Source organism: Tenrec ecaudatus, chromosome 2 (assembly GCF_050624435.1).
Source record: "Tenrec ecaudatus isolate mTenEca1 chromosome 2, mTenEca1.hap1, whole genome shotgun sequence".
Taxonomy (NCBI): Eukaryota; Metazoa; Chordata; class Mammalia; order Afrosoricida; family Tenrecidae; genus Tenrec; species Tenrec ecaudatus.
This window is the reverse complement of record NC_134531.1, coordinates 157,122,187-157,266,365: the sequence shown is the minus strand read 5'-3', so window position 1 is coordinate 157,266,365 and position 144,179 is coordinate 157,122,187. Positions and strand designations below refer to the sequence as shown.

The window sequence follows — 144,179 nt, the reverse complement described above, 5'->3', positions numbered from 1 at the left end:
GAATGCTGTAGGAAGCATCAAAGGAGGATACACTGGAAGTGCCTGGACCAAAAAGAAGTGCTCGGCATTCAGAAGGACATTGAGCAAGGACTAATGGTGCTGACGGGGGGGGTTTCAAGATGTACTGGATGCATTAGCCGTTCAGAGGCTCCAGGAATTGATGGATTACCAATTGAAATGATCGTTTCAATAAGCTGATGAAGCACTGGAAGCACTCACTGTTCCATGCCAAGAAGTTTGGAAGACGCTTCTAGATCAAATCACTGGAGTGTGTGTGTGTGTGTGTGTGTGTGTAATCAATACTAAAGAAAGATGACACAACAAATTACTAAACTTACAGAAAAACGCCATTGATGTCACATGCAAATAAAATCTTGCCGAAAATCATCCAACAATGGTTGTAACAGTGTTTTGACAGGGAGCTGCCAGAGGTTCAAGTCAGGTTCAGAAGACATGGGACAAGGGATATAATTGATACCATCAGATGGATCTTGGCTCAAAGCAGAGAACATCAGAAAGATGTTTGCTTGTGTTTGATTGACTGTGCAAAGGCCTTCCACTGTGTGGATCCTCACACACTATGGACAGTTTTGAGAAGAATGGGAATCCTAGGACACCCAATTTTGCTCATGAAGAAGCTGCACATGGATCAAGAAGCAATTAGGCCGACAGAACAAGGAGAAAATACACAGTTTAGTATCAGGCAAGGTCTGTGTCAAGGTCGTATCCTCTCATAGTACTTATTTAATCTGTATGCTGATCATCTGATCAGAAAAGCTGGATCATATGAAGAAGCGTGCAGCATCAAGATTGGAGGAAGTCTTATGAACAGCCTGTGATGTGCAGATGACACAACTTTGGTTGCTGAAATTGAGAGGGCTTGAAGCACTTGCTGATGAGCATCAAGGATCTGAGCCTTCAATATGGATTATAACTGAACGTAAAGAAAAGCAAAATTCTCTTATCAGAACCAAAAGTATGGGGCAATGTGTGAAGGAATTTCAGAAATCAAGTCTAAGGGATCTAAGAGCATTGGCAACAGCAGAAAATTAAGAAAGGCGAGTAGCATTGGAAACAAGGTGCTAGATTTTAGCCCTAGCCTGCTGACACATGGACGGAATTCAGAAGCAAACCTTAGTCTTCATATTCATCCTGCTTTATATGGGCAGAGGGTTTTATTATGAATCTTACATCTTGTGAAAATTAATATGAAATGTTTCATGATTCATTCATTCAGCATAAATTTCCAAATATAGCTCATGAATATTCATAAAATAGGAATTGCCTCTGAGGGCTATAATTACACAGCTACACTACATTCAGTAATCATTTCACAAATATTTATTGGGTGCTACTTCTTGTTCCAGGCATTCTTCTGGCTTCTGATTGACAGCAGTCAATGGGGAAGACAGATAAAGTTGTGCTTTATGCAAGCCAGCAATAAGTACGTTAGAAAAAAATGCGAGAGGAAGCAGTATAATCTCAACTGGTTGTAAATCCTAGAGAGTAAGTGGACTGGAAGCGGTGGCTATCTTTTGTGAGGAGGTTAAACATAAAGCATTTTCAAGCTGAGGGCGCAACGATAGAAAGAAAACCCCACTGCACAAGGGTAGAAAGGTACAGCAACCGGAGAGACGCGAGACCCTGTGGACAAGTGCTAAAGCTGAAATGGGTTTGATGTTTGTGAGGCGACAAACCAAGACCACTCTTTCTGAGAGGATAGAGGGAACAAGAGAGAGTGGTAGGAAATGAAGTGAACTCAAGGGTCAGAATATGTTCCCTGGACATTGGGGTCGACAGCAAGTGACACATGCCCAACCTACTGCCCTTGCGTCGACTCGGACGCACATCTACTCTATAAAAGGTGACTGAGGTTATAAATAGTTAAGGGAATAGTCAGCCTCGACCTTCTCCCTCAGAACAGCTGATGGGTTAATAGCCAACCTCAAGGTCAGCAATTCCACACTTAGCAGACAGTGCTCTGTGGTACTGGTAGTTAAACAGCTTTGCGTCCATTCTGACTATAGCCTCCCTGTGTCCAGCAGAAGGAAACACTGCCCGATCCTGCACCGTCCTCACAATTGCTGTTACATTTGAGCCCATTTCCTGTAGCCGCTGTCAATCCACTTCCTGCAGGTCTTCCGCTTTTCAATGACCTTCTACTTCCCAAATATGGTATCTTTTTCCAGGGATTGATCTCCCTGACAACATGCCCAAGTACATGAAATGAAGTCCCTTGCCATCCTTAATTCTAATGAGGATTCAAGCTGCACTTCTTCCCAGACAGATTTCACTTTTCTTCTGGCAGTTTATGGTAATTTTATTTTTTCACCAGAACCATAATTCAAATGCACCGTTTCTTCTTCAGTCTTCCTTATTCATTTCCAAATTTCACATGCATATGATGTTATGGCAAACACCTGGCTTGGGTCAGGTGCATCTCAGTCCTCAAAGTGTTGTCGTTGCTCTTCACACTTTAAAGAGGTCCTTGATGCCCACTACAATACGTCATTTGATTTCTTGATATTGATACCTGGGGTGTATAAAAACTTAAATCCTGAAGTATCAAGCTATATGTAAAAGATAAGCAAATCTGAATTAGGAAACTTTGCTTCTCCTTCAACTGCTGTGTATGCAACTTAACTGCTGTGTGACGTTGCAAGTCAGAAAGTAATTTATCCTCGTTGTTCTCCTGTTTCCCCATCTTTTGAGAGAGATAATCAGATTAGATGCTGTGTAAGAAATATCCCCACTGGAATATAAAGCTTTATGGGACTAGAGATTTTATCTCATTATGGCTACTCTAGATGATAGATAGATAAACTCACTCAATAAACATCTGTTGGATGGATGATGAGCTATCCTTCTGTGTTAGGCTGGATTGACTAGAGAAACACATTCATTGACACCCATATATGTGTAAGAAAGAGCTTTATATTAAGGAGCAATTGCATATTGAGAATACATCCCATCTTTGTCCAGATAAAATCCATATGGCCGATACTGCTCCATAAGTCCAACATTATTCCATATAGCCCTCTTCAGACCCACGCGGTCACAAACAATGATGCCGAATGCACAAAGATTACAGGCCAGTGAGAGAGAAATCTTGTGACACCAATGGCAGTGGAATCATGTCAGCACTGGCATGGGTCCCCATGTGGGTCCTCCAGGTCTCTGAGTGTCTCAATGGCAAGAAAGTCAAGCAGAGAGAGAGTGTGACTCACCTCCAGGAAGAAAGAGAGGAAGTTCCCAGAATCCTCATGAGAAGGTCACACCCACAAGGAGGCATCATCTGGTTGTGACCTGATTGACAGGCCAGATTCCACCCCTACAGTTATTTATCAAGTTGATATGAAATTATGTAACTACTACACCTTATAACTAGGTTTACAAGGCAACCTTTGATGACTATTCACCAGCTTTTCTTTGCTGATTTGGGCTTTGGATAATCAATTAAGATATAAAATTGTTAGGATAATTCAATAATATTCTTTTTGGAGCATCCAGACCTACTTTACAGGACAACCTCTGGATACAATAGGAATGACAGTGAAATATTTTCAGAGACTGATTTCTGGACTTACCCGTGCTCTCGTATATTGAAGCAGGTACTATTGCATTTATTCGGACTCTTGGCAACTTGTGTGAGGAAGAGTAGAATCGAGTTTCAGGGGAATTTCAGTGGCTGATTTTTCAGAAGTAAAGAGCCAAATGTTTCTTTTAAGGCACCCTTGGCAGACCTGAACCTCCAACCCGCAGCCTTGCATGTTCACTGTTTGCACCACCTTGGGGAGATAATCCTGAAAAATTCAGCACATGGAACACAATTCTACTCTGATGTACGGGAGCCACCATGAACAGCAAGTGGTTCTTTGTTTAACCATACATTAAAGGGCTGTGGTGGGTCTGGCACCATATTAATGATATGATAAACAATATAAAACTAAGGATTAGGACTCATTCCATTTTTTCCATTGTGTTGCTCCGAATGTATGACATCAAGGTGGCTGCTACAGTTCTAGCCATCAAATTTAGTCTCAAAGAAAACATAGAAGAAAAGGGAACAGCCAACAATGTCCATCATTTTACTCAGGAAAATAAAAATCTTCCACAGACCCCTCGTCATCTTCTTCTTATAATTTATTAGCTCAAACTGTGCTTGCTGAAACTGAGAAGGACTTGAAGCCCTTGCTGATGAAGATCAATAACTAATTTGTGTTTTCACATATAGGTGCATAAACCCACAGAACCAGAGTCACTAAGCAAAGCTCTGGGAACTACAAGCCAGATACCCCGTGGAGTCACGTAATTGGCAAGAGCATGGCACTGTTTGTCTGACTTCTCTCATTCACCCAGTTCTGGCTCTGCCACCCTTGTGTGGCTGCAAGCAAATCATTTTCGGGCCTCAAGACTCCGTTTCCCCATCAGTAAAATGCAGAGTTTATGCAAAAGGAAGCATAAAATCTCTTTGAGTATCACTCTTAACTAAGCCTATTTGTCAATTATGGGTTGACATTTGAAGAAGAAAAGGGACAGTGTTTGTTAAATAGGCACGGGTTATTTTAGACACTGTTAAAACAATTCAAAGAATATTAGGTAGAATGTACTTAAAAGAACTTCACTTCACTTAACGTTTGTTAAGACAGGGTGAGAAGCTTTAAAATAAAAAGCAGGTAAAATTAGATAATGGGAGTTGCATAACCATAAACCAAAGATGAAATGTAAATGCAACAAGGGCTGCATTTTGCACTTAGAAATGTAAACTCTGCTGTCAAGTGTGTTAAGTGTTTGGAAACTTCTAGATTCTGGCACAAGTAGTTCCAGAGCGATAGCTTCAAAAGAAAATATCCCTGGGTGTTAAAGAAGCAGCCCACAAATGAAAGAGATTCCTCCCCAGGCACCGTGGCTCCCCTGGAAGGCCTTGCAAAGTTGTCCTCATCTTCAGGCCTTTCCGTCCTCAGGATGGGGAATGGGTGCCTAGGAGGTCCCACTGGAGGCTTCGGGTCTCTCCCTCTCCACATAAAAATGGTAATGTGGTTGTGAGAACTCAGTATGTGCCAGAACCTGTGATAAATGCTTTACAGGTATAATCTCTAGGCCTCAGTTTCTCCATGCAAAATATGGGCAAGAATAATCTTTACCTCACTCCCTAATGAAAAATAATTAGGACCTTTATCAGCACCAGTCCCTGGAGGAACCTCTCTGTACTAGGCTCATTTCAAAAGAGCTGTTTATGAGATGAAAGGAGATCCTAAAAATAGAGAACCTAAGCCTAAGCCTACTCAGTATTTGGAAGCTTTTAATATTATTTCATTGTATTCTATTTTTTTATAGCTGAGGCTCACAAAATCCTAATGGCCTACTGTGGTAGGCGGAATTCTAAGTCACCCTCCGTTCCCAGGATTTTTCTGATCCCTGGTGTGCACACAGTAGCACCTGAGTGGAACAGATTGCCAAAGGCTCAGATGTGAACTGAAGGGTTGGTGGTTTGGACACACTCAGAGGTGTCGTGGAAGAAAGTCTTGCTAATCTTTTAAATGGTCAAAGCCCTGGAATCCCTACAGAGCAGAGTTCTATCATGGGCTCTCCATCAGTTGGAATCAACTGGATGATCACTGGTTTTTGCTTTAGTGTGCCAACGTCTCCCAGTTGTACAATAAAACATTCATCACAAGAGATCCTAAGGTGCAATTGAGTTCTCAAATCAGTTGTCCTTAAAATAGGGAACTTCTCCAACCAAACCCTTTATATTTAGAACTAGAGGTTCCAGAAAGAGCCTGATAGCACAATGGTTAAATACTTGGCTGCCAACTGAAAGGCCCACAGTTCAAACCTACCAAGTGATTCAATGGGAAAAGTCCTGCTGGTGACATGCTCCTGTAGAGATTGTGTTGCTATTGGCTGCCCTCAAGTCAGCACCAACTCACAGCGACCCTATGGACAACAGAAGGAGCCATTGCTGGATCTTGTGCCATCCTGACCCCTTGTCGCAGTCACTTTGTCGATTCATCTTATTGAACGTCTTTCTCTTCTACACTAAGCCTCCATTTTACCAAGCATAATATCCCCTTCCAAGGACTGATCCCCCCAGATAACATGTTCAACATTTATGAGATGAAATCTCACCATCTTCACCTCTCAGGGGGAGTCTGGTTATTGTTTGTTCTTCTGACAATTCATGACGTTTTAAATACCTCTTGAAAACACCCAAATTTAAATGGATCACTTCTCCAGTTTTCTTTATTTATTGTCCACCTTTCACATACTTACGAGACTATTGGGAATATGGTGGCTCCGTACACCTCAGTCCTCAAAATCAGATTTTTGCCTTTTAAACCTTTAAGGAGGTCTTGTACTCAACTAAGGCAAATTGACATAGCTGCTGTATATGTTGTTGAAAAAGGATGTTTACCCTGAAGGTACTGGTCTTGCCAAATTTTGCCAGGTGATCTCCAGCTTTGATTCTATCACCATACTCATATTTTCCACATCCTATTTGTTTCAAACTTTAGCATTCCAGTCACCAGTAGTAATCAATGCCACTTGATTTCATATTTGGCCAAGTTCATAGTGAAGAAGTTAGTCGAATTTTTTTTTCATCATTGGCTGTAGTGATTTCTGCATGAATTTGAATAGTAGTGGTATTCGCTGATCTTCCTGTAGACACGCGTATAGTTTCTTATCACATGCAGAATTGTGCTTCAAATAGGTCTTAATGTTCTTGCTGACAGTGGATGGCTATTTACTTCATCATGCCTGACACAGTAAACGATGTTATTATTATCCATTTTACCGCTCCATATTGGTCTTTTTTCATTTTGTCATTTTTTTCCACTTTATTTTTAATGAATTACAATTTTTACCAGATCTACACTTTTAACATTCCATGTTTCAAATGTTGAAGGATATTTGCAACTCTTCCTTCTTATTTTACGCTGTGGTCCATCAACAAACGAAGCTCCTGAAAGCCTTACTTCAACCATGTCATTAAGGCTGATTCTACTTTGAGGGGGCAGCTCTCTCTCAGTCGTATTTCGAGTGCCTTCCAACCTAATGTGTTTAAATTCCAGCACTATATCAGACAATGGTCCCCTTCTATTCAGAAGGGTTTCAATGCTTCAGAGGTGGACTGCCAATTCTTTCTACCTGGCTTGCCCTAGCTAGGAAGCGCCACCAAAACCTGTCCGCCATAGGTGACCCTGATGGTATTTGAAATAAGGAAGGCATATTGAACCAAATCAAACCAAACTCTGCTACCGAGTAAATGCTGACTCAAAGCAACCCCCTGTGACTCTCGGCGACTGTAACTGCTTACAAGAGTAAAAAGCCCAGTATTTCTCCCATGGAGATGCTGCTGGTTTGGAGCAGCTGACCATGAAGATTGGAGTGTAACACGTGACCACTAGACACACACACCCCTCTCCGGGCTAACTGCAGGACGAAAATCACCATGATTCAATAAACGCACCAAAGAGTAGTAGATAGAAAAGTCACAGCCTAAGAAACTCAACCATCAGATTGCAATGAGTCAAAATCTGCTTGATGCCACCCAACACCGCAACAACCAGGGGGTCAGAGATGTGACCTGCTTGATGCCACCCAACACCGCAACAACCGGGGGTCAGAGATGTGACCTGCTTGATGGCACCCAACACTGCAAAACCGGGGGTCAGAGATGTGACCTGCTTGATGCCACCCAACACTGCAACAACCGGGGGTCAGAGACGCGACCTGCTTGATGCCATCCAACACTGCAAAACTGGGGGTCAGAGATGTGACCTGCTTGTTGGCACCCAACACTGCAACAACCGGGGGTCAGAGACGTGACCTGCTTCATGCCATCCAACACTGCAAAACTGGGGGTCAGAGATGCGACCTGCTTGTTGGCACCCAACACTGCAAAACTGGGGGTCAGAGATGTGACCTGCTTGATGCCATCCAACACTGCAAAACTGGGGGTCAGAGATGCGACCTGCTTGATGCCACCCAACACCGCAACAACCAGGGGTCAGAGATGTGACGGGTGAGAAAGACTGAGCATAAAGGGAGATTGTCTTGCTGGTGTTAAAGAGGCAGGCGTCTACGTGGCAAGCAATGTAGGGCCCCCCATTTAGAACTGAGAGTGCTCCCCAACCCCAGTTCATGTCCAGCAAGAGAAAGAAATCTTTAGTCTTGCAACAGAAAGGAACTGAATTATGCCAAGAATCCTATAAAATGGAAAGTGGACCCTCAGCTCCCAATGACATAAGCAATACCCTCTGCTACTGCCTTGATTCCTTCCTTTGAGACCATAAGCAGAGAATTCATTGGCCCTGTGCCCAGACTTTAGATGGAGGAAGTTGTGAGCTTTTTAATATATGTTGTTTCACCCACTAAACTATATATTTATAGTATATATATTTGCATGTTTAAATATCTAGAATGTGACTCTATATTTATAAACAAAAACACACACAGAAATGCATACACTTACCTTGAGGCATATCACCAGCTAGTGGAAGATACAGGTTTTGAACCCAAGCCTGGATGACTCCAAAGTTATGTTCTAAATGGCATATACAGGTAAATTATGCAAATCCATATTTTATATTAAGCAAGAAGTAGTCTTACATATATCAAATTGCTAAGCACGAGAATAAAATGCACCTAGGTGTTGTGACGATTTGTAATAAACCCTGAGAGCTGTGAGAAAAGCGAATTGCCTGAATATAAATTAATTGCTTGGAAGTTACACATCCTAGGTGAGACTCAACACAGAATATGATTAGAATGAGCTTGCAAATGGAGTAAGTTTGGCTTTGCCTCCGGCTGAATGTAAAAGATGAGTGGTGACATATAAACACAAAGTGGGTTTTGCTAGTTGCCAAATTCACTTGGCAGACACTTAAAGCTGTGAAGGAGTTGAAGAACTTCTCCTCGAAGAAAGAATATTGGACAAATAGAGCTTGGTGTGCGGGGACCAGAAGATGGGACATCGCGATGGTGTCTGCAGGGGTGGGCACAGGGACCTCGTGGCAAATCTACAGAGCGGGCATGCCTGGGACTTGTTGTGGAGATGTCTTTTGTAGAATGTTTCCCTGTAAGGCCCATATATGTTGCTATATATATATGTTGCTATAAATAATCATAGTGTATGTCAGGGGTTGCTATTATCAGCTACTTCTAGGAGTACTTTACAAGAACCTCCTCAAACAATCTGAAGAGATGATACTGCGATTCTCTCTTACCCACGAGAATCCTGAGCTAAGTTAAATATTGACTCAAGGGGGGCAGCCCAGACAGTTTGCCTGCAAAGGCTCTGCTCTTGCCTGTGGAACACTTCTACCTGCCAGGACAAGCTCTTCGGAAATGTTAGCGTTCCAGGCATATGCATGACTGTGTTATTGCTAAAGAAGGAAGTGCATTTATAGCCACAATATCATGTTAAAATATGTGTCCTATATTATCACTTATGTAAGAAGTTTATACAAACACACACACATGAAATTTAAAAAGTTTATGGAAAACTTCCATTATTCTTTCATTCAATTTTTGCACAAACTTTTGATGTTCCCTCCTCTATCAGAGGGTAAGTAAAAAAGAATTGCTTCCAAATCTGAGAAACCTTCTTGTTGTTGTTATCAGTTGCTACTGAGATGGCTCAGGGTCATAGCCACCCTAAGTAAACAAAATCAAACACTGCCTGGTCCTGCACCATCCTCTCAATTGTTTGAGACCATTGTTGATAAACCTTAATTAAGCAGAAGTATAAAAGTATGAAGCTACAGTTTCTGGGCAAATCCTTCATCTACATCTATATGCATCTCACGGTAGTGTTTGCCTCTATTTCTTTCTCAAAGACTTCTGTGCTCTTCAATTTATACCACATCAAAAATGTCCATTTCGACATCTTCGGGGCACTCAAAGCATGTTCCTTTTAAATGTTCTTTGTGTTTGGGAACAAAAAGAAATTTGAAGGTGTAAATTGGGCTTATAGGATCGATGGGGAATTTCCCGATGAAATTCTTAATGGACCGCCTTTGCTACCTTCTAAGAATGTGCAAGGTCATTGTCAGGATGAAAAATAAGCCGAAAGTTCACTCAACACAACTCCTTTGGCCTTTTTTTCCTCCAGTGCATTAAAAAAATTTTTTTTGGAAAACTTCTTCCTAAGAAGCCTGTAATTATCCTGTATCCTTTGAGAAAATCTATCAAGATCCCCTCTTTTGAGCCCCGAAAAACTGTCTCCATCATCTTCAGAACTAACCTCTCAACCTTGAATTGAACTGGCTCAGCAGATACCCTCATCAGAAGGCCCTGTTTTGATTGCACACGTTTTATTGAAGTCTTCCTAACGAGACTAAGTGAGTGTCTGACTGAAAGGGCTCGCTTGCCGCCCTACAGGCATGATGAAACACATTCTGTTGGGAATAAAGTTGTGCATATTTGAATTGGAACTTGGGTAGCAATACCTTTACCTTGACTTTATATGGCTGTATGTACACACACACACAAACATACACACACATGAGAGGGCTTCCAGAGTCATGGAAATTCTTCTGTTAATTCCGTTGTCCATGAATGTTTTGAAGCCCTCGCATATTCATGGACTGACAGATGGATGGAGATAGAGGATAGATAGATAGATGGATGGATGGATGGATGGATGGATGGATGGATGGATAGATAGATAGATAGATAGATAGATAGATAGATAGATAGATAGATAGATAGATAGATAGATAGATAGACACATAATCAATTAACCATATATCGCTCTGGAGTATTTTGAAGCTCTGTATAAGGTTTTCAGCGGCTTCTTCCTCCAAAGTGGGGAGGTGCATCCTTCTTGGTTGTCTGTCTGTTCTTAGTCTGGGAGCTCCTCACAAACGTGCTCACGTTGGGTGGCCCTGCGGGCACAGGGAATGCCACTGACATAGCTTGCAGCATTGCAGCAGCAGTCAAGCCACCACAGCACAACACGCTGATAAGTAAGTGGTGACAGACCGTGCAGCGTTTCGTTCTGTTGCGCATAGGGATGCCATGGGTTGGAGCTGACTCGCTGGCACCTAACAACAACCACCTCTGGAGAGGGCTAGTGATGAGCATTGGTTAAGGTTAAGGTGAAGTTTAGGTTATTTGAAATATTTCTATTCTTTTCCTAGAGTGTTTACAACTTGTTCTAAAACAAGTCAAATGAGCAAAATAGTCCATGGTATAATGAAAGAAATTCACACAGAGCCGTCATTCACTTTACACATCATTCTTATTTGTATCCTCTCTCTTTTCTCCATACATGTGATTGCGACACCACCACCCCAAATTTGATGTCTATCAATCCTGTGCATTTAAAATGTATGCTTTAATGTAGAATTATGTATTACAAAATGATACTTGTATTGTTTTTACATGGTTTTAATTTTGCATAAATAACATCACACTGCATTAATTATTCTGCAACTTGCATTTACTTCTGACCGTTATGTGTGAAATATATCATTATTGATATGTCTTCACTTGGTTTAGTTTAAGGAGGCCTGGGGGTGCTATAGTGAATCCCTCACCTGCTAACCACCAGGTAGAACCACAAACCACCATGCAGGAGAAAGACACGGGGGAATGCTCTGGGAATCGTATGTAGGACAACTGCAGAGTATGCCCTGGACTGCTAAGAGCAGTGTCAGCAGTTTGAATCTACCAGTTACTCTGCAGGAGAAAGATGTGGCTTTCTTCTCCTTGGAAATCCACAGGCGCAATTCCACCCTGCCCTGGGAGTCAGAATTGCCTCCGTGGTAGTGAGTTTTAAAAAGAACTGCTACAACATTGTGTGCATCTTTACTACATGGTGTGGTGGTACTCAAACCCACAGTGCATCAGAAGTCCCACGGCTTCAGGTCTCCAACGATCACATCAGCTTGATCATTACTGCTCTCTAATTTTGTTAATGAAAGAATGTGCTCATGCTTTGCCCATGTAATCTCAAAAAGAAGGGAGGGAACTGAGAGAGATTATGAGGGGAAAGAAGAGAGAAAACAGAAACCAGGACCAGGAGTAGATGGTGACGAAACTTGGGTGCAACTGTAGGCTTTGGATAGGGTCAAGCCTGGAAAGACAAAGTGAAGATTTAGGAGTCCCTGCGTGGGGTAAACAGTTAAGTACTCAGGTGCTAAACTAAGTACTGGATCCAGTGCAGAGATGTCTTAGAGGAAAGACCTGGTGCTCTACTTCTGATAATTCGGCCATTGAAACCCTTGAGACACAGAGCGACTGAAACACAAGGGAATGCTGAGTCTAACTGGTGGCTACTGGTGGTGACAGTGGTGGTGGTGCTGACAGTGGACTGCTCATGTCTTCTATTACAAAAGCCAATGCTAGCCTCAAACCTGGAGGTTGACAGGAGCCTATGGTGGAAGTGGAAGGCAGAGGGAGGGAAACAGAGATGAAGCACATCGAAACACTTCTTTTTTGACTGCACTGTAGTTCAACCAGTCAGGCAGCCATGCTACCTACAGTGGGTTTGGAGCATTTTCTAGGGTGCTTGGGGGTTCACGCTCATGCGGACATGCTCATTAGCTAAAGGCTAAATAAAGTCGATTTCCTCATGAGATGCTATAATCAGCTCTATTATGAGGACATTTTAGCAGCAAAAAAGCCAGGAAATTATTTTTCACATGGTGATTCATGAAAATGAATTCTGTGGTGGGTGGAAACTTGACTTAATGCAGAATGTCAAAGACAAATGATTTTCCCAAGAACATAAAAAGTGCCATATCTTACAGGATAAATGGTCCAGCAAGCCCACTTGTAGTTAATCAGCCCTTGAAATGGCCATGTGTAGGTGCCAAGGTGGAACTCCATGTCAGTTTTTCACGACTAGGAAGTCAGAGGGTCACAGTTTGTGGCACCGACTCATGTAGGTATGGACTCTGTATGTAGACAAATAAGCATCTGTGAATGAAGTAAATTCACAGAATCTGGGTTTCCTTACCTGAAAGTATCAATACTAATAATAGCCTCCACTTCTCTGATTTATGTGGATTATGCGGGAATAACCAGAAAAGGTTTTTCAAACTGACGGCTAAATTCCAATGCTAATTTTCAAAATCTATAATTGTGTGTGTGTGCATGCATGTACATGGGCTTTAACACTACATAGACATCTTTCAGAATCACTGAGTGGTACAAACTGTTAATCACATAGCTACTAAACAAAAGGTTCTAGGTTCAAGTCCACCCAGAAGTGCCTTAGAAGAAAGAGCTGGTGTGTTAGGTGGGGTTGACTAGAGAAACAAATCCAGTGACATTCATATATGTATAAGAGAGAGCTTTGGTCATTGGATATCAGGAAAACATCCCATCCCAGCCCAACTCAAGTCCCTCTTCAAGCTCCCAAAGCCACATGCAGTAATGCAGAATGTAGGAACATCACTCCCCAGTGGGTGCAAAGTCCCCTGGATCCAGAGGCAGTGGATGCCTCTCCAGGGCTTTTGCAGTTCTCAGCGGGGCTCATCAACAAGAAGGTGTAGGCAGAGAGACTGGGGGAGTTTCCTAGGACCCTCCTTATGAAAAGGCCACACCCATAGGAGGTAACATCAGTCTGTGACCTGATTGACAGGCGAGCCTCCACCTCTACAGTTTACGTATCAAGTTGAAATGAAATTATGAAAGTACCACAGCTGGCTACCCAATTCTGAAAATCTAGCCATGGAAAATCATCTAAACTGCAGTTTTCTTATGACACATGGGGAGTTGCCCTGAATTTTCATATCATAAAACTCCCTTAGCTACTGGATAGTGATTCACAGAATGGAAGTAGCAACCCCAGTACCTCTGAGCCTTTTGACATCTAAGTTGAACCCCTCATTTCTTCAAAGGTTCTGTTTCTGATGCATGGGGCTAATTATTTCAGAATAATCCTGATCCAAAATAATTTCCAGGTATCCCTAGAGTACCTTTAGGAACCGCGTGATAGTTGCATTCTCATGTGCTTAAGATGGATCCTGACCTACGGGAAGGAGATGAACAATGAAAGAATGTTGGACTCCTCCGTGTGAGCATCCTGCGAGAAACAAGTCATCGCTGGCATTTGGAGTACCACAGGATTGAGCCTTAGAGATGGGAAAGAGTGGAATTGGAGAGTAGAATTTGTGAGAGTGAGACTATGGGGAATAAGAATGCGTGGTTCTGACAAGTTCAAGGTTTGAACAATTCCGTGAGTAATTTGGGAATTACGGAGCTGAACTCCCTGGAGGGGCAGGTTAGGGAACTTATAACTCTTGAAAGAGTCATCAGAACATTATTTTACAAGGTAAGCTTTTACATTCATCTATATCCCAGACTCTCTATTTTTACTGTTAATTTCTCCCCATCACTGATACCGTGTGTTATTAAATCTTCTCTAGTATTTTGAAACATTCATCCTCGTACATGACAGGGGTGCAGAGCTCACTTCTGGAGTCAGGAAGACCTGGATTTGAAGGCTGAACCTTCTACCTAGGCGCCTTGTGGCTGTGGGCATGTCACTTCAGATATGTGAGCCATTTCTCCATGGGTAAATTAGGCATCGCAGTAACACCTGCCTCCATGGACATACTGTGATGATCTAGTGAGTTAATACATGAAAAGAGCAGCACTTTCCCTGACACAGAGGAGCGCTCATTAAGTGACAATATTCACTCTTGATTGAATTATTATTAAAGCAGAGAGGCCAAAGGGGCCTCTTTGGAAAGCTGCCATAGGCAACTCTAGGGAAAACCCGTGTTACACTAGCACATATTTTCCAGTTAACCACAAAATATCTTACTATTTTACTATTTCTCAGCTATTCAAGCACATGGAAGGATTTTCACCCCATTTATTAGTTTGATGAATAAGACACTCCCTCCCACCCTTGCACCATGTGAAAATGCTACAAATTTGATTTATAAATATTGTCAAATTAGATATTCACTGAGTAATGAAATACAGCTTTCTCCAAAAGATGTGTATGGCGGCTGCTAAGAATCCCTCGGGGCTACAAATGAGAGAAGTCTGACTGGGGGCACATCTTCCCTAGTCTCCTGGTAGGAAAGGGGTGTGCAACACTGTCTCTGCGGCTGCTTTCTTGTTTCCAGCCTCTGACCTTCACTAGCCAGAGTGCTTGCGAGAGAGGAGTACATAGATCAGAGGCATAAATCAGACCTCAGCAGTTAAAACTTTGTCAGTAGATCCCAGCTGTGCTGTAGGCTGGTTCTGGTTTCCAAAATTTTCTGAATTTTTGTATTTATTATTGCTTTCTTTGTTTTTTTTGTTGGCTCACATTAAAGTGTATCTCAGAAGTGTTATGTCAATGGAGGTCATCCCCTTGCTGCTGTGTTATACAAATTTCCATTTTCCAGTATATGAAACCTTAGATTGATGAGCCTCAAGGCACAGCAAGTAGAAAAAGGGGTTCAGGAGAGGGAGGTACAGTGGTGGAGGTAGGACAAAAGGGAGGCGATGTCAGGAGTTCTTGTAGAAAAAGAATGTTTGGAAACTGATTGTGGTAGTCACTGTGCATTCTACTTGATGCGATTGAAATTTGGAAGTATTAAATCCCAACTCGTAGTAAAAAAAGGTCTTTTTCAGGCGTTTTCCCAATGCAATGCGTTATTTGATTTCCTACTCTTGTTTCCTTGGCCAGTTGACTGTGGATCCAAGAAAATGAAACCCTGGACATTTTCCATCTTCCTTTCTGTTTCATCACGATGGTGCTCATCGGTCCAGGTCTGAGGATATTTGCTTTGTTTATGTTGAGGTGAATAATACGGACAGTTTCTCTGCAATTTCAGTGTATCTGTATCATTCCATAACTGGAATATAAAGTTGCAACAAAGGGCAAGTAATTGATAATTAAATACTGTATGTTTGACGATATAAACGGTGAGGCTCTACCACAGTAGAAAGTGCAATCAAATCGGCATCTAGGCGCCTTTGTAAAATCAGCAACCATGGATGAAGTGACTATTCACGGAATCTAGCACAGGTGTGTTTAGGCGGACCACCTTCCCTGCTGGTCTCGCTGTTGGTGACATGATGTGGAGGCTTATTCTGAGTAACACAAGCACCTGGTCTTCCCTCCATTGCAAATTATGCAGGAAAATATATTGAGTTTATATGGAAAAGGAGTTAGGGTTTAGGTTAAATAATTACCAACCAATTTTTTCACTTATCAAGTGACAGAGAAGACACTCTAAAATGTGTAGATGGAATGGTATTAAGTTTACTTATTTTTAATAAAAGACTGTCTCATATTGTATTTTATCCCCCTCTGTCTTTTGCTCAGTGCCTATGGCTCTTCCCACTCATAAGTATAACCCTATGCCCCACAAATATCTCAAATAGCCTCTTGGAGGTGATTTGACCTCCATGAACAACCACTGGTTCACTGTAGATCACCATAGACTTGACTCCATAGGCAGCGAGCTTGAGTTTTAGGAGCTTTTGTGGTGCAGTGGGTGTGACTTGGGCTGATAATCTCAAGCTCAGGAGTTTGAAAACATCAGCCAGCTCCTCAGGAGAAAGACTGAGCTTTCTATTCCTCTAAAATGAATTACAGTCTCAGAAACTCATAGGGGCAGTTCTACCCTCTCCAATAGGGTCACTATGAGTTGGCATTGACTTAGTGGCAGTGAGTTTGAATTTTTTGAGTTTGATAACCATTTTCTAGATAGCTTGACTAGAGACAGTTTTTTAATTAAGGGACATCTTTCCCAAAATATCTACGATTGTCTCTATAGCCTTTGGACTCCAGATATACCAACCTAGAAATATGATCGTGTCACCCCCAATGCCAATATTTTGAGAACTAATTTGTCATTACTCAGTGAATTAGTAGTAATGATTTAAATATTTAGCACACCTCCAACACCTGACTCTTGTCAGCTGATACCATGCCTCCCTCCCTCGCTGTTTGCACTCTGGCTACAACGATCTTCTTTGAGTCTCTGAAGTAAGGCAGGTCTTTCTCACTGCTGCGCCTCTCACCCCCTCATTGTCACCAGCCCTTCTCTTAACTCCTACAGCTCCTTCAAGTCGCAGCACCGTGTCACCTCCTTAGAAAAGTGAGTCCTGGCCCACCACTAGGGTCAACGCCACTGTGTACCTTCACTACAGCTGTAATTTACTTATGATGATGTAACTATTGAATTCATGTCTGTGTCCTCTAGTAGCCTTTGAGCTCCATAAGAAAAGAAATCGCACCTCCTGAAAGAGTTAGTTTATTGTGCCAGCCTGGCCGATAAACACATGTGGGATTAATTGAAGGGCGGAGAGATAAATGGCTCAATGAGCCTCACCTTTCTTGTCTCTCGCTCTTTGATCATCGGACCAGTGTGCGGCTGCCTTGCTTATTCTGTGCCTCAGTTTATGGGCTACACTACCTGTGGGATGCCTTGCCTGTGGACTGTGTCACTGTAAGTTGAGGTCCCTTTAAGACCACATGATTGAGGACTGACTGTTGGTGACCTGGCTGACAGTTGGTGACCTGCCTTGCTGTTTGCTGCCTATGCTGGGATAGCCTAGCTCTCTCTACAGAGGACTACCTGGCGGCCCTCAACACTTGACAGACTGCCAGTGTCTCACTACTCTCTCGCAGCAGTGAGTTGCACTGAGCCATTTGTATTGCTTTATAATTTAACTGTTCATTTCTGGTATTATATATCTATCTATCTGTATATAATTTAACAGCTCATTTCTTATGTTATCTATCTTTATAAATATATATATACAATTATGAGCAATCTGGTTTTATCTCTCTAGAGAACCCTGTCTAACACATTTCCTTGCTTATCTCAGTGTCTGAAAGAGACCATATTCTCAATTATTGTGATAAGTGCATATACACAGGGCTGAATGGATTGAGGAGTGAGTAAATGGGCACATGAAGAAAAAGATCTATGGCTAAGCTGACATTCCTTGCCTACACCTCTTTTGGGGTCAATTAAGTTGCTTTCTGGTTGGAGCAGAGCTCCCATCTGCTTGGAGAAATTAATGCTCTTAGTTATGACCTATTTGGCAAGAGCACAAGTTAACCTTCTCTTCTAGAAGAAAGGGTTAAGGGTGTGTCTTGAAAATGAGAGCAGACAGGATTCACAGGGAAGAGTGCAGGCATGTCATATTGAGCAAATCATACGTAACTATATTCTTATGGCTACAATTCCAGTAATATCACAAATACATTGTCCCATCAACCACCACTTCCCTGTCCCCAAGTATTTGTGACCAAAAATTGTTATGGACACAATATGTGAATCTACATATCATCTACTTGTCTATCCATTCCCAAAGTGATTCTAACTCATGTCAATTCAATGTGTTACAGAGTACAATTGTTCCATAGGGTAGGCTTGGCTGTAATCAGCCATGGGCTCATGGCTGGATTTGAACTACCAATCTTTAGGTTAGTAGTCAAGTGGAAAACATTTGCACCCCTAAGAGACATAAATGTTGTTATCAGGTGCCACAGCATTGGTTTGGGCCTCATGTGACACGCTGTGACAGAATAAATCCGCTCTACAGGGATTTCTCTCCTGATAACCTGTCCAAGGTACAGGAATCAAAGTCTTACCCTCCTCACTTCTATGGAGAATTCTGGTTGTACTTCTTCCCGAACAGATAGGTTTGTTCTTCTGGCAGTCCATGTTATTGTCAGTATCCTTTGCCAACACCAAAGTTCAAATTCTACAGTTCTGCTGTGGCCTTCCTTATTCACTGTTCAACTTCCACATGCATGTGGGGCGATTGTCCCATGGCATGGGTCAGGCACACCTTAGGTACTGAGAGAGCAGTCCCTTAAAAAACACACCATGGTAGAGAGGAGGGTCAGCCAAAGAAGAGGAAGATTGTGGAGGTAACGGATTACACAGTGGCTGCAATCATGGGCTCAAACATAACACTGTCGTGAGGATGGGGCAGGGCCCAGGAATGGCGATTCCTTCTTTTGTGTATAGGGCTGCTATGAGCCAGCACTAACTCAATGGCACCCAACACTACTCTTGCAGTCTGTGAACTTGTTGGGAGCCGGTCTTTAGATTGCCTGGTCATTTTCTCTTGGAGACAGGTTTGAGCAGAGGACCTTGCTGTTAGGAGACAGGTTTGAACAGAGAACCTTTCCATTGTCATTCAATTGCTTAATCATAATATTACCAGAGCTCTTTTCAGGAACATTGAGGATGCTTCAAGAACTTTGGATAAGATCAGGATTAAAAGAAAATGAAGTTTGTCCATGAACTTTTTGAGGCCCTGTGTTATATATTACATACACACCTCTCTTTTTTTCTGGGGTTTTCTCAAAAATCAAATACTATTGTATGTTTTGGTCTGCATCACTCTCTCTTATTTAATCATTTGTCTTGGAGATACTGTTTTATTGTTAATATGCACACATCCTTACTTTGAAAATAACATATTGCAGACATAAGCAACAGTACTGAGAACAATATAAAGAACACTTCATCTCTGTGCTTACAACCCTGCCTAGGATAAAGAAATATTACAGAAACAATTGAAACCATTTCTAGATCAGACAGTTGCTCTCCTGTCGTCCTTGTTTATCAGGCAGTGCATGGTCTTAGATTTTGACTTTTACATAACGTTCTCTGTTCATTCTCTCTAATATCTGCATAATATTTAAGGATCCTAAGATGCCAGAGTTTAATTGATTACCCCTAGGGCAATGGATATTTATACTCTGTGTATTAATTCTGAAAAATTATATAGTAAGATATATGTGTCTACATGAACCTTTGACTATGCAGCTAAGTATTTGAGTGTTTTTCTGGAATATGTATGAGGGCAAATATGTTACCAAACCTTTTTCAAGATACTTCCAGTTTCCATCCAGAAAGCTTTGCAGGTATGTCCTCCTACAACTTGTCCTGAAAGTGTCCCTTTCAGCACATCCTTACCAAACTCAAAAGATTGTCATCTTGGTTTTCTTTAAGTTATATTTTCTCAACAACAGCAAATGTGTGTACCTTTGAGCCAGTGCATTGGCCATTTGCAGAAAGGACATTCGACATTCTGCGTGAGCAGGCAAGGCCTCGTGTCTGACTTAGATTTCAGCGTCGAAGTTTTTACTTGTTTGGGGTAGAGAATTTACCACAAGGGTCAACGATTAAAGACAAAAGTTTATTTCAAGAATCTAAGTTATAAATTATGGATGCATTCGATTATTGTCGTTGTATCACTAAAGAGCAGTGGCTAAATTTAGTGTGAATCTTGTGCCCAATATATGTGATCATTGAGCTGCTTAAAAAGTCTATTAAGAGCTTGCCACAAGAATTCTTCTTCACACGTTTGCATTCTGAAAATACCTAAGCTTCCCCAGCTGTGCTCCAAGTAGCCCCCACCCCAGCTCCAACCCCATCTGTAGGATTTTCAAAAACAATCTAAAATAATTATTTTAGGATTGCATAAAAACTCCATTATGCAGTTTTCCATCAAGTTAGAATTTATCTTTTTAGTTGTTCTTATGCTTTCACCATTTTCTATAGCCTGCATATTTTTACAGAACATAATAAGCTGCCATCATCAAAAGTTTACATCTTAAATTTCTAGAAAAAAAGGTTTAGTATCCCCTTTTTAAAAATCAGCGTTTTCAATTGCAAGTTAGGGTGTTTAAAATTTAGTGGGAAAAGTGTTGGACTCGTAATCAGAATACCCTGCTTTAAATCACAATTCCATCACTTAATAGTTACAAGATGTGAATTCTCTTGACTCCTTGGAGTCTCGGTCTTTTTTCTGGAAGGGGGACATCGTAATATTAGACTACAGGTGAGCCATGAAGATTGCAGGAGGTTAAGACAGAAATTTCTCATGTAGTGATTGCCATATGGTTGTTGTGAGGTGCCATCAAGTGGGCTCCGACTCAATGGCCACCCCACGGACGGCAGAACAAACCACTGCCTGGTTCTGCAGCATTCTCACTGTCCTTACCATGTCAAGCCCATGGTTGCAGCAAAGATGGAAGAGCACATCCTGTTGAAGGTCTTTTTTTTTTTTTTTGCTGACTGTCTACGCTGCCAAACATGATAGCTTTCTTCAGGGATTTGGTCCCTCCCGATGACAACAATCACTAGGTACACCTATTTGTAAATGTAACCCAAACTACATATTGCCATTATATTCATTCACATAGAGAAAATGGCAAACTGCCAGCAAGTTTGTGCGTTTCTTTCCTAGTGGATGAAATGGTGACTGAAAAGGCAAGAACAGAAGAGAATGAAAAATGTCCCCCCAGAATAGCTGTCAAAGAAGCAGTTTAGTGGAGCAGCTAGCCGCCTGGCCAGATAGAACTGTCTGGTAGCCCTTGACGGTCTTCCTGGATGATGTCTGCGGCAAGCCACAGAATTCATGTGGATATTGCCGCAGTGGTTTCTGATTTATTTGAATTGTTGCTGGACTTGCATTTCTTTCAACTGACAGTTCTACCTAATGAAGAAAGCTCTTTCTATGGCGAAATTTTGCTTATCACTCATGGTATAAGTGCACCTATTTCTAGCACCTAATTGGCATGTCACACATTGAACTTGGGGCTCTCTCACATTCCCTCTTGATTTCAAATCTACATGGGGTTAGAGGTGCTCCTCCCAGACACTCGGAATCTGTTCTATTTTCCCGCAAGATGAAAAGGCAGCATCAAGAGATGGATTCAATTACAAGACTGTGACTGATGGAGAACACATGTTCTCAGGGTATGCTCACAACATACATCATATATCAGGATGAGAGGATGAGACCTGAAATCAGGCAGTCCAGCCTGCCTGCCACAAGAGCTCCTGTCCAATATCCAGATATGTCAGCAGCCAGGTGCCCTTAGACACTTACTACGGTGATGGAGAGCTCAGAACAACACCAGGAAGCCATTGCGTGTTTCCAGACGCACTAGGAGTGTTTTAGAGAACTGATCTCTCTACCATCTCCAGCACTTGTCATTTCTATCTTTTTAAATTAGGCTGCCACTGTTGGTTGAAGATGATATCTCATCGTTGCTTTAGAATCTCCCAAATGGCTACTGATCGTGAACATTGTTCATGTGTTTGTTAGCCATTTTAATATCTTTTTAGATTAACTGTCTAAAACTGTTATGCCCTTTGCCCACTTTTTAATTGAATCATTTGTTTTTTGGTTTCATTTTATTTTTTAAATCATTTTGGAGGGCTCTTACAGCTCTTACAACACTCCATACATCAATTGTATCAAACATATTTGTACATATGCTGCCGTCATCATTTCCAAGACATTTTCTGCTTGAGCCCTTGGTATCAGTTCCTCTCTTTTCTGCTCCCGCCCCCACCCTCCAGCCCTCATGAATCCTTGATCAATTATATATTATTATTATTTTGTATCTTACACTGTCCATTGTCTCCCTTCACCCACATTTCTGTTAATCATCCTCTTTGGGGGCGGGGGGGGGGCTATATATCCAACCTTGTGATGGGTTCCCTCTTTCCTACTCTTCCCCTTTCCCCAACCAAACCCTACCCTCATGATTTCATTACTCCCACCACTGTTCCTGAGGGGTTTATCTGTCCCTGAATTCCATGTGCCAACAGCTCTTATCTGTATCAATGTGTGTTTTCCGGTCTAACCAGATTTGTAAGGTAGAACTGGGTCATGGTAACGGTGGTGGGGAGAGAAGCATTCAGGAGCTAGAGGAATGATGTGTTTCATTGGTTCTATACGGCACCTTGGTTGAATCATCCCTTCCTTATAATCCTTCTGTGGCGTGGGGGGGCGTGGAGGAGGGATATCCAATTGTCTACAGATGAGTTTTGGGACTCTGCTCCACCCCTCCTCATTTGCATCCTTATAGTTCTTTGTTTTGGTTCTTTTGATACTTGATACCTGATCCTGTGGACACCTCATGATCACACAGGCTGGTGAATATATAATGTCTTCTTTGTTATCACATAGTTCTTATGGTCTTCAGTTATTGATGTCCAATGTGTCAAATCTATTCTTGATGTGGTCTCTAAATTCAGAGGGGATATACTCAAGTCATATTTAGATCTTGTGGAGTTCTTTTAATTTTCTTCAGGTTCAGCCTGAACTAGCATATGAGCAATTGATGGTCTATTCTGCACCCTTGACTTTATTTTGTGTGATCATGTTGCACTTCTTCATTGTCTCTTCCCACAGACAAGGTCAATTAGATTCCTGTATATATTTTTATTGACTTATAGCATGATATTAAATTGATGAGTTTATTCATAAGGCAAAATAGGTTAGTGAGTCACTTCCACTTCCACGGAATAATTTGGCTGGTTCCTGTATATTTCATCCAAGTGACATACCAGTGTATGGTTACTGTTTATGTTACTGAAAAAAGATATTCACAAGTCATGGGTCTTGCAAAATTCTACCAAAGTAGAATTGGTAGGACGTTGCTTCTATCATCTACATGTTCCAACTACTGACCTTTCTTCTTGCTTCCAACTTTTGCATTCAAATTACCAATAATTATAAATGCATCTTGTTTGCATGTTTGATTAAGTTCAGACATAAGAAGTTACTTTCAAACTTTCAGTTCCTTTCTTGACTTTAATGCAGTGGTTCTCAACCTGTAGGTAATGACCCCTTTGGGGGTCGAATGACCCTTTCTTAGGCGTCACCCAATTCATAACAGTAGCTAAATTGCAGTTATGAAGTAGCAACAAAAATAGTTTTTTGGTAGGGGGGGGTCACCACCACATGAGGCACTGTATGAAAGGGTCACGGGATTAGCAAGGCTGAGAACCACCGCTTTAATGGTTGCATGAATCTGAATATTAGTCATATAAACTGCTCTTCCATGTGTTGTTGCTATTGTTGTTGTCAAGTGCTGTTGAGTCAGCTCCCACTTGTATCAACCCCATGCACAACAGAAGAAAATGCCACCCAGTGCCACATGATCCTCACAATTGTTGTTATGGTTGAGTCTACTGCTATAACCAAGGTGTCAATCAATCTTACCAAGGGTCTTCCTCTTGTTCATTGGCCTTCCACTTTACCAAGCATGATGTCCTTGGAAAAACACTATATTTCAAGGTCGATCTTAGACTGCTCTTTCTGACGACTAGTGTCACATCATTCCTTTCTTTATCACATCATTCCTGGCATAGTAGACCATATAAGTGTCCAATTTAAAATGAGTGATAACAGTCTGTTTCAGGTAAATGGTGCCCAAGATGTTATTTATGCATTCCATTTTATCATTTCTGAATTCCAGTGTTTCTAGGTTCTTTTTTCATGCATTCCATGCTCAATTACTAGCAGATGTTTGGAGCGATTTCTTTTTGAGTCCTGCTACATAAGCAAATGAAGGTCCTAAATGTATCATTCTTTCACATTATTAAGATTGACTGTACTTTCAGTAGGATCTCTTTATCAGCTTTGGTTTTGAATGCCTTCCATCTCGAGGTTCTCATCTTCTGGCACTATATTAAACAATGTTCTCCCCTAATCATAAAGTTTTCAGTGACTAATCCATTAGAAGTGCACCGCCTCTCTTTTCTTCTAGTTTATCTCAGTCTACTGCTCCCCTGAAACCTGTTCCCCATGAGTGACTCTGCTGATATAGTTCCCAGCAGCACGGTAAAAAGTAAGCCATTACGGTATGAAAAATTAGCAGATGATTAATGCCAGAGCAATATAAACCTTCATTAACAAACATTTAGAAACACAAAGCTATTGTGTCTTGACATAATTATAGCTATCCACTGCTGATAATGGTGTATTCATTTCTTTAACCCTTTCCCCAAAGAATGTTGTGCCCTTGGATTTGTACCATATCAAATTAGTATCTTTAAGGGACTCAAACTGTGGTCTTTTACATTTTTCTTTGAGTTTTTGGAATAAAAATAAGTCTGAAGGGGAAAGATCAAGAATATAAGATATGTGGGATAATGTTTCCCATAAATTTTTTATCGAACAGCACTTGGTATCTTTAAAAAATGAGCAGGTGCTCTGTCATGATTTAAAAATTTCCTCAGCACAAATTTCTTGATCTTTTCTCATCAGTGTAATTTTCAATTTTCTGAAATCTGAAATATTTTTCTTAATAAACAGCAGTGATCATCTTCTGTTCCTAAAGAAAACATATCAAGGTTACCCCTTGGGAATCGCGTAGATTGCCATAACCCTTTGAGCTGACCTCTGTGGCTCGAATTTAACTAGCAAACAGATTCCCACAGAAGCCACTCTTTCCATTGGACGTGTTTTTGAGAAAGCACTGCAATAGACACATGTGCATTACTTGGAGAGCTTGTCTGCAGCCACTCACTGATCTCAGAGACGTGTGTAAACATTCTCTGTTTGGAATAACTCTGTGTGTTGGACTCGAATTGTGAAATTCAATGCCCTGGTTAGTTGTTGTTCCAGGGTAACTAGCAAGTTTCTGACCCCTGTGGGTTGTAAGGGTTCATAGATAAGCCATTCCTGTGTGCAAAGAGTTAAGCCACAGTTTATTAAAGCATACGATTATTTCAAAAGCAGTGAAGAAGTGCGAGGGCACCTTAAGTAAGCATACATAAGATGTGATTCGCTCTGGAGGCAAATCTGGTCCCCCTTGAGAGTTGGGAAGGGATGTTTTCTAGGGGAACGCTTCTGTATTTGAAATGACACGTTCAGAGGGGGAGGGTTACCACTCTGCAGATGCTCAAGCAACTTTCTAATTACTTCCTCAATTTGTCGTTGGGTCTCTTAATTTTATCTCAGCCCCAGCTCTGGGTCAGCATGCTTTCAGACGTATGTCCAGGTACACTGCTGTGTCATGATATTCACCAGAACCTGGCTTCAAGGTAACGGTGTTCACCCAGTGAGTTCTCACAGTCCTTTGTTTACCAATTGTTCTCTCAGGCTCTTTGGTTCATTCCCTTAGCAGAAGCCTTTTTTATGTACCTTTGTACATGTGTACGTGTGTCTCTTCACTATCCTTAGAAGTACATCGTTTAAAATTCAACTGTCTTAGCAACTTATTTCAAAAGTGACATGCCAATTTAATGGCAAGAGATGAAATGAATTATAAAAATTTTAGTATACACACGGTACTAGGAATTTTATACTATATCACATTTTATACAAAAATGGAATAATTCACATGTCATACAACTACAAAAATGAGTCAGTGACTGAGTTGTTTCAGCAATCAATAGAACATTCTATTGTGCTCCCGTGAAGCAAGAATTGAATTTTACTACGTTTGCTTTGAATGACTCCTACTTCAATTTTTTTGTTTTGTATTAAATACTGTAATTATAAATGAACAAATAAAAATGTCATGAACGAAAATTTAATGATCAGTACATAGCAAAGAAAATTACTATATCTTATTTTTAGATAGAACTTCATCTCTAACATGTTACAATTTAAAATATTTCTATTCTTAGCTCTTACAAATGCTTCAATGATTCTATCACAATTGAGATGCTGAACATAACCAAATTGATGTGAAAGTGTGGAGATATAGTGGAGACGCATAACCCACCTGCAAGATAACTGGACAGTCCCTGTCAGAAGGGCCACTCAGAAGGGATGATACTCCAGAGTCAGTACAGCCCTGATGAAGCACATAGCTATCTTCTTTCTATAGGGTTTTTTATTTTACCTACCTCATTAATCATGTTAGACTTGCATCTGTTCATTTGTATAAGTAAGCTCTTGCAATACATGAAAGCCAAAATAGATAACCCTGTAGACACAGTAACAGGAGTCATGGTTCCCCGAGGGAACTGGAACTGAGGGTGGGAGAAGGGTGCTGATAGTATTGATGGTGCTGATAGCACTGTTGACTCTATAACCCCACTTGAGGGGAGCAAACAACAGGCTTGTATGTGAGTGGATATATTAGAGGGTGTATGAAGAGACAATCAATCAATCAATCAATAAGGGTTCCTGGGAGGGAGGGGGGAGAGGGTGGGATAAAGGGGAGCTGAAATTAAGGAGTTCAAGAAGAAAGAAAAGGTTTGAAATCAACTGTAGTAGTAATTGTACAAGACTGCCTGATGTGATTGAACTATGGGATGTAATATCTGTGAGAGCTCCCAATAAAATAGTTTTTTTAAAAGATGCTGAACAACATCTACTTCCACATGTGATAAAACAAATAAATAAGTAAAAACTGAGTAGATGCTGACTCATAAAGACCCTCACAGGTAGGGTAGAACTGCTTCTGTGAGCTTCTGACACTAACTGTTTCCAGCAGTAGAATGCCCTGTCTCTCTCTGGTACAGTCGCTGGTTCATTTACACTCGATCACAGCCCAATTCATAACCATTATGCCAAATGCTTCAGAAGTATTGAAGCCAAAGATTTACTCTGAAGGTCTTGAATCTCTTTAAGGATGAACATGAGCATTCTGTTGTACAGTTTGTAAAGAAAGCAATTTAATGTTGGGAAATACCTATTACATTGTATATCATATCATGGAATTATACATTCCTACATTGAGTAAAATTTGTCTTTCCTGAATTTATAAACTTAATTTTCCTGTAAGAGTGAAAATTGTGGGCCTCTTTCCAAAAATTTGTATTTAAATCATCAGTAAAAGACTGCACTAATTTCTTGAAGGCGTTCAAGCATCCTCCATGAAATATAATCTATTTCAAATAACTTCAGACTTTTATTTATTCGCATGAAAAAGTCAGATGTGTCAATGATGGTGTTTATGCATAATTTATCTTTGGCCTCAATATTTCTGAAGCATTTGCACGATTTACTTATGTCTTTCTATCTTCACTAATTTGTGCTTCCAGTGGATTGAACTGATTTCATGTTTATAAATCATGGTCAGGTTCCTCTAATTGCTCGATCTGCCCCCAGAGAATGATATAATTTAGTAACACAATTTTAGGTAGTTTGAACACAAAATAATATGCAGTGCCAACAGTTGGAGAATGCAGAAGCCACTACTTAATTTTCACAATTAGCTTTGCACCCTAGAAATATAGTCTATGTATCAAATCTTATCTTTTTCATCATCCAGAAACTTTTTATATGAATTTTTTATTTGTCCACTGTGATCTTAATAATCACTTGGCCCTCATTTTATCAGATATGTTATATCATTACAAGAAAATATTATTCCACAAAGTAATCTGTCCCGGTCTGCAACCAAACATGGGCCAGATGCAGAAGTGAGCAGTATTTTGCTCTGTCGTGTCTGAGGTCTCCAGCAGTCAGGGTGGACAGGACAGCCTCTAACAAAAGCCATTTCAAAAGGAAAAAGGCAGCCATCAAAAACCCCATTGGCAGTTTTACATTGACACGCACGGGACCCCCATGAATCAATGGGAACTGTTTCTGTTTTGAGCATTAAACCTAACTATCACAGTGGGTATACAGTGGTGGCGGTGGTGGCGGTGGTGGTGGTACCTCATGTCAAGGAGTTCAAGAAGGAAGAGAATGCTTTGAAACAGATTGTGGTAGCAATTGTACAATACGGCTTGATGTGATTGAACTGTGGGATGATATGATATCTGTATTAGTTCCCAATGAAATGGTTTGGGAGAAAAGAATCAATCAATTGTATTTTTGAGTACAATCTCTCCGAAGGAAAGACACAAGTCCAGTGCTGGTTGGATAACCTCAGACGAGTAAATTCACCTAAGTCTCCTCTTCCTCATCTACAAAAGTGGGTCCACAAATCTCGTGATGCCGTAGTTAGTTATGATAACATCTTAGTGATGGATCCAGCTCTGGCAGATGCCGGGTGTATGATCACGTGTGTTACAGCTGCTCTTCTCAACGTGACCTTCTGGAGGTAAATGAAGAAAATGGATGCTCTATCCTGACTTTCAGAATGTTCCTCAATTCCTTGTCTCATTTTGTGTGACTCACAGCTCCAAGGAGGGTTTTGGGTCAGTGGAGAAGGTCTTGCTGCTCACGTTTCTCTCGGCGGTTATCTTGATGGCCATCCTGGGGAACCTGCTGGTGATGGTGGCTGTGTGCAGGGACCGGCAGCTCAGGTGAGCAGCGCTGGGGAACCTGGGTGGCCTTCTGGGCTCTCTCCCTGGGGCATTAGGGTTTGAACACGTTCCTCCTACTTGTAACCCTAGAGGAAATAAATTACGTGCATGCTGGTAATTTTGGGAACAGAGATCAGGAAAAAGGGAATCATAAAACTCTAACATCGTTGCAATTAAGTATGTTTTTCATCTTGTTTTCTTTTTCTACTTCTCTTTCTTTTTTAAATGGTTGTCATACTATGTACATTGCTAAAAACACATCGACTCTAATCTACTGTATCGATGGTTCAGAGAAGGGATAGCAAGATTTAAACCTGGATCTAAATCTTTCCACTTCAGCAGTCCCAACACCGATTGAAATAATAATCACTCGAAGAGCTTTTAAAAATAACCAATGTGTGGTAGAAGTTTGTGCCATGAGCTCTTTGGGAGATGAGCCTACGGCCAACAAGAAAAAAGAGCTGCGCGTGGATGCCATTTGTCATCCCGGCTCTCTGATCTTGGAACCTCCTCTACCCAAGGGAGATGAATAGCCAGGACCTTCTACAGAGCCAAACACGAAAGCCCGCCCTGGTAGCCGGTGCCCTGACTTGTGACTTCTAGCCTCCTGCATGGTGAAAGGATAAAGTCCTATTCATCAAAACCAATGGGAATAAAAGGAAAGACTATTTGGAACACTCTGTTGTTGTGTACCATTGAGCCATTTTCAATAATACAGGACAGACTAGAACTACTTCCTCATGTTTCCTAGGCTGTCACCTTTACAAAAAGGCACTGGATTAAATGCCCACCTGCTTACCAAAATGTCCACAGTGTGAACAATAGCAGCTCCTGAAGAAAGCCGTGGCTGTCTGCTTCCACACAAAGTGAATGCCTTGGAAACCCTGTGGGTAGTTCTGGTCTACTCTAGAAGGTCACTGTGGGGCTAAGGCAATAGGCAGTACGTTTGGCTTTGGGGAAGGTTCAACTTTATGGGAGCAGATCAGCAGCTCTTTCCTTCTGCAATATTGCAAGGGAGCTAGACCACACCCCTTTCAGTTTGTGGTCAGTTGTTTTACCATTGCTCGACCATGCCTCTTTATTTGGTACACACACACACACACACACACACACACACAGACACACACATTTAATTGCTCATTGTTTATTTGAAATTCAAACTTAATATTGTATACTATAAATCAGCCCTAAATTAGGGTGGTGAGAACAATGTCTTCATATTTATCATAATTCATCAGGTGAACCGCACACATGAAGCAAATGTTGCTACAAATAAGTGTGAAAGTGCCAGTCTAACAAATGACACCCATAAGAAGTCCATGGCCCTTTGTGAGAAGAGCATCTTGGGAGGGTACTTGAGAATCTTCAAACTGAGGACTGAAGGGGTGCCTGGGGCTTGCTCAGCTGGTGCCTGGGCACTGGGTGTGTGGGCTGGGAAGAGCAAGCACCGGTGTAAATGCCCTGCAATGGCAGAGCTATGAGAAGACCAGTATATCCAACCAGTGGGGACAAGAAAAGGGGGCTTTGGGTGAAAGGTGTGTCTGGAGAAGTCACAAGGGACAGGATCATACAGGGCCATATCAGCCATGTTACAAAAGGGCAAACTGAATCTCATCAAACACATTACACAATCGCCTTTTCCTTTCCCCCCTTTCTTAGCTCCCTGTCCTTTTATTCCTCCCCTTTCACCCCCTTTCCTGCTCCTTTCCTCCCTCTCCGTGACTTTCTCCTCCTTTTCTTTCACAGGAAGATAAAAACCAATTATTTCATTGTATCTCTTGCCTTTGCGGATCTGCTGGTTTCGGTGTTGGTGATGCCTTTTGGTGCCATCGAGCTGGTCCAAGACATCTGGATTTATGGGGAGATGTTTTGCCTCGTCCGCACATCTCTTGACGTCCTGCTCACGACAGCGTCGATCTTTCACCTGTGCTGCATTTCGCTGGATAGGTAAGCTCAGAGCGATGGGGAGGGCGGGGCTGTGTGCGCAGACAAGGTCCCGATGGAGACTGCGCAGTATCATTCTTTCTTCGCAATTGCATTCAAAGAAATGACTCTTAGAAGGGTAAATTCCGTGATCCGATTCACTCATCCTCTGGCCTATGTGGTAGGTTCCCTTCGGGTCGGGACTTCCCTTGGGCACTAGAAAAAAGAGATGGCCAAGATCTAGAACATGCTTAGCATCAAGCCCCAAAGGCCAGCCGTCTAGCTATCACACATTTCTGAGTTCTGTACTGATGCTGTGCACAGCATTCTGGGGGACCCGTGGCAAGAGTAAACATGCTTACCTCCTCTGGAGCTGGGAGCAGTTTGGAGAGCTCATCTTTACGTTTGAACACACTCTTTACCGGGAAAGGCATCTGTGTCACAATGCCATGGTATGTATGTTCGGTATGTACCTGCGATTGTGGCTGACAGGAGTGAGACGTTTGAAGAATTAATATACAATGGCCAGTCATACCTTGTGCTTTGGACTAGGGCCTTGGTAGCAGATTCTTCCTGTTGCTTTTTCCCCGTGTTTGACATTGAGAAGCCGAATAGTTTCCATCTTTGTGCTATTTGCATTATGCTGGAAATGTAGGCTTCTCACTTGTATCGGCAGTTTTCATTTTCCAAGTCTGCTCATTTGCATTCAATATGAAAGGCAGAATGCAAATTGAAAGTCAGATGATTATACTAACATATGCTGCCATCGATGTAGTCATATGAAAGGGACTGGATCCAAGAATAAAGTGTGGTGTGCAACTCCTGTATTATCAGAATTACCAGGGGAAGCTACCTCTTTATTTTTTTAAACATTTTATTAGGGACTCATACAACTCTTATCACAATCTATACATATACATACATCGATTGTATAAAGCACATCTGTACATTCTTTTCCCTAATCATTTTCGAAGCATTTGCTCTCCACCTAAGCCCTTTTCATCAAGTCCTCTTCCCTCGCCTCCCCTCCCTCATGAGCCCTTGATAATTTATAAATTATTATTTTGTCATATCTTGCCCTATCCGGCGTCTCCCTTCACCCACTTTTCTGTTGTCCGTCCCCCAGGAAGGAGGTCACATGTAGATCCTTGTAATCGGTTCCCCCTTTCTAACCCACTCCCCCTCTACTCTCCCAGTATCACCCCCCACACCCCTGGTCCTGAAGGGAAGCTACCTCTTAATGTCAATCAAACAGACTAGCAGATCTAGTTTATTCTCTTGCCTTGGCACAGGTCACTGTCTCTTTAGTCAGGACTAGAAAAAGTAGCCCAATGCAATTCAGGATTGTGGTAACTCTAAAATATATACTTTTAAACCCTAAATACTGCCCAGAGAATTATTCCCAATGCGGGAAACTAAGAACCATAACCAACTGAGGGAACAGCAAATTCATCCGCCATCTCGGAAAATATGTTCTCATAGATGGGAGCTGCAGAATTAATGGTCTGCTGTATTTCAATGGCACTCCGCCCCCCCCCCCACCTCTTATGTTTGCTCTACCAAGAACACATGGTTGAATGTGCTTAAGTCAAATGAATGTATAATGAGACGACTACAGCTAGAGAAAATGACTTGAATACAATTTCACTCTTGGTTGGGAGCCAGCCCCCTCATGTATCACAGCTTTAATTTTGTGTTTATTTACAGTAATTTAGATTTAATACATGAAAGGACTCTTAGGGCTGTCAGTGTTTACCAATCTCACTACCATCAAGTTGATTCTGACTCATAGCAAACCGACAAGACAGTGTGGGCCTGCCCCTGTGGGTTTCTGAGCCTGTGGCTCTTTATGGGAGTGTTGTTGCTGTTAGGTGCCATCCAGTTGGCTCCAACCCATAACGACTCTCTGCACAACAGAATGAAACACTGCCGGGTCTTGTGGCTATTGTTCCTATGTCTGAATCCATTGTTACAGTTACTGTGCCAATTCATCTAATTGGGAGCCTTCATCTTTTCCAGTGCCCCTACACTTTACCAAGCATAATGTCCTCCGCCAGGGACCGATCTATTCTGAAAACATGTCCAAAGTGTGTCAAATGAAGTCTTGCTGTCCTTGCTCCTGAGGAGCACTCTGGTCTCACTTCTTCCAAGACAGATTGGTTCATCCTTTTAGCAGGCCATGATACTTTCAATACTCTTTTCTAGCACCACAAATCAAATGCATCAATTCTTCTTCCATCTTTCTTATTCAATTTCCAACTTCGTCATATACATAGGTCAATTGAAAATACTTCAGGAGGAGGAAGCCTATCTTTCTCTCACATTGAAGTTACAAGGAGCTGTTTCTGCTTGATTTTGAACCAGGGACCTTAGGAGTGTGAGGCAAGCATGATAACCACTACACTATGGAAACCAGATAGCTGTTGGTGTATTCTGTATGTAAATAAATACTACCACTTCCCCAAAAATACAATGTCCAGGAGTCAATATATTATGGAAGTCTAGAACCATATGCATGTAATCATTGTCAAAATTAATGGTGAAACTAAAAGTATAATAAGCAATGTAAAATTAAACCAAGTAAGCACAGGCTTGCATATGTTTACTTAATGATCTGCCGTGAACAGCATTACATGGGTTTCACCAATTAATAAGTAAATGCAAGAGAGCCACGCTATCGTGCTCATTGGGTAACCTATCGCCAATTATAGAGCTTGGAAAAGGCAAGATCTGGGTGGTCAGGGCAGCTAGAGGTGATCTTGAAGTGTAGGCACAAGTGAATGAAGTGTAGTAAACAATGTAGAATCATATCTTTCTGGCATGCACAAGTACTTTGGGTATCTCTGAGAGGACTGATTTTCTTGGCAGGGTTGACTCCAGAGTTCCAGACTTATAGTCGAGTTCTTTTAGAGTCACTAAGTACATCTGTGTTGTAATGGGGAAATGTGAGTGGTCATTAACGACCATTTGTTTTAGGACTGAAGGGATTTTGTTTCAAATCCAGGAGCCCTGGTGGAACGTGGATGGCGGTGAAGGTTAGAACCCACCAGGAGCTCTGTGGGAGACATACGTGTCTGTCTGCTCCTGTACAGACTTCACACCTCGGAAGCCCCAGATGCAAGTTCCCTTCTGCCTTCTAGGGTCACTGTGTTAGACTGAGTTGTCCAGAGATACAAAACCAGTGACATTTGTGTGTGTGTGTGTGTGTGTGTGCGTGCGCGTGTGTGTAGAGAGAGAGAGAGAGCTTTATATAAAAAGGCAATCTTACATCAAGAAGACATCTCAGCCCACTCTATTCTAATACCATGGGTCCAATATAAGCCTGACCCCTCTTCAGACTCCCATATCTGTCCACCGTTGAAACAGAAAGGCGGAGATCAACATAGGAAGCTTACAGGCTGGTGGGTTCAAAGTCACATGAATCCAAAGTCTATGGAAACATGGTAGACCACTGACAACTCTCAAGGTCAGGTGACCTCTATGGAGCTGCCTGGAGGCAGGCAGAGTATTCCAAAAGGGCAGGAAGGTGAAGGGGGTAAAAGAGAGAGGAGCATTTCTCCGTTTCTCTGCTATAAAATGGCCACACCCCAAAGGGGGCTTCACCAGGCTGCCACCTGATCAACAGGTTGGACTCCACCCCTATCTCTACACAGGTACCATCAAGTTGACAAAATATAACCACCATTGAAATCTAGTCTCAGTGAATCAGAGTCAATTAAATAGATGGCAATGAGTTTGATTTGGATTTCAAAGATCAACTCAGCCACTTTTTTTGTTCTGAGAATGGCAACATTACTTACTCTATCTAAACTTTAGTTTTCCAAATTAAACAATGGATAAAATAGTACCTATTGCCTAGAATGGGATTTAAGGTGAGATTAGGTGATTCGGGTGAAGTATACCAGTAAAGCCTCATGGCACACCACACAGTCAAGTCTTCAAATTCTGCACAGAGTCGTGATCTTTCTCTCAAAACCTGAGTTTCCTCAGTGAAGAGCTGCTCCCATAGCTGCATCAGCCAGAGCAAGCTAATGATTCCCAGCGATGGTCTTTCTTTATCTCCTACATCTAAATAATAAGTCCTATCAATTTTTCTTCCTACGTAGACGTTGTTCTGTTTCTCTCCACTCTGTAATTCTAGACCAAGCTAAGAGCATCTCCTGCATCAATCACTGCAGATAGCCTTTCCTTGTTCTCTGCAAGCCTCTTTTATTTCCACTCACTCCATTCTCCACATAAAATATCTCCTGACCATTTGGAAAAAATTAACTCTGATCCTGTTGCTCCTTTGCTTAAAACCTGTCAACAGCAATTGGTTGCACTGAGGACAAAGGTCAAACTACTTGGCCTATGTTGTTGTTGCTAGGTGCGACTCAGTAGGCCCTGACTCACAGCAACTCTGTGTACAATAGAACGAAACACTGCCAGTTCTGCACCAGCATCACAATGAGTCTTATCTTTGAGCCTACTGCTGCAACCACTATGCCAATCCATTTTCTTCAGCATCTCTCTCCTTTACACTAACCCTCTACTTCACCAAGCATGGTGTCTATTTCCAGGAACTAGTCTCTCCTGATCAGATGTCCAAAGAACTTGAAACAGAACCTCCCGTCCTCCCTTCTAAGGGGTATTCTGGAGGTACATCTTTTATGATAGATTTATGTGTTCTTCTGGCACTCCATGGGACTTTTAATATTCTCCTTCAACATTATAACTCAAGGTAAAATCAATTCTTCTCTGGACTTCCTTAATAATTATCCAGCTTTCACATGCATCTTAAGTGAATGAAAATTCCTTAGCTTGGGTCAGGTGTACCTTAGTCTTCAAAGTGACATCCTTGCTTTTTCACACTTTAAAAGAGGTCTTGGAAGATAAATTACTTAATATAAGATGGTCTGCCATGACTCTCTGCTGCTTCTTTTGGTATTGATTGTGAATACAAGATGAAATCCGTGACAATATCAGTCTTTTCTCCATTTATTATGAGGTTCTCTGTAGATCCAGATGTGAGAATTTTTTATATTGAGTTATAATCCATACTGAAGGTTGTATTCTTTGATACTCCTCAGTATGCGATTCACGTCCTTTGACTTTCAGCAAGTAAGGTTGTGTCACCTGCATGTCACAAGGGACTAATGAGTTTTCCTACAATCATGATGCCATGTTCTTCTTCATGTAGTCCAGCTTCTCCAAGTATCTGCTCAGCATACAGATTGAAGGAGTATGGTAAGCCACAGCCTTGATGCATGCCTTTCCTGCCCTTTTCTGTTGACTGCTTCTTGGCCTATGTACTTCTGCATAAGCATAATTAAGTGTTCAGGAATTCTCATTCTTCAGAATGTTATCCCGTTTGTTATGTAACCCCCACAGTCAAATGCCTTCGTATATTCAATAAAACACAGGTAAACATCCTTCTGAAATTCTCTATTTTCAGGCAAGATTCACATATCAACAATTATATTCTCTTGCCCATGTCCTCTTCTGTTTCCAACAAGAATTTTGGCATCTCCCTGTCATGTACTGCTGTGACTGTTTTTTAAAAATATCTTTAACAAAATTTTACCTGTGTGATATTAATAATATAGTTAAATAATTTCTTCATTCTCTTTGTCACCTTTCTTTGGAATAAGCACAAACATGGCCAGGTAGCTGCCTTCCAATTTTCTTGGCACATGAGTAAGTGCTCCCAATTGTGCATCTGCTATTTGAACCATTTCAGTTTGTATTCTATTTCCTGGATGTTTTTCAGCAACGTCTTCAGTGCAGTTTGGACTTCTTCCTTCAGTACCATCAGTCCATAATAATATGCTACAACTTTAAATGGTTGAATGTCAACCAATTCTTTTCGGTAGAGTGACACTGTACAATCTTTCCTTCACCGTTTCATGTTTTCTGCATCATTCAATCCAAGGAGCCCAGGAAGCATATTGGGTTACATGTTGGTCTTCTAGCATCAAGGTCAATAGTTTGAAACCACCAACTGCGCCTTGGGAGCAAGATGAGATTTTTTACTCCGATAACAGTTACAGTCTCAGAAATCCACACGGGATTTCTGTTCGGTCCTATAGGGCTGCTGACTCAGAGTTGACTGGATGACAGTGAGTTTTTGTTTGCATCATTCAATATGTTGCTAGTAGAATCCTGTAATATTGTAACTCACACCTTGAGTTTTCTCTTCAGTTCTTTCGACTTGAGATGTGCTGCATGCTTTCTTCCTTTTCAATTTTTCAGTTGTCTGCACATGTCATTATTTTACTCTTTCTTCTTGAGCTGCCTTCGATCTTTTCTGTTGAGCCTTTTACTTCTTCATTTCTTCCATTTGCTTAAATGACTCTAATTCAATAGCACGTTTTAGCATCTCTTCTATATCCATGTTGATCTTTTCTTTCCTGACTCCTTAATAATCTTTTACTTTCTCCATGTTTGATATTCGTTATTTTTCTTTTTTAAATCTTTTATTGGGGGCTTGTACAACTCTTATCGCAATCCATACATCCATCCATTGTGTCAAACACATTTGTACATTTGTTGCCATCCTCATTCTCAAAACATTTGCTTTCTCTTCGAGCCCTTGGCATGTATGATGTTCCTGATATGAGTCTCTAACTCCTCTGGTCTCTGGTCACTAGTGTTCAGTATGTTAAATCTGTTCTTTAGCTGTTCTCTAAATTCAGGTGGGATATATTCAAAATGGCCCTGATACTATTTGGGATGATGATTTTGAGCTTCTCCATCATCTGGTAGTTCATGTATGTCATCATCATTTATGTTGCTGACAAAGTTATTGCAGCTTTAAAGTCATCAGTCTTTCAAAATGCAGTCATAAGATCTCCACCTTCATTTCTGTTTTCAAAACCATATTTTCCAACTACTGAGCTTTCTTTTTTGTTTCTAAATTTTCATCCCAATTCCCAGTGATGATGACTGCATCTTGCTCATGTGTTTGGTCTATTTCACACTGAAAAAGTTGGCTCTAACTCCATCAGACTCACTCTTTGTAGAACTTAGTGCAGTTTGAGCTAAAATTAATTGTGGAATTTTCTAGTAGATGCCTCTCTCTCTTGCAATGGAAATAATTTCACGGCTGTGAATAAGGGCAAGGTTCCTAACCTCATGAAATTTTTGTTCTTTTTTAAACACTTTTTATTGTGAATCAGGTGAAGATTTAGAGAAACACTCAGTTTTCCATTCACCAATTCATACACATTTTTGCATGTCATTATTTGCAGTCTTCACAATGCATTATCAATGTCATTTCCTACTGTTTCACCCTCTCTCTTAACCCTTTCTGTCTTCTGATCCTTTGTCCTTCAGCCAAACTGCTCTTCAGATCTCAAATCATTGATTAGTCTAAGGAGTATATGCCTACCTATTGTTATGGCTTCTCTCATAGCAGTGGTTCTCAACCTTCCTAATGCAGTGACCCTTTGATGCCGTTCCTCATATTGTGGTGACCCCCAACTATAAAAAAATATTTTTTGTTGCTACTTCATAACTGTAGTTTTGCTACTGTTATGAACTGGATGACCCCTGTGAAAGGGGCATTCTACCCCCAAAGGAGTCGCAACTTACAGGTTGAGAATCGCTGCTTTATAGTGTTGTCTATTGTTAAGCTTAAAATTGAACCACGGGGTTGAATTCAATTCTAGACATGAAGTATTATTAAGGGCTGTAATCTCAAGGGTTCCCCCAGAGTGTATCAGATCAATCACCTGGTATGTTTATGATTTTAGATTTTGTTCCACAATTTTCTTCAACTCCACCCAGGAAGTTCTAATGTGATGGGCTTCAGAACAGTCAGTAGTGGTGATTGAGTACCATCTATTTCTTTAGTCTTATGGTCATGAAAGCTGAGATTTGCCTGGTTCCTTACTCATTGTTGCTATTTTTTCTCTTGTGCCTTTGCTTTTTTTTTTTTTATTCTTCTTTGCTCTGGAGGGGGATAGATGGGTAGTTGTACCTTTTGGAGTCATTTGTATTCTGCTGAGGCTGACAATTAGCCAGTCCGTGCATAATTAGGTATTTGGTAAGCACTTAATGAACTAATGAAGTATGAGTATAGGCTTTTTTTGAGGAGTCTTAAAATATCCTACCATTAACTTCCACTTAAGGGGCCAGCCGTGGTTGTGCAGTGCTTAATCATGTGACTGCTAACCAAAAGGCAAGTGCACCCAACCCATCAGCGACGTCAGGGGAGAACGACAGGGCAGGCTCGTTCCATAAAGATTTCTAGTCTTCGAAGCCATAGAGGGCACTTCTGTTTTGTCCTGTGGGGCCATTGTCATTCAGAATCAATTGGACTGCAATAAGTTTATCTTGGAACTGCAATCTCCTTCCCTTAGAGTTGGCCTCAAAAGCTCTCATACATTAGTTGTATTTGGATTCTTTAGTTTGGATTGCTTTTCCTTCGGAAGCCTGAGGAACTTGCTAAGTATCTTCAGCATTCCTGTTCCAAGGTTGAATCCTTCATTGAACTGGAAGATCCACCCTGAACATTATTTGGTGGTGTTTCAGGCTGGAAGAGTATGACTTCAGTTTTCTTCCTCTGTGGCCTTCTAGACTAGCAGTTGGGGTGAGTGGATTTGGGCCAGCACACACAGTGAGTGTCCTCAGTGAGGTGCAATGTCATTCCCAAACCTAGGATTGCCTGGCAATATACTCTGTGCAACTCCTTCAGTCGACAGCACTTACTGTGATGACTATACATAGCAGTGATTCTCAGGCAGGAATGCTACCTTTGATTCATAATTATCATAAGAGTATGAAAGTCACAAATAATGTGATAGTCTTAGCTCTCTAAGCAAGAGATTTGATGTAAAATCCAGTCTATTCTAAATCTATGACTTTAGAATGTCAGTGATCTGCAGCTTCTCACGTTAGGATATTTCAGCCTTACAACAGTTGTGTTTAAAGTTAAGTCACTTCGTGCAGCTTCATGTTGGGTCCCTCCAGTATTGCCTATGAAGAATGGTGCACGTCTCAAAAAGACAAACTATAACTCAGCTAACCTTAGCATGCAGCCAGGCTCACAAGGGCAGAACAGAAAGTTAAAAATGCATGATTAGGAACTTAATACAACGTTCATTCTACCATTTGAGCTCTGTGTAAGTCAAGCTGAGCATTTCCCCAAGGGCAGGCTAACTATCCAGATTTACCCTCCAAACAGAAGTGAAATTACCTTTACAGTGACAGACACATGCCCACCCCCTCTGGTCATGAATTTCCATTGTAATGCACTGAACATCCTTGTAGGCGTGTTTATTAACTTGGTGTGACCATGGGGCACTGCTATATCGCAGGAGCTATTTGGTGCTCATCCTCTCCTACCCCCCCCATCCCCGACTGATGAATAAAACGTGACCCCAGCTGAGGTGAGGCCTCCTCTGAAAATGTGCCTTGTAAAATGTACAAATACAGGAGGGATAAGTGGACCCTAAGCATTTGACAGACCCACTTCCGCATTGCTGGGAGACTGGGTTAGAAGATCACCTGACCATTACTGTAAAGATAAACACCAATCCAAGACAAGGGAACAAATGCCTGTCTTTGTCTTGGTGTTTCTCTTACAGGAGTGTGCTTATACAATGACTGTCCATTTTTGATTGGCTCAGCATGATGTCTTCCCAGTCTGTCTATTATGACCTGCTTTGTGGTGCAAATCTTAAATGTTATTTCTTTGGAAGAAGACTGGTTGACTTTTCTTGATAAATCAAGGTGGACTATGGATGACATGACATGGTGACTGGACAGAGGTGAGGCCCTGTGTGGTAAAGTGAAATTCCTTATCAGGACTCTTCTACCCCTGTCCCATATGAGATGTCGTATCCTTTCACCGTACTTGTTCAATCTGTATGCAGACAAATCATCAGAGAAGCTGGATTAAACGAAGAAGAATGTGGCATCAGGATTAGAGGAAGGCTTGTTACAACCTTCGGTATCCAAATGACACAACCTTGCTTGCTGAAAATGAGGAAGACTTGAAGCATTTGTTGATGAGAATCAAGAATTGCAGCCTGCACTGTGGATTACAACTCAGTGTAAAGAACACGGAAATCTTCACAACTGGACCAATAGGTAGTGTGGTAGTTACATATGCAGGTGTCAAATTTGGACTTGAGAGGATTAAGAGTGAGTGGGATGGAGTCTAGCCTGTCAATTGAGTCATAGCCAATGAAGCCTCTGTGCGGGCATGGATTCCTCCTGAGAAATACTGGGAAATCCGGGTTTTCTTCCTTGGAGGCAGGAGACACTCTCTGCTGACTCCCTGGGAGACATTGCAGCTGGCAAGACACGTGGAACTATGCTAGTGCCCTGAGCTGGAGAAGCTACTGGACCTACCCTGATGCAACCAGACCTCTGAAGCCTGAGAAGCCACGTAGAGACCCAGGCCAGCGCTGAGATGCTTACACTGCCACTGGAGTCAAAGACTTTCTGCTCACTGACCTGTGATCATCCTGCATTCATCATCACTGCATGTGTTTCATGAGTCTGAGGAGGACTTTACAGATTGGTCTAGGCTAATATTGGACTTATGGGCTTGGACTGGACTGGGTTAGGATGCTTTCCCAATGTTCAATTACCCTTTATATAAAACTCTCTTTCATACACATATGAGTTGCCATGCATTTTTTTCAGTAGTCTACCCAGACTAACACATGATAAATGTTGTAGTTGTGAAGGATTTTGTCTTATTAGGATCCATACTCAATGGTCATGGATATAGTAATCAAGAGATCAAATGCCACATTGCACTGGATAAATCTGCTTCACAAGACCTCTTTAAAGTGTTGAAAAGCAAGGATATTACTTTTAGGACTAAGGTGTGCCTGGCCCAAGCCATGGTATTTTCAGTCAATTCATATGCATGTGATAGTTGGACATTGAGTAAAGAAGATTAAAAAAAGGATCGATGCATTTGAACTTATGGTGCTGGTGAAGAATATTGAAGTACAGTGGACTGCCAAAAGAACAAACAACTCTGCACTGTCAGAAGTACAGCCAGAATGCTCCTTAGAGGCAAGGTCAATGATTCTTAGTCTCACGTACTTTGACCCTGTTAGGAGAGAGCGGTGCCTGGGGCAGGGCACAGGAGTGAGTAAAGTGGAGGGGCAGCAGAAAGGAGGATGACCCTCGACAAACTGGATCAACACAGTGGTTGCATCGATGGAGTCGAACATAAGAACAGTGGTGGGGATGGCAAACCTGGCGGTGTTTCATTCTTTTGTACATATGACCCCTTTGAGTTAAAACCAACTCAGTGGTACCTAACAACAACAACATCTATTTCTCCATCACTTCCACCAAGTTATTTGGTGAAGTTATGCAAACAGGACCTATGTAGCATTAGTACAGGGGCCTGGCTATAATGAGGAGTCTTCTCAGAAGCAGACACAGAGAGAACTCTCAGGACCATCAAGAAAGAAGAACCACCAGTGGATTAGATTCCAGATCTCTGCCTGGAGTGGCAAAGGCTGAGACCAGAGGCACCAGACCCTGCAGTACAGCCACCATGGGACAGAGCAAAGGAGCAGGCTGAGATCAGAGGCTGAGCAGAGACCCGGAAAGAGAACAGAGGAGCAGTGCAAAGACTCTGGGGTAGGGTAGCAGGTAGGCTTCCTGACCCCTGGACTGCTGACTAAGGACAGGTGTTGCTAGGGACTAAAAAGACAGTATTCTTAATCATTTCTGAACCAGGCTAGTGGTAACCTGGTAACTTCCCTAATAGACCCGCATGATTGTAAATATTGTCTATGAGCTCTGCGAGGCCATTGAGAAGGCCTGCCAGACCAAGCAGAGAGGTAGAGTGTTGTGGGCGGAATGGTCGTTCTCAGAATAAGGTAAAGAATGGTGCATGGTGGAGACATGTCTGGTGTCTGTCTCATGGCAGTTGGTCTGGGCTGGAATCTCCTTTGCCCATGTAGAACCAGAGGAGTTCAGATACGGCCTTGGACCTTGTTCTTACACTGTTACTGGCAGCTTTGCCAGAAGCGTGGGCATGGGAGATGGATGCAACCACTAGAAGAATGGACATACATTTTTTAAAAAACTGATTGAAGGACCCAGAGCTTTCTTGATGGCACTTCGATGATGAGACAGAGACATGTCATCCTCAGTGCCTCTACATATTAGACCCATGCCCCCTGGCCCCCAAAGGGCACCATATGCCACATGCTTAGGCCTCTAACCATTGGGTGCACTTTGCCTGTGCATGGTCTACTTTCTCCTATACTTGGCACGAAGGGGGAATCCCTTTTTTTTAAAGTCGCTTTTCCTTCACTAGGAACACCCTGCTCGATAGAATTGCACAATTGCTCTTTGATCCTTGAAGGAGTTGTCACTCTCCTCTGGGCGTCCCCGGGCCTTGAGGCTTAGTGGCTGCAAAGTCCTCCAGCACGTTCTCAGGCACAGATTTCCCGGCAAGGCAGATTGACTTGTAAAACCTACAACTCTTACTCAAAGGTTGTCTATTTAATCTTGCACTGGAGATAAGTATGTCTGCATTACTTAATGATCTCCCTGGAGCATAACTCAATTCTGTTATGTAGAAATGAAACATGTCTGTCATTGTGAACTTGGTGTCACAGTATTACGTTTGTTATCCTAGTAGGATTGAAATCCATTTTCTGCCAGAAAACCATATTCTCCCCCTTCCTTATTCTTTGAGGACAGGATCGTGTTTTGTACATAATTGTAATATTTTGGAGGGGAGTATGGATATCAAGCTAAAGGATATAAACTCTGGTTTTATTATGCATTTCATTACGTATTTGTTGATGATGTACTAATTTCCAGAAGGTATTTTGGGCACTGGGAACATTCAGAACAGGTCCTGACTTAGCGCCGGCAGAGAGAATACATGCAGTAAACAGGTAACTACAGTAAAGTTGGCAGCCCTTAAAGTTAGGTAAGGAGCAGCCAAAGCAGCTGTCGGAGCACGTGGCTGCACAGCAAGTAAGCGTGCATGGGAGGTAACGGTCCTCAGGGACCCACAGCTGATGTAGATGGCAGCAGGTCGAGGGGGAGAAAGAAGTAAGGGATTGGAATAGACGGTTCTGGGGGGAGAATGTGTTCAAAGCCTCTGGGGTTTAATCAGTGATATCTTAATAACTATGGACTAAATCCTTAGCTTGGCATTCGGTGCTTTCCCCAATGTGTCCTGCTTTTCCTACTTTCGCTTCCACCCCTGAGTATGATGTAACTGTATGTCGTTCACCTTGGCTTTGCATTCCTTTTATTTCCTGGTCAACACCCTCCCTTCTTCAATACGTAGTAACATGTGCCTTCTCCGGAATGATTGGCCAGGCTCCTTTCCACAGGGCACTTGGTTGTTTATTCCTCTGAGCTTCCATAGAACTTTAAAAACAAACATATCAACTATCACTCATCTGAAATGGTTTTTATGTGTCTTATTCTACACCAGACATACTGCGAGAGCATGTCTTTGCTTCCTCCATCCTGGTGATGCAACCACAAGCACCCTGTAGCATCTGTGGTCATGTTTGGCTGAACGGGCGATGGTCTGGGTGTCATGTGTGGGTGTTCGGTATGACTTTGCTGTTAGTTTGTTTGCCTTCCTGCAACTCGCAACATAGCAAGGGCTTCTAAGTGTGGCGTGTGGTGCTAGACAATTTGGATTCAACCTCAGTTTGATTGATTATCAATTGTTTGACCAACTGGTGAACTTATTTCATTCTTCTCTGAGTTATCTTCTCATGAATAAAATAGTATTAATAACACCACTTTTACTTTGGACTTGTGAGGAAAGATAATTGAATGTATATGAAGTGCATGGACTTATGCAAGACACCTAGGAAGCATCCAGTCAATGTTATCCACAGGTATTAGTCCACAATGATTCTCCTTGCAAATGAAAACCCCATCTGCTGCTGCATGGGTGTTTTCCCTCTCACAAGATTCTGCATCTTTTTCTTCTTGCCTCATTGCTGAATCTCTCCTAATAGCATGCCCAAAGCATTTGAGATGAAGTTTTGCTATTATCATTTCTATTTTTTTTCCTTTTTGTTTTTTTTAAAACATTTTATTGGGGGCTCATACACCTCTTTTCACAATACATACATACATCATGTCAAGTACATTTGTACATTTGTTGCCATCATCGTTCTCAAAACATTTGCTTTCTGCTTGAGCCCTTTGTATCATCTCATTTTCCCCCTCCCTCCCTGTTTCCCTCCCTCATGAACCCTTGATAATTTATAAATTATTATTATTTTGTCATATCTTACTTACACTGTCCAATGTCTCCCTTCACCCACTTCTCTGTTGTCTGTCCCCCTGGGAGGAGGTCACATGTAGATCCTTGTAATGGGTTCCCCCTTTTCAACCTACCCTTCCTCTACCGTCCCAGTATCGCCACTCACACCACTGGTCCTGAAGGGATCATCAGTCCTGGAGTCCGTGTTTCCAGTTCCTATCTTTATCAGTGTACATCCTCTGGTCTAGCCAGATTTGTAAGGTAGAATTGGGATCATGATAGTGGGTGGGGAGGTAAGGGGATCTACAGTTGCCTATAAACGGGCTTTGGGTCTCCACCCTGCACTTCCCCTCATTCACAAAGATATGAATTTTTGTTCTGATGTTGCCTGATCCCTTTGACACCTCATGATTGCACAGGCTGGTGTGTTTCTTCCATGTGGGCTTTGTTGCTTCCAAGCTAGATGGCCGCTTCTTTACCTTCACGCTTTTAAGACCCCAGAAGCTATATCTATTTATAGCCGGGAACCATCAGCTTTCTTCGCGACACTTGCTTATGCACCTGCTTTGTCTTCAGCGATTGTGTTGGGCATCATGGAATGCCAGTTTAATAGAACCAAGTATTCTTGCATTGAGGGAGTACTTGAGTGGAGGCCCATATGCTGCCTTAATACTAAACCTATAAATATATGCACATAGATCTATTTCCACATTCTCATATATAAATATATTTATATATGTACATGCCTGTATTTAGACCTCTGTAAATGTCCTTTGCTTCCAGTTCTTTCCTCTATTTTCTTTTAATTTCCTCTTGTCCCACTATCATGCTCAGCTTTCATTTTGGTTACAGTAATTCTTCTCGGTTCCATTACCCTTGATCACGCCCTACCTGGCCACCTACACCATCCTCACCACCGATTTGGATCACTTGTTGTTCATTTGTCTCTGGGTTTGTTACCAACACTACCTTTCATTCTTATAGCAGTCCACGGCACTTTAAATAGTTATGTTGTTGTTGTTTTTACCAATGCTGTATTTCAAATGCGTCAAGTTTTCTGCAGTCTTCCTTACTCATTGTCTATCATTCATATGCATATTAAGTGATTGAAAATACAAGGTTTGGATCAAGCATACTTGGCCTCAAAGTGGCATCTTTGCTCTTTAATACCTTAAAGAAGTTTGTTTTTTTTAACAATTTATTGGGGCTCATACAATTCTTATCACAGTTCATACATATACATACATCAATTGTATAAAGCACATCTGTACAGTCTTTGCCCTAATCATTTTTTCTCCTCTTTTCTTTTTTTACATTTTATTACGGACTCATACAACTCTTATCACCATCCATACATATACATACATCAATTGTATAAAGCACATCCATACATTCCCTGCCCCAATCATTCTCAAGGCATTTGCTCTCCACTTAAGCCCCTTGCATCAGGTCCTCTTTTTTTTCCCCCTCCCTCCCCTTTCCCCCCTCCCTCATGTGCCCTTGGTAATTTATACCTCGTTATTTTGTCATATCTTGTCCTATCCGGAGTCTCCCTTCCCCCGTTCTCTGCTGTCCCTCTCCCAGGGAAGAGGTCACATGTGGATCCTTGTAATCAGTTCCCCCTTTCCAACCCACTCACCCTCCACTCTCCCAGCATCGCCCCTCACACCCTTGGTCCTGAAGGTATCATCCACCCTGGAGTCCCTGTACCTCCAGCCCTTATATGTACCAGTGTACAGCCTCTGTCCTATCCAGCCCTGCAAGCTAGAATTCGGATCATGGTAGTTGTGGGGAGGAAGCATCCAGGATCTGGGGGAAAGCTGTGTTCTTCATCGGTACTACCTCACACCCTAATTAACCCATCTCCTCTCCTAAACCCCTCTATGAGGGGATCTCCATTGGCCGACACTTGGGCCTTGGGTCTCCACTCTGCACTTCCCCCTTCATTTAATATGGTATATATATACATATATACACATACATATATACATATATACACATACATACACACACTTACATCTTTTTTTTGCATGATGACTTATACCTGGTCCCTTGGCACCTCATGATCGCACTGGCTGGTGTGCTTCTTCCATGTGGGCTTTTTTGCTTCTGAGCTAGATGGCCGCTTGTTCACCTTCAAGCCTTTAAGACCCCAGACACTATCTCTTTTGATAGCCGGGCACCATCAGCTTTCTTCACCACATTTGCTTACGCACCCATTTGTCTTCAGCGATCCTATCATGGAGGTGTGCAGTCAATGATATGATTTTTTGTTCTTTGATGCCTGGTAACTGATCCCTTTGGGACCACTTGATCACACAGGCTGGTGTGTTCTTCCTGGGCCAGCCTCCCAGACCTCTCCACCGGTTCCCTCCTCCACGCCGGGATATTGCATTCACACCTTGCGACACTGGGTTGAAGTCTGGTCCCGCTTTCCCTGTGGAGATATAAACAATACCCTCCCCTTGGGTGGATTAATGCCCCATGACCCCACTACCCTTTTCTTCCTTGTATTCATTCTTTTGTTTTTCTTTCCCCACCTCCTCCACCATTGTCTACCATGTACATCCTTAAAGAAGTTTTAAGAAGTAGATTGGCCCAATGTAACACGTGTTATGATATTTTCACTGCTGCTTCCATGAACATTGATTGTGGATATAATAAGCAAAATAAAATCCTTGATAACACAGATCTCTTCTTTATTTGTTGTAATGTTGTCTGTTGGTCCTTCTGTGAGGATTTCTGTTTTATTTTTCTTGACATGGAATCTATACTGAAGATGAGCTCTTGGATCTTCATATCACAGGTTGTTAGTGAGCCTTCCTAGATTCCTGAAGCCACATTCTCCCTCACACAGTCCAGCTTCTCTATTTGCCCAGCATACAGATTGAATAAGTATAGTGAAAGGATACAACCCTAACATATACTTTTCCTGACTAGAAAGCATGCAGTCTGGGTAGAAAGGGGGAACTGATTACAAGGATCTACATATAACCCCTCCCTGGGAGACAGACAACAGAAGAGTGGGTGAAGGGAGACATCGGATGGTATAAGACATGACAAAATAATAATAACTTATAAATTATCAAGGGTTCATGGGGGAGGGGTGGAGAGGGAGGGGAAAAATAAGAAGGTGATACCAAGAGCTCAAGTAGAAAGCAAATGTTTTGAGAATGATAATGGCAAACAAGTGTACAAATGTGCTTGACACGATGGGTGTATGTATGGATTGTGATAAGAGTTGTATGAGCCCCCAATAAAATGAGTTTTTTTTAAACATTTTATTAGGGGCTCATACAACTCTTATCACAATCCATACATATACATACATCAATTGTATAAAACACATCTGTACATTCTTTGCCCTAATCATTTTCTTTTTTTTTCCCTTTTCTTTTTTTACATTTTATTAGGGGCTCATACAACTCTTATCAAAATCCATACATATACATACATCAATTTTATAAAGCACATCCGCACATTCCCTGCCCCAATCATTCTCAAAGCATTTGCTCTCCACTTAAGCCCTTTGCATCAGGTCCTCTTTTTTTTTCCCCTCCCTCCCCGCTCCCCACTCCCTTATGTGTCCTTGGTAATTTATACATTGTTATTTTGTCATATCTTGCCCTATCCGGAGTCTCCCTTCTCCCCCTTCTCTGCCGTCCATCTCCCAGGGAAGAGGTCACATGTGGATCCTTGTAATCAGTTCCCCCTTTCCAACCCACTCACCCTCCACTCTCCCAGCATCGCCCCTCACACCCTTGGTCCTGAAGGTATCATCCACCCTGGAGTCCCTGTGCCTCCAGCCCCCATATGCACCAGTGTACAACCTCTGCCCTATCCAGTCCTGCAAGGTAGAATTCGGATCATGGTAGTTGTGGGGAGGAAGCATCCAGGATCTGGGGGAAAGCTGTGTTCTTCATCGGTACTACCTCGCTCCCTGACTGACCCAACTCCTCTCCTAAACCCCCCTATGAGGGGATCTCCAGTGGCCAACACTTGGGCCTTGGGTCTCCACTCTGCACTTCCCCCTTCATTCAATATGGTATATATATACACACACACATACATACATATATATACAATACATATATCTTTTTTTTCAATAAAATGAGTTTTAAAAAATCATGCAGTCTTCCCTTGTTCTGCTTAAAAGACTGCCTCTTGGTCAGTGCCCAATTCTGCATAAGTGCAATTAAATATCCTAGAATTTCCATTCTTCAAAATGTTATCCATAGTTTGTTATGAAACTTTGCGTCTGCAGAATCCATGTGGAATTGTGTTTCCTACAAGAACCAACCTGAGGGCTTCAAAGTCTGTGATGAAAGGACTCTCCCTCGCTCGTTACCAGAGCTTAAACATCTTTTTCTGGAATTTAAGGCTCTGCCTTTGTGCTTGCCCATGCTTTCAGCCCCTCTCCGCCTTCTGCCCCGGGCTTATGGTGAGTAAAGCAGTGAGGGCTTCTTCGTTCATCTTCCAAGTCACTGGCAGCTTGCCAAGACCTTTGGAGACCACAATGAAAAAAATTTAGGGTCTCCCCCCACCCTTCTTCTTAGAGCTACTGCTGTCTTTCTCCACTACCTCTGCAAAGAGGAAAACAGAGGGACTAATATATAGCAAAACTAACTTCAGAGATCAGGAAGACAGAGCAGAGCTCTGCTGAGAATCTTGCCTGGATGGTCACCCAGCAGGTGGGGCATGCTACCCAGCCAGGGCAGCCCCAGCCTCACTTCTAGACCAGACCCGTTTACTTCTGTTCTGTGAAGCCAGCTTCACATGCTGTCTAGTTCACAATGTACTGAGTCAAACAGTTTTAAATTTATTATTAGATCTCACAATTCAGTGCATCATGACTTTGTGGTTGGCTGAGATCACTTAATGATCTTCTCTTAGAGGCTAGGTCAAGGCATTTTGCTCACACGCCCGACACCTTGGAAGGGAAATCTGAACAGCAGTGCCTCTGGAATCTCTTTGTCTCCACTGGAACCAGATCTCACTACTTGATATCTGCCCAGGGGAGTTAGATTTCTACAGGATAAGGCAGGGCTCAAAAAAGAAAGTTGAAATTTAGTCTGTGAACTGGCGTAGTACATTTCCCAAATACTCAACTGGCCAAATTAGCCATGGGGCAAACCAAGGAAACAGAGTAGGTATACTACATCATGATGGGAGAAATTTCCAAGAATTTCAGCTACCTGTAGCCCATCACAATGTCAAACTCGTATAAAAACTCTGGCATACTAAATCCATTTTATACATCAGAAGAGACACAGAACACGTGTAATTTGCTCAAAGTTGGAAGGGAAATTCATAAAATTTCAGAGACCATTGCTGTTGCTGGTAGGTGCTGTCCAGTTGGCTCTGAGCCTTAGCAACCCCGTGCACAGCAGAACAAACTCCACGGTCCTGTGCCGTCTCCACAGTTGGTCCTATGCCTGAGTCCATTGGTGGCAAACCATCTTGTCGAGGCCCTTCCTCTTTCTGGCTGCTCCTCCAAAGACGACGTCCTTCTCCAGGACGGGTCTCTCCTGACAAGATGCTCAAAGTATGTGAGACAAAGTCTCGCCATTCTTGCCTCTAAGGAGCACTCTGGCGGAACTTTCACATGCTCGTGATGCATTGGGGCACACCATGATTTGGGTCAGGTACACGTCAGTCCTCTAAGTAACATCCTTACTCTCCAATACTCTGAAGAAATTGTGTACAATAGATTTAACTAATGCAATATGTCTTTTGACCCTTGACTGGAATTCACTAATTTTCTTGCTAAAGGTAAAGTGTTCCTTTAGTTTCTATGATGACGAACTCCACGCAGTTCTTTAACATAGTCACGGGTTTTGAAAATAGTTATCCTGGATTTTAGAAACTGTAAATTTAATATAACAATTATTTTTGAAAAATCTGTAGTAAAAAGACCGCTCCTTTCCTGATTCCATTCTAAGTGCATCTGCATCTTTCCCCTGCTCTAGTCAAGATCTCTGTCTTCAACTAATCCTCAATAGAGATTTGGTCTCAGTCATCACCTAGGATACCACCTTCTGCAAATACAGATAGGGGAGATATGACCTGGCTTCATCCCCAAATCCTTCCACGTAGAATAAACTCTGTTACAGGTAGCCCATTGTGTCTCTGACTTTCCATTCCCCTTCAAGAACCAACTCACCCTACTTACTTCAGTTGTATGCTGAGCAAATTATTAGAGAAGTCGGTTTATGAGAAGAATAATGTAGGAGCAGGATTGAAAGAAAGCTTATTAACAACCTGTGATATGCAGATGACACAACCTTGCTTGCTAAGAGTGAGGAGGACTTGAAGCACTTGCTGATGAACATCAAGGATTATAGTCTTCACCATGGATTACAACTCAATGTCAAGACCAAACTCCTCACAACTGGACCCAAAGGTAAAACCATGATAAAGGGAGAAAAAATTGAAGTGGTCAAGGATTTTGTCCTTTTTGGATCCACAATAACTACTTCTGGAAGCAACAGTCAAGAGACCAAGCATTTCATTGTGTTAGATATATATGCTACACAGGACCTCTTTAAAGTCTCAAAAAGCAAGTTGTTACTTTGAGGACCGAGGTGCACCTGACCCAAGCCGTAGTATTTTCCCCTTTCACATATGCATGTGAAAGTTGAAAATTGAATAGGAAGAGAAAGAAGAATCGAGGCACTTGTGCCACAGACTGCAGTGTGATGACACTCTTGCCCTGCCCTCCCCACATTGACCCTCCTTTCCTTCACTCTTCATCCTTCTTCCCTGTCACCCCTGCTTTCTGAGCCTTATTCCCAGCCAGAAGGTGCCCTTTTGATCCTGTCTTGTCCATTGTTCTCTTACTAAGTGTGTATCTCCTTGGTGCTCACTTGAGAAGATCAAAATTTACTTAATCAATTCATCTCCTTGTGGGCCTTCCTCTTTCTTGTTGTTCCTCTACTTTACTAAGCACAATGTCCATCTCCAGTGACTTGTCTCTCCTGACAATATGTGCAAAGTAGGTGAGAGAAAGTCTTGCCATCCTCGCCCCTAAGGAGAGATCTAGTCTTCTTCCAAGATAGATGAGTTTGGCTGAATGTTGAGCCTTGGGGCTGAGTTCAGTTCCAGACGTGAACGGTGTCCAGAGCCCATATTCTCAGGGATTCTACCAGTCTCTATCAGACCAGCAAGCCTAGTCTTTTTTTTTTTTTTTGCTCCAGATATTTGTCCCATTCTCTCCAGGAATTCCTACCATGGTGTCTTTCAGATTTGCAGACCATAAGAGCAGGACACTGTCTACTTCTGGTCTCATGGTCTTGAAACCTGGGTTTACATGGTCCATCAGTCATTCAGATCAATTGTTTCCTGCATCTTTGATTTTTCTTCTCTTTTTTTGCTCCAGATGGGAAGGGACCAAGAATTGAACCTGAGCACTTATAAGCGTTCACACATATAATTTCATCAACTCTCACAGCAAGCCATTGAGGTGGACACTGTTATCCCTGCTTTGCAGATGAGAAAACTGGATCCTGGAGAGATTAAACAACTGGTCCAAGAAATGGATATGGTTCGAGAAATGGATAAGGCTGAAGGAACTGATATCCAGAGATGAAAACAAAGTTGACTGTTCAGATTTCCTTTACTTCTAAGATACCAAATTGTTCTAGATGCATCTTCTCCCTCCCCTGTGGTTGAGAGGGCAGAAATTGAGGAGGTAGAATTTTACTTAATTGCATGAGGAGTAGGAAAGAATTAGCACAGAGCTTAAAATATATGGCTGTCTTCTAAGAGTTGTCAAAGTAAATTGTGTCTCCAGAGACATTTAAAAGGAATTTGATCACACATTTATACATGGGCTGCAATTTGGGAACGCCGGTGGCTGGTCTACCAAAAGGAATTTTAATGGAGTTTTTATGAGCAATACTTTGACATGTTTTGCATAAGAAATTGCTTTGTAACTGCCCGTGTCACATTTTAGTTAATCTTGTCCATCTGGAGCCCCACTTGACACTTGAACATTCATTTAATCACTTTTTAAAAATCTCCTAGCTTCAGAAGGACGAGAATTGCTTCACGGGAGAACAGAAAACAATGTACACGATAAGCTATTTCTGAGTCCGAATTCTACTCTCTCTGTTTATGTGCTTCTGTGGATATAGGGATATAGTATCCTATACTTGTAATATATGTATTATGCACATAACATATATAAGATGATTGCATATAGCATATATGCGGCAACATATTACATGCATATAATATTACATATATTATCTTTAGGCCTTTCTCCATACTATTCATATCAGCAAAATTAAACTTCCTCCTCCACTGCCCTTACTCAGATTCTTAAAACTCAACTTAAAAATTTTAACTACTAGTGATTATCTATTATTTTGTGAGCATCGTTCTATAGGGGAGAGACAAAGAGACTCATAGGGACACCCTTTTCAATAAAGCTGAACACTGTCTGACCCTCTGCTCTCCTCATGAGAATTGAGCTGTCAGAGCTCATCGTTCCAGGCACTGTGTCATCTCACTTACAGACTCCCTCTTTCTTGCTGAGCCTTTGCTTTTCTGAGAAGAATGTCTTTTCCCCAGACAATGGTCCCTTCTGGATGATATATCCAACCCACTTGATGTGAAGTCTTACCATTCTTTCTTCTAAAAAGCATTTCAGTTGAACTTCTTGCGACACATATTTGTTCGTTGTTCGGGCAAATATTTTCAATATCCTTCACCAACACTCTAAATCAAATGCATCGATTCTTTGGTATGCCTTACCTATGACCCAGATTTCCCATGCATTTGAGGTGAGTGGAAATATCAAAACTTCTGTAACATTGATGACTAAGTCATAATTCTTGAAATCCAATCTAACCCCGAAATCATGACTTACTCAGCAAGAGGAAGACCTTCTCTTCGAAGTGGTAGATGCAAAGACACTACAATGTGTGCCATGGCCTGGAGGTCCTTTTAAACAAAAAATACATTCTTACTTAGAATAAAAGGTTGATCTCATGAATAAAACTTTCATTCAAAGTCATTTGGGCTGCTTTGTTTAAGGCAAGATATTTTGATTGCAAGTCATAGAGACTGCCTTTGCCCAACTCAAGAAAAATACATGTGGTGAATTATTCAATTAAAGCAACAAAAACCAGAGAATCCGCAGGAGCAAGAGCAGGGGTCCCAAGAGCCCGTGGACGCAGGCTGATCTCCAGTCCTGCCAGGCAGTTGCTGCTGCTGGAATAAAAGGAGCTACAGTAACTTTCTCATTTTTGCCTCATTCTGTGTGACAGTCAGAGTCACCGAGAAAGACTGAATAGGTCATTCCACAGCCTGAAAATCCAAAGTCCTTCCACTTGTCTTGCCAAAAACACTCCCAGGGGAGGAGTGCTCCCTCCCTCAGTGGAGTAGAATGCTCTTACTCAGAGAAAGGAGGAAGGGTGCTACGTGGATAGAACCAATGGTCCACCGATGCCTTCTAGCAGGAACTGAGAATGGCGGCCAAATCTGCAACAGCCACAGATACGTTTCTTCACTCATTTCAAATCCATCATTAACTCCTGATCACTAAGCTCCTGCCAATTGGTAATATAACCACTAACCAAATCCCATATGGAATGCGTCTTATGAAAGTCAAGAGCATTGTCACTGCTTGTGGTTCTTTCCATTACAGAGTGGTCTTTCATTCGCTTTTGCTACTATGCTAGTTTTCGAGATAGAGGCAGCCCCCTCTTTAGTCTTTGGCTTGCATTCATAGCACTCTGCTTTATGTTAGGATCCCAGTTGGGCTCCCAGCCTCTAGAAAGTTCCCAGCACAGTGTGGTCCCCTGCCCCTTGCTGCCTGCCTGGGACTGTCAGAATTCTCCCTTCCTAGCTCTGAAAGCATCTACTTATACTCCAACACTGGTCTCCCCTCCCACCCTCTCTCCCAACTTGTTCTAGTACCACCTCTTCAAAGAACATAGCCCTTATTATATTAATTATCCTTTGAATTAAGGAGAGAAGATGTGGGGGAAATTAACAAATTATCCCTGTATAAAATGAGGGCTAGAAGGGGGTGGCTCATTGTGCCATAAAGTCTTCGAGAATTGATTTAGCCTTCACACTGTCTTTTTGCACTTCATTTTTTGCTCTTCGAAAGACAAATGACTGATAGACCTGTGGTAGTATTTTGCATCTTGTCAAGTTCCCTGACATGCTAGGCTTGGAAGGGTGACATTCAGGCTAGAATAGCATCCAGGAGCATTGCAGAGATGAGAGACTCGACCACTGAGTGGGGCAGGTTGCAGAGAAGGGAATTAATCCAAGGGCAGGCTTCGCTTCACCAAAGGGTGACCACTGTGTCCTGTGAGGGTGATCAGATCTCGATAATTGGGGGCTGTCCTTACCAGTAGATAGAAAATGGTAGAACAAGATGCACTTAAAAATTGCCATCCTTGGCATCAGTGAAAGAGGACGTGTAGCCTCAAACACAAAACTTATCTACTGAGATTAGGAAATGAGAAGAGCTAGAAAGTGCTCTGAAACAGCACTTTGTTTTATTTTTTCCCTAAAACCTTTTTATTGGGAGGCAATACAGATATCATATCATTGCATCGTTCTCTCACATCTAGCTGTATTGTACAATGGCTACCCCAATCAGCTTCAAAACAGAGATCCGCTCCTCTTTGCTGCCTCCCACCCTCCCCCACTGTACTCACCCCACCCCCACCCCAGGAACACTTATTCTACTTGCTGTCTCTATAGGTTTGTCGATCCTGGGTTTCATATACTGAAACAAAGAAAAACATGGAACAAAAATTCAAGCACACTTTCCCCAATGGCAAAATACATCAGAGGTAAACCCCAATAGGAAGAAAATACGGGGAAATAACCCACATAAATTGTTGAAAACCAAATCAGACCCAATGTGTATGGGAGGGATCAACGGACAAGGTTTTAACTGTTCAAGTCAGGTTTATCATTTTGATCTCCTATAGCCATATCTCTAGTGTAAAACAGGAGTTTTTATGTTTAGTGGGCATCTGAATATATTGGATAGCGAACGGGTCAGCCACAGCCCTTAGATTTCAATATTCATCAGGGTCAGTTGGGGACTCAGCTCCATTCACTCTCACTGGGATAAAGGCTGATGGAGCAGAGAGTAAAGAATAAGAGAGTGGGGAGGGGCAGTTAAAACGTTCAGAAGTAATGCATATCCACAAATGATGGTCAGCACCATCACTTGGCCCCAACCAACCACAATGAGGCCAGGAAGTGTCTGTGCCTACACAGATGTGAGTGGAGACAGATTTAGCAAACAACAGTAAGGACTACTCATCAAACTATGACTCCAGGTCCCTTTCCAACAGGTTCTGACTCAGAAACCTTGTTGTTGTTGTTAGATGTCATTAAGGGCCACCCATAGCAACCTTATGCACAATAGAAACATGGCCCCGTCCTGCAGTATCCTCACAGTCGTTCCTGTGACTGAGCCCACTGTTGCAGCCACTGTCTCAATCCATCTCCTTGAGGGCCTTCCTGATTTTTCTCTACTTCTCTAATTTACGAAGCACGATGTCCTTCTCCAGGGACTGCTCTTTCTGGACATGTTCAGAGTATGTAAGAGGAAATGTTGCCATCTTTGCCTCTGAGGAACCTGTTGGAAGTACCTGGGGAAACTCCTTCAAGACAGTTGGTTTGTCCTTTCAGCAGTCCATGGTTTTTTCAATATTCTTTCCCAGCACCACAATCAAATGAATCATTTCTTCTGCTTGCTTCTTTTTTCCATGTCCAACTTTCGCATGCCTATGAGACAACTAAAAATACCATGGCTTCTGTCAGGCAAACCTTAGCTCTCTTAATATCTTTGCTATTCAGGATTCTAAAAAGATCTTGTGCTGCAGATTTACCTAATGCAACACATCTTTGGATTTCTTGACTGCTCCTTCCATGAGCATTGATTGTGAATCCAAGCAAGACAGAATTCTTGACAACTTCAACTTTTTCTCCCTTTATCATGAGGTTATCTAGTGGTTCAGTTTTATGAGGATTCTGGTCTTCTTTATACTGAGTCGTAATCCATACTGAAGGCTACAATCTTTGACCTTCATCAGCAAGTGTGTTAAGTCCTCCTCACTTTCAGCAAGCACGTTTGTGTCATCTGCATACCTCAGGTTGGTAGCAAGCCTTTCTCCCAGCCTGGTACCACATTCTCCCTCATCTAATCCAGCTTTTCTATTTGCTTAGCAGACTGAATAAGTATGGTGAGAGGACACAACCCTCATGTACATCTTTCCTGATTTTAACACATACAGTATTCCCTTGTTCTGTCTGCACCACTGACCCCCGATCCATGGACAAGTTCCACATGAGCACAATGAAGTGTTCTGGAATTCTCATTCGTGGTTTGTTATGATCCACAAAATTGATTATCTTGGCATGGTCAATAAAACACAAGTAAATATCTTTCTGGTATTCTCTGCTTTCATTCAATATCCATCTGACATAAAGCAATACATCCCTTGATCCAGTGCTTCATCAACAGTTGAAACATTTCAATTTGTATTGCATCAATTCCTGGACCCTTATTTTTGGCTAATGATTTCAGTTCAGCTTGAAATTCTTTTCTTTAGCACCATTAGTTTTCGCTCATTTATTACTTTCTGAAATAGTGGAATGTTGATTAGTTCTTTTTCATACAGTGACTCTGGATTCTTTCCATTCTCTTATGGTGCTTCCTGAATCAGTCAATAGTTTGGCCATTGCTATTTCCAAATTCTAACTCCAGACTTGAATTTCTTTTCCAGTTTCAGATAAGCTAAGCATGTTTTTCCTTTTGTTCTTTTCTAACTGTATGTTTTGCACATTTCATTATAATATTTTATTTTGTATTCTCGAGCTGCCTTTTGGAAATTTCTGGTCAGGTCTTTGACTTAATCATTTCTTCCACATGGCATAGCTACTCTACAATTAAGAGAAAATTCTAGCGTCTCTTCTGATATCCACTTTGATATTTTCTTCCTTTCCTGTCTTTTAAATGACCTTTTGCTCTCTTTATGAATGATGTTCTCAATGTTCCCCCCCAGCTCATCGGGCATTCTGTCATTAGTGCTCCATGCACAAATCTGTTCTTGAGATGTTCTTCAAATTCAGGTGGGATAGACCCAAAGTAATATTGGCTCTTGTGGACTCATTTTGATTTTCTCCAGCTTCAACCTGAATGACATATGAGCAATTGATGGTCTTTTCAACAGTCAACCCCTGCCCCAGTTTTAGCTGCTAATGAGGTTCTTCGTTATCTTTTCCTACAGATAAGTCAGTTTGATTTTTGTGTATTCCATCTGGAGAAGGCCACATATACAGTCACCACTTGTGTTGTTGTCAAAAGATATTTTCTATGAACAGTCATTGGCCTTGCAAAATTCTATCATGTGATCTCTGGTTTCATTTGTATCATCAAGACTACATTTTCCAATTGCCGTTCCTTCTCTTTGTTTCCACCGCCTGCATTTCAATCGCCAATAATTATGAATGCATCTTGATTGCAGGTTTGATCAATTTCTGAGTGAAGACTTTGGAAGAATCTATCAGTTCCTTCCAATACCAGCTTTGAGGGCTCATGCATACATTTGAGTAATAGTTGTATTGATTGTATTTCCTTGAAGGAAGATAGACATTATCCTATTACAGGCAGCACTGTACTTCAAGATAGATCTTAAAAGGCCTTTTTAGACCATCTATGAAAGCCTTTCCTCTTTTTGACTTCATTTCCAGTATAGCAAACCAGTGATTTTCTGATTCAAAGCGCCAAATCACAGTCCATCTTGCCTCCCTAATGCCTAGGATGTTGATTTTTATGAATTCCCTTTAATTTTGTCAACTTTAATTTTTACTAGATTCATACTTCATGCATTCCAAGTATCAATTATTTATTGATGTTTGCAATGGTTTCTTTTCACTTTGAGTCATGCTCTAGCAGCAAATGAAAGTTCTGAAGGGTTTCCTGCCATGGGCATTATTCCAGCTCCATCCTTGTGCCTTTGGAAGGCAAACCAGTCGTACTTTGTGTGCCTTCCACCTGAGGGGCTCATCTGCTGGCACAAACATCTTTGTTTCTATCTGCTGCATTTAAATCGCCAATAATTATGACTACATCTTGATTGCATGTTTGATGGGTTTCTGATGGAAGACTGGCAGAATATATCAATTTCTTCCAACTCGAGTTTTGAGGGTCCATGCCCCATCGGACACGACAATGTTCTCCTTTTCATGGGGTTTTCCATGTCCGACAGTGTTCCACTACAATCCGTGAGGTTTTCAGTGGTTAATTCATCAGAAGTCAACAGCCTATTCTTTCTTCATAGACTGTGCTTAGTCTTAAAGCTTTACTGAAATTTGTTCACTTTGAGTGATCCGGAGGTATTTTGCCATGCAGGTATTGTGGCTACCAGAATCACAGCAACACAAAAGCCACCACGGCACAACAAACTGAAAGACAAGTGGTGGAGACAAATTGTGGACCTCAGGATTGGGGTGGGTGATAAAGAGGAAGTGTACAGATCAGAGATACACTTGTCAGGCCTGGACTGCTGAGCCACGTTTAGGTCATCTCACACTGAAACAGAGCTGGAGCCTTGGTGGCATCGTTGTTATGAGATGGGCAGCAATCTGCAAGGTCAGCAGTTCAGAATCTCATCAGTTTTTCCACAGGAGAAAGGCAGGGCGTTTTACTCCTGTGAAGTGTCACAGTCTCAGGATCTCACAGGGCAGTTCTGCCCTGTCCTGTTGCTCTGAATAGGCATCAAATCAATGGCAGTGAGTTTGGTTAGGGTTTATGATGATTGGATACTGAAACCTAGAGGGCTGGACAAAAACTCCTAAAATATTCAGATTTGTGTGTGCTGAGGTTCTCAAGGAACGCCATGCAATGATGATTAAATGTGAGCCTAACACATACATTTATATTAGCAGAAATGTGTTGTCCAGTATACATGTTCCATTGTGTAACTTCTTTTTCTCTTTTCTTCTTCTTTCTTCTACTGGTCACACTTTCCCACCTTTCCATTATTCTCTCTTTCTTTCTATGTTAATCCTCTGCCTCTTCTTTCAATTCTTCTCTTGTCCTTCAATATTTCCTCTTTGCTATTATCTTTCTCCATTGCTTTCCTTCTGCCCTGTTCTTTCATGCTATTGTCCCATTCCTATCCTCCCATTATTCCTCCCGTGAATCACTTACCCCTTCTATTCTCTCTTCAGGTACTACGCCATCTGCTGCCAACCTTTGGTCTATAGGAACAAGATGACCCCTCTGCGCATTGCGCTAATGCTGGGAGGCTGCTGGCTCATCCCCATGTTTATTTCTTTTCTCCCTATAATGCAAGGCTGGAACAACATTGGCATAATTGATTTGGTGAGTACTCACAGAGTCTCCTCTGGTTTGTTCTAAGGCTCTATCTTTGCCTGTGGTTCTAAATAAGCAAACAGAATCCGTTGAGGTAGCTATTTCTAAGAAAGCTGCTGATAGTACCTGAGTGACAACAAAAAACAAAAGTTGATAATTACTATATGCCGATATGTACACTAAATACATTTTATACAACCTGGCAACATCCTTTTGGGGAAAAGTATAATTAGTTCCCCAGTTTCACAGATGAGAGAAGGATTAGACACAATCTCAATGTCCGAAAGCTAGAATTAGAAGAACAGGTATTTAAAGCTTGGCTATTGGAATCCAGAACTGAGCCTCAGTTATGTGATAGGCTTAAAGATTATAAGAAGACATGAGGTCTGCCAAGACCCTGACAACACATGGCTGAAGGTGGTGAGGGAATGGGGGGGAGCTCTGGGCCAGGGGGGAAGTGAACCAGGTCCCAAGTCTACCTGCGTCATTGATCCACTTTCTGGGGCAGTTTGAGAAAATCCACTGGTCTTCAGTGGAGAAGATTGTCTTCCAGGGGGATAAGATAAGGACATATGGCAACTACACCAGGTAATTGTGAACCTTGTCTAAATGATCTTTAAAAGTCCCTCTACTATGTTTGTAATACTGTATTGACATACTATGTTTGTAATAGCAAATATGTATTGAAAATCGAAAGCTATGGTCTGGATTCCTTATCAGAGATTGCACAAGGACGAAATCCTTGACTGGCACAAACAGTTAACTCAGCTGCTAACTGAAAAGTCACTGGTTCAAATCAACTCAGAGGCACCTTAGAAGAAAGCCTTGAACTCTTTTTTTCTTAAATATTTTTTTAGGGACTCATACAACTCTTATCACAATCCATACATACATCAATTGTGTAAAGCACATCTGTACATTCATTGCCCTCATCATTTTCAAAGCATTTGCTCTCAACTTAAGCCCTTGGCTTCAGGTCCTCTTTTTTTGCCCCCTCCCTCCCCGCTTCCCCCCTCCCTCATGAGCTCTTGATACCTTATAAATTATTATTTTGTCATATCTTGCCCTGTCATACGTCTCCCTTCACCCCCTTTTCTGTTGTCCTACTCCCAGGGAGGAGGTCACATGTAGATCCTTGTAATCGGTTCCCTCTTTCCAACCCACTCACCCTTTACCTCCCAGTATCGTCCCTCACACCCCTCATCCTGAAGGTATCATCCACCCTGGATTCCCTGTGCCTCCAGCTCCTATCAGCACGAGGGTACATCCTCTGCTCTATCCAGACTTGCAATGTAGATTTCGGATTATGATAGTGGGGAAGGGAGGAAGGAAGCATTTAGGAACTGGAGGAAAGCTGTATTCTTCATCAGTGCTACATTGCACCCTGACTGACTCATCTCCTCCCCTAGACCCCTCTGCGAGGGGATCTCCAGTGGCCAACAAATGGCTTGAACTCTTTCTGAAAGATCATAACCATTGAAAATCCAGTGAAGCAGAGTTTGATTTATTCCCTAAGGAATTAGGAAACCACTTCAAGTTTGATCATAGGATCCACATAGATGTAGAAGGGAGTAGACCAAATGGAACAGGTGCTGCCTCCTTCTCTCAACACCCCATTTCTAGATTCTGGTCCTTAATCTCTATTATTTTTCTGGGTGCTATCAAATTGATTCCCTCTCATGGTGATGGAGTCAAACTGTCCCAGAAGATTTTCCAGGCCATAATATTAACAGAGGCAGATGGCCTGGTCTTGTCTCCATTAAATTGGCTGACTGGTGGATTCAAACCAGCAACCTTTTGCTTATCACTCAAGTGCTGAACCATTAAACCACCAAGTCGGCCTTATCCCTTGTCTCCAAACAAAGACCTTCGTCAGGATTGGCGTGCCCTGCGTCAGAGCAAGCATGCCTCGGTCTTCTGAAAGAGTGCTCCAGGCAGAGAATGGAGTAGGAGACATCTGTACAAAGGCGACTGTAGGTGTTATTTCCCTCTTCTTTAAAACTCTTGAGTTTTGTCATTCCCAGAGGACATGGAAGCTATGTTTCAAAGAACTCATTGGTTGTTGTTGTTATTAAGTTTTTCTGAGTCAGCTCATACTCATATTGACCCTACACGGCCCGGTCCTGTATCACGCTCATGCTCACTGTTGCATCCACTGAATCAGTCCATATTGTTAAGGATCTTCCTCTTTTTTTCTACCTCACTAAAGCACACAGAATAATAATAACAACAAAGAGCCAACAAATGTTGAACACTTACTATGTACCCACGGTGGTTTACCACTGGTTCTGTGGAACTTATTCCGCCCTCCCATTAACCCTGCACAGTGATTCACATTTTTTGCCTCATTTTATAGATCAGGAATCTGTTCAAAGGGGTTGAGTCATCAGCTAACATTACACTGGTAGAAGGTGATGGTCTCTGGGGCTGGGCACAGACTTCCTGGACTCCTGAGTCCATACTGTTAATTCTTGTCCCACTCCTACTTTGAAAGTATTAACATCTGTGAATTGGAAACTTTTAATGAGGACTTTGACTCTCAACTTTCTGACATAAACCCCCCAAGATAAATAACCTGATCACTTTTGTTTTTACTAAGGGAGGTAGAAGTATCCCTTATCTGTATTGGGATATCTTCTCTTTATGAAACATCTGCTTTCTACTAACATACTTAATGCGTGCTCTGTAGTACTGGAATTGCATTTTACATATATCTACTCATTTTCACTTACATAGACCTAGAGTTACTCTAGAACAACTCACATGTCCCCATTACATATGTACCTATACACAAGAGAAATTCAAAAAGGTCGAGGCAGATAACTCATTATGTTTACCTTTTTAGCTTTAAATTCCGTTCTCCATTTACTTTTTGAAGCCCCACACGCAATGTAGATGATGCACAAGGGCAAGAGCCTACTCCAAGCACGTCTAGACTCCCTAGAAATTAAGGAGCCCAGGTGGAACTTGTGTTACACATTTGACTGTTAACAGAGAAGTCAGAGCTTTGAACCCACCAGCCGCTCCCGGGAGAAAGATGTGACAGGTGCTTCAATAGAGATTTGAGCCTGGGAAGCCTGGCGGTCAGTTCCGCTCTGTCTGCGAGGTTCCGATGCATTGGAATACACTCGCAGACTCATTGGCAGTGCTTTCTTGGTGTGCTAGAAATGAAGCTCTACTTCAGGAAGCAACCGATTTGATGAACCAGTAACCCCACCAGCCAAACACGCGGTTATTAACATAATGTAGAAGGAGACCCCTCAAAATTCAGAGCATTTTCATAGAACTATTTTCTCCCAGAAAAAAATAACCCATGAAAGATGAATGACATTTTAAAAATATTTTCTTTGGTTCCCAGGATGCAAACCAAATGGCTTCAGGTGCTTAAAGTGTTTGTCAGCGGCAGGGGTTGGGTAGAGGGTAGGAAGGGGTCTGACTGAATTCTTTCAGTGCCTTCAGGTGGTCCTCTTTGCCTTTCCCAGGCTGGGAACTTTCCTCCTCTCATACCCCTTCTCACTTCATGTTTTAATTGCCTATTCAGTCCCATCTGGGAGAAATACTCTGGGAGCTGCAAGTTACAGGGGCATGTGTCATTTAAAATTTTCTAGAAGTCGCACTAAAGAAATAAACACAAATAAATGAAATTAATTTCAATATTATGTTTCTTTAACTGTGGATCATTTCAGTATGGCATCAATATAACATAATTAGTGAGATATACTACATCTTCTGTGTAGTATTCCGTCTTTAATACCTGGTATGTAGTTTGCACATAACACACCACACACTTGAAGCAGGCACTTTGGCTCCGGGACCATCCCTCCTGCAGTCCCTTGCAGCATCTCCACACAGAGAGCATCCCTCCCTGTAACTTGGGTGAGCCTTGAGTCGGAAGGTGCAGGTGCTAAGTTGTGCTTTTGCATATCCTGCCCTTACATGGCCCAATCCCCCAGCCTGCCCACCTCCTACATCCCCAGGAACAAGTACATGCACTGCCCTTTGGCATATAAGGGATCACCACGTCCTTTCATCATGTATAACTCGCCACTCTTCCATTTCCAGGGCTGCTGCTTGAACGCACATAGGGCATCCCCTGGTGGAGTTTCTTCATCGTGCACCCACCACACAGCCAACTGACACAGCTTTGTAAACTGTGTTGCTCAACTTAGACTAGACCTAATAACATCCTTTTTGACCCTTATCATCACTATTTATTGAATTTTCATAGGCCTTATGGTCAATGGTTCACATATGTTAATATCACACAATCAACACAATGTTATCATGCAATTCTCACCATTGTTATAAGAGAAGGGGTTGCCAGCTTGGCTTCTCACAAGCATTCCCACCACATTCCTTCCAAGACATATCTGTTTGCTCTGCTGGCAGTTCATGGTACTTTCAAGAACCTTTGCCAACACCATGATTCAAAAGTTTCCGTCCTTCAACCTTTCTCCATTTATCTCGATGCTGTCTACTGGTCCACTCATGAGGATTTTTGATTTCTTTGCACTGAGTTGCAGTCCATACTGAAGACTACAGCCTTTCCTTTCCAGCGGCCTGATTTGCCTTTCCTGATCATAAACCACGTGGGTCTGTTCAAACAGCCGCCTCTTGCCCATGTACAGATTCCGCACGAGCACCATGAAGTGTTCTGGACTTCTCATTCTTCCCTGTGTTATCCATATCATGTATGGTTCACACAGCTGAATGCTTTTCCATAGGCAATAAAACACACGCAAGCATCCTTCTAGTATTATCTGCTTTCAGTCAAGATCCATGCAATACCAACAATATCTCCGCATGCCACGTACACTTCCGAATTCAACTTGAATTTCTAGAAGTGCCTGTGGATGTGCTGCAACACGAATTTTGAATTATTTCCAGCAGACCTTTATTGCATGTGAGAGCAATGATACCGTTTGATGATTTTTGCTTTCTGTTGGGTCATTTTTCTCTGAAATGGGCATAAATATGAATCTCTTCCAGTTGGTTGACACGCACACAATGCACTTGAAGCAGGAGCATGTCCCTATCTTCCAAATTTTGTATCATAGATAAGTGAGTGCTTCCAGTGTTTCATTAGCTTGGTGAAGTATTTGAATTTATATTCCTTTAATCCATGCAGTCTTATTTTTCATTATTTTTTTTCAGTGAATTTTAGACTTTTTCCTTCAATACCATTGGTCCTTGATCATATGGTACATCTGGTGATGGTTTTATACCAGTCAATTCTTTTTGGTACAGTGACTTTGTAGATTTCTTCCCCTTTTTTTAGTATCTTTTTTTTTTTTTTTTGCTTTTGCTTCCGACATGGTTCGATATTTTATGCTCGGAATCCTTCAATATTTTTAGGCTATTTTTCCCTTTCAATTCTTCCACCTTGAGATATGCTGGGTGTGCTCTTGCTTTTTGTGTTCATATCGCCAGGTCTTTACACCTTTCATTAGAAAACACTACTGTGTTTCCTCAAGCTGCCCTTGGGAATTTCCTGTTCAGCTCTTTTATTTCATCATTTCTTCCATTTCCTTTAGCTACTCTACCATCAAAAACAATTTTCTGAGTTTCCTCTCTTGTTTGTTTAGAATTGTTTTTCACATCATTTTAATAAGACACAATCCAGACACCATACCATTCAAAAATTCAGTCCTATCAAGCTGTGTTGTTCATTTGCTACCAAAATCAGTTTTCTTCCTTCCTTTACTCCTTTATATCAACTCTCCATTACCTTTCCCCCTTGCCTGCTGTGCTCCACAAAACCCTTCATCTGGTTATTGTCTCTGTAGATTCACCCATCCTGGGTTTCAAAGACAAAAAAAAAAAAAAACAGAAAAAATGCATAACAGAGTTAAGAAGACCACCACCAATAACAAAATACAATAGAGATAAACTTCAATTTGAAAGAAATAGATATATTAAAAATTAAATCAAACTCAGCATATCAAAACATACGTCAAATGACAAGATTTTAGCTATTCAATTCAGATTTATCATTTTAATCTACTATAATCATCTCTAACATACTCTTGGTCTAATAACCATGTTATTCCCATCCCTTACATGGTCAGAGGGAAATTGCTGGAGATTTGTTCCATGTGTAGATCCTGAAAACGTACTTTGGGTTTCCACTGTCATCCCTAGCCTTCTACAAACCAGAATTTCACAATTTAAGTGCTGATGTTCTGATACCATTCCCTGCTTCAGAGTTGGATTCTATTACTTAAAATCTTGGATCACACACGTTGGCATGTTTCTTCCATGTGGGCTTAGTTGACAGCTACAGCAAAGTGTAATGAAGAAATTAGATGGTGCCCAGCTATCAGAAAGAATAGCATCTGAAATCTCAAAGGCTTGCTTTCAAGCAAGCATCCATCTAAGTGAGATGCCAACTAAACCTCAGAGTCTCTTCTGACACTACTTTGCCCTTTCTGTTCTTTCTTATCTTTTTAACGACCCTTTTCTTTCTGCATGTATGGTTTTTTTAATGTCACCCCACAACTAATAAAACCTTTCATGAATGTTTGCTCAATGCATCAAATCTATTCTTGAGATGTCCTCCAAATCCAGGTGGGATTAAGCCAAGTTGTATTTTGGTTCTTGCTGACTTCTTTTGAGTTTCGTCAGATCTAATCTGAACTTGCATATAAGAAATTTATGGTCTGTTCCACAGTCAGTCCGGACCTTGTATAGGCTGATGATACTGAGCTTCTCTATCATCTTCTCACCAGTAAAGTCAATTTGGTCCATGTGTATTCCATCTGGTGAAGTTCACATGCTAGGTCACCATTTACGTTATTGAAATATATATATATTTGCAATGACAAAGCCCTTGGTTTTACAGAATAATGCCGTGCTATCTCCAGCTTTGTTTTGACAACCAAGGCCATATTTCCCAACTACAGTTCTTTGCTGTTTGTTTCCAACTTTTGCATTCCAATCACCAATAGTTATCAATGAATCTGGATTGCCTGTTTGATCATTGCCATAATGAAGAAGTTGGTTTCACTCACACTTACTGCTTTCAAGTCAATTCTGACTCATAGCAGCCCTTTAGAGAAGAGGGTCAAACGAAATCTTTACAGGAGTAGACAGCTACGTCTCTCTCTAGCAGAGTAACTTGTGGATTCAAACTGCTGACTTTCTGGCTATCAGCTCAGTCAGTGCATAGTCCACTACACCCACAAGAATTCCTGAAGTTGGCAGAATTCTTCAATTTCTTCACCACTTGCTTTAGTTGTTGTGTACATTTGAATAATAGTATTAACTGGATTTCTTTGCATGCATATAGATATTATCTTTGTACTCTCTTCTTATCATTGAAAAGCATCATGCTTCAAGACAGATCTTGAACTGTTCTCTTTATGATTAATGAGAAGCCACTTCTCTTGAATTCATCATTACAGCATAGTAGACTGTATGCTTGTCTGAGTCAACATGGCCAATACCAGTGTGAGTCTTGGTGTATAGTAGTTTATACATTCCACTGCTAACTTCAAATCAGCAGCTCAAACCACCAGTTACTCCTCAGGGGAATGATGAAGCTTTCCATGCCCTTGAAGATTTACCTTCTCAGAACCCCACAGACTGGGAAGTTTTACCCCACCCTTTGGGGTGACTGTGAATGGGAATCATCTCTATGGTAGTGAGTGTTGTGTTTGTTTAATGCCTAAAATATCTATCTTTATGTGTTCCACTACATTTTTTATGATATCCAGGTGGGTGTGAATATCCCTCACACAATTAGATTTCATTTAAAAGTTCAGTCAGTAGGGGATGAGAATTTTGGAAATAGAAGTGAAGAAAGCAGGACACATTAAGGCTACCCAATTTCATTTGAAACTGAGAATACAACTAGAGGAATTGGGACTGTCTCTTGTCATTGATAACCAAGCAATGTTTATCATTTCAAAGGCAATGATCTTATGGCAAAAAAGCAATGAGAGTGCTAATCAGAAAACAAAAACAGAAGCTCAGTCTTGTATTCAGGATGGAGTGGTCGCATGGACTGCAATTCCATTGACAGGAATGCCTAGGGCACTCTCCAAGAACAGCTTAGGACACTAGACAAACTCTGATGCATACCCGACGGAAAAGAAGGCAAGCACAAATGGAGTGTTTTACTGTTGTAGTCAAATAAACCCTTTCTCATTATTTAAAAAGCAAAGAAGCAACCCTTAATGAAATACCAGTCAACATCGACACTCCGGAGTGCTGGTGAGGATTTGGAGTAACTGGATCTCTCATCCTCTGGTGGGAGGGGTGGGTGTAAATTGATCACCGTTGGGCAATGTTCACGGGTTGCCAATGCATTAATTCCAACTCATGATCACCCCATTTGTGTGACGCTGGAACTGTGCCGCTCAGGGTGTTCAGTGGTTGATGTCTCAGGAGTAGATTGCCAGACATTTCTTTTGTGGAAAATCTGTGTGGACTTGAATTTGATCCTTTCATTTTACAGATGAACGTACAAACTGTTTGTCCCACCCAAGGTTTCCTAACAAGTGATTGTCCTATGATACACTGATTTACCCCTAAGTATATGCTCCAGAGAAGTGGAAAAACACACAAAAATGCTTATCTATGAGAATATTCATTAATAGTTTTATTCAAAATAACCAAAAACTAAAAACTTAAATGTCCGCTAATAGTGAAAAGGATAATTGTAGCTTAATCCTGCAATTCAATATTACACTACACTTCAAAGGAATAAATTACTAGTATGTGTTGTACAAATCACTGTCCCCAAATCAAATTGAATGACAGAAGTAAGGTATAAAAGGTATATTCTTTGTTATTTCATATATATTAAATCTGAAAACAAAATTAACATATAGTGACAAAGGTCAGTGGACTACTTTTCGGGGGAATGATGGCTGTAGAGGGTATTAGTGGGTTTTCTGGAATGCTGGTACACAGCATGATTTGAGCAATGTTCACTTAAATGTATTTACTGTGTAATAAAGTACTCATCTTTGTGCACATACAATCTGGTGGCTTAGTGGGTTGCACAATGGGCTGCTAACCATGAAGTCAGCAGTTTGAACCCACCTTCCACATTATGGGAAGAAGATGAGGCTTTCAGCTCCCATATTTGCAATCTTAGAAACCCACGGGGGCAATTCTACTCTGTCCTATAGGGTTGCTAGGAGTCAGAATTGACTTGAGGGCAGTTAATTTGTTTGTTTGGACACATTCAATATTTATATGTTTTCCATGTACTTACCTGAAGAAGTATGTCAAAGGAAGAGATCAATAATTTAAACTAGGGACCAAACAGTTTCAATGGCTTGATTGAAATATCACTGGAAAAAAAATCAAAAAATGGAAAGAGAGTTAATTTGGGCAGCAAGTATTGCTCATGTACCAAGCTTTCTGGTGAAATCATTTACGGTCTTAAATTCTTTGGGTGACTTTTGATCTTGCTTTGCCCAATCTATATAATCTTTCTCCATACTTCAAAAATATTCTACCCTATGTTACTCCCTGACTTAAAAGCCGCCCATGGCCATCGTTCTGTACGGATTCTCTGAGTTTTGATCTACCAGAACAGTAGCAGCCTGTAGAATTTCTCAGAGTTAGCCGAAGAAAACGACCAGGAAAGTACCCCGTGATATCCCTTAAAGAGCAAGGTTTACCCCGGCAGAGAGCAGCAGCTCTTGATTGCTGGTGAGCCTTAGAAGTATCTTAAAATACAAAATAAAACTTGTTAAAGATCTCTGAGTCATGACCCCTGGGGGTGGGGTGCAAGAATTTGCGCTTGTTTTAAGACCTCCAGGTGATCTGATGTTCCTGGTGTACTGATATCCTGTGAGAAGACACTTATCGATCATGCACAAGCAGACAGGGGAAAGAGAAGAGAGGCAACCTCAGTTCCTGATTGGGAGTGGTTTGGCCCCTGTCTTACTTCAGCTCTCTGGAAGAGCTTTCGGCTCTCTTTATAAGCAAAGCCTCTGAACCATGACATGTGATTGTGTTCATTTTCACTATCAAGGTTCCAAACAAAGTTATGGTGATAAACTTTCTTCTTTCTTTTCTTTGTTTCCTGTGCTCGTTTTTCTTTTACTCTTTTCCCCCCCTTCCTTCCTGCTCCCTTCCCCTGCTTCCTATCTCCTAACCTCTTCCCCTCTTCTTTTTCATTCTTGTCTCTTAATTCTGCCTATTTCTTCATTTTCATTTTGCCTTTCCCCTCCTCCCCCCCCCCTTTTCTCTCCCTCTAACTTTCAGATAGAGAAGAGAAAGTTCAACCAGAACTCTAACTCCACGTACTGTATCTTCATGGTCAACAAGCCCTACGCCATCACCTGCTCTGTGGTGGCCTTCTACATCCCGCTCCTCCTCATGGTGCTGGCCTACTATCGCATCTATATCACAGCTAAGGAGCATGCCCACCAGATCCAGATGTTGCAACGGGCAGGAGCACCCTCAGAGGGAAGGCCACAGCAGGCAGACCAGCATAGCACACATCGCATGAGGACAGAGACCAAAGCAGCCAAGACTCTGTGCATCATCATGGGTTGCTTCTGCCTTTGCTGGGCGCCATTCTTTGTCACTAATATTGTGGATCCTTTCATAGACTACACAGTCCCTGGGCAGGTGTGGACCGCATTCCTTTGGCTTGGCTATATCAATTCTGGGTTGAACCCCTTTCTCTACGCCTTCTTGAATAAATCTTTTAGACGTGCCTTCCTCATCATCCTCTGCTGTGATGATGAGCGCTACCGAAGACCTTCCATTCTGGGCCAGACTGTCCCCTGTTCAACCACAACCATTAATGGATCCACACATGTGCTAAGGTGAGTGCTACAGGGGTTGACGAGTTTTGCCAATGCATGCTGGGTAGCTCTAGGATAGTCTGTTTCCTGAGGGATGGTTCTAGTCACCCTGTGCTGGGTTTGCAAATATTAAAGAAGAGAGGAGACTCTGGAGGAAACTGTCTTGCATTCAAATCCAGTCTCCATTGTTCTATGACTTTGGACAGCTCAGTTCACCATGTGAATCATTAATTTTATGTCTTAAATTGACATCTACATCACAGAACTTTTGTGAAGATGAAATTTAAGGATACAGGGTACTTACTACAGATTCTGACACCTACTAAGCACTTGCTAAATGTTTTCTATGATCAAAAAGCTACATTCTGGAGTAGTGGTTAAAATCAGGGAGTTTAAAGTAAAACAGATTTTATTTTAACTACCATTGGCCCTATTTAACCTGTAATATAGGTTCTCTCAGTGGTAAAAACGGATTATACTACTAATCCCCACCTCCGGATTTTTGAGAAATATAGAGATAAGGTATTTATAAGTCTGGCACATGGGTAATGCTCTTAATACTACTAGTAAAATACAAATACTTTTAATACTATTAATAAAATTATGAGTATTGGCAGGAGTAGTAATGTTAACATATACCTGAGTTCCTAAAATGATCATAAAATAACAAGATGAATTATTAAAACTAGAACAATCAACACTCAATTATAATACCGTATGACAAATACTGTAAGAGAGATATGGGCAATCTAGAATGGGATTATGAGTAGGAAACAATCTGATGTGGCTTAAGGAAATCACAGAAGACATCACACAGAATAGCGTTTTATATGAATTTGAGACACAGGGGAAATACAGGAAAACCATTCTTGGGAGGGAGAACAATGTTGGGGGGGTGGCAGATTGGAAATATGGAAGAACAGGACAGGGTCAATGTGACTTGCCCAAGGCTGCATGGGCTTGATGGAGGTGGGAGTGACTCTGGAACTGCATGCTCAATGACTAGTTATAATGCCTTTTTCTAAACCCTGAGGCTCTTCCAGCCACCCTGGGCTAGAGTTGTTCTCCGCTATAAAGATAAGCCCATTATGAGATATGCATATCCATCTGTAGAGAAGATGAATTGTTAATGGCGTTTTTTTCCTCTGCCCTGGGTGGCTCAGGAATTTCTAAAGAGCGGTTCCCTCTTTGAGATAAGGCTTTAATTTTTTCTGATGACAGTATTCAGCTCTCGCAGCTGAAAACTGGGGAATTTTCATTTGCATGTGTAAGAAAGGAGAAAACAGGGCTGGCTATGAAGCATAAGTGCGTGTGGCTCAGAGATGGCTCCGAAGCATGAATTCAGTTTTCTGCAGTCAGTGTGGGCAGGCATGTAGCTAACACCTAGAAGGGTGCTGAAATTCCTGCTGCTGGAAGATCTTCAACGGGTAGCCTATGGGCTGACATTCCTCTTAATTATTATGTCCTAGCAAGTGTCCTCGAAAGAATCCAACCGTAAAGTGTGTGTACAAGAGCTTCTGTGCGGGTGCCAGATCGTTTGTCGCTATTTAAGCTAGCAGTTGCCTGAGTCCAGGCTGCCGACAACTTACAAGCAGCATATGGTCCAGCAGTGTGTTTGTTAAGTCAGCTGCTTAGACTTGGTGGCCCTTCCCTTCCCCATAGAAACAATCATAGAAAGGGTTTGGAGGTTTCTAGGGCAACCCAAGAAACTGGTTTTCATCACTCATTCCCTGCTATTTTCTCTCTTCTGCTTGTAAAGCACAAACAGCCGTTTGGGGTGATTGTGGGCACGTTCTTCATATTACATTCCTTACAGTTCCTTCAGGTGAACAGTGTGGAAGTGCAGGAAGTTGATCTTGGGTATTATTCTATGGAAATGGAGAATCTAGTAGGGGACAGAAACTACGGGGGGAAGATTATCTGAAACTTGAATCCACTGTAGAAGAAGTCTTAGAAGGATAGGAATTCTGCCTGTTTTTCTCAGCACTGTGAACCAAATACAGCATCACTAAGATATGTATATACCCACATTTTTTCAGAAATAGCACATTCCTTCTGTTTGTTTGCATGCCACTTCTTCCCACCTAGGAGACACTTTCGTGAATGCACGAGGCTAGTTTTATGTAGCACATATATATATTTTTAAAATTGGCCGAGCAGAGTTTATTGAAGTACCTTCCAAGAGGACGGAGCAACTGGCAAATGTAGAAATGAAATATTCTTTGTGAGAAATTAAACAAATACAGTAACAAGAATGTACATATTTAATGAATGAATTTATGAATCCCACAGTTAATTATCTGGATCATTTATAAGGGTTCCTGTAAGCGTAGTGGAGTTAAGCATTGGGTGGTTAGCCCCAACACTGGCTGTTCAAGCCCACCAGGCACTCATCAGAAGAAAGAAGAGGCATTCAAGCCCCCGAAGCACTATAGAGCAATTCTCCCATGAGTCAGAATTGACTGTTAACAGTAAGAAAGTTAGATTAGTTAGGGGATAAGAAAAAAATTACAATGTTCCATTTTTTTAAAAAGGCAGCCTAGTAGGGCAGTAACAAATTCAGATGAGTTTAAGATATATAAATCTACACTATAAAAGGTAAAATTCAGCATGTATGCAATAATTCTCTCTCAATCACCAGAAATAACAATTCGCATTGCTCTAGTGACCTTTCTGGTGCCTTTACAAATATTCATAAAAGTTACAAAGTCATAGTTATTGTTTATTTAACATGGTGGGATCATGAGCTCCATGTTCCACACCTTGATGTTTCTCCCAAGCAGTACAGCTTGGAGATCATTCCACTTCAGTACGTACAGATCTAACTCACTCTTTACTCTTTTAATTTCCCACAGTCTTCTGTACTAAAAATAAATGTTGAATTCTATTTAATTGCTTTTCCTTAGTGGGCATGGAGGTGTTCCCTTTTTTTTGCTCTTACATATTGTACTGTTTTCAATACTTCTGCATACATTTCTTTGTGCATCAGTATTTTTTTTTCACACAGTTACCAAAAGTGAAATGCTGTGTGGACATGTATGGCCTTGTAAAATTTGTGATGTGTACCAAAAAATTGATCTCCTAAAACATCAATTTGCATTCCTTTCCAGGGAGGGTGTAAGTATCCTCTGTTTCTCAACCTCAGTGACACTGATATTATCAACCTTGTATTATTTTATTAACAGGAAAAAATACCCTTTCACTTAAGTGAATTCCCAGATAATTTGGGAGGTTAGTTGTAGACTATTTCTATTCTCTCTTATGTGAACCCTATCTTCAGATATTTGGCCTTTTGAAAGTCAAATTTTCTGTGTTTTCTTATTAATTTCTATGTTTCATTTATTATATTCTGGCTATTAAGCCTTTGATATATCATTTGCAAATAAATTTCCACATCATCGGACCGACATTTAGCTATGGCTGACATATATCATATACAAGTGTCAAATGCTGCAAACAGTACTCTCCTGTGACTTCTTACAGCTTGTCCAGTTTCCTTTATGAAATACTTTCCACGTTGACTTTCCAAAGCACCATACTTCCCTAGTTTTCCTTCCACCTCATCAACAACCCATTTTCTGTCTCTTTTATCAGTCCTTCCATCTCTATCTGCTCTCTAAATATTGTAGTTCTTTGAGGCTTGGTTCTTGATATGTTTTTCAAATAACACTTTCTTATATGTGAGTTTGAAATCCATAGCTGTAAATATCACTCACATGCTGTCAACTTTTTCCCAAATTAGTATCTCCAGACCTTAGCTCTCCTCTGCGCTCCAGACCAGAACAACTCCTTTGCTTCCTTGACCACCCCACATAGGTGTCTCTTCAGAACCTCAAAATCAAGGCCCCCAAACAGAACTCTTATTTCTCTCCATGCCCCCTCCCATCATGAATGTCCTTTGTCTCCCTGTCTCTATAATTGAAATCAGGTTACTGAATCCATATACCTTCTTATGGGTCAAGGGAGAAATAATATATTAGAAAACAGATGTTATCTTACTTTATTTACTTTTCCCCCCAAACCCATTGCCATTGACTGGCCCTGAGTGACAAGATAGGACTGCTCCCTTGGCTTCTAAAGCTGTAAATATTGTCCTTGTAAAAAGGTTTTTATTTTGATGGAGGGGAGATTTTTTAAAATCATTTTATTGGGGGCTCTTATAGCTCTTATCACAATCCATCCATCCATCCATTGTGTCAAGCACATTTGTACATTTGTTGTCATCATCATTCTCAAAACATTTGCTTTCTGCTTTAGTCCTTGGTATCAGCTCCTCCTTTTATTCCCCGATGGAGAGGAGTTTTACAGAGCAAATTGGTTGTCTATCAACAATCTATATCTTGTTTTGTGACCCTGGTGGTAGTCCTCCCGATGTGACATCACTCTCCCTCTGTCCTCTTTGTATCTACTACTTCCATTCCTCTTTCTTTCTGATCTCTACTGCCTCTGAGCTTATTCCTGGGCAAAGCTCTGTTGATCTAATTGATTAATCTAAGGAGTGCACACCTGCCAGTGTTAGTCTTCATCTTACAGACTTGCCGGCTATTTAGCTGGAACACTCAGCCAGGATTTTAAAAAGAAACAATTGACTACTATTGGGGGAAATGGAGGTAAATAGGATTAAAAGTTAAATTTAATGGTAGGAGCAAAATTGTACATTTATAAACTCTGGAATTTGAAAAGTGTTCCTTCAATATCCTCACCCAAGACAGCCATTGAAGAGGTAATTGACCGGTCAGTGAGAGCTGCTTCCATGTCATCAATAATAGTGGTTATGAAGCCTAACATTATTCCAGACAAAAGTGTGCCCATTGCTACATTTAAGCACCATGCATGAATCCTAGCACTTAATAATTACAATACCCCAAAGAGGTAGGTACCGTTATTATCATCACTTGAAAAATGAGGTTTAGGGAGCTCGGAGCCGCGATGGCGGCGGGCGGCAGTGGCGACTCGCGGGCTGGTGATGTGGAGGAAGACGCCTCGCAGTTGATCTTTCCCAAAGAGTTTGAAACAGCGGAGACCCTTCTCAATTCAGAAGTCCATATGCTTCTAGAGCATCGAAAGCAGCAGAACGAGAGTGCAGAAGACGAGCAGGAGCTCTCAGAAGTCTTCATGAAGACGTTAAACTACACAGCCCGCTTCAGTCGCTTCAAAAACAGAGAAACCATTGCTAGCGTCCGCAGCTTGTTGCTCCAGAAAAAGCTTCATAAGTTTGAATTGGCGTGTTTGGCTAATCTTTGTCCAGAGACTGCTGAGGAGTCCAAGGCCCTGATACCAAGCTTGGAAGGGCGGTTTGAAGATGAAGAGCTACAACAGATTCTTGATGTTATCCAGACAAAGCGTGGTTTTCAGTATTAATCTCCGAACATCCTAGGTGGAACCACAAGCCCAGGACCTGGGCTGACCACGGAAATTCTACTTCAGAAAACAATTGGACTTCCTTTGGGCAGAACACCACACCGTGGTGTCGGTTGCTATTCCATACTTGACGTTGACCACAATCTTGACTCAGAAAGGTGAGGTGGGTTATTTGCATATAAACTCTGCTATTGACTACCTCAAAAAAAAATGAGGTTTAGAGAGCACAAGTAATTTGTATCAGTAGTAAGTTATGAAGCCAAAATTCAAACCCAAGACTTTCTGACCTTAGGATCTAGTCAAAGTCATGGTTAGAGTTGGCTCATCTCATGAAGAATGTAACATATGTGTAGATTTTGGGGCCATTTGTAAATCTACTCAGTCCCATATCATCCTACACCTAGTTCTCGCCTCTTATCAGATTTGAAGCCATGATAGGCAGCTATTTGTTCAAATCAAGGCATGTTGAATCTCTTTTTAAAAGTTGAAAAAATATAATTGTACCACAGGGGCATATTCTTAGTGATCTCCTGCTGGTTTGCCTGGGTACTCATCAACCATTCTGATGCATATTCTGTTCAGAAGACATCGACCTTAGGACCTATCTCAAGCTCTTCATAATTTGAAAAGCACATTGTTTTCAAGAAGAATGGAACAGTGTCCTTCTCTGTACATCCTCTCCTATTGACGGCCAACTGGAGTACTGCTTCTCCTGGTGTTGGTAATCATGTCACCTCTAGAGTTCCTTATTAAATTCCTATCAGACAACACGTTCCCAGAGGGTAGACAATGACCTTCTGATTTACATACAACATACGCCTTCACACAGTGCTTGCAGATAAAACCAGTATATGAGCAGATGATTGGTATATTTTTCTATTAATGACATTTCCTTGCGATCATTCCCAGACTTATGAAGAGTTAAAAATACCCAGATTTATAAATTACTTCAATCTTCTCAATATTCCTCAAGATTCTTAAAAACAAATAATAGAGGAATTGCCTATGACCCAAGGAACAAGATGGGGAAGTTTCATTCATGACAACACAGATTTTGGAGCATTTCTCATGAAAAGTGTTTTTGAGAGAATGGAATGTTCGTGTTCCATCATAAGGCTAAATCTGGCCTTAGTGCTTTAGAGCAGTAGGTCTCCCCACCTTGGCCCTATCTTGATGGCTCTATGTTATGTATAATATTGGGATGAATATCAACAGTCACTTGGGTAAAACATGCTTTTTCAAGAAGTTCTTAGAGGACTCTGTTCACTAGAATTGTACAGACTGATAATATGTGTAGTGACAGAGATGGCAACAGTTCTATGTGATTGTTTTCTAAGTATTTTCTTTGGAAATGTCTAGCCCAATATCAAAATAGCAGTGAAAATACCATTTGGTGGGCTGATGAAATAGTTTGCCTTAATATATAGGTTACATAACCTTCTAAAACAGTTTCCAAACAGAGTTATTATAATATAAATGTTTCTTGGGGCAGTTTTAATTTTGGATGCACACATAAATTAAACAGAGGCATAATGCCAGTGTGTGGGCAAGAGCTTCTGAGATGTGCACTGTGTGTGCGAACTGACAATGAGTGGATTTGGAATCAAGCTTTTATCTCTTTCTCACACCCTTCCCCTGGTGCTGTCACTAGACACTCATCTCCATCCACTAACATCTCCCTTAGTCTTAGAGCAGGCACGTTGCCTCTTCTGGTGGCCGCACTAACTGCGATAGAAGAGCAGAGAAGAAAGGATTGAATGACAAGGCATTGGCTGTATTCCTAGTAAAGACAGAAATGACACAGAGGCATCTGACTGCCTCTCCTGTTTAACATGAGCAGCAAAGACAATGAGATGTGCAGATTGGCATTGAGGAGTTAAGCTGCCATTTATTATTGGTAAGCAAGGTGATCCTTCACTTTACCACCATAAACTGCAATGACTAAGAAGACATTTCATAGAAGGCCCAGAGAGATCAGCACTCAGCAAGCAGTGGCTATTCACTAGATATTCCTGCATACTAGAAATAACCAACTAGCATGCGAATTAGGGGAAAAGGGGCCATCTACAGAAGGAAGTAACTCTTAAATGCCTTTTAAAAAAATGTCAGAGTGCAAAACCTTTATAAAATGAAACTAAAAAATGAACTTTAGGAACAAAGCCAGGAGCATTGCTAAGGGCTCACTGTGGACAGCAAGAGATTGCTGTGGCGCCCTCATTTTGCTGCTGAGGTTCTAAGAAACGCATCACAAGTCCAGGGTTGCAGATTCTGGAACTTATTTCATTAGCTTCTGAGATTTGATTCATAGTAGCCACGTGCTGGGTACCTAATACCAGGCACTCTGTGTGGATGCACTTGTAGGTGGAAAAGAGGAAAGAGACTTCGTACCTCATTGAGTTCACAGTCCAGGGGAGGAGAGAGCACAAAAGCAACTAGCCACAGTCTGGTGGATATGGAGGGGAACGTGCACAGTGGAGGCTGAGCCAAATGAGCAGCTGCTTCACCAACAATGCCCTCATTGCTGTGGATGAGGGTCGCCTTATCCTGAACGGCAGCAACGAAAGGAGTCAGGACTTCCTGAGCTAGCTAGCTCAGCAGTTAGACAGGTCTACAGTGTTAAAAGTGCTTCTTTGTATTGAGTTGAAATTTATACCCTTATGACTTCAACTCAAGCCCAAACCAAACCTACTACCATGGAATTGATTAGGACTCTAAATGAGCGTACTGACTGGCCTGACTCCTACTCTGTGTAAGAGAACACCTGCCTAATGGACCCTAGATGATGAATGCTTTGGGCGTAGGCCCCTTCTGAGCTTTTTTCTTTTAAGACTAAGGACCAACCATTACTCTCTCTATATTACTGGGGGAGGTTTGGAGAACATGATTATATATAGTTTTTTCAGTCTTTATTTAAAAGTGCCTTGGTCACTTTCCCCTCAAAATATGGCCAAAAGACCACTTGCATTAGAATCACCTTGAAACTTAGAAAACAGCCGAGATTCCTGGACCCTGATGTAAAATAGTGAAATATGGGAGAGAAATCCTCTCGGAAGCTTCTTTCAGTTCAGTCATAAATCAAGCCACATAACTCTCTTGTGGGATCCCCAGTACAATCGCATCGTCATTTTACCTGTCCTCACATGACTAGCCCGGCTGCCCAGGAAGCTGAAAGGTGATAGGGACCTTGATTTCAGGGTTCTTTATCTATTGGGTGGGTGCCAAGGACTTTGTCAGTCTCGTTCACTGCTGAGAGCTAGTGAAGTGCGGGAACATTGTGGGACTTGGCAAACGGATGAGGAATGTGTCTGTTCCCTGCTCCCCCTGGCTTAGCTTCTGTTTAACTACTTTGTCCCTGTCTCCAGGCTGCTTAGCCCATATGATCAAATGTAGAATAGGGACCAGGGGTGCTGACTGTAACCTTAGAGAAGAGATTTTCTCTGCATGAAATTTGCTGAGGACTCCAATTTTGACTTCTTGGGTAAATAATCCCACCAATCTCACTACCTCATTGTGAAAATCAAACCAGATAATGGATGTGAAATGGCTTTGCTAACTGCAAAGCTCTGTCCTCATGGGAGACAATTGTGTTATAAGAACAGACTATTTATAAGTTAGGCAACACAAGCAGAACTTGGGAACAAAGTTGAGCTTGGAGATGGGTTTCTCTATAATCTCTATAAGCCAGACTAGGCTCTCTTCCATGGCGCCTCAGCTTCAGACCTTGCTTAAATCTAGGACACTTGCCAAGTTCCACTAATGGCTACAATCTTCTGTCAGCACTTCCCGAAGAGCTCCTTGCCTGTCTAACTTGGCTCTTGGCTACTATTTCCCAGCATCCACTCTAACACTTGATAAACAGGTTTCCCAATGAACTGGGAATTTTCAGAGCTGTGATATCCAATAGAGCAACCACTAGTCACATGTGAATATTTATGTTTAATTAACAAAAGTTAAATAAAACCAAAAATTCAGTTTCTTGAGCCCACTAGTCACATCTCAACTGCTCACCAGCCACACGTGGTGAGTGGCGGATTGTACAGCACATCTCTAGGATGTTTATGTCATTCAAACAGTACTGTGAGAGATAAGAGCACGTGTCACCTCTCTGTAAGGAGCTAATACAACCTTTCCCTTCCTGTTGAGAACCTGGTTGATCAAAGCTTAATAATCAGCATTATACCATATAAATGTTGACATTTTCTGATGAGATTAGCATTTTCAGATTCAAATGCACAATTGAATAGAGGAAAATATTAGGATAAGTAAAAAATGGAAGTGGGCAAGAGACCGAAGAATTACCACAAAGCAAATAAAAAATAGAAAAAAGGCCCCCATGCCATTGCCTCTTGTCATTTCCTTTAATAATCACATCAGACTTTATCATTTGTCTCATTGTGTGTGTGTCTATGTGTACGCGCGCGTTGGTCAGTCTGTCAGTCTATGAAGGAAGGTAAGCAGCTCTTTTGTTCCAAAATTCCCCTCAGATGTAACACATCACTCAATTAACCTATTCGTTGAATGAATTAATACTTGTATGCCCTATCGTTCGCCTGGGCTTTATACTAGAATAATGTGTCACTGAAATTTTAGAATGTGTAAGCCCCCCCATAAATGGCATATTTGGTTTCCTGTCCACACTGGGAAACCATAGAGAGCTTTCCATTTCAAAATGCCAGAATTCTACTTTAAAATAAAAGTCTGCACTCTGTAAATCAGGCTATTTTACCTATGGATGAAGAAATAATTTGCCTCCCCCCCCCCTTTGGATCTTTCGAGGTTTCTGAAATATTTGAATCTTTTTGACATTAAAAAGGCCATTTTATGACCTTTACCTTGAACTTTGGAGGATTCAATTCGGTTCAGCATTTATCTCATTGTTTTTTGAGCCAAAGCAGACCTAATCCAGGTGAGTCAAAGATGGATGATGTTGACCTTGCCTTCCTCTCCCCAGATACCCTCAGGCAAGTACATAATTTTCCCAGGACCCAGTACAAAATGAAAATGCAAGGCTCCTTTTTTCAAGTAGCAGGAAAAGGGTGCTTCCAAAGATACCAAAATGTCTAGCTCTTTAAAAAAAAAAAGTCTTTCCAAACATAATATGATTTTCATTTGCAAATTTACCATAGCTCAAGTGAAGAAAAAATTTAAATTAAAATTTTAGCATGAACTTTACCATTCATATCCATATTGTGCAATGTTGGCTTGAACTGCAAATATAAGCATTTAATTCATGTGCAGAATGAAGGTACACACTCATATTTCATAGCTCATCCATAAATGCGCATTTCATTCTTATCAGAACAGTGCACACAACTAATGCAACTGTTTCTACTTCATATCTTGATATATGCTCATCTACCAATACTCTACCTTTCCTATTGCTTTGTAATAAGGAGTTGAAAGCAACTATGAGATCTTCCATCTTCCACTTCCCTTCTCTGTCAATATTTCAGCCTACTACACCAAAAGCCAAACTCACTGCCAGGGAGTCAATGCCAACTCATGGTGACTCTAGCCCTTGGGAGTTTCCAAGACTGAAGCTCTTCATAGGAGTAGAAAGCCCTGTCCTTTGGGTGGTTTTCAACTATTGACCTTTTGTATCACAGCCCAACTCGTAAGCACTATGCCATCAGGGCTCCTTATTTTAGCCGAAGTGATTGGTTAATATAGGAAAGTAACACAAGAAATAAAGTATCCTTAGTGGTTCCTTGAATTCCTTCAGCTGCTTTCTACAAATGGAAAACATGACACTTGAAGCCCTCAGTCCCTCTTATCCTTACTCAATCATAGATGAGTTGAAATGGAACAGGAGCACATAATTGTGGACCCGTAGTATGTGGGACTTCAGCAAAATTTCAAGCAAGTAGAAGGTAGGCATGTTATGGCGCTAAGCAGAACAACTACAGATGAAAGGGAAAATGCTTCCCTTGTGCTAGCAGTGAGTCTTGCTAAACTCTCTTACAAAGGATGGGCCCACCAGAATTTTGTGCTCTGGAAGACTGGCTAGTGCAATAGAGCAGCAAGACCCTGCACTGTCCCCATAAATTGGAACTCTCTCCTCTGCTCTCATGCATGGTTGACAGACTCTTCAGACTCATGAGTCCAACGAGAAAGTTATTTAGGATTTCAAGATGGCAACAAGAGGACATGAAATCAATCATTAACCCTTCTGAGTGCAGTACCCTGTGTAACACAGGTCACACACCCACCCATGAAGCTGCCCTGACCCAACTTCTGCCCAAAGAAGCTTCTCAGGATACATTGATTTTATTGAAACCACATCAAAAACAGAATGAGAAATGTGGCATCAAAAGAACACCGCTTGCTTTACCAAATACTCAGGATTGGAAACAAGAGTGCCTTTGCCAAGTGCCCTCATCCTTCAGAAAATTTGCCTGCGCTGCCCTCTAAGATGTCCACAGCCCAGGGCTAAAATGCTAAGTCCCCACTCCGACTTACTGGCAAGGAAAAGTTCCTTCCTGAACTTAGTGGAAGATGAACACAGGTATGTAGCTAAAGGAAACCCTCCCCAATATAGTCTCATCAATGGTTGCAGGTGTCAGGGTCTAGCAGTTCCGGGTACTAAATTTGCCTCAGACCTGTCATATCTGATCTTTTTTGCCCTTGAGCATATGGCCAAAGAGCTCTAGGTCTCTGTTTCTTCATTCTTCATTCTTCAAGGTGATGGCCATACACCCTTATCCCATAAACCTGCTAAGGTTGAAGTCTATAACCCATGTGCCTCTAGAGGCCCCGCTCCTGTCACACTGAAAGTGCCAGTTAACTGTTATTATCATTGTACGTGTGCTATCATTCCCAGCTCGCTAAAAACACCTTTCTCCTGTTTTCCAGTTATTTTATCGGCTTCCTGATAAGCATTTCTTAAGAAATGAGCTGAGAGAAATTTCTGTGCTCAAAACACTGCTTCTTCAGTAAGGAGCCCCCTGCTGCTATTAGGGAAAAGCAACAACAACCCAGAAGTGAATTAAATTAAACTAATCTCACTGTTTATAAATAATTGTTTAAGCAACATGAGACAAGAATTGTTTCCTGGGACATCGTGCCCTGGCAGAACAGTTGAATCTGTTATTTTGAATATGCCGTCTGGCTTTTAAATTACCTGTAGGCATTTCTTCAACCCAATATAAAACATGATTACTCATCTCACACACACTGGGGATGTTCTGTGGGTTTTGTTCTGCAACTCCAGCTCTGTAGGCAACCCCCTATCAGGTGTCTACGTTCTCACTCCACATTGAAGAGGGACTCTACATGCTACCCTGCAGGGTAGGCACCATAACAGTACCTGGTCCCAAAGATGGCCCAGGTGGTTTGTACAAGTCTAAAATGGAAGTGATACAGGGTGGTTCTCTGGCCAGCAACCTAGGCTCTGCATTGGAAACGCTTAACAGCTCTGAAATACTGCCCGAGCCTGGGCCCCGCATGTAACGATTTTATTGAAGTCAGTCTGCTTGGGGTGCTGACATCCATATGTGTTTTTTTAATTAAATCATTTTATTAGGGGCTCATACAACTCTTATCACAATCCATACATACATCCATTGTGTAAAGCACATTTGTACATTCATTGCACTCATCATTCTCAAAACATTTGCTCTCCACCCAAGCCCCTGGCATCAGGTCCTCATTTTTCCCCTCTCTCACCGCTCCCCCATCCGTCATGAACCCTTGATAATTTATGAATTTTTTATTTGTAATATCTTGCTCTGTCTCATGTCTCCCTTCACCCACTTTTCTGTTGTCTGTCCCCCAGGGAGGAGGTCACATGTAGATCCTTGAAATTGGTTCCCCCTTTCCAAACCACCCTCCCTATGCCCTCCCAGTATCACCACTCACACCACTGGTTTCCAGTCCAATCTGTTGGGGCACCATGCCCTGGCCCCAAAGTCCACCTTCAGCATTCCCTGAGGACCTTGCCGCTCCATTGCCTTGCTGTTCTGTTGCGCCCCCTTAATGTTTTGCCTCGGTGTGGCCGGATCTGATCCTGGAAAATGGATCCTGGAAAGAAAATGGATCCAATCCTGGAAAATGGAAAATCCTGGCTCCTCTAAAACAATGCAACACAAACAGCCATCAGCCCCAATGACTTCAACGAATAAACGTGAGAAACAAAAGGCAATGGCAGAAGATGTCCTGAACATAATGTCATGCATAGAAGAACAGACATTGAGCTGCCGCAGAAGAAATTTTCAGAATGCTGCTTGGAATCATACAGGACATGAGAGAAACAATACAGAAAAGGGATGAAATGATAGAAGAGATAAAACCATAAACCAAAGGGAAATACAGGAGCTTAGGGAGGAGATAACAAAACCCAGTAGCAGACTCACGGACCTCGAGGAGCAACTGGAGGAATCAGAGAACCACATCAGTGACTTGGAGGACAGCCAAGCAGACGTTAACAAATGCAAACAAAAATCTAATAAGATCATCAGAGAAGCTGAAGAAAACTTAAGAGCTATGTCTGATGCTATGAAGTGGAACAACATTAGAATTATTGGCTTACCAGAGGAAGACACACAAAGAAGTCAGCTTCAACAATAGTGAGAGAATTCTTAGAGGAAAACTTCCCCAGCTTAATGAATGAATACCAGGCAACCATTCAGGAGACTGAAAGAACACCAGCTACCCTGATTCCCAAGAAGTCACCAAGGCACATAATAGTTAAACTATCTAACTTTGAGGAAAAAGAGAAAATCATGAGAGCAGCTAAGGAAAACAAGCAATCACTTATAAAGGTTCCCAAATACGAATATTCTCAGACCTATCAGGGGAAACTATGAAAAAGAGGAGAGAGTGGAGTAACAAATTCCAAAAATTGAAGGAAAACAATGCAAACCCAAGAATACTCTACCCAGCCAAATTATCTATCAAGATAGATGGAGAAGTAAGAGTCTTCCCAGACAAGGAAAACTCAAAGAATACATTAGAAGAAACCCAGCCCTAAAAAAGATCCTTCCCAACCCAGCATGTGCAGAAGAAAAACACTCACCAAGCATAAATAATAGACCGCCACATGGGACAACCTCACCTAGAGGGCAAAAAAAAAAGTGAAAACAGACCTCAAGATAGCATTGACTTAAAGATTGAAAGAATTCAAAGGCTACTGAGGTAAGCTTTAAAAAAAAAAGGCAAAAGAACAGGGAAAAAGCTACGGTATGCAAATATTCCTGGGGTGAGGACCAGGTAATATGGCAGGGAACAGATCAAATACAGGGATACACATGGCAGACAGCTAAAAAGGAGGTGGGGAAAGGAAAAAAAATAATAATAAAAAAGAAAAGGGTAGCGGGGCCACAGGGCACTAACCCACCCAAGGGGGGTGGGGGATTGTTTATATCTACACAGGGAAAGAGGGACCAGATTTCAACCCAGTGCTCCAAGATGTGAATGCAACATGCAGGTGTGGAGTAGGGAACCAGTGGTGAGGTCTTGGGGGCCAGCCCCAATACCAACTACTAAGTGGACACCTGCCCCTCCCCTCAAAATAATTTATTTCAAAGGACGGCACTGAGTCTACAGCTCCAGAAGAGGGACATATCTGATCGGAGCACACGGGAGCAGGTGCAAGGGAAGGAGGAAAGAGTGGAGCACATCATGGCCCACCAGGTCGTGAGGTCAATGTTCCCAATTAGAGCAGCCAGTCGACAGAGAGGACCACATGACCAGCTTCACTATGAGACATGACACCCCTCATTGACCCATAGCCCTATAGGGGACAACACCAGAGACATCCATATATTTTAAGGGTTCTTTGTGTATAACAGGAGTAGTGTAGAGGTGGTGTAGAGATTATGTGTTGGGCTGATAACTGCAAGACCAGTAGTTTGAAACTACCAGTTACTCCTCAAGAGAAAGAAGAGGCTTTCTACTCCTATAAAGAGTTATGGTCTCAAAACCCACGGGGGCAGTTCTACCCTGTCCTGTAGGTTAGCCACTATGAGTTGGTGTTGACTCCATAGAAGTGAGTTTGGGTGGATTTAGTGTTGTGAACACCCCATGGTTGGTGTACATGTTTAAGGTGCTTAACTACTAGCACAAAAGTTAGTGTTTCCAGCCCAGCCCAAAGCCCTCAGAAGAAAGGCTGGTGGTCTGTTTCTAGAAGAACACAGCCCCTGAAAAGCCCCTGGCCTACAGTTCTACTCTGACACACATGGAGATGCCCAAGTTGAAACTGCCTGGATGACAACCCATCACGTGTTCTAATCCCTACTCATCTCTAACCAGCCCTCATTGCTCAGCACTGAGAAATGAATGAAGAGAAATCATGTAATGCTTCGTGTTTCTGCCTTGCTGCATATCCTTAGACTACTGAGATGGTGTGGAGGACACCACTGGCTCTCAGTTGAGGGTGATTTTACCCATGAAGGTACCCATCACATACATTTGATCAGTACAATGTGTGAGCCATGTTACCATCTGGTGGGTAGAGGCCAAGGGTACTGCCAAATATCCTACAATGATCAGAACTCTTCTCCACAACAAACCATTATCTGGCCTCAAATAATGTTAAAAGTGGACACACTTTGGAAAATCCTAATGTAAACTAATTCTCTAGAACAATCCCAAGGGACATTGGGAGAGCTCTTTTAAGACGTCTACTTCAGAATCATTTGGGCCCTCCTATTCTTCCCAGGGAGCCTGGTGCTGCCGAGGCTAATCTCTCAGGCGCTGACCTAAAAGCTGGTGCTTCTAAATCCACAACTGGCATATGGGAGAAAGATATGACAGTCCACTTTCTGAAGGGTACAGCCTGAGTAACTCTACAGGGCAATTCTCTCTTGTCTTACAGCTTCCATATGCTTCTAAATTAGCCATTCAGCATTTGTGTCTGTTTGTGTGTTTGTTTAGTGTTAATCCTCATCCATTCCAAAGATGAGTGGGGAGTTGGGGGGTCCTATAGAAGGAGATAGGTATTGTTTCCGGGAAGAAGGGGTTTGGCCTCCTATGACGAGAATGCAGGCAGTCACTTTGTAGACACAGCCCTTTGCCAGACAGGCTCTATGAGCTTGTTCTCTTACAGAGTGTACTTGGCAGGGACACAGCCACCCAATTTAGTCAGCACAGCTGCTCAGGAAGGAATTGCCTCCAAAGCACACTAGGAGATCACTGTAGACCAGACTTCTGCTACAGGGGTGTTTGGTCCATAATATGAGACAGGTCTCTGCCCGAAAGGAAGGTAGACATTCAACTAACACCGGGGTGTGTCTAGAAGAGGGTCATGATCATGATCCCTTTTGTAAACTCCATGACATAGGAGAGAATTGGGGTTCTGGATTCATAGTAAAGGAGACTCAGGTCAGGAGAATTATTTGGATATTTCAGAAAAGTTGTCACAGCAAAGAGGAGTGCGACTTGTTCTGCGTGCTCCCAGCGGAGAGAGGTGCAAGCAAAAGTCCGAGATTAAGAGAATACATGTCAGCACAAGCTGGAATGAACGGCTGCATTAGCAAGGATGTGGTAAAGCAGAAACAGAAAGTCAAGTTGTTTGACCATCAATCAGCATGACTGCTTGTTAGTTCGCAGGGCTGAGGAAGAGTGGGGCATGAAAAGATGTCTGGACCCTCCCTGTGTGAGCCTGCGGGTTACCGAGTTGGGGAGCCTTCTCACATGAAAATTAAATAGGAGAGGGCATGAAACCATTTGTGGGAAAATTCCATTACCTTCTGATTATAGTTTTCCATGAACGTTTTGCAGTGTCTTTGCATCCGAGAGCAAAGCCTACGCTAGCTGATAGAATATTTGCCTGGGTGAAATATGGACCGTGAGAAGACACAGGTCAGAGGTGATGTTGGCAATTTTAGGAACCATTCTATTTTCCTACAATGATTACTCTTACACTCAGTGGCTGCCAAGAAGTTTAGTTCTTTGGAAGAAAGAAACCTATCCTTAGGCCCTATTGATGTGAAGTGGCAGACAGCTTCTTTGATAGTGGAGATTCCGTTTGAAGGAGAGTTTGGTCTAGCCAGACAATGGTTGTTGCTTGAAGCTTTATTGTCCAAGTGATTCCTTTAAAGATTTGTAAGGAGGTGGAGGCCTTGGCTGAGGTTCAAAGGATGTCCCCTCCACTTGGCTTTCATAGTTCCCTCTTCTTTGTATGGTGACAACCAGGATCAGAATGTCAGGCTCTGAAGTGGACAAGGCAGGATCCCAATCTAGGGGAATCTGGGACATTGGTGACACAGTGAAACTACATCTCTCAGTACTTCAGAGATCGGAATCCGATCTGAGTCCTGCCCCTTGATCCGAGGTACTTACTGCACCTTCTGGTGCTTTGCTTTCTTTCTGTGTAAAACTCGAGTGAAGGGGAGGCTTGTTTTATGAGACTGTTGAGGAAGATATTGGAACAATGTACATTATTGATGGCTCTTTTTATCATAATCATCTTCGTGTTCAGGGGAAAGGAAGGAGCAAGGGTTAGTAGGACAGCCCCTGGGGTGGGCTGCGGGGAGAGTACAATTGCCAGGACAGGTGAGCTGTGGGGAAGGGCGTGGCGAGGCAGAGGTTCGAAGGAGTCCTACTAGAAACGCTGAGAAGTCCTCTCTGAGCTCCACAGGGCAACGCTCTGCGTGACCTCTATTATGTAAGCAAACAACTGCGCTCCCTCAGGATTACATTCACGCAAATTGTCAAGATCTACTTTGCACAAAATGATTTCTGAGTTGTCTTTTTTCTGTTCCATGCCTATTTTGGGTTATTTACAACAAGATTCTTAGAAACATTTCACAGTTAAATAGTTCTTGGAGAGCTTTTCAGTCTCAAAGAAATGGGAGAATCCATACTTTGATAAATCTGACAAGCAAATACATATGGCAGCTGTTCATGTTCCTTTAACCTTTTTCAGACTTTTGTTTTCTTTACTGGCTACTATAATTAATTGTTGTCTTCTCTTTTGCTGGCTTAGAGTGTCTGATTCTGTAGAAAGGAAACTGTGTGTGTGCGCGTGTGTAGATGCTTATGTCGGCCATGTCTAATAATTTGGTGTTCTAGCAATAATTTTGGTTCCTGCTCTAATCAGCGCCATCTTTTATTTTCATCATAGTCTTAGCAGCAACTCTTTACCGAGCACTTTAATATCTGCCAGCCGTTGTGTTAAATGTACTGTTTATGTTGTTGACTCACTGTTTACTGTTTATTCACTCAAACTCCATTTTACTGCCATCAACTTGACTCACAGTCACCCTGTAGGACAGCCTAGAATGACCCCTCTGAGTTTCCAAGGCTGCAACTCTTGACTGTCTTTAGTAGAGAGTCTTGATTTGTACCAAAGCCAGATTTATTCAAAGCAACGTTGCTTTCATTTGTTCATACTTCCAACTAAAAAAAATTTCCATAGCTCAAAAATGTTTGAAAACCATTGAGCCTCTTGATCTCTGTTATCATTTTCTGGCATAAGATTTTTAAGATGTTTTTTTAAATCACTTTATTGGGGGGCTCTTTCAGCTCTTAAAACATTCCATACTTCAATCATATCAAACATATTGTACACATGTTGCCATCATCATTTTCTAAACATTTATATTCCATTTGAGCCCTTGGTATCAGCTCTTCTTTTTTCCCCTCCCTCTCCCCTACTCCCATCGTAACCCCTTGATAAATTATTATTGTTTTCATATCTTACACAGTCCACTGTCTCTCTTCCCCCATGGTTTCTGCTGTTCATCCCCCTGGGGGTGGAGTTGGGGGTGATCATGCATCGATCTTGGCAATTGATTCCCCTTTCCCCTCTCCTCCTCCCACCTTCCCCTACCCTGCTGCTGCCCTACTCCTGTTCATGAGGAGTTTATCTAACATGGGTATGATGTTTTTTTAAATACCAAATTACAGAGTAGTAAAATTTGACCAATATTTGCTGAACTGTTGTTGTTAAGTGTTTTCAAGTCATTTCATTTCATAGTGAACCAAAAGACAAAAGAGAAATGACCTTGACCCTATCCCTCCAATATCCACCACTACCTCTCCATGAAGTAACTTGTTTAAAATCTTGTTAAAAGGGCCTGAAAGATATTGATGAACCCAACATTTTATAGACAAAAGTGAAAATAAAACCTGAGACTAGAGGGACTTCAAAGTTTATATACAGTTATATAAAAGTGGATTTAGGGTGATCTAGGATCCAAAGGACAAATATCACAACCCAGGTCTTTAAATCCAATGAACCTCTTATTTATTCCTTCATTTGTCTATTCTTTGCTGCCTGTTAATTGAGTGCCTCATGTGATTCGGTTTTATTCTAGCACCGGAAATACCTCAGAAATCTAGATGGGTTCACGCCCGGCCATGGTGGGGCTCACAGTCAGCCCGTAGCCGTCCCACTCTTCTGTTCTGTTCTAAGCTCACTCTCTCGTATCTAGATAGATAGATAGATAGATAGATAGATAGATAGATAGATAGATAGATAGATAGAGATATGGATATGGATATAGATATAGATGACGTCTATATATCTATATATAGATATGTCTATCTATCTATCTAGAGAGAGAGAGACCCCATGTCAGCTTTGACACAGTTCTGGAAATGTCAAGATTATGGCTCTAATCCAGTTTGTCTATAGCTTTGCAAAGGGCGATCTCTAGAGTTGAAGTCAAAGCTACTCCCCTAGTTAGGTGGATTCTGGGTGCCCCTTCCCTGACAGGGCTTTCAATAGAAATAATTTTCCCTCCCTCTGGTTTTCTTTAGGGGTTCTATGATAATGTGTTGCTATTGTTGTTGGGTGTTTTTGAGTTGATTCCAACTCATAGTAACTGCCCAGTGCAGAGTAGAACGGCCTTCCTTGGTTCCCTGGGCTGTGATCTTCATGGGAAGCAATTGCCAGGCCTTTTCTCCCATGATGGTGCTGGTAGGCTTGAACCCCCAACCTTTTGGTTAGCAGCCAGAGCTCTTTTGTGTACAACCAGGAGCAAAGAGAAGCTACTTCACGTGTGTTATTCAAGAAGATGAAAAGGGCCTGCAGGCATGTGAAATTTTAAACTGAAGACACTTTATATTGGGTTATGTTAGAATAACCTTGCCGAGTACAGTGTGGTTGGCTGTGGGCAGGTGAGGGGCATGTCAAGGCCACCGTGGCCTGCCCGGGCTGGCTTCCCAGAGCATTTCCCTCAACTCTACCAGCTCAGGCCCTGCTCCCACCACCTCACTTTCTATGCAATAGGCATGCCCGACTGACCAGCTTCCCCAAGTACAGTGAGTTCTCCTGCCTCAGGGTGTTCTTTCTCACTTCCCTGCTCGGCATAAGCCTACTCTTTCCTCAAGGCATGTTGCCAGTATGAGCTCTTTAAACTTTCCTGAACCTCGCCTCCTCAATCTCTCCCCCAAATAGAGCTTACTCCTCTGGGCTCTCTTACCACCTGCTGCCTCCTCTCCTAGAAACTCAGCAGAAGTAGTCCTTAAGCACCTCATACACCCTCAGCTCGCCTGGCAGCCTCTCATGAGCAGACTTCTACCCTACTTGCATTTTCTAGGGTTGGCGTACTTATTCCAACAAGGTGCATATTTACTGAGACCAGTTAAGTAAGACTTAACTGCCTAAAGCAGATCCACGCTCCATCACTTCCTATATTTTCCACTGGAGTAAGGAGCCAGCTCTCATTTCTCTCCTTTAGAATCTGGAAATAATCATAGAAAATGTGAGTGAATTGGTGTGAACATTATATGAGGTAGTCCGTGGCCTGATTAGCACACTCAATGGCACCTCAGCAGCAACAAATGGTAGCTCTTTATTATGAGTCTGTACTGTTAAGGCACTTTCTCCTAGACGAGTTTGCTAATTTTTTGTTCGGTGCTATCTGGTCAGTACTCCTACAAAACACTGCCTGCTCCTGTGCCACCCTCCTCGTCATGCCTGTTTGGAGCCCATCATGGCAGCCCCTGTCAATCAGTTGTATTGAAGGTCACTGACCCTCAACTTTATCAAGCATGACGCCCTTCTCCAGGCACTGCCCCCCCAATGCCCCTGTACGTGAGACAAAGGCTCACCATCCTCACTTCAAAGGACCATTCTGGATGTAGTTCTTCCCAAACAGATTGGTGTGTTCCTCTGGAAGTCCACGGTATATTCCATGTCCTTCACCAGCACCACAATTCAAAGGCATCAGCTCTGGGATCTCCTTTACTCATTGCTGCATCTCCATGCACATTGGGTCATTGAGACACTATGACTTGGGCCCCCACATGGGCATCTTCACTTTCTAACCCTGTAAAGAGGCCTTTTGCAGTACGTTCGCTCAACGCAATACGTCATTGATTTTTGGACTGCTGCTTTCACGAAGGTTGATTATGAATAAAATAAAACCCTCGACTACTTCAATCGTTACTCTTTTTATCGTAATGTTGCTTATGGGTCCCCTTGTGAGGGAGTTTTGTTTACTTTATGTTGAGGATGTCAGGATATGAAATTGCTCAGCAAAACAAGCACGCAGTCCATCTAGTCCCCAAAGACTCGGCGCTCCAGTCGTTCATCACTTCTGAGCCGTAGAGAATAATGGGAGAAAACAAAGCTCACCCAGGTGATTGGTTCGACCTTGCCATTATCAGAGTATTGTGAGAAACAGGGCAAGCGGTGCATTGGGATCAGAATAAAACTGCCCCAATCAAGGCTGATTTAACTTGCATTTTGGCAGGCTGGGTGCCGACATATCTGCTGTGACCGGTGACGGAATGAAAGAGCACCTGAGACCACAAGGTCAGGTGTTCCAATCTGTGCAAACTTAACAGGAGTGCAAGGAACATAGAACAGGGGAAAGAGCACCACCCGGCGGTCCTTTAAGATCCCGTGTCTCTTTGCCAAGGCATGGTGCTCTCTAATCCAGTTTTCTCATCTGGATTTTGGAGAAATGGAAGAAATCAACTTTTTCTCATGGGTGCTTTTTTCATTTTTTTGCATAAGCTTTGTCTTTAAATACATCTGAATGCAAATAAGTAGATACATAAAGGTAGCTATATAATGGCCTTAAATACAAAACTCTATAGATAAGGAGACATTTTTAATAAATGCTACCACTACTGGGTGTTTTTATCAAGGAAACAATAGAGGGATCTTGATCAAAAGAAGGAAAATCAAGGGGCAGAACTTCAAATGTAAATGAAAACCCAACAACCTGGATTGACCTAGACTGAGGAAACCTCAATCTTATTACCGAGAAGTAATTGTTAAACCTTGAACTGAGACTGTCTTATGTAGCCACTGATAAACTAAACAACAGTTTAGCCCAATTAATAAAGAACGTTTGCTTTGTGCACTCTATTCTTATAAAGAATTATCCATAGAGATTCAAACGGACAACAGTTCATCTAAAACACAGATGAGAAGTTGATGGGAGGAGTGTCTAAGTTACTAGTGAAGCCACCTTGTTAGAAGTGGTGAGAACTGTGCGTGACACAAGGAGGCCTGTGTAAAGGATGTTCTTGAACCGCTCTTGTTGGACTTGTGACTGGATGTTTGGCCAGTTGTGCAAACATTGAAAACTCCTAACAAATAAATAACTGTAATGAAAGCAAAATAAAGTTCATCGGTGAGGATGTCAGAGATATGTTGACATCCGAGTTCAACTCAGGAACCAACAGAGCCTCCCTCCTTAAAGCAGCTGGAATGGGTGAAAGAAATATCAGATGCTCTTGACGGAATCCATTGCTATTTAGTGTGAAGCCCGCGGTCTGGATGTCCATGTGTGGGAACCACTGGATCCTCCAATTTCAACATTTAATCTGGTTGACCGTGAATTTAAAGACAGTGAGGAAACTTAACAAGGACACTGTTTGGGGAGCAAATGAACTTACTGTTAAATTAGTGTAAATCCATATGCTCATTGCTTCTAAGCAATGTGTTTTCATCAGCTAATTACATCCAATCATTACTTTCTATCCCGTCAGCTGCACATGGTAAACACTGCTTCCTGAAAATCTCTTTACATGTTTGCCTTCTCATTTCCCTGACTTGTCAGCAAATCTTTCCTAAGTCCTCATCTTCCATATGCTAAACTCTAATAATACCCCCTCATCCATTTTGCTAAAATAGACTGTTTGGCTCTCACTGTCCTGCCTCTATTCCAACCCTTCTGGATCATCATGGAAAGTTTTGGCCCTCTGACTCACTGGCTCTTCTCCCCACTGCCTTCCACGTCACTGTCTCTAAAATGCTCCCTTAGGTCTGAGTAGAATTACTGGATATCAGCCTGCTCAGGGAAGCTTGTACTCTTGTGTGTGTAAGAGTCACTTGGAAGAGAACTTTCAAACGGTGCCCACTTGTGACCTACCTCCCACCCATATGGTGGGATGTCTGTTATAAATCCTGGGAATCTATATTCGTAACAGTTGTCCCAGGTGATTATGATGTACATGGTCTCTAGAGCACTTTTGATAAATATGACAGAACTAATAACTCTCTCTTCCTCTTCCTCCTTTTCTTCCTCCAATTCCTCCTCCTCTTCCTCCTCCTCCTCTTCTCTATTTTCTTTGTTTCTGCCTCCTTCTTCCCTTTGTCCCTCCACCTCCTCCTTCTTAAAGAACATAAGCAGTTGTGAATATATTTCACTAACTGCTAATGTTAAACTTTATTTCAAAATTCTTCCTACCATACTTGTGTTTCTCAATGGATAGAATTCCGGGCTTGGGAGGCAGAATGCCTGGTTTATTACCCTGGATCTGCTACTATCCACCAGTCAATCCATGCCTCTACACTTCAGTTTTTGAATCTTCTGAGATGAAAATTGGAGTCTGTACCTTGTCTACCTCACAGACTTGTATTGTAGATTAAATGCTGGAAAAATATTAAAATGATTTGCAAATTGGAAAGGATTTTACTAGGACTATTGAAACAAGAACCCACATGTAAAAACTCATCTGTTAAAATATTGAAGAAAAAATTAAAGATATTTTTGCATAAGGGGTTTTGAGCGGCTTTGCCAATGTTTCTGAGTAAGCATATGCTTAAGGAGCGACAGTTAGGACCTCGCTCTGTTTTAAGTTGTGGCATCTCAGCCCCACCCTCTCCTCTCCTCCTCAGATACATTTGACAGCTTTGCAATGTAATTTCACAGATTCCAAATTTGAGGTCTTTCAGATTTCTTAATACAAATCCAAAAATTATCCTTCCTGTGTTTCCAGAGAAGCCTCTTTCCTCCACACGGAATAGAAAGTATCAGATACTAACAATAGAATATTAAAAGCCAAATTTGAGGCAATTACCCACAGCTTTAGAGAACAGGCCCACACACAGCTGGTGCCCAATCAGTAGGCCTGTGTCTTGTCACCCACCATCTCTACCACTCATACGTTCAGAATGTCAGCACTGCAAAAGAGCTAATAGATGATCTTTCATCAAACGAATGGAGAAATGAGGTGCAGGGATGACAGCAGGCCCCGCAGAGTCACTCATGGATGGATGCTGGAGAGGCATCAGCACGCAGGACCCGGTTTGGAGCTCAGTGCTCTCATTGGTGCTTCCTTTGCTGTACTGGTAGAGTGACCATATCATGTATCTGCCAACGGTGGCCCTGCTGAGAATAAAAGGACCCAGTGAGTCTCATACTCATGGGCATGGAGTGCTATCTGTTGGACTGGAAGGCGGTCTACAATGGCTCACCATTGTGTTAGTCTGGGTAGACTAGCTGCGGTAGTCACCTAATCTGGTGTCAATTTAAGGATTAAGAGTGAGGAGTGGAGTCTAGGCTGTCAATCTGGAGATAGCCAATGAGACTTCTGTTTGGGCATGGCCTTCTCCTGAGAATTCTGGGAAATCTGGTACTTTCTCCTTCGAGGCAGAAGTTTCTCTCTCTCTCTCTCTCTCTCTCTCTCTGATACTCCCTGGGAGACATTGTAGAAGACAAGCCACATGCATGCAACCAGATCTTGGAAGCCAGAGAAGCCACAGAGAGACCCCTGCCAGTGCTGAGATGTTTCCAATGACACTGGATCCAAAGACTTTCTACCCACTGGCCTGTGATCTTCTGCATTTGGTGTCATTGCATGTGTTTCATGAGTCTGAAGAGGACTTTATAGATTGATATTGAAAATATGGGCTAATATCAGACTTGTGGACTTGATCTGGACTGGGCTGGGATGTTTTCTCAATGGTCAGTTGCTCTTGTATATAAATCTCTTTCTTATACACATATGTGTATCCATGGATTTGTTTCTCTAGTCTACTCCCTAATGCCACGACCCTTTGATATAGTTCCTCATGTTGTGGTGACCCCCAACCATAAAATTATTTTCATTGCTACTTCATAACTGTAATTTTGCTACTGTTATGAATTGGATGACCCCTGTGAAAGGGTCGTTCAACCCCCAAAGGGGTCACAACCCACAGGTTGACAACTGCTGGACTAGAGAAACAAATTCAGAAACATGCATCTATATACAAGAAAGAAAACTGCTCTTGTTTACATACAAGAGCAGTTGAATATTGAGAAAACATCCTAGCCCAGTCCAGATCAAGTCCATAAGTCTGATATTAGCCCATAGGTCTTATATAAATCTATAAAGTCCTCTTCTGACTCACGAAACATGCAATGATGCTGAACACAGGAAAATCAAAGGCCAGTGGGTAGAAAGTCTTTGGATCCAGTGGCATTGTAAGCATCTCAGTGCTGGCAGGGTTCTCCACATGGTTTCTCCAGGTCCAGAGTTCTGGTTGCATCAGGGTAGGTCCATGTGGCTTCTCCTCAGGGATGTCTTACAGAGAGTCCCGAAGGAAATGAGCCGAGAGAGAAAAGTGTCTGCAGTCTCCAAGGAGGAAATCCAGGAATTCCTAGACTTCTCAGGGGGAGGCCATCCCCACACAGAGGCTTCATTGGCTATGATCCAATTGACAGTAAACTCCACCCCTTCACTCGTAATCCTCTCAAATTGACACCAGATTATGCAACTACCACAACTATCATTTTCTCTTTTAGCTCTGTTCTTTTCAACATTTTTTATCTTGAATGGGGGTTTAAAAGGCAAATGACACCAAACTACCAATTGCTAACCAAATATGTCCGTTCAGTCGCACACACTGAAACTGTTACAGGCAACCTGGGACATCACATCACCTCCACTTTTGTCTCAAGTTCTTGTGCAACCCTGTTGAGAAGGAGTTGTTGTGAGCTGTCTTTCGAGTCACAGGCTGGGCCACTGTCCTTCTTTTGGCCGGGGTTAGACTGATGGAACCTGAGTATAAAGGAATAGCACCAACTGTAGCTTTGAATCTTTACAAGAATCATCTGAGACAGTCAAATAGAATCTCAGGAAACTTCTTCAAGCATCTCCTCCTTGAAAGACCCCAACTGCTCTAGGATCTCACACACACACAAACGCACGGATCTCTTGAACCCATCCTCCTGACTTCTCTTCCATCCTAACTCCTGGTTTTTAAAATATGTTTATTCATCTAACCCCTCTGCTGGCTGTAGTCCACACTTTCCAAATTTTAACCTTTTTAAAATTTTCACTTATTTTCAAAAATGCCACCAAACAAAAAAAATATAGTATCCTGACAAAGACTCTGGTTAATTGGCAACAACAGTTGATAGGAAAGAATTTCCTGTAAAACATTCCAGCCACACTTCTGACTTATAGTAAAAAGAGAAACCATATAACAGGCTATAGCATGTGCCTGTACATCTATGTCTACCTTGCAGTCCATCCTCGTGGGACAAGGGAATGCCAGAGAGAGCAGGGCCTGCACACTGGACAGAGCAATGATAGGGCTCAGGATGATGTGTGACAATATTAGGGGACAATTAAGAGTGCTAACTTGGTATGAAAAAATGACCTGACTTGAAGACCGAGCCTTGACATTAATTAACTGTATAAGCTTGGGGAAAGTATTTAAGTGCTTGGAAATTCAGTTTCCTTGGGTGTCAGGAGATGAAAAATCTGTGAATTAATACAGATAATGCACTTAGCCCAGAGCTAATACTTACCCGTGCTGTCCTCATGCAAGTGAATATTTTTATTGTTTCTGAAAGGGTAATAAAACAGCATGACACCAGGTAATTTTGATAAGTGAGAGAGGAGAAATTCTCCCTTCTTTCTCTCCTCCATTTCTTCCTCTCTTTTATGGCAAAGATATGCTCAATACTAAGCTCTGGGAGCATGTAGGAAAGCCTGACACTTGGGGAGGCCACGTCTTGAGTTCTCTGGGAAGCTGACCCTTCGAACGGCCCTCTATAAACAAGAACGAACCTAAAGCTAAGCTTAGAGCAAGTAGCAAACTCAGAAATAATTAGATCTTATTTTTCTACGGAAAAAATATCTTGCATATTTCCAACAGAAAGAACAATCTTCTAACTGCCCAGAAGAGACTAATCTGGAAAGCAAGGTGCACCACTAGATGGATAGAAAGTAGTTAACTACTTTAAATGACTTTAAGTCTCGGGCTTGGGAGACCTTGGTGGACAGGGCCCCTTACAAGTGTTTTTTGAGGGCTGGACACATGGTCCAAGGCCGGAGACCCCAATTCTAGTGAAAGAATGAAGGTAGACTCCAGAAGCTAAACACTCACAGCTTGAAGCAGACCCTCCCCAAATTCTAGGTCAATTATTACCCAATGATTTATGAGAAAGGGTCAGTGTCATTTCATTTAAAAGGTCGTTCATACGAACTAATTTCATTGTCTAGTAACACAGCTGTACTGACGGTGGCCTTTAGCGAGGGCCTGGATAAAGCCTTGCTCGGAAGCGTTGATCTCAGCGGGTGAGGCATCAGGCTTGCCGAGTGCTACCTGTCTGACAGGAGTGCAGTGTGCGGTCGGGCTCCAGCATTCTCTGTGCGAGCCCTGCCTGCTCACACCCCGCCTTTGACTGGATGCATACATGGAGGGGCTACTCACGTAGCTAGCAAGGCTCTGATAGGCACATAGGGAAACAGATAATCTACAGATTCTGTGTCAGCAGCCCTCGTGTGCAGCAGTTAAGTGATTTCATGGCTAGTAACCAAAGGGGTGGCAGTTTTGACCTTTCTGGGGGTCCAAGGTAGAGACTTGGTACTCTGCTCTCATAAAGATGACAGCCTTAAAGACTCTACTGTGTCACGTGGAGGCTCTGGGAGTTGGCATTAACTCAAGGGTGGCTACCAAGAGCAGCAGATGCTAACTAAGTGAATCTCTAATGTTGAAATTTTTAAATGATTTTCAGTCACCTCAATTGACTGAAGTAATATCAGACCAATAAAATAAAATGTAACTGAAGCACATACAGTACCGTATAGTTTGACTCAACCCCCCAGCCAAACAAACAAGCAAGATCAATTATAAAAAGTAAACTACAAATAAGAAACTTCCCCCATGTTACAAAGGAACACAAAAAATGGACAGCTGCTTATCTCCAAAAGAACGAAAGTGCTTGAGTTGGGAACAAATGCAACACAAGCTAATAGTGTACAATCGTTGTCAAAAATGAGTTTACTTTGGGCCACGTTCGTCCACCTTGAAGATGAACGGTGCATGATGGGAAGTTGTGGGTTCTTTCTTTCTTGGCACTGTCATTCAGGAGAGATCTTCCCAGTGCACACTGTGTTCAGCGGACAGCGTCCATGATGAGAAATAGTCTAGAATGCATAATGGAGACGATACTATAGTAAAGAGAGTGGGAACGTGTAGCCTGGAGAAAAAATAACCTGGAAGATGCATGACGATGGTAGCCGCGACAGTTGTAAGAAGGCAGGATTTGTCAGAACTAAGTAACGAAATAATTCACATTGTCCCAAAATACCATGGGCTGCCGCCCCATCCTCAGGGCCTTAACAACCATCCATTTGCATGTCTAGGGGGTTCTTACTCAGAGTGCGTTATTTCACTAAATGATCTGTGACAGCCATCCCAACTCTGAGCTTCTGTGATCTTCTCCTCTCTCCAGGGATGCAGTGGAAGGTGGTGGTCAATGGGAGAGTCAATGCCTCCCCCCAGCAACTTCTCCTTTGGTGGCTGCTCAGCCCTGTGACACGTAGGCCTTGGTGCAATGACCCAGAAGACAGCCATGCCTGCATGAGAGGGCCAGGTCTTCCGCTCCGCTTGTGCATGACTGCGTATGGGATTCTCAACACTCGAGCCGTGGTGTCAGGGCAGGCGCCCTGTGCCCAATGGCTGGTCCTCTGAGATTCCAGAAGGTGGCGATCAACGCGGTCAGGGCTTGGGAAGGCCTTATTCATGAGTGCTCCTCTACAGATCTCTCATGAAGGGATCCTTTCATCCCCTCTTTCTGGAGTCTCCGCCTTTGCCTCACACTCCCTTGGAGTCCCTGATATGTTCCCTTATTGTTCCTGCTCTGTCTCACTCCCGTTCCAAACACAGTCTTGAGCTGTGTCCTAGCTCGGTCATAGATGTCTCCAAATACGCCTTCTTCACAGACGTTGTCAAAACGCATTCTCCTTGTGCCTGTCTTGGTCAGAAGTATGTTCCCAAGGACACATTCCTTGCTGGCTAACATCCGTTACATCGTTGTCCCGTTCTGTGTCAGATATGAATGCCCTCTGGGTCTAAACGTCTGGGTCTAAACGTGTGCCCGCCCTCTTGGCCAATCCCTGTGTCACTCACAGTCGTCCATTTGCTTGTCTCATGCACAATGTCAGACCTTCTATTCAGGATATGTTCTCCATATTCTCCTGGGAAGAAGCAGGGAGAAAGATCGGGGCAGGCGGGAGGCGGAGGGGGGGCTGGGGTCCCGGCAGCCACCCTGGAGTGAAGCCAAGATACACAGTTGTCCCTGGTGCCCTGGTTCATTGGCCCATCAGCTCCGAGATGCTTCCTTTTCCTTCAGATTAGAGTGTGGCATCTTCTCCCAAGAGCCTTGGGCAGGGCTGGCTGCATCATGGGTGTGGATTGAAAGACCTTTTAAAAAATGTCCCCCCTGAGCTCGTGATGCAGTCCATGGAATCAACTTAAAACCCTTGCACCAGGTCCTGTTGATCTCAAAGGAGAAAAATCCACCCTGCAGGGACTTGCTACCTCCTGCAGTCCTTCAGGTCAGGACCATGGCATACTGAGAGGAGAAAAACAGTCAGAGAACCTGAATTCCGGCCCTGGCTCTGTCTTTAATATGCTCTGAGATGTTCACCTCCATGTGCGGACTGGGTTTGAAGTAGATGACCCCAGCGATCCCTTTACATTTCTAAGACAACAAGATACCGCAACAGCCATCAGCTACCTCGAAAAGCCTTGGCCTGCCTGTCTCTTGGATTTGGGTCAAAGGAAAGACACTCCTCATCTGGGCCTTCTGAACGAACCCCTGACCTCTCCAGCTTTACCTTTCTGATTACCCAGGATGCATTTCATTCCACCCTGAGTCACTGGCTCTTGCCATTTGCCCCAGAGCCAAAGTCCCAGGGAAGTAGATGCCGCCCTTGCTGGAGATATGTGAGGTTTTCCTTTTGCTCTGGCTGTGTTTTGATAGCATCTCAGGACACACACACACACACACACACACACACACACACACTCTCTCTCTCTCTCTCTCTCTCTCTCTCTCTCTCTCTCTCTCTCTCTCTCTCTCTCTCTCTCTCTCTCATTTTTCCCCCTGCTGCTTAAGACGTATCAGTTATCATTTCTTGTGGTGTTTGCTTTTGTTCGGGAACCAAAGTAGACAGGAAGGAGACTCTGGAAGAGAAGAAAAGAATAAAAGATTGCCAAAGCATCCAAATGCCAAGAACAAGTTCACTGTCATGTAAAGACTTCATCTTGCTGAGGAGAAGGCCATGCCTTAGAGAAATAAAAGTAGAAATGTCATCCAGACCTCCTGCATCTGCTGAGACGTCTCGCTCTGCTGCAGCAACGTTCTTTCTGCGGGCAGGGACTCCCCTTGTCAGTGCAGAGAACTCATCTGGGGATTTATTCTGGTCAAATCCGAAGGCAGCTTATCTCAGCTTGACTTGCATCCTGAAGCTACGGCTTATTGACCAATCATCCCCTTCGCTCCATAAGTCACTGTGCCTTCTCATGGCTAGACTCGGGATTCAGGAGACAACCTTTTCTGACCGGTAGGAGGGAGCAGCAGGGTCCTGAGCCTCACTCTGTTGCAGCTGCCCCCTAGCCGCTCCACCATGCTGTGCACGGTGGCAAGGATGAGCACAGCAGAGGTGCATCACCCGCTACTCAATGAATGACGTCCTGTGTGACCTCAAACAGACTGCTGGACCTCTCTGGTCTCACAGCGAATGCCTCCTGTCTACTTTTAAAGAGTTCTTGTGTGGATAAGTTAGATACTTTTTGTGAAAGCCTTCTGTAAAGCACTACATGCCATTCGGTATGTTCATTATTACTTTGGATGCTTGTATCATCTCTCTGAGAGCTCACCAAGACTGAAAGTTTGCTCATCGAGAGGTGAACCACTTAGAGGATAAACTTTCAATGTTGATCAACAGTACCATGTTGCCCACCATACGTCAGTATTACAATTATGTTCATCGTGAACACCCTAGTTTGAAGAGATTCTGCTGTTCTCTAAAGGGATGGGGCTGGGGGGCAATAAGCTGATTTTCTAAGAATGAATTTTCTTTTTATAATCATTTTACTGGGGGCTCATTCAACTCTTTACATAATCCATACATCCCTCCATTGTGCTAAGCACATTTGTACATTTGTTGCCCTCATCATTCTTCAAACATTTGCTTTCTACTTGAGCCCTTGGTATCAGCTCCTTATTTTGTCTCTTCTCTTCCCACCTCCGCTCCCTCATTAACCCTTGATAATTTATAAATTATTATTACTTTTTCATGTCTTACACTGTCCGATGTCTCCCTTCACCCACTTTTCTGTTGTCTGTCCCCCCAGGGAAGGGGTTATATGTAGATCCTTGTAATTGGTTCCTCCTTTCAACCCCACCCTCCCTCTACCTTCCTGGTATCGCCACTCTCAGCACTGGTCCTGAAGGGAATGAACCTAGCTTTTTATGTAACTTTAAAGTTACAATAAAGTGCAATAAATGCAAGTACCCGTTTGCCAGCAAACAAATGATAACAATATTTGGAGTTTTAAAAATCTGAGCTCTAAACAACTATGTATTTTATGAGGGGAGGGGTCAAATAAAAAAATTCCCAGACTGTGAATAACCAGCTGACATGAATGTTACATAAAAAGCTACTGAAATAAAGAACCCAATAACTTTTGATAATTTTCCCTAATGATAATCTATAAAAATGATTGTTAAGTTTGGTTTACTATTGTTTCCACTCACATCTTAAGTGTGGTTTACATTTTTAATAAAGTAGAATTACAAATGGAACTTCTTATAGTTTATAATGCACTGAATCTTCTTGTGTAATTGGCATATGGAATGTGGAATATAAATCTTCATTATGAAGGATTGTACAATACAATTGTGGCTGTATCTATTTCTATGGCATGGTTAGTTATGTCTATGCTTTATTTGAAACTGAGATTGTGAAGGTAATAGGATTCTCAATTCTAACTTTATTTCTATGAAAAGCAACCTTAATTTCATGATGGTCTAATTTTTGATGCAGACCCCAGAAGCATATTAGGGGGAAATAGGAGCCTATATAGAGTTGTTTTTATTTTGATAAATTCTATTTATTAATGAACACTGATAAACTATATGTATGTACAGGTTGAAAATGTTTATATACATTGTATATTGGGGGAACTATGAAGTTATGGAATTCATCAGTGAATTTTTGAATACTCAATAAAAAGCCAAAGTCAGTCTGCATGAATTAATTTTGTGGGGCTCCTCTGTAACCTTCAGCAGTCCAGCCCATCCATCAGAAGGGTTGTATGCGCGTGAAGAATTTCTTGTCTCTAGTAACAGATTCTCCTGGGATAGACCAGAAGAGTAGAGCCCCTGAATAAAATGATACTCTAGCACCCTCACCAAGACTTCAAGTAACCTAGGAGCAACCTTGCTCACGTGGTCACCCCAAAGGCAAAGGGAACAGAACCAAACCCACCCAACCACTGCCGGGGCTCAAACATGGGAGACATGAGTGATAGTGTTGCAGCTTTCTATCCAAGAATCTTAGAGGAGCACATGTCTCCTCATTGAAACCTACTTGAGTGTCATGAACCACTCAGGAGTTTGGAGACCCGGCCCCTTGTCCTAGAGCATCTGGGACATGAGACCCAGAATTATGTGTTAATAAAATCAGGGCCCATGTATTCTGACTGTGGGACAATGGAAAGACCCTTGTCACCAGTTGGGAGGCATGTCACTAACTCTAGCTCTTCTATTTCATTCTTGGTCACTTCATCTTCTCACTTATAAAATGCAGGTGTTGGACAGGAAGTACGTTTTCAAAGTAAAACCTTTCCTTCAAGCACATATCCGCTTCTCTCCATGTAATGGTGAAAGCAAGATAAGAAATAGGTAAGTCTGGATCCCCATCGCAAATCATTACATTCCAAGTCCCTGTGGGAAACTTTGTGGCAGCTGAAAACGCAAAGCTGTTGCACCAGGAAATCTCACTAAAAGTCTGTGACGGTTGTAGTTTCCCGTAAGTGGTGTCTAGAATATGCCTGTGGGTTAGTTCTACAGGTGACAACTCATTATTCATAACTACATCTTTGACTTACTTACAAATCCTCTCTCCATACAGAAAATGCCCCATCTCTTGAAATGTTCATCCTAGAGTGAAAACCCGAGCCATCACGCGCGCACACACACACGCACACCTGTGAAGCATCTACTATGCTCAGACAGAGCAATAAACTTCTGAGCTCTTTCCTAAAGGTATATCTCAGGACTAAACTTCTCTTAGGAGACTGTTTGCGTCCTTGATTTATTTCTAAATTGCCCTTCTTCACGTAGGAGCAGTCATTACCCAGACTCTCCAAGGGACATGGACTAGCATGAACTTAATAATGTCCACTTGGTATGTCTCATAGTCTCATAATGACCCGACAGGACAAGGTAGACCTACCCCTTTGAGTTTCTAAGGCTGTAGATTGTTATGGAAATGTAAAGCTTCATCTTTCTCCTGTGAAGCAGCTAGTGGGTTTGAACAGCTGATCTCAACACACTACACCATCTCAGTAGATTGGAGGACAGCAAGGATCTCAGAAGGGGCCCTAGTGGTGCTGGTGCGAAGCACTCTATTAATAATGGAAAGTCGTCGGTTTGAATCCCTTGCTGATCAGCTGCAGAAAGATATGCTGCAAAGATGTATGTTTGCTTCTATAAAGATTTACATAGCTTTGGAGAACCCCTGGGGCATCTCTATTCTGTTCTGTGGGGTCACTATGAGACAGAATAGACTTGAAAGGGAGTCATTTAGATTTTAGTTTGGGTATATATGACTCACATATGTTGACCATGCTATCAGGAGGGTTCTGTCACTGGAGAATGATATCATGCTTGGTAAGGTGAATATCAGTGTGAAAGAGGAAGAACTTAAAAAAGCTAGATCAACACAGTGGCTGCAACAATAGGCTACTCAAACCTAGCAGCAATTGTGAGGATAGCAAAGGATTGGCTAGTGTTACCTTCGACTGCGATAGCCATTCCTTCTAGGGTTGCCACGTGTCAGAATCAACTCAAAGGAACCCAACAGCAACATCATGTACTTGGTACGAGTCCCTGGATGACACAAAAGCTTAACACACTTGGCTGCAAAAAGTTGCTGCTTCAAGTCTACTCAGAGGCACCTACGAAGAAAGCCCTAACAATCTACATGTGAAAAATCAGCCATGAAAACCCTATGGAGCAGAGTGCTACATTGACACACAGGGTCACCCTGGGTCAAGCCAAATCAAGGGCGGTTAGTCTGACTGAATTTTCACGTGTTAAATGTCATCTCTCTGTGACACAGTTTAATGCTCTCAACAACACTATAATGTTCACAGCAGCAAGTGTGTTTTTCTGGACACCTTCTATGTGGCTGGCCTGTTGCTGGAGGTGTCAACGTAAGCAAGACTGACAAGGTATCTGCTGTCATGTAGCACACACTCAGGCTGGATGCCAGAGAGTACATAAGGGACCTTAAACCCCACATGGGAGTTAGTTAAGTTTCAACATTAGCAAATGCCGTAAAGCACATAAAACTTAGGAATAGGGCAAAGAGGCATATTCTTAGCCGAGCTAATCTAGGAATTCCTCAATGAGGAGGGAGCCTTATGACGTGGGACATGAAACATGAGAATCCAGTCATTCATTGATTTGTAGGATATAATTTACAACAATTGGAATAGCAAATGCAAATTATCTGACAGAGGGATGAGCTTGGCATCTGAGGCTGAAGTGTGTCAATGTGAGAAAAGTGGGCAGAGATGGGATTAGAAATGAAAGCAAAGACTGATAATAATTCAATAGCCCTGTTATTGCTAGGCTACGTTCTCAAGAGAAGAAATTCAAGCCATGCTTACATGTATGGAAGGGAGTGAGAGAAATTTATATCAAGAAAATTGCTCATACATTCTTAGAAGTGACTTGTCCAGTCTGAGTCCAGAAAGAGTTGGATGAATACACTATCAGTGGGTCAGGCTGGTGACTGAAGAGGTAAAAGAATCATCAATCCTCAAGTTAGAAGGCAGTCCCAAAGGCAAGCTGCTGACGGTTCCCAGTGTCAGAAGACAATGTGGCAGACTATTGCCTCAAGTCCAACGAACCAGAGCCTAATGAGCTAGATGCAAGATCCAGACCCAACAAAAAGCAAGGAAGCCTTCACACAGTCTCCACTTTCATAGGAAATAAACCACACTCCTGAGGAATTTTTGTTTTATATAACATCAGGGCTGTGGCCAGTGTAAGGAGGCTGCATTCCACCCTGCTGTGACAACTGACTGGATGCTCACAGCATATCCTATTATGAAGTTGATTATACTACATTAGGTAACATCATGAGGCATTATTAGGCTTTAATTGCCAAATCGCCAAGAGTCCTGACCCAGTCAAGTTGGCACACAAGCTGACCATCACAGATCATGTCCACCATTACTCTGTGCCAGGCTGTGGGAAGCGCTGTATGTGATGCTTACTTAGCTGATGCTGGGATATCAGAAATGCCACAATTTATGAGGCTAGAAACCCAAATTTTGGGCATTAATTCCAGGGCACGCCTGCCCCTTTATTTGGACTCTAGAGGAAGGTCCTTGCCTCTTCTGAGCTCCTCCTCCTGGGTAACCTGCATATGCCTTGGCATCTCCCTCTTCCCATCTCCGACTGCTACTCTATGCTTCATGTGCTATCTATCTATCTCAAAATAGATGAGTGCAAGGCGCACTCTACACTTGCATCTGCCCCAAGGTATTAGGCACTAAAGCACAGTTCTCCACGTTCTATTTCTCTGGTGAAAAGTTCTCCAGGATTCTTTCTTGCCTACCAAATTCTAGGCATTCCTCAGGATTTCTAAGTCCACTTTTCCTCACCATCCCATAATCACCCGAAATCAAACATGTACTCTGTGTTCCGTTGTCTTTCTGTGGGCATTTGAACCTCCAGACCATCTGGTCCTGCTGTTCTTGCCATTGGCCGTGCTTCCACCAGCATCCTTTGTGCGCTCAATGTTTAGCTCCTCTACTTAAGGGTTTGTTCCGACCTCCAGAAAAGTGGGAGACTTTTGACCTACTCCAGTTCCAATGAACGTGATTGATTCTTCTTCTATGACATTTTTCTCGGCTTTTCAGCATGATTGATTAATGGTACCCTTCCTAAGCACCCATAGCAGGTCATGAGCTCCTTGGAGATAACAGCCAAATCTTGTTAGCCTTTCTTCCCCTTCCTCCACCCTTAATTCTCAACACCGATCCCTGTGTCCGGGAGCAGTCCAATAAATTCATTGAACTGACGTTTGGGAAAGGGCTTGGAGTCTTTTCAGTGTGGATGCAACCTGCACTGCGCTCTCTCCCTTCGTGCTTCCAGCGCCTCATCTCCCTGCTGCTCTGCCATGTCCTTTCATACCCCACACCCGGCTCAAACTGCACACTTCTGATAAGAGGGAAACCTTTCTGCAACCTGAATATAATCAAGACGTTTATCATGTATTTTGCAAGTAGCAAAAGGATTAGGATCTTAATATAGCATTAGTTCTCTTATTTATGGCAAGTTTCTTTTTTGGGTGAGGCCAGTCTTTGGAAAATAACTGAAGGCCAAAATTTTATATTTATAGAATACAAAACTATGAATCAGAATGAATTTGTGCAAATTATTTGGCTTTGGGTAATCCTAGATAATATCAGATGCCATTTCCCTATTAGTAGTATCTATTGAGCCAGCACAGAATAGGAAGTAAGAGAGCATGAACTAGGTCAAACAGGTGCAATATACATAATGAATGCAATATACAAAATTGCTCAGGTGAAAGTGTAAAGAGTATTTTCAAAAGATGTCAGGAAATGTCCACTTTTGTCCCCGACATCCCTGTTGTATGACCTTGTACAAACCCCTACGTGTCTCTGGCTTCCATTTGACCATCTATGAAATTGAGAGGCTTTCTGTGGTTCAGAGTTCAGGCTTTGTAAAATGGGCTTTTATTCAGGCTCTACCATTTATTGATTACTTGTCTTCAGGCAAGTATCTCAATTCTCTAAGCAGCAGTCTTTTCTTGGCAGACGAATAATATGATGTCGATGATGCATACACCGTGGAGCACAGTTCTTGGCATACAAGAAATTTTCACTGAAGGGTAGCCGTTACATTTGAAATGTAGAAGCTTCCGGTAGCATCGTGTGGAAACAGTAGTGAGTAACATGGGCGGGGACCTGGTGGAAGTGGTGGGAAGTATGGCTCACTGCCACGTGTCTAATCTGAAAGGGGACTGATGGAGATGACAGGGATAGAAAGACTGTGGAATCAAAGAAAACAAGCTATCCTTATTGAGCGCGGGTGTCGGATGGAGTCGAGTTGTCATTTGATTTCTTGCTATGGAGCGCTTGGTCCATATCTTACATACTTTGGACACTGTGTCAGGAGAGACCAGTTCCTGGAGAAGGACACCATGTTCGGTAAAGTGGAGGGGCAGCAAAAGCGAGATGGACTGACACTGTGACTGCTGAGATAGGCTCAAGCATGGGAACAATTGCAAAGATGGCACAGGACCATGCGCTGTTTCCATCTCTTGTGCTTACTGTTTCTATTTGTCAGAACTGACTTGATGGCACCTAACAACAACAACAGATGGCAGAAGGAAAAACACCCATGAGTCTGGTAGAGGCAAGCAATAAATCCCCAAACTCACTGCTGCGGAGTCAATTCTCACGCATAGTGGACCTATCGGACAGCATAGATCTGCCCTGAGTGTTTCTGAAACTGTACAGCTTTCTGGGAGTAGAACTCTCTGGCATAGTGGTGATATTTCTGCCTATTAACCTCAAGGTCAGCAGTTTCAAACCACCAGCCACTCCATGGGGGAAAGATAAGCCTTTCTACTCCCACAGAGGACTGCAGTCTCGAAAACCTAACGGGGCTGTCACACCGGTACTTGAGCTGTAGTGGAACTAGTGGCAGCCCTTTGTGGAGTCAGTCCCCTGAAACTAGAAGACACTTTCTAATACGTGCATGTATTCTGAGAACTTGGACAAATGACCACCCAAAATTGGGTCGGAACCTTCAAGGACAGGCAGCTATGATCTGTATTTTAAACAACTTGCTTGAGATCACTTCATTTGATTTTGACCGAGTCTCTTAGCTTGAATTTCACCAGGGAATTATATCACTTCAATCTAGCCCGGTCTCCTGAATTAGCATGGTGATCATTAGTAGTTGCTATCTTGTCAATAGGGTCCAAATGGGGCCCATATGCCACTTGCCTAATGATGCAACTCTTGGCCAGAACACAGACCACCCCCTCCACCCAGCATTCGTTCTACAAGCCTTACAGCGGCCTCTCTTTGTCATCCCTACGACTATGAATCACCAGTTAATAAGGCTTTGTGAAACGGAACTTGAACCAAGGTTTTGTCATTTCCGGTGAAAAGCCACTAGTTGGCTGAGCTCAGGCCCCTTTCTGGTGGGTCGTGGTGTGCCAGCAGGGCAGAGAGTAGGCCGTTGGTCAAGGGGATGTGAGTCAGTGGAAAGAGCAAGAAAACAATGTCCTCAGTGGGGTCATCCTTATTACTCCTTCTTCTCTCCTCAGCGTAGATCTTTCCAGAAACCTTGCATTTGGAAAGTGAAAAGGTCAATGTCTTTCCGGATTCTGTCTCATCTAATAAGGGGCCCTCTCACTGGAAAGAAATATATATTTATTTTCTCATTCCCTAACCTTTCTTTGCAATCCAAGCCAGGAGGGTGTGCATGATACAAAGCAAAAGGATTCTGTTTCCCCCGCGGCTTGTGCCATTCACCGGCTGAGTGGTTCCTGTCAGGCTACTGATCCCCGCCACCACCACCACCACCACCACCACCACCCCACCCCCGGGCGGCACATACAGTTTGTTCACAGATGCCAAACTGAAGGTTGTGAAAGAAAGGTTTGGCAATCTGCTTCTAGAAAATTCACACCCAAGCAAACCCTATGGAACAGTGTTCCCCTGAAACCCATGGGTCAGCGTGAGGTGGGATTGACTGGATGGCAACAGGTGCGTCTGGTTTCTTTGTTGGATGTTTTGGTACTCACACTTCTGACTTTCAAATGTTTCAGGAGACAGACCTGAAATCTACATCACTGATGCATCCCTATCTCACTTACTTTTCCCATGTTTTTGTGCTGCTGAAGAAGAGCCACACATCCTTTTCCAGCCACCAGGTTCTTATACGCCTTGTCCCCCCACCCCCCTACACACACCTGCTACAAACCTCCAGCCCCGCCTTCCCCCACCACTCTCTAATAACAGTGAAAACCAATTCTATGGGTTACTATGTCCGTGATATCTAGCCCAGCCTTCCTGATCCATCGAATTAATATCCTACAAAAACTAGGACCCCAGAGCAGCCACCATCATCTCCACAGAGGCTCTGGGACTCCCCCACAGAAGAGCCATCCAACCACCACCAGCAGCAATGCACAGTCAACTCTTCTAAATGAGAAAGCGCCCAGATCGCCGGTAGAGCATTTCAAGTGATGATGGAGATGAAACATCCTTGCTAGCCATTGAAGGAATGTGAGCAAGGACTGATATTGAGGTCCTCGCCATCCTGGTCTTGTCAATATGTTAGTAAACATCCACCGTGTGTTAGGCAGAGTCCCTGGGGGGTGCAAATGGTTAATATGCTGAGCTGCTCCCTAGAAGTGGTGGTTCCAGTTCACCCAGAGACACTTCCTCCAATAGCCTGGTGATCTACTTCCCCCGCAAAAAAGAGAGAAAAGGGGGTGAGGGGTGGGGAGAGCAACTGGTAGCCCTATGGAGCACAGGTCTACTTTGACACACATGGGGTAATTATGTATCAGAATCCATTCAACAACCACTGGTTTGATTGGCTTTTTATGTGCCCAGATTGCGCCAGTAGTAATGATGCAGAATAACCTACAGCCTGTTAGTACAGTCTCTGTACGCCATATGCTGGGGCTGAGGATAAAATAGAGGAGACTGTCTGGTTGTATACCACGATTCTATTCCCCCAACTACCTTCTTTTATTGCTGGTTGCTGCATCCAGTCTGGACTACTTATCAATCTCCAGCTGGGTGTGCAGATCCACCTTCTTCTGTTTTCCTTGTAGATAGTTACTGCATGTGTGCAGATCCACAGGTCTGTGCTGAGGGCTATCGGGTGAGTTGCTCCAGGGTTACCCAGGCGGGTCTCAAAGGTAGAACAAGCATCAAAATGGCAAGGACATCCAACCGTCCTCTTTCCCCTATTCCTAGGCAGATGTCAATCACAGATACCAAAACAATTTTACTGTAATTCTAACATTTAGGGTATCATCAAAGCCTTTGTGGATCTGTTGAAATGTATTTACTTTTTCTCTTAAAAAAATGGTTTTTTAAGTCCTGGATTCATTTCCAAAATGTTTAGTGAATTTTCAAGCAGTTCATTAGTTCCTTGAAGTTTACTCATAACGCCAAATTAATGACAAACAAAAGAACAACACACACACAAATAGCATGCTTTAATGTGAAATAATACATTAGTGGATACAAGATTAACTTATGATGAAGTCATAAATTCAGATCTATTGTCCATTTTCTTCTTAGCGGTGTATTTGTTTTAAGCCATTTGCAAGTCTTCCGGTGCCATATTTTGTCAACAGAATAACTTGTGTAGACATTCTTCAGATAATGCAATATTCTTCACATAATGCCTTCCTTTCTTCCAAGAAGCTCTCTGGATATTACCTCACACATCATCACAAAATCCCTAGGAGCTAAAGGCCTAGATCATTGCCTACATTTACAGATCAAAATAAATTCAAGAAGAGTTTGAGAAAATGATGATAATCTTGGGCAATTATTGAGTCCAATCTGAAGTAAGAATCCTTCTTACTCACAGAGACGAATGTGCCCGGTACTGTATTAGGTCTTGGGTCGTCGAATTCTCAGCCCTGCTTGTCCACCCAAGTTTGTTTAAGGAGGAAAAAGCAGGTTCTCCTTGCACACTGAATTTGGCAAGTACAGGTCTTTCACGCTGTGATAATGACTTACATTGTAGCAGCATATGTGTAGATACTGCAGTGGGCTTTGATACACTTCCTGGAACACACAACCCCAGCGCTCAAATTCTGATCTCATCACTTACTTTCAAGTCTCATTTGCTTAGACTTGCTATTCTGATGGCAGAAAGTATTTCTAGAGCATAGGGCTACAAATGACAAGTCTACGGTAAACCAGCCCAGCCTTGGTCCTCTTTTTATATGACCCCAGGGGTTAGAGTGTGTGTGTATTTTTAAATTTTTTTATTTAGTTATAAAATGTTATAAGAAAGAGCGAGGAGGAAAGATAGTGACAGAAATATTTATTACTTGACCCTATATAAGAAGAGTTTGTTCTAGAGTAGAATGCATGTGTGTGAATCCGGGTGTCATCTTGCCAGCTTCATGACTTGGGGAAAATGATTTAACATCTGAGCCTAATTTTCCTCATATGCCATTTGTAGAGATGATGATAACTGTCCACATTTCACATAGTGTCAGGACTGCTCATATCAACGTGCATACAGAATGCTTAGAATGGAGGCCAAGAAATGGTAGCCACTGTCATTAGGGACATCATTATCAGCAACATCGGTTCTTCAAAAAGATATTTGTACAAAATGAGACTGTGTGCCTCAAATTCCTAGCTCGGCGCTTTTCTGGTAGTGAACATTCCATAGATCAATGCTGGCCATCAGCATGACGATCATCACTTCATCACCCTCATCATCGTTGCACTGCTATAAGAGCCTGCTCTATACACCATCTCAAATGAGGCTCCTGTCAGCCCAGCGGTGCTCTGATCTTCCTCTACTAACTGAGAAGCCGAGGGTTGGGGAAAGTCAGGGTCTTGCCACTGAGCCAGAAGAGGCAGAATGTGGGTAAGTGCCAGAAAGTTTGCATTCTGGGCCAGCACGTCCTCTCACCACACCATGCTGCCTCTCCATCAAAACATCTGATGATCTGTTGTTTATTAGTTTCCTCCAAATGATATACTTTGAGTCCTGGGAGCCTGACAAGGCTGTGTTCCTCTCTGGCAGTGCTCTGCAAACAGGAAGCTGGGATAATTGGATTCCAGCCATTCTGTCCTAGGGCTGCATTTGTAATCAGCCAGCTACCGATGACCAAGCCTAATGGAAAAAGTCCTGACCAAACCAATGCACCCCCTGTTGAAACTCATTGTTTATGCTGCTGAGTGAAATGCATCCACGGCAGCCAACAGCCTCCTAATGGTCCCGACCCACGGCAGAGCTGGCTTCAGAACGTGCCAGACCTCAGCCTGCCATTAGGGACAAGCAATGGTACCTGGAGTGATGGAGTATAAGGGCAAGGGGCCAAGACATTTTTCACAACAGAGCTGGTGTGGGCAGCTCAGAACTCTAATTGATGGGTTTGGGGCCAAAGGCCATGGCAGAGTCATCTCGGCTGAGTGCGCACACAGAAGCGTGTTTAAAGCAGGTTGTCAAGATGGCAGTGGTTCCGCACTAGAAAGTTTATGCCTTAAAAAAGAAAAAAAAGTACCATTTTCCAGCTAGCTCATAAAAGGAATCTTCATAGCTACACATTGCCCTGGCATTTCTAGAGTTGCTTTGAGCCTGAGCCCAGAATTAGTTTAAGGAAATGATCATATAGACTCTTTAATTGGGTAAAGCCACTGGCATCAAGCCAATTTCCACTCATGTTTTGGTTGGTGGGTGACCACCAATGGGCTCCACCGCAAGGCAGCCCTATGCACCACAGAAGGAAATGGTGTCCCGAGACGTTCTCTCAACTGTTGCTATGTTTGAGCCCAGTGTTGCAGCCACTGTGTCAGTCCACCTCTTTGAGAGTCTTCTTCTGTCTTCGCTGTGCTTTTCCAATCATAGTGTCTTTTTCCAGGGCCTAGTCTCTCCTGAAAACATGTAAACATACATGAGAGGAGCTCTTCCCCTCTGCTGTTCTAAGGAGTTTTCTAGCTGCACTTCTTTTAAGCAGTCCACTGTACGTTCAATATTCTTCCCCAGCACCTTGATTCAAATGCATTGATCATTCCCTCATCTTCCTGACTCACTGACCAATTGAAGTGCAACAGTGGGTTAATGTTGGGCTTATGGGCTTGGGCAGCACAGGTTGGCACAATAAACTCACTACCTGAGCATCTACGGAGCACTTCTTCTCAAAGAGTCTTGTATGTTCTTCGGGAAGTTGCCAATATAGGCACATTGTGTTTTGCCAACACCATAATTCAAAGGCACCAACCCGTTTCCAGTTTTCCTTACTCAGCTTTCACATTGCACACGAGGCTGTTGGAAATACCATGGCTTGGGTCAGGCTCACCTGCATCTTCAATGTCACATCTTTGTTCCTTCTGTAATAAATTATATCGAGGGAGAACAAAACAACATACATACATGCCAAAATTAGTCATTTGTAGAGTAGGTAATGAATGGTAATATTATTTGTTCATGTGTAATCGAAGTCCACACTAGTTCTCGAAACCATGAACTCTGGAAAAGCAGAAGTGTCTTCAGCTATTCCAAAAGCAGCTAAGTAAAACCAGGTTGTTGTTGTTGTTGTTGCTGCTGCTGCTGCTGTTAGGTGCCAGCGAGTCGGCTCTGGCGCATAGTGACCTTTTTCCAAGCAGACTGAAATACTGCCTGATCCTGTGCCTCCCAATTGTTCCTCTGCTAGAGCCATGGCTGTCAATCCGACGGTGTCGCTCATTTTCCTGAAGGTCTTCCTCTTGTTCATTCCTCTCCCCTGACCCAACACAACGTCCTTCTCCAGGGGCTGGTCTCTCCTCACAACATGTGCAAAGCATGTAAGACAAAGTCTTGCCATCCTTTCCTCTAAAGAGATCCATTTGTCCTGTTAGCAGTCCATGGTACTTTCCCTGTGGTACATTGTGGTACAGGTGGTACAATGTCCATCCTCCAGCACCACAATCCACGTGCATTGATTCTTCTTTAGTCTTCCTCATTGAATGACCAACTTTCATATTAGACAATACTAGGAAATTGGGCAATTTTTAAACATCCGACACACCTTAGTCCTCAAAGTAACCTCACTTTCCAATGTTCTGAAGAGGCCTGTGCAGCAGATTTACCTAAGGCTACGTGTCTTTGGCTCTCTTGACTGCTGCCGCCATTGATGTGGATCCAAGAAAGGCAACTTCCTTGACAATTGCAGCCTTTTCTCCATTGATCATGAGGTTACCTATTGGTCCAGTTGTGAAGATTTTGGTGTTCTTGACATTGAGGTGTAATCCATAGTGATGGCTGCAGTCCTTCATCTTCATCAGCAAGTGTGTCAAGTTCTCCTTGTTTTCAACAAGCAAGTTTGCATTATCTGCATTTCTCATGTTAATTAGCCTTCCTCCAATCCTGTTGCTGAATTCTTCATATACTTATCCAGCTTCTCTGATGATTTGCTCAGCAGAGAGATTTAACAAGTGTGGTAAAAGGATACAACCCTGATGCACACCTTTCCTGATTTTAAACCATGCAGCATTTCATTGTTCTGTTCACACCGCTGCAGAGTTGTCCTAAAATTCAACAGTGTACCTGCTATTTGAGGGACTGGGTCAAAGTTTTCTTGAAGTTTGAATTTCAAAAGGGCATGTTATACAAACAGATACTGAGATAGTTAAAGGTTTATTGTGCCAACCTGGCTGATAAACACACGTGGGATTAACTGAAGGGCAGAGAGATAAATGACTCTCGGTGAGCCTCACCTTTCTAGTTCTCCAGTCTCTTGCTTTCTGATGGTCAGACCAGGGTGCAGCTGCCTTAGCCAGTTCCCTGCTTCAGCTGGCAAGACTCACTTCCTGCAAGACATACCTGAGGCGAAGCCACATGGACCTAGCCTGATGCAGCCCTGGATGCTGGAGCAGCCGTGTGGAGACCTCTGCCAGCACTGAAATGCTTACACACTCACTGATTTGGCTTTCCTCCTGTAGTTGGCATCATTGTGTGTGTTTTGTGAGTTTGAGGAGGACTTTGTGGATTGGTGTCAGACATATGGACTAATGTCGGATTTATGGGCTTGGACTGGGTTGGGATGCTTTCTGAATGTACATTTACTGTATATATAATCTCTCTTATACATATATGGGTTTCTGTGGGATTTGTTTCTCTAGTTTACCCAGACTAACGCAGATACCCAAATATTTAAACCCTTGACTGATTATTGGTAGCTCATTGAAAGTTTCTGTGTACTTTTTTCTCTAATGTTCATTTCAGCACATGAATTATTCACATTGGAAATTTGCATGGAATTGGTCAAGAGTTCAGATGTAACTTTTAGAGAATTTGGTTATTTCAGAATATATAGGTATATCATTAGATTTTTTTTAATATTAAAGAGGGCCACGAGAAAGAAGAAAAGCTCAGGAATCCAAATCACCATTTCATCACATAATCAACTTTAAGTTTAAGTAAGGAAAGACAGATTCATACGGACGCCGCACTGGGCCTGACACTGTGTTCACAATGCACATGCTTTACTTCCTGTAGTTTTGGTCATAACTGGCTGTGACGGATACCACTATTGTTACATTTCTTTTATAAATGTGGAAATGAAGACAAAGGGGAGCCCGAGGAGGCAGACTGCAGGGCTAGAGTGGGGCCCAGGCAATGTATGCCTTTCGATGGGTGGATCTTAGAAGAGAATAAGCATGTTTAGAAGTTAAAGTCATGTATTCAGAGTCAGAGCAGTTGAGTCGGGCCTTCCCCGTTGACTAATCGGATACTCTTACGTTCACTGCAGCGAAGCTTCAGTTTCCTCATCAGAACTTGGGGTAACGGTATCTACCTCTAGAGTTGTTCTGAATAGCGCATGAATCGGATGGGGACTAACTAACAGCTAGCTACAAAGAAGAGGAAGAGGTGCAACCCCTTGGCCACACCATGAGAGGTAGCCCAGACCATTCGGGTTTAGTTCTGTGTCGCTGCTAGCCAGCTCGATGATCTTCGACAGACTGCTTCCTCTTTCTGAGCTGTGTTACCTCATAAATGAAGCAAGTGCCCACTCTCTGCGTGTTCCACCATCTCGTAAGACTCACGTGAGAGGTCATCTATAAAAGATGCTTTCTGGATACACAATGCAGTATGATCATGTTGGGCAATAATTATGTCCCCTCCTGACTTTCCCAAGAGGAACTCTGGTGCCTTGGGCTGTGATTCCCAAGGTCAGCGGTTCAAAGCTGTCAGTGGCTCAGAGGGGAAAAGACGGGGCTTTCTGTTCCAGTAAACACTTACAATCTTGGGAAGTCAAGGGCCCTACGGGGTCAGCATGAGTCGGCATCGACGTCATGGCACTGAGTTTGGTATTTTTATTTCACTTTTCCTTTAACAGCACTTTGAGAGCACTGTGGAGCTCAAGCAGGCCAAGACTTGTTTCTACTAACCTCTGTGTTTCCTTTCTTTTTTCTTTCCAAACTTCTTCTTAACTCGCCCTCATCTGTGGCTGTTGTCCTTTTCCACTTAAAGTGGCTGCTCCTTTGTCTCCCGCTTCCTCCTGCTCTTCTGCAATAGACCAGTTCCCGTCTAGCGCTGAACGTGCCCTGTAAGTCTGTCATGCTCTGTATTATGAGTCTGTCTGTTTGTGTCTGTCCATCCATTTCTTCCTACAAAATGCCCTTGGTCTCGGTGTGTTCCTGTTCCCACTCGATGAGGTTGGGGGTGAACGTGAAAAAGCACAGTTGTTGCTTGAGACTTGCCAAGCAAAGGTTCCCCAGGTCCTTGATTGAGTCAACCTTAAGGACCCGGGTTCCTTTGGCTTGGGAAGGTCTGTCTTGGTGCATGGAAACCCTGGGCAGTGGGAATGGTTACATGTTTGATCCCTAACAGAAAGGCTGATGGCTGTAACCTACATGGGGGAACCTGAAAGACCTGCCTAGTGTTCTGGTCCATAAGAGAACCCTTTGGGAGCACAGTTCTGCTCGACATCCATGGGTAACCCTGAGCCAGCAGTGCCTCATAAGCATCCAATGACAACAATCAACAATAATAACCATCCATGAGAGCAGCAAGACAACAGCATTTGATGCTATGATCTTGAAGGTTTAAATTGTGGTTTGGGCTTCTTCTCTTTTCTGAGCACATGGCTGCTCTCATCTCCTCGTGGAGAGGAGGGCTGTGATGGAGCCGATGTCGGCCCATGTCATCACGGTACTCTGTTGTTCTCAACTCCTCCCCACTGTCCCGCTTCACCCCGTCTGGGCTATAAGCAAAGGCCTTCATACTCCCTCAGCAAAATTCTGTGAAGAAATCTGGCTTTTGTGTTTGTTCTGCTTTTTAAAAATAATTAAACAATTGCATACCCACGGAAGAAGAGTAATTTAGAAAATACTACAGAACAATATACAAAAATAGTAGAGAGAGTTCCTGTGTACTTTTCATTCAATTTCCATTAATGTCATAACTCCAGTACTTTTGTTAAAATGGAAAACTTAATATTGGCCCAATACTGACAGACTGTATTTGAATTTCACCAGTATCAAGTCAGGTTTTGAGTGAGTTGGTTCCAAGTTGTGATTTTGAATTTCCTTTATCAAGTTTTCCTACACTATGGCAATGCACTTGGAAGATGTTGGAAATCTTTCCCACACACTGAGGGGTGTCAGTTTAGTTTTGATAATGCTGCTTGGTTTCTTTTCTCCTTCCCTCAAATAAGTTCCCCGCTCCCACAGCCCCGTACCCTCTCACCACCCCTACACACAGTCAGCCGTCTACTACTCATACTGTATGTTTGCCTTACCCTCCTACCGTGGGGCAGAAGGTCCATCCTTTTAAGTTTTGCACTCAAACTCAGTTTAAATATTCTTACAGAGAAGCCCTGGGAGGCTAAAAGGAAAAACAAACACTTCAATACACATTTCTGGATACTTGAGATCACCATGTGACTGATCCTTGGATAAACAAAGTGCTAGCAAACGACTGGGGGGCTGTAACTCTTTATGGGAACAGACAGCCTCATCTTTCTCCCTCAGAGCAGTTGATGGGCTCGAGCTGCCAACCTTATGGTTGGAAGTCCAACACTCACTCAACAGCACCACCAGGGCTCCAGAGAAACGCACCAGTTGCTGCTGTTGTTATTGTTGGATGGTGCTATCCATTATGTTCTGACTCATTGCAACTCTATGCACAACAGAACAGAACACTGCCCTGTCCTTTGCCCTGCTCAAAAGTCGTGTTAGGTTTGCATCCAGTGCTGTAGCGGCTGTTTCAATCTTGTTGTAGGCTTTCCTCATTTTCTGACCCTCTCCCTGAACGAGACCGGTGTCCTTTTCTGGGGCCTTGCCTCTCCTGACAGCAGCAACCACACAAAAACTGGTAGAAACCCCAACTCATCTCAGGAGCCAGAGGCTCGTGTCTCAAGCCTTCCTAAATTAATGACTTAAAGGCCCAATTTATAGCTCCATGTCCATTGTTGTCACGCCCTTCTCTTACATACACGCTCTTTCTTTGATTCCTTGAGACCTTTCCATCCTAGGAGGAAAGCATCCATCAACATCCTCCCATCTCCCAGCTTCTCTACCAGTGGGTTTGCATGGGAAGGACCCTAGCTCACAGAGAAATTCAGTTCTGTGAGACAGTCTCCCTCTCTTCCCCACAGAGAGATCAGGAGCCAGACACGTCAGGGTTTGCCACCTTCCCCCTGCTCCTTGCATCCTCTCACTGCGAAGATACAGCCCTGAGCATTGCAGAATGGAAAGAGACATCACAAATATAGAGATTGACTGAGTAGTGCCACTCCAGGGCTCTCACAATGGAAGATCAACTGCCAACATGCTTTGTGGTGCATAAGAATGATGGGGAAGACTATCTCACTCTGTTCCCGGTTCAATAAATAGTTCTATAGATGCCGTGTATTCTTCACACTGCAATGTGCTGTTGGTGACATCCAACCCACTGCAAAAGTCTGTTCCAAGTCCTATCAGTCCTTTACACGGCTTCCAAGAAAACAAATCTGTACAGGAGCACACAACTCCTTTGTCTTGTGAAGAATCCAGTGGGTTGAAACTGTCAACCTTCTGGTTTGCAGCCCACTGTTTATCCTCAAGCCCCACCAGGGCTGCTATATAAAGTAGTCATGACATAAAGGATTCTGGGCTCAAGCGTGACTACGTGTAAGGCTTATTGTGCCATTGTTGAATGGCTCTGGCAAGTTATTTAACCTATTTGTGTTTCCATTTTCTCCTCTGTCCATAGAGGTATGTAATAATAGTGGGGACATCACAGAGTCATTACAAGCATTAAATGCAATATTTTAAAGACATTTAACAGGCCCTGGTAAAAAAAAGTATAATGAATTGCTACCTCTTATAGCAAGAAATGGACTTCCAAGAGTGCTGAAAAATCAGTGCTCACATACACCCACATAGACATCTTGCATGGGCATAAAACGTGTGTCCCTGTGGACAGTAAATGAGAATGGATTATGTAGAAAGGCTTCCAGAAGGAGATGCTCATTGATCTGGGTCTTAAAGTGTTGGTCTAGTTTAGATGGGGTAAAGTGTAGAAAATCACTGCAGACTCAGAAGCCAGGGATGATGGGTAATCTGTCATTTAGCATGCTTTGGCTTTGTAATCTAGCATCAGAAGCTACCATATTTCAGAGGATGATAAGAATTACCATCAGCCCAAAACGGAGGTCCATGAGGTGGAGGTCAGACATATGTACACTTTCTCGACACATTTTTTACAATACCTGTGGCCCCAGACCCTCTCTACTCTCCTGTGGGTGGAATAGTTGGTTTGAATGGCCACCCAGAACCGTTAGACTGTCTTCACAGCGATGTGGTCTGTCAGGATACACCTGGGAGTCACAAGATACAACTCAGCAGACAGGAGACAGTTCATCAATCAGGACAGCTCCCAACCAGCACAGTTCTCAACCTCCTCGCAGCTATGTCGGCCTGCCTGGGCCCTTCGCTGGCCTCTTGCCCTGCTCTGGCAGCACTCCAGCCTTTGAGCTCCACAGAGGAGAGCCTGGAGGCCCCAGTTCACCAGCGATCCTCTGCCCGAAAGCACACAGCTCGCTCTCTCTCTCTCTCTCTCTCTCTTTGGCTTGGCAAGCCCGCTGCAGGCTTTTCACACTGGCCTCCCGCAGCTCGTCCCTTGAGCTGCTGAAGCAATTACCAATTTCCACAAGGTTGCTTAATCTTATTAGGTGGTTTTACATTCCTTATTTGTAAAATAGACTAACAAATTCCTTGCAAGAATGGGCCTACCCAATCATTTTAGCAAAATTATAATTCCAAGGCCAGAAAGACCCCGTATGAGACACCCATGCATTACCGGTCTTCAAGGCCTAAAATGCCTAACTAAATTAATGCAAACAATCAGGCCATTTAGGAATTCGTGAGATAAAACGTCCAGAGTTTGGCAGTTTCAGAGTTAATTCAGAGTTAATTTCGGTTGTTGTTCCTATAGTAACAATTTATTATTTTACTTTTTCAATAAGAAAATCATGCAATAACTAAGGAATTGATCATTACACATGGACACAATCCATTACTTAAATTGAGAAGCAATTTTTCTGGGTTGTTTTACCATGTGTATTATTTCTTTTCATTTTAATGACATTAGGCAAAATACGTAAGTAGTGGCATAGAGTCAACGCTGAGGCTGTAAGTCGTTCCAGAAAGAGAAAGAGAAAGCCTCATGTTTCTCCTGCAGAATGGCTGGTGGTTTCCAACCACTGACTGCGTGGTTCCCGTGTGCCAAAACCTGGCATCGAATCAGACACCCTTTTCTCTTTACCTTAATGCTCTCACAATTTAGCTAGTTCAGCCCCAATTGAAATTACCTAGCATAAACAACAATATAGTAAATGGAAAGGTAAACGCTTTACTAGAGACCTAATTAAATTTCTCTAAACATTTGCAAATCTCTTCATGAATATAATGCGTATACATGGGGGCACGAAACTGAATGAAGCACTTTAAAGTCACGTGTATGTGTGTAATGAGCACTCAGACATGGCTATTTTATCGCTCACTCTGCCATTCTCAAACGATTACTTTTTATTCTGGGCTGGACTCCGTGTAATCACAAAGTAGTTGCCGAAGCCTCGAACACTGAGTCTTCTACACATAATCACACTAAGCGCTGGGAGAAGGGGCAGATTCTCCTTACACGTGTCTATTGTTCAGGAGGCAAACACTTTCCGGGTGGCTTCTTTAAAATAGCTTCCTTAGAACACCTCGGGCCACGCCCTTAGCTGCAATTGATCTTGCTAGTTTCTTTTGCCTTTAATAAAAGTCAAGTTCTGGCAGAAAGAAAGAAGTGCATATGGATACATCGTTTCAGTGTTTGCCACAGTTTATAAATCCGTCAGTGCTTTCATGGCAGAGAGGTTATGCATTGGGCTGCTAACAACAAGGCCAGTAGTTTGAAACCACCAGCAGTTCTGAGAGAAAGACAAGGCTTTCTACTCCTGCGAAGACTTACAGTCTTGAAAACCCACGGTGGCGTTTCTACCCTGTCCTACAGGGTTGCTATGAGACAGCATCAACTCGATAGCGTGAATCTTGGAGAGAAAAGCAAAAGGGACATGTGTGGGGAGAAGCGGGGACCACAGAGTAGGACATTCGCTGACTTCACTGGATCTACACTAAGGAATAGGGCATTGTTAGAGGCTTGGGCTCCCCCTGCCACATCTCTGAACCTACATGATCCTTAGTCTACTTCTTGCTGAAGGTTGGGCAACTCCATTCTCTCTGCTTCTCTTTTCATCCATTGTCTCTGTCTTCTTTCCGGACCACCTTTCTGTCTCTATGTACACACGGAGCAAAGCTGGCTCCTCTGGACAGCATGCCCCTCGGTCCTTCCCTCCTTACACCGAGACAAGCAGAGTGGTCTGACTGGGCTTGCTGTCACCTGCAGGACAGGTCTTCCCTGGCCCCGTGAAGAGCTTCTTGACTGGAGCAAGGGATTGTTTCTCAGATGATGGGGAATGAGGACAGAACGACAGCGCCCCTGGCGCACCTGACAGCGAAGAAGCACAGTTAGGAAACGCAGACCTTTCATAGTGTAGGAGGACTAGGAGAGGGGCACACAGAACAAACCTGCCCCGTCTGGCAACCACGCTTACAATCTTTTAGCAGGGTTGTTTCACTCTCCTCCTCCTAAGGAGTGAGTCCTTTGTCAGCCTCACACTTCAGACTCTTCATAATGCTGCCTTATGCTCCAGCTTCCATTCTCCCAGCCCCAGCCCATCTCAGCGCTCTCGCGAGCGTCGGGCTGACGGTGAAAAGCTACATCATAATGGGTGGAATCAGGCCCTGACTTCACTGACAACCGAAGATAGGGTCCGGAGCCAGGACCCCTTAGTCCAGTGGTTCTCAACCTTCCTAACGCTGCAACCCTTTCATAGAGTTCCTCGTGTTGTGGTGACCCCAACCATCAAATGATTTTTCTTGCTACTTCATAACTGTCATTTTGCTACTGTTATGAATCATAATATAAATATCTGATATGCAGGATGTATTTTCACTGAAACAAATTGAACATAATTAAAGCATAGTGATTAATCACAAAATCAATATGCAACTATATATCATGAAATATTTATTTCCAATAACAAATAAATGAAATTTTGTCTTGAAGCATGGTGTAGCATGGGTAAGCCTTCACCCCTTTCTCATAAGTGGGCGTGTCTGCATGTGAGTGGACCCACCTGGAGACAGATAGAGGAGCGGTGTCTCGGTTCCTAAGACCATCGGAAATATGTGTCTTAGGCAACCCCTGTGAAAGGGTCATTTGATCCCCAAAGGGGTCGTGACCCACAGGTTGAGAACTACTGCCTTAGTTACTCGGACCGTCAATTTTCTAGTGATAAAGATAAGTTCCTGCAGGATGGACCAAGCTGTGGATGAAGAGCTACTCTGTTCCATGATGAAGGCTGAAGACCTCAAGCTACTTCCCTGGGATAACAGGAATCATTAACGGTGTCAGTGTCCTCTCCATTCGTTGTCCCACCTAGAAACGCAGCATCACCTTGGGTACTCCTTCTCAGCGTGTCCCTATTCTTCTCCGCTCCTCTTCATAACCTCACCATCTCTCTTCGGGAAGAGAGGAACATTTAACTGGCTCCAGCGACCCCACTCATTCCCCCAGTGCACCTACAGTTCTGATGAGCGTTTAGGAGGATCATTTTACTCTACTTCACCTAAGAGTTTAACCCAAAGTCTTTAGTTTCAAATTTAATACTCGCAATGACGTTGCATAAACTTTCCTTAAGCTTCATCTTTCATCACCCTAGCCCCAGCGTAGAGCATTCACAATTCCACAACTCTTGCTCTGTTACATCACAGCCCACGGTCAAGGCTGGAATGCTCTTGCTGCTCCTGTACACAATACATCACCAGGTCCTATCAGTTTTACCCGAAAGACGCATTGTGCCTCCCTCCACCTACTCATCCTGTCAGTTCTGCCTGCCTCGCTTAGCCACCAGCATGTCTGATACCTCATAGCTTCTTATGGTAGGCAAAATAATAGCTGCCAAAGCGTTCTCCATCCTAACTCCCAGGTATGCCGGTGACATAGTGAGTTATGTGTTGGGTTGCTAATCACAAGTTCAGTGGTTCAAATCCACCAAATGCTTCCTATCTGGTGGAGAAAGATGAGACTTTCTACTCCTATAAAATGGTTTAGTCTTAGATGTCCAGAGATGTAATTCTGCCATGTCCTAAAGGGTCGCTGTGAATCAGAACCAACTTGATGGCAGGCAGTTTTATTTAGTTGGTTCTGTTTCATAGCGACCCTTTAGGACACAGTAAAATTGCCTCTGTGGGCATCCAAGACTGTACATTATAAGTTGTCATGAGCTGAGGAACGCGGGCAGCCTCCAGAAGCTGGCAAAGGCAAAGAATAGATTCTTCCCAAGGAAGAAGCACAATCCTGCCATAGCCTTGATTTTAGCCACACCCTCCAAAGCAAAACAAACAAAACCTCTCAAGACCGCTTACTTCTAGAACTACAGGGTCAACTTGCGTTGTTTCAAGCCACTAAGTTTGAGGTGATTTGTGACAAAAGTCATAGGGATTTAACTTTATCTACAGAACCATTGCTGTTGATTGAACTCCTGGCAACTCCACATGTGGCAGAGTGACCTGCCCTCCATGGATTGTCTGGTGGCCTCCAGTCAACAGCCACTCAGAGTGGCCCCGTCTTACAGAGCAGAACTGCCTACAGAATTCACCATGTTGCCAGGAAAGACCAGTCCCTGCAGAGGGGCTGTGTGCTTGGGAGTCTACAGAGGGGCAGTGAAGAAGAGGAAGGCTCTGGGAAAGCTGGATTGTCACGGTGGCAGCAATCATGGGCTTAAACACAGCAACAGCCGTGAGGAGGCCACGGCCGGGCAGTGCTGTGTTCTGTCGTTCAGAGGTGGCTGTGAAGGGGAACTGGGTCCTCGGCACCTGTCAGCACCTGCAGTCTTGACAGGAACACAACTCCAGCTCTTCTGTCTTGGAGCCACCTGGCAGGAATGACTTGCCAACCATTCTCAGGGCTCCTTACCTGGGTTGCTGTGCATCCAGTTGGCTTCAAGTGCCCCGGGCATAACACAATGAGGCACGGCCCAGTACCACACCATCCAAATGGTGCTGGAGCTCGTGCTTGCAGCCAGTGTGTCAGTCCATTTCCTGGGCGGTCTCGCTGTCTTCTGCTCATCCCCACTTTCCCAAGCATGATGCCCTTTCCCGGAGAGTTAGGCTGCTCACAGAATGCAAACAATTTGTGCCATCCAGGGGCCTTCTGGGCTGTGATGGTTAGTCAAAATACTTTTTTTTTAAGTGACTGGCTGAATGGCTAAAATGCCTGAGACCGAAAAGTCTTACCATGACCTCCCCACGGCCTCCCAGTCCTCACCATAGAAGAAACACCCGAAGTGGAATCCTGATTCCCTGGTGACAGAGCCCCGGCTTTCATGAAAGTCCACCGAAGGATTTCATGAAGACATGCATCTCCTTACAGAGTTGAATCATTCACACGCCATTTTGTAAGTGAGCCCAGTGAAGCTCTGCCAGGCGGGGAGGGCCTGGGTGATGCACAAGAAGGTCTAATTATTTCCTTAAATGCCGTGCTGGGCAGGCAGAGAGGGCTACTAATTGCTACATCCAAGCTGCTCTAAGTGCAACGCTAATTGCTCAAGGAGCGAATTGTGGACTAAGATAATTACCAAACCCAACTTGCTCCCATCATGTTTAACTGAATTAATGCAAAGAGGGGAAGCTCCTCAGCTCAAGAGGCGTGATCTCCTGCTTTGCTGTTGCTGGGGAAGTAACAGTGGGTGTCTCCACTGGGAACGGCCCAGGTGCACCCACACATCTGAGGACTTCTTTCCGCCAGGATGGCTGGAAAAGCCATCAGACTGCCAGCGAGGACACTTTGACCACTTTATCAGATCAGTCTCTGGGTCTGTGGTCTAGAAGGTTCTCTTCAGCACCATGATCAGTCACTAATTGAATGGAAATGAATCGATTACTCAGCGTAAAACAAAAATTATATTAAGCCAATAATAGAAAATGACTGAAGTTTATTTGGCATGCGATTTGCAAACCGGGCTAATAAAAATATTCCAAAGATGAGAAAACTTCCCAAGAGTCTCATATCTCGCCATGTCTGCATTGCCATGGAAATGGGGTCAGCGCAGTATTTCTATCACTGTTTATTCTGAAACAGCTTCTAGTCTGACCTTACAGTTGCTGTTTCTCGAAAATGCACTTCACAGTTCTTCAAAAGAGCCCAATTCCTCCAGCAAAAAAGATTTTACGAGGCTCTGGTTTGCCTTAAAAAAAAAAGTGTTCTGACAGCTCAAGTTTCATGAGAAGATGTCCTGGCAATGACCCTGGGAGGGCCTCTCCAACCCTGTAGACCCATAAGTCTAGACTTGAGGAGAGCAAGATTGTAGCCCTCTCTATAGGAAGTGAATGTATGCACTAATTTGGGGTTAAGTCCTGCGTTCAAGTCCTACTTTGATTATCAAATAGCAACAACCATAGCCGACCAACCGCTCACGTCAGTCCTGACTCCCGGTGGCCTGTGGGCATGAGCGGGGCCCAGTGCTCCAGAGTGTTTCAATAAGTGGCTTTCAGAAGGAGATTGCCAGGCCTTTCTTCCGAGGGGTCATCCTGTGGACTCACATTTCTAGCCTAGCCATTGGCACCCGAGGGCTCTGAGAGTTTGGCCCACCCAGGGTCTCCCACAGCGGCATTTTCAGAGTGCCTACCACACGATGGGGCTTATTCAAATGCACTTTTTAGGTGCATTATCTCATTTACTGCCCCCAAGTCTCCTGGATGTTTAAAATAATTCACAGAGTGAGTAAGTGGCAGAGCCAAGATTTGAACTCTGTATTTAAGCCATTCCAAAATTCCTACTGCTTTGACCCTATCCAAACAACAACAACAACAACAAAAAAAAACCAAAACAAGCAAGTCGTGTTTTGAGAATGCTGGTTTCTTTCACAGGGAAGATTTCCACACCCACTGTTTCTGCTAATTTTATCATCACAGCAAAGCTGTGATTTAGGTGGTAACTAATTATCAGTTCACAAAAACCAATAAGATACCCTAAACCCACCATGGGGGAATGGATTTTGATCCCAGAGGACAAACCTTTACAGAAGCAGACAGTCTAATCTTTCTCCCTCAAAGAGGCTGGTCAGTTTGAACGGCTGGCCTTGTAGTACCGAAAAGGAGCATCCGAGCTCCTTAACTAGTAACAGGAGAGGGAGTGATGCCTGTCAAGGAAATCCGAAGCTACGTTTTTATTTACGTTTCCTTCTCTGGGTGATTCATGAAGGAGCTTGGGTGGTGCAGTGGGTTATGCATTAAGCTACTAACCACAAGGTCATTGGTTTGAACCCAGCAGGTGCTCCTCAGGAGGAAGATAAGGCTATACACGTCTGTAAAGATTTAGTGCCTTTGAGACCCAAAGGAGGCCATTCTACTGTGTCCTATCGGGTCACCAGGAGTCAATTCCAACTCAATGGCCTCACTTCTAAGGAGTGACTTCTGTCAAGGCAGATTTGTTGTTCTTAACTATGGAAGAGGGCAAAGGGCTGGGGGTATATTTGAAGATGAAAGACGTGGTCATTGTGCTCCCTTGCTTATCAAGACAAATTGTTTATCTAGAGACTCAGTTTTTCCATCTGTAAAATGGAGCTAAGAAATATATCTACTTCTTGTTGCTAGCTGGGATCCCATCAGCTCCAACTCCTGCGGAGCAGAGTCGGACTATCCACCAGGCTTTCAAGGTGGCTTCTCAGAGGAAGATTACCAGGTCTCTTTTCTGAGGTTCTTGGGGTGGTGGGTGGCAGGGTGGCTGAACCCCCAGCTTTCAGCTACTGGTTGAGGGCTTAACCTTCAGTGCCACACCAGGCCTCCTAGCTCCCACTTCAGCTTGTGAAAATTTAATGACACATATTAGAACTCTAGGTCATTCCTGGAGACAGTGTCTGGCACAAAGCTAACTGCTCAGTAAACTGAGTCATGTATGATTTCTCATTATCATTACAGTTGCCTCTACATTAATTTAGACTATTGGGACTATGGATACCAGAGTACAGCCCCATTTCCTAAGGCTGTTTGCTTGAGAGCCCTTTTGGGGATACCCAGTGGTGGTTAAGTCATTAAACCCTGGTAGCATAATGAGTTATTCATTTGGGCTGCTAACTACAAGTTCCGCTGTGTGAAACCACCACCCACTCTGAGGAAGAAAGATAGGGCTTTCCACCCCTGGAAAGAGCTAGAGTCTCAGAGACTCATGGGGGCATTTCTACCCTGTTCTATACAGGTATATGTGTTGGCATTGACTCAATGGAAATAAGTTTGGTTTTGTGTTGGTTTGTTTGTTTGTTTGGGCAATAGAGGTGTGTGTGGCAGTTGCAGACCTCGGCCCTGGGCAGGCACTGACTCTCACTCTGCAGGATTCTCCGGACTTGACTGCTCTGAGGCTTTCTTCACTCCACTGTACAATTGTGGTCTTATCACCTGCCTTGCTCACCTGTAAGCCTGCCTGTGGTGATAAGAGGAGCCCCTGGCTGGGCAAGTCAGTTGGCACTGCTGTAGCGCACACACTTGCCAAGCGAGGGCTGTGACTGCGACAAGGGGGCAAGGCAAGATCTGAGGTCTTCCTATCTTGAGACCTTGTAGGTTTTATCGAAAAAGAGAAGACAGGAGGGAAATATTTTTAAACAATAAAATGTGTGTATATATTACTATTCAAAAAATAAGGCTAATGAAGCTGTCTGCTCCCATAAAGATGTGCAATCTCAGAAGCCCTAAGGAACAGTTCTGCTCTGTCCTTCAGAACCACCATGAGTCAGAATCAATTCAAGGCCATTAGGTGATCGTTATATCCCCAAAAAAGCAGGTCCATCGACCTGCTATCATGTCTATGCTGACTCACAGCAACCCTCTCGACAGGCGAAAACGGCCTCTGTGGATGTCTGAGACTGTAACTGTGTCAGTCTGGGTAGACTGGAGAAACAAATCTATGGACACACATATGTGTATAAGAAAGAGATTTATATGCAAGAGCAATTGAATATTGAGAAAACATCCAAGCCCCAGTCTAGATCCAGTCCATAAGTCCGATGTTAGCCCATATGTCCGATACCAATCTATAAAGTCCTCTTCAGACTCACGAAACAGATGCAATGACACCAAATGTAGATCACAGGTCAGTGGGTAGTAAGTCTTTGGATCCAGTGGCATTTGGAAACATCTGCATCGGGGTGGGTCCATGTGTCTTGTCAGCTGCTGTCTCCCAGGGTGTGAGCAGAGAGAGAAGTGTCTCTTGCCTCCAAGGAGGAAGTACTGGATTTCCCAGAATTCTCAGGAGAAGGCTATGCCCACACAGAGAGGCCTCACTGGCTATGATCTGATTGACAAGCTAGACTCCACCCCTACACTCTTAATCCTCAAATTGACAGTAACTCTTTAAGAATAGAAAGGCCTGCCTTACTCCCATGAAGCCACGGGTGGTTTTGAACTGCTGACCTTGCAGTACAAAGCATAGCCACTATGTTCCCAGAGCTCCTTATCATTATCTACCTATAACTAAATGAGATGCAGTGAGCCCTGAAAACACTTTCTTTTCTTAGATTAGTTTAGGCTTGTAGGAAAACTGTGCAGAAAATACAGAGAATTTCCCTATAACCCTGTCCTCCACAAGGAGCCCCAGTGGCAGTGGGTTAAGGTCTAGGCTGTCTGTTCAAACCTGTCAGTCTTTCCCAAGAGACGGAGGAGGCTATGTGCACCCGTAAAGATGCATCGTGTCAGAAACCCTGAAGAGAAAGTGCCACTCTGCCTCATAGGAACGTTCCAAGATGGAACTGACTCCATGGCGATGAGTTTGCTTGAGTTTGGGGTTCCCATCCATGTGCACAAAAACGATTGCTCTCCCAACACAGAGGCCCCTCTGTGTCAGAGTAGAACTGTGCTGCATAGCGCCTTCAAGAGTTTATTTGTGTGAAGTAGATCACCATGTCTTCCTTCTGAGGTGTACATGGGTGCACTTGAACCCCCAACCTTTAGGTTAACAGCTGAACATATCCACCATTTGTCCCAACATGTTGCATTCATTTGTTTTATTGGACTTCCCAGAGTTGTTAGTATCTAGCTTCAGGACAATTGGTACTTGCCCTTTAATGTTATTTAAATTTGCTCTCACTTTGAAATGACTGAACCAACCCCTACTAGCAACAAATTCTTCATCGCAATTCCAGCACCCCCTGTTGGAAGAGCCTGGCAAGGAGCTAGCCTGCAAAGCTTTGGGGTTTTCTAACAAAGCAGTTGCATTAAGTCCACTCTGACCCATGGCAACTCCAGTGCTGGGATTCAAATAATTTCACAACTGGTTCTGTCCTGACCAGCGGGACATCAAGAACGTGGACACCTGAAAGAGGGACTGGGAATGAAGATGGGAAAGGGCGGGAGAAATGGAGGCAAGACAGGAATCTGATCAAGCCTCACTTATTGAGTTGAGAGCAGAGGTTTAAATAGCCAGCGAGGGGCTGGCACCATTATGTCACATGTAAAATAAGGTACAGCTGAGGTAGCCAATAGTCGTGCATCTCCAAACAAGGAAGGAATGGCGGGCAACTGATCAAACAGGTAAGTATGCTAATGAAGCATTCCTGGTGAGTCTGGGGGAGATGCCATCAGTCATGCATTGACCAATCATAGCAGCTGCTAGTGAAAGATCACCAATCCTAGCAAGGGTCAAGGCAGCCACCATCTGGCGGGAATTGAGACAAAGGGCAGTAAAACCTCAGGGCAGTTTGTATGGCAGGAAACCGAGAGTAAATCCATGGCTTAAATCAGGGTAGGGAGACACGCAGTTCCCTACAGGTTCACTGATCTCATGACCACTCTAAGTAGCTTTTTAAGAGATAGATACCCTGTAAGGTCATTCATCATTTCATACAGTTAGTACTTAAATAAGAGCAATGGATGAGGTACACAAAACTAGCTTGTGTTATTAAAATAGAGCTTTTAGGTATTAGTGAATATATGAATACCGAAAACAGACAATGAAATTGTTAATTAAGATTTTCCATATTCCTTCTGGATTGGCATCCTCACTTGGAATACTCTTCATTTGATCCCAGCAGCATCGGCTTTGTGATTTATCCTTCACCCTCTGTTCACTGTGGGAGTAGGATCCCTTTCCGTTAGCAGTAGGCCTGACAACAGTCACTGTTTGATATATTAGGGATAGTGAGATAACATCTCTTCTCTGAACATGTGGTGTTCATCTTTGAAAAACACCTTTTCCTGAACTTACAGCAATTGTTCTGACGTTGTTTTCAGCTCTATGAACACCTTCAGGAATTGCATGAATCACTCATAATGGCTCATGGGAGTTTAGGGCATAACACAGTGCTGAAATGAACGACATCGTGTCACCCTCTGGTTATTTGACACTTTTCCAATTCACATTATTCAAGGGGATACCCCCAAAACCTAGAATTTTTTTCCCAAGCTATGTATTTAATTTTCTTTTCTTTTTTTTTTTTTTTACAAAACACCCATATCACCTTCAAAGTACTCTACATTACACATAATGTATTTGTCAAATCTGCGATTCCAAACTCATCTGTTTGGATGGCTGACAGTATCTCCCTTGTTTGTTTGTTTTTTCCTGAACCTCTTCTATGCCATCCAATCACTGTGTTCTCATGTACCTGTCCATTCACAGAAACAAAAGACCCATGGAACAAGGTCAGGTGACTCTGGAGTGTGGATCAAGAGAGGCACATTTTTTTTGTTTGTTTTTTTGCCAAAACTGGTGCACTGTGATGGCTGTGTGAGCAGGTACATAGCCATGATGGAAAAACCAGTCCCCTATGTGCCACAAATCAGGCCTTTTTTGTCCTACTGTTTATGCTACCTTTGCTAAACAGACAGCTTGACTAGCAGTCTAACCTGGTGGAACGAACTCCAAATACACGGGGTCGACATTTTTGTCCATTCCAGAAGTTGATGGACACCCAGAACAAGGTTTGTTCTCAATCAACATTTCACCTCTCTTGAGACAAGAAAATCACTCATACACTTGTGTTTTTCCCATAGCACTGTCCTCGTAAGCTGTGTTCAACATCACAACCACTTCTGTGGCATTTTTCCTGAGCAGGAAACAACATTTTACAGCCACATGCCATTCTCTTAAATTGGCCATCACACAAAAAAACAAGATTCAATCAAAGCTGCTTTGACAAAAAAAAATTCACTGTGACTAGAGGGCACCTTTTCAGGTAATCCACTGGGTGCACTGACTCAGAGCAAGTTAGTCAATGTTCGCCTCGTGGGAAAAACTCATACTATGCAAGCTCTGCTCCGCCCTGGTCAATTCCCGGAGGTTTTCTTTTTTGGGGGGGTTGGGGGGTACCCTCTCGGTATGTTTGTTTACTAAAGTAACAAAAGCAAGGAGAAAAACGTGCAATATTTCATCAAAAGTATAGCAAATTATATGAAATGAATAAATAAAAATGGCAAGCAGAGTTCCATCTTAATTGGTCATACCTGTTGATGGAATGAACACCAGCACGACGACTGGAAGTCGCGGCTGCACAGATGACTGTGAAAAACAAGTAAGGAATGTAAATTTGTGATTTCCACCTGGGTGGCTGCCAAGCACCCACCTTAGAAAGAACTCTGATTATAATTGCTATTTTAACTACTGGTTCGCCGAACACAACAAAAAGTTTGCTATCACTTCAGCCGGTAGGAACCGGCTGAATCCGCCCCCTGGGTATATCTTGTTACTACTTTTCCTTGGTAAGTCATGTACCCTGACTGCACCTCATTTTGTTCCACCCTAAAGTGGTAATACGAATAATTAGGCCTGCTATGGATTGACTATGACCATGGAAAGGGTTTCGCACAGCAGGTGGCACACAGTCAGGCAAAAGAAACCTTCATGGCAAAATTCCACTTGTTGTCCAACAAACAAGTCTTCTTCTCCAGGTATAATGCCAAATAGTGAATTGCTATTTATTGTTTAACCATTTTTGGTTCTTCCCTCTACGTCACGGAGAGGTTCTGATGGGGTTCCTAAGTCCTGTAACAAAGACGGCCGGATGCTGGGAACTGGGTGACTGATGAGGAAACACATTTGTAATTGAGATGGATTTAAATACCATTAACATATCGGGTACCACTGTGCAGTACTGCTGAGAAATCATAAACACTTGTCAAGTGGGAAATTTCACTGTGATGCTCAGCATCAACTTGCTGCTTGATTCATCTAGCTGTTTCCTTTTCCGAATGGCACTGAGGAAAATCGAAGTACCAAATGCTGTTCCATTGTCTCTCAGACCGTGAGACATTTTCTGATTTCAGTCAGCACTCTGCTCCTGTGGAACACAGAACTGTCCTTGGTAGAGGAGACTTACAATTCTCAGGTGCCCTCAGGTGCAGACGGTTCAGGTTTGTAAGTATCATAAAAGTATCTGCCAGGAAGGGAAGAAATCTGAACTCCAGTCCAAACTCTGCCATTCATGGTAGAACCCTAGGCCTGCCATTTCCTCTGGGTCCTTAGTTTCTACACCTTTAAAATGGACAATTTGGGCTCTGATGCAGGTCATTGATCTCCCCTATCTGTGAAGTACTGCCCCAGAGCTGCTTCCACATTCCTGGGCTCTCGAGCCTATGTCTTGATAAGAAGCTCAAGAATGCAGGGAGCGTTTTCTTTGGTACTTTGGAAGGATGCCTGTTAGATGCTCACCTCTTCTTTATTTCCTTCTTAGGTACACAGTTCTGCACAGTGGACGTCACCAGGAACTGGAGAAGCTGCCCATACACAATGACCCAGAGTCCCTGGAATCGTGCTTCTGAGGGCAGACAAGGCACACATCGCAGCCATTTCATTCCCTTTCATGTTTGCATGACAGGACCCCGTGGCATCACTCCTGATCGTCACCACCACCCGTGAGGCATGAGGCAGTGGGGGCTCAGGACCCCGGGAAGGTGCATGGAGGACAGTGCTGGACGCAATCGAGCCCAGAGCACAGAAGCGCTCAGAGCTGTGAAGGGCCCTCGGGCGTTTTCAGATCCAGCTTCTATTTGAATGCACGCGGAGCATCCTCCAAAACATCTCTGAATGTTGGCCAATCTCTGCTACTGATGTGCAGAGAAAGGAGGTCACTACTCCCGTAGATGGAATTCCTTCGATTGTGAGGATGCTTTCGTTATAAGGGAGTTCTTCCTTTGGTGAATACAAGTACAGTACGCGACTGCTCCAGTTGGCTCTCTCTGTCCCAAGAAATCCTTGGATTCAGAAGATAGTGATCCCCTACCATACACACCTCTTCAGATCTTTTCTCTAAACATCTCAAAGGCCTCTTCACCTTGGTCATCTCTCTTGGGCAGGTGCCAGTTGGTGAATTCATCAAGTCTCTTACGATGAAACCAGGCTGATAGCAACGCAGACACTGAGCCAGAAGCACTGAAGTCCTGCCAAGGGAATCACCAAGACCTTATGGCCCTGTTGGTAGCCAAGGATCTTTTCTTTCCTTGGGAGAAGTCTATGGAAGCTTGCATATGTGTTGGCTTTGGTAAAAGAAGTGTTTATAGCTGGAATGTGATTGGTGTGTGTGTGTGTGTAAGTGTGTGTGTGTGTGTGTGTGTGTGTGTGTGAAGGCAACGATTTCTCCTTGGCATATTGGCTATCAGACCACTGGAATGAATCTGGATTCGCTTCCCTTCCATGACAACGGATGTACACTTTTTCAGAAAATGTTAATTGGGAATGATCTTCTGACTCAGTATTTGAGAGGGAAACTGAGTTGATCTTCTGGACATCTTTTAGGGTCACCTGGTCTCAGACATCACCATTTCCCCCTTAGGCAAAGACATCACCTGAACCCCACTACTGGCTCTCTGGGGTAGGGTATCAGACTTCTGCCTATGATGCTCCTGGGACTACCTGTGTCCCGTTCAGTCATTTTTTTACAGCATCTCACTCCTTCTAAACTGAAAGGGATGTCTGCCTTTCCATGTCAAATACAGCTGTCCCAATTTCCTAATTGATTTTGTAGTAACTTATCCTAGGATGAGACTTGGAGTAAGGGCAAACATTTCTCAACCACTTTTCTTTCTGATTCGGATACAATGGCTATTGGAGGACTTACTACCAGTCTGCAGAGTGAAACAAAGACAACAGGGGGAGTGGTGATGGTGGGTTGTCAAAGTGTCCCACACTACAGGATAAACACGTGGCCGAAGTTTCAAACTCAAAGAAGTCTCCACACCTGGTTACCTGGTTGGCTGGCTCTGCTCGCTTGCTGAGGGGGTCCCAGAAGCCACAGTTGCTTCCTCTTCAAGTGTATCATTTCCCAGAGCAAAGCACATTAGCCCTTCCTCTTCTCTTTGTCTTCAGAAATGGTGAGAAGAGGTAATCAGATCATACACAGGATTAGCATACCCAACTGGGGAGCTTCTCAGTGTAGGCAATGCTGCACTGTTGGTCATCCTACAGATAAGACCCAGCGCTGAGGACACTAGAACTCGTTGCCTTTGCATTTCCCTTCTTTGCTTTTTCTCAGGAACGGGAGAGAGAAGTGAATTTGGAGGCCTGAATTCTCTGTGTACAGAGTTTCTCTTCTCCAAGGACAAAAAAACCAAAAACGCAAACAAACCCAAAAAACATTATTAGAGAAGGATTAGGACAGAGATCATAAAAACCAGGTTAGAGGCAGGGGAACTCAGTTGAATGTTTTGAGGAAGCAAGTCAACTTTGCCCCCAAAGTTGACATGATCAACTTCTCCACTCATGAGACATAATAAATTACATTATATATATATTACATTATATATATATATATAAAATACACACACATATTGTGTTAGCCTGGGTAGATTAGAGAAACCAATTCATAGACACTCATATGTGTATAAAAGAGAATTTTATATATAAGAGCAGTTGAATATTTAGAAAACCTCCCAGTCCAGTCCAGATCAAGTCCATAAGTCCCATATTAGCCCATATGTCCAATACCAATCTATAATGTCCTCTTCAGACTCATGAAACACATGCAGTGATGCTGAATGTAGGAAAATCACAGGCCGGTGGGCAGCAGGTCTTGTGGATTCAGTGGCATTGTAAGCATCTCAATGCTGTCAGGGATCTCCATGTGGCTTCTCTAGCTCCAGGGCTCTAGCTCCATCAGAATAGATCCATGTATCTTGGCCACAGAAATGTCTCTCAGGGAGTGAGCATGTGCCCCGCGACCAGCGGACTATTTATCTCCGTGGCTCCTCCAAATGAGGTCATTAAGCTGCAACCTGACTGACAGGCTAGACCCCAACCCTCTCCAAGTTGACACCAGATTATATAACTCCACACGTACATGTATATATATATACATAAACAAGGATAAGTCAAAGCCTTGCTACAAAATCATGCAAACCTTTATTAAACAAAGTCATCAAAATATGAAGCTATTATTTCTCAGGATATCCTTCATCTAGGGCTGGGCCCTTCTGAAAGTAGTGTTTTCCCTTTGCTGAATAGTTCTGCCCTGCTCAGTTAACACCACACCAAGACTGCATTTAGCACCCTCTAGGGGCCCAAACCATGCTCCTTTGAAATGTTGTTTCACTTTGAGGATCCAAAAAGAAGTCAAAGGGGTTCCCCACCCCCAGCCAGTCCTCGGGCTTTGGGGCTTCGCTCAAGGGGAGTCCCTCTGGGACATGGGGGTACAGTGAATGGTATGAATCTTTGCTGGGCATGCCTACACAGTAGGGTATGCTGCCCCCCCCCACCCCCCAGGGTTTCCCGTATGGGCTCCAATACATTTCTTCCCTTTTGCTTAAAAAAAACAAACAAGTCAAAGGGTCAAGATCAGGGCTGAGGGGTGCATGGACTACAGTAGAGGGTAAGTGGGGTAAGGTTTCTCAATGAATTCTCACAGGACCGCCTTGTAGAACAAACCGATGTGTCGTGATGAGGGAAATTCCTTGTTGCCGACTTCTGGACCTTTTTCTCATTAATGCAGTTTTCCGTTTCCTTAAAACTGTTTTCATATAAGCCACCGTGACGCTCCTGTTTCCTTGGAGAACATCTGTCAACATACGCTCTTTGGGATCCCCAAGCAGGGCCCCATAACCGTCTGAGCTGCCCATTCTGCCTTGAGTTGAATTGACCCAGCATTTCCCCTTAGAAGCAACTGCTTGGTTTGAACATGTGTGGAAGGGGCCCAGTGAGACTAAGCAAAGTGCATCACTGAGACAAATTCTCTGCAGCCATCCACTGATCCCACAGCCGCGAGAAAGCATGTTTATATGCAGACTACACCCGTGTGTGTATGGGCTGACACCTTTGTAGCAACACTCTTTGACGTAGCCTGATCGACACCTCAGGGGGACCCTTTGCCTCCTAAAATGCTCCTCGCTCCAGGAGCCCAGCAAGGATATCTGCCCAGGTCAAAGGTTCGTTGCCTGTGGCAGTCCTATGATAGTCAACGGCAATTTGAATTCAACAGGAATTCCAAGATCACACCGGGGTGGAAAAATGAGCTCCTGTCACATCCCAGGCCTCTTTCTGACTCTGCACATGCTCCGATATGCCAGCCCATCCTGGTGTGTGTAGCGTCCATGGCCACGGCAGAGCAGAGAAAGGACAGCAAGTGGGGGAACGGCAGCCCTTGCCATCGCCAAGCAGAGATCGCCTAGATTCACATCATTGCTCTGTCTCCTTGGACCACGCCTCAGATGATCTGTGGGATGCCCCAGGTGCCCTCGTTGGAGGCTCACGGACAGGAAGAAGTTTCTTCCGTCTGGACAGGGGCTGGCCTGGCTGTATTCGAATCTCTGGCTTCTTGGGGGCCAGGCAACATAGTGCATGCTGGGAGAACTCCCTGAAGAATGGGCCCTTCTTCTGTGAGAAGGCCAGCCTTGTCCAGGAAGCTTGCCGGGCCTAGAAGGGAAGAGGGAGATGTGCGGCCTCAGCCACTGATACCAGAGGGACCTTGTTTCAGGCAATGGAGGCTGCAGGCCAACCCTCCCCATGCCTGGTTCTAACTGGGACCATCTCTGCTTCCTTTCAGCTTGGCATGCCAGCACAACGGCAGTGTGAACAGTGCCCAGGCCAGCTCTGCCATGCACGGCTAGACAGTCAGCTTCACAAAACCCAAACCCTTAACTGGTATTCAAGTACATGCTCGTAGAAACACCTTAGCATCCTGAGGCTTGCCCTCATCTTACCACCGTGTCCACTCCATGCCGAAGCTTATTGCTGTCCTGTTGGGGGGTGGGGGTGGGGTGGGCGCAGGGGTGGTTGAGGGTGGGTACCCAGGGAGGGGCTGGGAAATGGTTACAACTACATTTCATGTTGTCTTCAAGTTAGAACAAAAATAGTATCTTCTCAGTGTTGTGCTGTTTGCCTGTTTGTTTCTTTTTCTTCCCGATTACGCTGTTCTGGTCAAAGTCCTTCTTGTCACAGCTGTGTAGGGGAGTGCGGGGAGATAAAGGCATGGACTCTAAGCGTAATTTGTGATCTGGTTTCCATTCCGTCTTGAAGACCGAGTCAGAATACTTGGTTTGGAATTAAGCAAATCAGGGGGAGATTTGACGGCCTGAGTTGGTTTTTGGTCTTCTGCAGTATTGACTTCACTTACCTCATCTACGAAATGGGGCAACCTTTCAGTGTGTTGTAGGTTCAAACACAGGTCACCCAGAACAACACTAAGACTTTTAATGACTTTATATCTTGCCTGAACTGTCATTGACTTAATATTCTCCTGTAAACCACACTCCCACTTACTTAGATTTACTGCAGAAGGAAAATTTGTATTCGTTCCAAAAATAGAAAGCCAGCATCGAGTGCCATAAATGGAAGCAACCATAGTGATAAACACATGAACACAAGCAAGGTTATCATGTTCTATCTCGATGCCGAGGCTCAGCGTGTGCTCGCCGCTTCCATGTTCCAAAGGGGAACGGCGAGTGATGGAGAGCTGGCAGGGCCCTCACCCCGCAGCGTGGGAGTCTTTCAAAGCTAATTGGAAGGCTAGAAAGGGAATTTCTGAAAGACAGGCTTCCAAATGCTATGCGTCAGTGTGATGCCCGTGGTGGCTGCGCTCCACCTAATCTCACTCCGTGTCCAAGCAAAGAGAAGTTGTATTCCTTGATTTAGGAAACATGGGGATGAGGGAATGCCAACTGCTGATGGGTTTAACAACTTCCAATTTTACACAAGGAGCCCTGACGGCACAGTGGGCTCCATGTGGACCCCTTTGAGGGAAATCTGAAATTCAGACCCACTCGCCAGCACTTTCGGAGAAAGATGAGGGTCCATTTCCATAAGGACTTTCAGCCTCCCAAGCCCTGGGGGGCAATTCTACTCTGTCCTGTCGGCTGGCTCTGGCTTGGACTGGGCATGACTGTAATGAGCTTGATCATGATGCTGATATTATAAAGAAGTAACTTGGCAGTGTAGTGGTTATGCGTTAGGCTGCAATCCACAAGGTCAGCGGTTCGAAATCACCAGCCACTCCTCGGGAGAAAGACTAGGCTTTCTACTTCCATAAAGAGTTGCAGTCTCAGAAACTCACAGGGGCAGCTTGACCCTGTCCCACAGGGTTTTTATGGGTCAGCATCAACTTGGTGGCAGTGAGCATGGGCTTTTTGGGAAGGATAAGAGCAGCTAATGTTGCACACGCTCCTTTCTGCTATGCATGATGGTGTATGCTCTTCATAGATAGTCTCAATCCTTATAAGACAGCCCCAGAATGATCTCCTAGATAAACCTGTTGAGAGATCTGGTGGCTTGCCCAAGATAGTAAATGTGGGAAGTGTGGATCTGGCTGCCAAGCAAGGCAGTCTGATCCTAACGCCTACAGTTGTAAACATGTGCAACACACTGTTTGCTATTGGGACTGATTTATTCCACAAGCGTTCACCTGCTCGACTCTGTCCTAGGCCAGAATAATGAACAAGCAGGTGGAGGAGAGGGGGGCTCTTCCCTGTATTGTCTAATACCTCTTCCCTCCACATCAGTTCTGGGGCTGGAGAGGAATTTGGAACCTTCTATTCTGATCTGTGCTCAGTCATTCCTTTGCTCTGTTGTTGGCTTCGGTTTGTTCCCACTCACTGAACCTCAGTTCCATCTTTAAGTAGCCGAGTCTGGAGTAGGTAGTTGATGAGCAGGAAAAGCCCCGGTGTGCTGAGCTTTACAGTCTTCCCTGTACTCAGTCTAGAGGTTTGCTGAAATACCAGCAACAGACGCTAGGCGAAGATCTCAGAGTTTTACACCCACTCCTCATGAAGGACCTGGTGACATTCCACGGTATGCAAAAATCTGTGTCATGTGAAAATGGAGGGTGATTGATTATAGCAGATTGCCAAAAAGATGGAGAACTACACCATTACATAACTACTAAATCATCCCATTCCACAGCTGTCAATCTTATTGTTGATGTCAGGTGGATCTTGGTTCAAAGTAAGAAATACCTGCAAAATCATTACTTGTGTTTCATTGATTATGCAAAGGCATTCAACTGTGTGGATCATAACCAACTATGGATAGCATTTAGAAGAATGGAAATTCCAGAAGACTTCACTGTGCTCCTATGGACTTTATGGACCAAGAGGGCAGTTGTGCAAACAGAATGAGGGAACACTGCCTGGTTTAAAATCAGGAAAGATGTACATCAGGGTTGTATCCATCCACCTGGGCAAATAATCTGAGAAGCAATGATATGAAGAAGAGTGTGGCATCGGGATTGAAGGAAGGTTTTTTAATAACTTGGGATATGCAGATGGCACCACCTGATGGAGATCAAATGCTGTGCCTTCAGTATGGATCCCAACTCAACATCAAGAAAACCCCAAGCCTCACAGCTGAGCCAAGAGGTCACATCATGACAACCAGAGAAAAGACTGGAGATGTCAAGCATTTCGTCTTGCTTGGATCCACATTCAATGCTCATGGAAACAGCAGTAAATCGGTTGAAGAAGATGCATTGCATTGGGTAACTGCCGCACCAGACGTCTTTAACGTGTTGAAGAGCAAGGGCGTCGCCTTGAGGACTAAGACGCACCAGACCCACGGCCATGATATTTCCAGTCACCTCATAGGCATGTGCAAGTTGGCCTTTGAATAAGGAAGAGTGAAGAAGAAACAATGCATTTGAATTATGGTGCTGGCCAAAAAAATCTTGAAAGTCCCACAGCCTTCCAAAAGAACAAACAGATCTGTCTTGGAAGAAGTACAACCAGAACACTCCTGGGAGGCAAGGAGGGCGAGCCTTCCTCTCAATTACCTTGGACACGTCAGAGAGAGACTAGTCCCTGAAGAAGGGCACCATGCTTGGTAAACCAGAAGGGAAGCCAAAGAGAAAAGCCGAGGACAAGATGGGTTGACATGCTCTGCAGGTCTCTGTGAGCGGAAACCGACGCGCTGCCACTGCACAGCAGCAACGGCAGAGAAGCACCGGTGGTGCCGCCTACAACTGACCGGCGATTTTAGCTCTCACAGCCAGCGGTACTCTCACCTGGTAACTTTGCCTTTGTAACTGCCAGCCATCACGGTCAAGGCACCAAGGAGATTGGTAAATGCAGTTTTTGCTCTTGTCTTAAATGTGAAATGTCAAATGATGAGACAGTCAACAGTGAGGACTAGACATTCCTTTGGACCACTCCTTCCAAGGACTCCCGCTGAAGTCAGATAGGTTCCGGTTGGAGCCTGGAGCACCACGGGGGTGGGCTGTCATTGCTGCTATGCCGGAGAAGCCCTCTTCGCTTGCCTCTCCAGCACTTTACCTTTTATCCTTCGTTGTCACAGTGAGATCTCCGAGCTCCTCAGAGCAGTGTAGGGGTAGGATTGCACACTTCCTTTCATAGATGGGAAACAAGAGTATATTAGGAAAAGTGATTTGCCAGAGGACACCAGAAGCCAAATCACCCACCGAGTGTTTTCTTTCCTCTCTTCCTTTATTTATATGCAAATCAGACTTATTTGTACGATATAAATTATCATACAGATAATGTATCTGTGCCAGGGAGTCCCATTATTGATCGATCCAACAGCATGTTGTTGCTGTGCCGCTGAGTTGCTGCCAGGGCGACCCTGGGGACAGAGCAGAATGCTCCCCGTCCGGGGTCAGCCTCTCACCGTCATCACGTCTGAGGCTGTTGTTCGGGTCACTGTGTCATCTGCCTTGTTGAGGGCCTTCCCTCGACATAGCAAAATATCCCTCGATCCCAGCCCCATCCCATTCTCCTCTCCAGAAATTGTTGCTCTTATTACTTGGCTTCTTCATGAACCCTTTCTGTGCATGTGCAATTTTATGAATGCGCATCGAAAAAGGTATGTTCTATTTTGTTCTTCAATATAAATAAGACCAAGCGGTATCATAATTTGCAACTTGCTTTTTCCCCTAACAGCAGTCCCCTAAACATCATTTCACACCAACATATATAGCCTTTTCATGTTTTTTTCCCCTAGTTGCTCTGTACACCTGTGTACATATTGTCAGGAGAGACCAGTCCCTAGAGGACACTATGCTTGGTAGAGGGGCCGTGAGAAAGAGGCCGGCCCTCAACAAGGTGGACTGACACAGTGGCTGCAATGGGCTGGAACCTGAGACCAATTGTGCGGATGCTGCAGGACCAGATGCTGCTTCATGCTGTCTCTGTGAGGAACAGACTTGATGGC

General features: G+C 43.0%; 1 protein-coding gene and 1 pseudogene across 1 annotated transcript; both read left to right on the top strand.

Annotated features, from left to right (window-relative positions):
• Positions 1-28,664: 28,664 nt before the first annotated feature.
• Positions 28,665-135,358, top strand: HTR4 (5-hydroxytryptamine receptor 4). Its single transcript, XM_075542709.1, has 6 exons — positions 28,665-28,741; positions 28,821-28,946; positions 30,693-30,893; positions 60,298-60,451; positions 70,667-71,235; positions 135,271-135,358. The coding sequence occupies exons 1-6, from the start codon at positions 28,665-28,667 to the stop codon at positions 135,356-135,358; spliced, it is 1,215 nt and encodes a 404-aa protein (XP_075398824.1).
• Positions 76,133-76,763, top strand: LOC142441057 (DNA-directed RNA polymerase II subunit RPB4 pseudogene; annotated as a pseudogene).
• Positions 135,359-144,179: the final 8,821 nt, after the last annotated feature.

Coding starts and splice junctions, on each gene's coding strand:
- HTR4 (XM_075542709.1), top strand. CDS start 28,665: ATGGATCCAGCTCTGGCAGATGCCGGGTGTATGATCACGTGTGTTACA. Junction 30,894..60,297: donor TGCTGCATTTCGCTGGATAG/GTAAGCTCAGAG, acceptor TTCTCTCTTCAG/GTACTACGCCATCTGCTGCC. Junction 71,236..135,270: donor GGATCCACACATGTGCTAAG/GTGAGTGCTACA, acceptor TTTCCTTCTTAG/GTACACAGTTCTGCACAGTG.